Raw genomic sequence first — 130000 nt, forward strand, 5'->3', positions numbered from 1 at the left:
ACTCCACAAGTCCCGAACTATGCAAGCCACTGGCGACAGTGGCGAGGAAAAAACTTCACCAATGGGCGAAAATGAAGGATTAAAAAACTTTGAGAGAAAATAACCAGCCCAGTTTAATTTAAAACCAAAATATTTTAGATTGTTTAATCTTATTCAAATTTGTACTATTTCTATAGTATAAAACTTAGACTTTACAAAAATATGGATGATGCGACAGCGCCTTTTCCCATTAAATACTTTGAATGCAAAACGCCACACGATGGGCACAAACTGTCACAAAAATGATGAATTTGGATTCTTGGCATGCGGAGACCGACTACCAGAGCCAGAGGTGGAGCCGCGGAATCAAATTTCCAACCTAACAATTGTACGTCAAATCATCCACGCCTCCGAACTTCTCATTTGACCACTAAACTGGCCGGTATCTTCACTGTGACAAAGGCTTGATAAATAAATAGAAGCACTTACGTTAAAAAATTCGTAATAATATATGATTAGTTAAAAAAAAAAAATATGTGACCAATAAAACGAATTAATAGATAACGATCACCTGTTTTTCCCTGTCATGACTAACGTAAGGCATGTATCAGCAAACAACTGCGATAAAGCCCTATAAAGCCCACACTTTACTGAATAAACAATGATCCATCAGATCCATGTCAGAAAGTGTAGTTTACTGCTAAACTACTTATTTTATCATGGTAAAATAACACAGAGTTTAAACATTGAAACTTCAATCTCCTCACAAAGCTCTGACGGTCCAATGATGTTTATAGGATTAAATAACTGGCTAAAAACTTACTCTTTACAAAAATGAACATCTGAACCTATATCAGCGTGGTAACCAGTGCCTCAGTTGAACAAAACCATTTTTTGGGAAACTTTATTGCAAGTGTAATATTTTTTTTTTTATTTGGGCTCAAGTCTCATTCTTAAAGAGCCCATATTATGAATTATAAAAGGCCATATTTTGATTTTGGGTCTTTGATCTTTGGGGATCTTCCCAATTCCACAAAATGTTGAGAATTGAACTCATTGCAAAATAAACTAAACACAGGTAGAGCTCCTCCCATTAGCATACCATGATGAGGTCATGTTGACTTTATTTTCACAATGAGCGCATTGTTTTTGGTTTCTTTTGTTCAGGAGCTGATGTGCATTGAGGGTCTCCTGCGTGTCACTCTTCACACTGAAGCAGAACCAAACCGCTGAAGTCGACACACACACACACACACACACACACACACACACACACACACACACACACACACACACACACACACACACACACACACACACACACACACACACACACACACACACACAGTGATTGAGGAGAGAAGACAAGCCTGAATCAGTATTTACAATAACTGTGTGCAAGCGTCATGGTTACAGAGCAGGAGAAAGGCCTTATTGTGTTGGCTCAGAGCAGGTGTGTTTCACAGCTCAGCACTGAATGGTTTGTGTCACACACATTGCATTGTGTTGCTGGTGGATTGAGGAGTTACAGTGTTATTGGCCAAATCTGTACAGTTCTGATGGACAAGCCAAATAGCTTCATGAACATTGCTTTTGGAAACATTTTTTGGGGTCGGTCAAAGAAGTCTGTCCATCGGTCCATTCTATCTGTCTATCACCTAATCTATCGTTCCATGCTGTCTGTGCTGATCCATCTATGATTCTATCACTCTATCATTCTGTGTGGCTCTGTCTGTATAGTTTCGAAGAGCTGTATCTCTTGGTTTAGTTTCATCACTCTATCAATAGTTTTATGTCTATACTAATCAATTAGTTATTGTCACTCATCATTGTTCTGTCTTGATTACACAACTCTTTGGAATACTTGAGTCTGATTGGCCATTCATGACATTCAAAGGTATGTTATTCCCAGATAACAACTCACAAGACACCAAACAAGAGTTTTAAGCAGAAAGTATGAAAAAACAAACAGGTGAACTGAATAAACTAACAATGGGATAACAAGGAGGGTGGGACTAGACAATAGACAGGAGAGCACATGACACAAATAGACAACACAAGCCATGTGCTCATGTAAAACGGGACTAGAACACACAGCCAATGAGAGAACTCGTTTACCACATATTCACATGAAACACAACTCTAAAGCACGCGTCCACAGTGAAAACACGGAGCCAAGTCCAGATTGCAAGACACGAGTACACAATGATTAATAGGATTTATGTCTGGGCTCTGGCTGGGCCATTCAAGTACATTCAGTTGTTGTAAAGCCGCTCCATTGAAGAGCTGAACTGTCGCCCCAGTCCAAGGTCAAGAGCACTCTGAAGCAGGTTTACATTCAGCATGTCTCTGTACATTGCTGCATTCATATTTCCCTCTATCCTGACTAGTCTTCCAGTTCCTGCTGCTGAAAAACATCCCCACAGCATGATGCTGCCACCACCATGCTTCACTGTAGGAATGGTATTAGCCTGGTGATGAGCGGTGCCTGCTTTTCTCCAAAAGTAACGCCTTGCAGTCAAGTTCAAGTTTAGTCTAATCAGACCAGAAAATTTAGTTTATTAGGGTCTGAGAGTCCTTCAGATGCCTTTCGTCAAATTCCAGGCAGGGAGTAGCCTTCGTCTGGCCACTCTACCCCACAGGTCTGACTGGTGGATTGCTGCACAGATGGTTGTCCTTCTGTAAGGTTCTCTTCTTTCAACAGAAGAACGCTGGAGCTCAGACAGAGAGACCATCAGGTTGTTGATCACTTCCCTAATCAAGCCCCTTCTCCCCCATCACTCAGCTTAGATGGCCGGCTAGCTCTAGTAAGAGTCATGGTGGTTGCAAACATCTTCCACTTATGGATGGTGGAGGCCCCTGTGCTTATCGAACATTTCAGAGCAGCAGAAATTTTTCTGTAACCTTCCCCAGCCTTGTGCCACGAGACAATCCGGTCTCGGAGGTCTACAGACAATTCCTTTGTCTTCATGCTTGGTTTGTGCTTTGGCATGCACTGTCAACCCTGGGACCTTAGTCAGGTGTATGCCTTTTCAAATCATGTCCAATCAAATAAATTTACCGCAGGTGAACTGCAATTAAGCTGCTGAAACATCTCAAGAATGATCAGTGGAAACAGAATGTACCGGAGCTCAATATAGAGCTTCACAGCAATGGCTGTGAATACTTATGTACATGTGACATTTTTCAGGTTTTTAACTTTTAATAAATTTGCAACAATTTCAAAAAATTTTTTTCACATTGTCACTATGGGGTATTGTGTGTAGAATTTTGAGGAAATAAATACATTTAATCCATTATGAAAAAAGACTGTAACAAAATTTTGGATAAAGCGCTATGAATACTTTTCGGATACACTGTACATATTTGCTTACCTGTCACTTCACTACTTTTGACTTGTGACAATAATAATAATAATAATAATAATAATAATAATAATAATAATTAAATTAAACTAATAATAATTCTCTGTCTATCTTTTTCTGTTGCTCTAATATAATATTGGCCTGTATTAATCTCTCTTTTATTTTGCTATATTATTCTATGATGTTTTGTTTATGCCTTTGTTTATAGTTTTGTCGCTGTCCATCATTCTTCGTCACTCTGTCCATAGTTTTATCTTTTAAAGGATTGTTCAGTCATTAACATTCTATTAATAGTTTAATCAATTCATCTCTTTTTTGTTTATTATTACATTATGGCTTTGTACAGTGAAATGTACGATTCTTTCCATTAGGCCTATACAAAACCTATGAGCACAACAGGTCTACTTACCGAATCAGACACACAGTTTATCAAATGCTGGTTTATGATTGATTACAAAAGCTGTCTTTCTGGAAATAACTGCAGCTCTAAATAAAGTGTAGCAAGTAGAAACAGTTTCTTGAGTGCTTGGAATGAGTGATTGCAGTTCATCTTAAACACATAGTGGCTTAGTAGACCCTCTCAACGCTAACCGACAGAAGACAAATGACCATATTACATAAAGCAGCATATTTTTGTATTCATATTTGAATGTGTTTTGTACACTGTGTTTTTGTCGAGTTTTGAATCAGTAACTCTTACATGCAATTTATATTTTATGTGTACTGTGCCACCTCCGAAATGCACATGTACTGCATATTTGTAAACCAAGTCAGAATGACCAAAACCAGAAAGTGATTTAAGAAGAAATGTCCTGTAAATCAGTTCAAATACACGCCAGAGGTTGCAGTGAGTATAAACAGAGAGCATGTAGAAGCAGGTGATTATAGTTAACGGCAGGGTTTAGATGTTTTGTGAAAGGCTCTGTGGTGAGTTTGAAGCAGGTCTGAATGTGACGGGTTTGACTCTTTGAGAGGCTCCTGGCGCTGACCTCATGTTTCTCCTGGGTCTTCCTCTGGATTTAGAAGTTGTGCTAGATTGTTGAATGCCTCTGGAACAAATAGGATTACCATCAACATCTGTGACACGAGCAGGCTGAAGCAAAGGAGATGTGGAAAAGTGACGCTGTTGAAAACCTGCTCATTGTCAATGGAACTTCTGGCTGCATTTGAGTTTTAGTGTTGCAGTGGTGTATATGTTTTAATGCTCAGTGCAGTACCGCTCATACTGATTCTGTGGAGAATACGGCAAAATCAAATTTGCTTGGAGGATGATATTTAAAAAGAAAGTTCAACCAAAAACTTGAAAAGTAAAATTCGTAGACAAACTTTATGGTGCCTTGAGAAAGCCTCAACTGAAAGTTTGAAGTAGTTTCAAAGCTTACACAATTGAAGTAGTGTTTAAGAAGTTTAAAACAGTTGGCAGGTATAGATAAGTACACATGTGTTAGCATGTTTCTTGTATGGATCAGCATGTTTCTTGCTAGGTGGTTGATAGGGTGTTTTGAGTGGCTGCTAAGATGATGCTAGGTTGTTGCTAGGGTGTTCTGTATGGTTGCTAAGGCAGTGTAGGGTGTTCTCAGTGGTTGATGAAGTGTAGCCCTGTGGTTGCTAGGGTGTTTTGAGTGGTTACTAGGCAGTTGTTAAAGCCTTGTTAGGGTGTTTTATGTGGATACTAAGCTGTTGTTAGGTTTTTGATAGGGTGTTCTGAGTAGTTTCTAGGCATTGCTAGGCAGTTGCTAAGGTATTCTAGGTGGTTGCTAAGATGATGCTAGGCAGTTGCTAGGTTGTTCTGAGTGGTTGCTAAGGCGTTGTTAGAGTTTTCTAGGTTGTTGCTAATGTGTTGCTAGGCGGTTTCTAGGGTGTTTGAGTGGTGGCTCTGGTGCTGCCAGGCAGTTGCTAAGATGTTCTGAGTGGTTCCTAAGCAGTTGATAAGGTGTTCTGAGTGGTTACTAAGGCGTTGATAGGTGGCTGCTAGGGTGTTCTAGTTGGTTGCTAAGGTGTTCTGGGTGTTTGCTAGGGTGTTCTAGTTGGTTGCTAAGGCATTGCTAGGCGGTTACTAGGGTGTTCTAGGTGGTTGCTAAGGCGTTGCTACATGTTTGCTTAGGTGTTCGAGTGGTTGCTAGGTGGTTGTTGCTAAAGTGTTGTTAGGTGGTTGCTAAGGTGTTCTGAGTAGTTGCTAAGCAGTTGTAACTGTAAATTAGCATGGTTCTTGTATGAATTAACATGTTGTTAGCATGTGTGTAGTATAAACTAGCATGTTATTAGCATGAATTTAGTATGAATTAACATGTTGCTAGCATGTGTGTAGTATAAACTATAATGTTATTAGCATGAATTTAGTATGAATTAGCATGTTGCTAGCATGTTTGTAGTATAAACTAGAATGTTATTAGCATGAATTTAGTATGAATTAGCATGTTGCTAGCATGGTTCTTGTATGGATTAGTATATTGCTGGTGTGAATTGTTATTAGTGTGTCCAATGTAAAGCCAATGGCAGTTTTTTTTTACAATGGAAGTCTACAGGACAGTTGCTATGGTGCCATAAGTGGTTGCTAGGGTATGGCTTGTAAGTTGAAAGGTCATCAGTGATTGGCAGATTGGTAGTGTGAGTTAAATGAGGCCAACCTTAAGTCTGTATGACAGTCTGGCGCAAAGTTTTGAGATCACAAAGTTTGGTCCAATGTTCAGTCAATAAGAATTTTCCGGGTCAGTTTTCGGAAAACTGTAAGTCAGATCAGTTGGAAAAATATAGCAACTTAATTCAGTATAGTTCGGAGGCTTGGAGTTAGTTTAATGTTTGTAGTGTGAACGGTCTAGGAGGAGATGCGTTCTTAAAATAGTCTAAGAAGAAGAAGACGAAAGAAGAAGAATAAGTTTATGTAGTATAACAGTATGTTGGCTTTCTCAAGCCACCATAATTAAAATTTACTCAGGATTAATTCTCCCTCAAGTGATTCCAAACATTTATGACTTTCTTTCATTTGTCGAACACAAAAGAAGATATTTTGAAGAATGTTGGAAACTGGTAACCATTGACTTCCATAGTAGGAAAAACAAATGTAAGTCAATGGTTAAAGATTATAATAATAATTTTCTAAATATCCTGCTTTTAAACAAGATGAAACTAGTCCAAACCATTTATGTTTTGCGTGTTTCGCTTGCTTTGATGTTAATTGCATTATAAGCCACTTTGGAGTATAAGGCCGTACTCACACTAGGTACAGTTGCCTTGAACCGGGACCAAAGCCCGCTTGTCCCACCTCCCATCTCCCCCGACGGCCCGCGCTCACACCACAAACGGGCTTCGGCACGCTTACGTCATCGCTGCTGTGCTGTTCAGTGAGAAGCGCTCTCACTCACTCAGCAGCACAGTGGAGATTTTTCTAGTTATATCGTTTCAGTCATTTGATATGCAGTGACATGCAGTCAAATATTTCGCCAAACAGTCCTTAGGGATGCGGGGACACGCAGTCAGATATTTCGCTGAACAGATCCACCACTTTTGGCGCTCATAAACAATCATAAAGCTCTCGTGCTGCAGGAATGAGGAGGTCTGCTGAAGGCGCGCAGCTGTCGTGTAGTGAGGGGTTTGCGTCTTTAATAAACTATGGCAGTTTGCGTTCACTGAACAGTAAGAATAATTAATAAATCCATACGAAACAATCCCTTAAAAGTCACGTCTCGCTTTCAGTTTCGGGCTTTGGCGCGTTTTGCACTCACACACAAGCGTACCGTGCCAAAGCCCAAGTGAACCGGGCTCAGGCACACCTCTTCCAACCGGGCCAGGGCTGGCCAAGTGAACCGTGCTTGAGCCCGATTCAGCGCGCACACACTTCTCAAACGATCCGGGAAACGGGTCTGGGCACGGTACGCATGGCATAGTGTGAGTAGGCCTTAAGTCGTTTCAGATGATAAAACAATTCTGTTTATGGTTCAGGATGGTCACATGTTGTGTTGTTGATAGTGTTTTAGAGGACATTGAGACAACTGCAGTGTTTCTTTAAAATAATGCTTGATCCATTTCTTTGGCAAAGTCTTCAGTCTCACTTGAATCAAACCAATGGATCCACACGCTGTGATCTATTTACAGTTAAGCTAAACAAATCCAGCATGCATAAGTGGAACAAACCCTGCAAGAATAAGAATAAACAAAACAGACCGTGTTCAGGAAATGACACACTCATTTATGTTAGAGAAAGACTTCTCAATATGGGCAGTCATAAAAAACAATGTTTAATAGAGTGCGAATTATTCTAAGTATAAATGTACATAACTATTATTTTAAGTGCTCCTATTATGCTTTTTTTGCATATTCTATCATATAGTATGTAATATACCTGTTATGCCTGAAATATATTTTAGGGATTGTTAACCTTTATTGGATAGGATAGTGGAGAGGAAGTCAAGAAAGCATTGGGAGCAGAAAGAAGTAAAGGCCCAGGAAAGGACACTGAGGTGGGAATCAAACCCTGGTCACCGTGAGCACCTCAGTTCTTTATTGGCACACTTATTCACTAGGCTATCAGTGCCAACTTGTTTGTGATTGTTAAAGGTCTATAGAGCGTTTGTCTCCAATAAAAAAACTAATTCTGAAATAACTAAACTAAGTTGTTAATACTTCTGATACAAACAGGTTAGTGCAATGTCAGCTTGTAGTCAGTCATCATTGACTGCCCAAAAACATTATCTACTTTGACCTTCAAATGCTGTAAATGTAGCTGAGGTCTAGAAGAGTTTGCTTTGTGGTGACATGTTTAGAATATGCTATTTATTCACTGTACAAGCAAATCTTGAATCTTGAATAAAAAATTTAATTTCAACTTGAAATTGGGTTATATCACTGTGTTGTCAAGTGTTAAAGGAACAAAAAAGATAATATTAACAGGCTCATTTTGCAAATCTCCATGTTAAACAGTTGGATTTTACCATTTCTGAAACCATTCAGCCAATCTCCAGGTCTGGTGAATGCACTTTTAACTTAGCTTAAATCATGGAATGGGATTAGATCAGTGGTTCTCAAAGTTTTTTCTCTAAGTACCACCTTAGGCAAATTAGAATGTGCTTTTAAAAGTTAATAAAAAGTAACGCAGTTCTAAAAAAGTAAAAAGAAACCTGCTGAACTTGTAAAGTATTAACATACAGTAGCCTATTCATCAAAACCTGGAAATAACTATAATATTATATATAATATTATTATAATATAATGCCTAAAATAATTATATTCTACATCTAAGCTTCAAGCATGGCAAAGTCCCTTGAGTTCTGTGTCTTGGATAATTTGAATCACATCCAAATTAATCGGCTTAAATCTGAGGTAACAAACTAAACCGAAAACCGCGTACGCAGCTTTACAAAACAAATAACTTTATATATTAAAAACACACAACATTTTTCCATGACTATGAACTCACATTTAAGACATTTGTATTATTTATTTTACCAATGATGCAGCATGGGGAAATTCCCAAGTTTGCAGTAACTGAAACGGCAACACAACAGTACCGGTTTGCAGAAGGGCTTTTCTAGCGTGTGTGTATCTGCTTCGCCTCGCGCATCTTCCTCTGGCTCTGTGGCAAGCGGACTGATTTTGACATCTGATCACGCGATGCACTAAAGTAAACAAACATTCTAAACACACTAGCATAATTGTATACTCCAGGGAACAGCCAATGCTGTCTGATGACATGAGTCTCAGTGTTATCGTACCAAAGGTTAAAAGTGTGTTCATTTTATTCTTTAGCGATTCTTCCGCGCACCGATGGAAGGAAGCTCGCTTACCACTAGTGGTACACATACCACAGTTTGAAAACTACTGGATTAGATCATTAGCATCTCAGTCAGAAAATTCAAAACAAAGTTTGGATAATTTTCCTATTTAAAGCTTGTCTCTCCTTTAGTTACATTGTGTAGTTATATTGTGTTGTCCAGTTTTTAAGGTTGATATGCTAAGAACTATATTCTCATTCCAGAATAATAATCAAGGGACTTGGCTGCAGCACAGGTGCAAAATATTATGTAGCGCTATTTATTATACTCCATAGGAACTATTTTCAGGCACTGCGTAATATCATTGTGCCTACTGCAATTATAGTACAGTAGCAAAGTCCCTTTATTATTACATCAACTTAAAAGGAATATAGGAGCATGGCTTTGTTTTTGTGCATTATTCTCTTATAGCAAACTATCTGTAAGAGGTGTGTGGTTAAGAATATTGTGGCTAAAGCCATCAATTGTTCACCCTAAGAATAGCAATATGTGCTAGCAAAATAAACATTGTACACTTTGACTGTAATGTCTAATTGAGTTATTTTTATGTGCTAAATCTAAAATATTATACACTCTTATTTGTATAAAAGTGCACTTGCAATAGTAGTTTGCTCCTGGAGACTTTACCATTTTTTGACAGTGCTTACAGTGTTTATGTTAAACTGTTTACATCCAAAAAGAAGTATGTCACAATTATACCATAATGGAGGACTCTCTGTGTCCTCTGAGCACATGCCTGAAAATGAGAAGTGTGATGTACAGTACAGTATATCTTACAGACTCTTCAAGCGTTTAACCCTTTATTCTTGTTTATGCATTAAAGTAGCTGAAGTCTGTTGTTTCGTATTCTGGTAATGGAAGCTGAAGTGTTGCAGGTTGCAGTAATATTGCAACAGTACAATGTACAGTGAGCCATTTACCTCAATCTCCCTCAAAAAGTGTTTATACTGGGGCTGTGTAACTGTTTTTCCAGTACTTACAGCGAAGCACATACATTTAGCTTTGACTATGAGATTGTTTGTCTTATCACAGCTATGCGGGATGTGAAAACAGTATTAAAGGGTCAGAAGGACACATGCATGCTTGCACAGCAAAACCTTAAAATGAAAATTGTCATGTTGTTTTAAAAAGAAGAAACTTTGAGGAATGTTTTTTTTCTGCTCATTTCTATTTAGTTACAAACAATGTGTATATGTATATTTACATTTATTTTCAAGATGAAACTGACATTCTGGAGTATGTTCAAGAGAGTCTGGAAAAAACAATGTTTAAAAAAAAAAAGCATTCAGTTTCTCGCACAAATCAATCATTTTTACGTCATAAGATCTTAAGGTATCTTCAGGAACCACATATATTAATTTAGTTTAGCCAGTATATGTAAAGAACAAACAAACAAACTAACAAACAAACAAACAAAAATGTATTTAATGCTGAAAAACAAAGGTCACCTTAGCGTGAGGATGAGTAAATTAACATTATTATTCAGAATATGCAGCCCTATATACATTTCTGGAGAGCCCAAAAAGTTTCAGGAGCCACATTTTTGTGCAGTTTTTGATCTCAAATTTCTCTCGTAAGTACCATTTGTGCCTGCTCTTCTCACGTAAATCCAACAAAGGGTGCTGTCCACTGACTGACTGACTGACTGATCGACTGACCCACTCCCTTAAAAAAAATACATATTTCTTTTTAGAAATTTATATAGGGCTTTGTTTTCAAAATGATTCTATGTTGGTATTTTTAAATTTCTGGGTGACCTATTTTTTAAAGTATTTTTGTTCAAACAGAATGTTAGTATATTACACTGAAAAAAAAATCTAAACAATCTTAAATAAAGAAGCATTTACAATAAAAGAAATATAGATTTTCAGAAATAATAAGTCGAGATAAGTAAGTTTTTTCCTTAAAACAAGAGAAATAATCTGTCAATGGGGTTAGGTAAAATAATCTTGCTTTCTGATTGAAATGAGATTATTTTATCCAAATGTCACATAATTTAGCTTGTTTTAGAATAAAAACCCACTTAATTCTGGCATTTTACATAATTTATAATATGTTTTTAAACTTCCACTTCTTGATTTAAGACTTTTAGACATTTTGGCTATGGCTAGAATCAAGACAAAATAATAAATGTAAAAGAAAAGCTATTGGGTCCTACCATATAAACAAATATGTATAATATGTACTTGTACAATGAAATTAATAATTAGTTACAATGTAATTATTGTGTAAATACATGATTTTGTTCTTCTTGGCTTTGTGTCTGTATAACAAGACAATGACAAGGTTTGTTTGAGCTCAGGATCAACCATGGCTTGTTATTAAATACATATAATATTACGGTGTAATGTCTTGGCTATATATTTAAAACTCCTGCTTCTGCGAGTGATGTTTCTCTGTAAACCAGTAGCGTTCAGCTGTGCGTCTAGCTCCGCCTAATGGTACCCTTTAGGCCTGCTTAGTACTCTTTGCAAAGGGTTGCCAAAAAGTCATGTGGTACGGTTCGCTTTTAGGTACCTTTTGACAGTCAAAACGGTCATAAAAAGCATACCGAACCGAAACGTACCGTACCACTCAGTGGAAACAGGCCATAAGAGAAAAGGATAAGAACATTTTGTGTTTTCATATATTTGATATTTGGACTAGAAACAAGACAAAAGCAACAACAACAACAACAACAAAAAGAAAAACAAGGAGATTATTTCATCCCTTCAAAAGCTTCATAAAGCACCCAAAAGCACCATAAAAGTATCATATACGTGCTTCATATGACTCATGCACTATTTTTCAAGTCTTTTGAAAGCCATACAACATTATAGTGTAATGAAACAATGTCTTTATATTCTTGAGTCTTAGAGTAACCTGCAATACTTTCCCTCTTATGAAATGCAGATTGCTTTTCGCAAATATGACAATAGAAATGTTCATCCCATGTTTATCTCTTAAAACAGACACTGTTTGTTAGATGTTCCCTCAAATACTTGGCCCCTGTGAGCACTTGAGACTGATGAGTTGAGACAGCTGAGATATGTGTGGTGTTAGATGCTGATTTCCCCTGGCTGTAATCCATATAGGAGAACATGGGATTTCAGACACTGCACATGCTGGAAAACAAGAATCCATCATTTAGACATCAAAAATCCTCTTGGCTTCAAAAGAGACGAGAAGCTCAGCCAGGCGGTGATGAAAACACATCCATACAGCTGAAAGTAAAGGCTAGCTGTGGCCTTTATGTGGGGTGTTAAAGGGGCTCAAAACTGGATACGGACCGCCGGGGTGACTAATTATCCTATTATTGCTATAAGCACAACCATCCAGGTCTCAAGAGTGCTCTTACTTCTGTATTATTAACGTATGTGGGAAATAAAAGAACTGATGGAACGACTGCTCTGGAGTAAGCATGCTTGGATCTGATGCTTTTTATAGTTGTTTAGCATTGCATAATCCTTTAACCATCATTATGAATGCATGAAGCCCCATTGTAATGACTAAATACAAAGTGTTGAAGTTATATTAGCTGATCCGTCTCGGAGAAAACACACAGCTGGAAAGCCAACGACGGGGAGATACTGAAAATATCCGCCTTGGTGAACAAGAAGACGGTGTGTTTATATTAAATATGCACTTCTCTTTATATCCTCTACTATTCTCAAGTCAAGAGTTTACTGACTCAATTATTTTTTTTTTAAACTGAAGCAATAAACAAGCTTTAAAGACCCCCTATTACGGGATTTTAAAAATGACCTTCCGTGCAGTGTGTAAAACAGCACTAAGTGAATAAAACATCCAGTAGAAGTTTAAATGTGAAGGAGCGCCGTCTTTAAAAATATTAATTCTTTATTGAAATAGTCGAATAAATAAACCAAGTTTGGTTTGAATCTTTTGCTTAAACATGTCGACATCGATACGGTACATCACTAAATATGTAGTGCCGGGTCTGGTAAAATGTGAATGCGCTTTCCCGATGACAGTCACTGACAGATGGAGATTCAGCTGTGGGGAATAAAGGGTTAAAGTTCATTTTCACAAAAATACCACGGTATAGCCAAACTAGTGATGTGTTTGTTACTTTCATTTTTCAGATTTTTGATACAATAACCTTTGCTGCAGCATGGGATTCGTTGGCTGTTTGCTATTAAAGGAAGGAGCAGCAGAGACTTTTATGTATGAGACTTCGTCAGACTTTGACAGGGACTTTCTCAGTAACTGTTGCAGTTCACATGGACTAGTTTCTTCTTCCTCCGGATCATAACATGCAAGTGTAATTAAAATTGTTGCCTCGTTTTCTGTAGTTTGCAAAATGTGTGTTAGTTTTAATCGCTCTGCGTGGCTTGTAATCACACACTGAAAAAAATAAATCCGTAAAATTTACGGTGAAAAACCGGCAGCTGTGGTTGCCAGTACTTTACCGTTAAAAACACGGTACAAACCGTAAAAGTAATTTTTAATTTTTACGGTAAATTACCGTATTTTATTCATTTATAGAGGTAATATGTCTGTATTTTGAATGATCAACATCTACACATCTTTTGTTACACAGTTAGACACGTTAGCACACCCACATGCAGGTGGTGATGAGGAAGTTACATAATGAGCCAATGCTCATCACAATCAACTTCTCCCACAAGCAGAAAAGAGTATCAGCATATAGAAGGTGTTCAGTGTCATCCACACAGCTACTAAATACCAGTATGGTAAAAAAAAAAAAAATTAAGTCATGAAATAAACATTGTTTATAAACATTAGATGTAACATAAATCTCTAATGTACATAACTGATGGGGAAACAACTAAAAAGACTTCATAGCCGTGGTGGGCATTTCTCTGTCTCACGCTGAATGCAGTCGACTAATCACAACAGACTGTCAGCGGTCCAATCAGCACAGATTAGCTTCGCGCTAAGGAGGGGTTTGGGAACAAATGAATCACTAAATGTATCATATGGGAGTCGTTAAGATAATTAATTAAAAATAAATGCATATTAGAGCGTCACGGTTGCGCAGTGGGTAGCACGATTGCCTCACAGCAAGAAGGTAGCTGGTTTGTACCCCAACTGGTTCAGCTGGCATTTCTGTGTGTTCACTTGGGTTTTCTCCTTGTGCTCCGGTTTCTCCCACAGTCCAAAGACATGCGCTACAGCTAAACTGAATAAGCTAAATTGACCAAAGTGTATGTGTGTAAATGAAAGTGTAAGGGTGTTTCCCAGCGAGGGTCGTGGCTGGAAAGGCATCCATTGTGTAAAACAGATGCTGGATAAGTTGGCAGTTCATTCCGCTGTGGCGACCCTTGATTAATAAAGGGACTAAGCCGAAATGAAAATAAATGAATGAATAAATGCATATTATAAGATAATGACAGTGTTTTTTGACCTTGCATGCATATCAGCCTGTTGTTGGAAACCCTTAAAACCTAAATATGACCTTTTGGGATGCAAAATAGGGGTTCTTTAAAAAAAAAATTTCCCATATTGATTTTACAAGCATGTAAGCTTTTTATACCAGTGTTATCTGTAAATACAGCTTATCAAAACATTCTTTCAAAGTGCATATTTAATATAAACACACCATCTTCTGCTATTCACTTGCATCATGTCATCAGATGAGGTTATTAAAATTGCATTGGTATGATAATTTGATAATAAAATATATATTTTTAGCATGTTACAGTGCACGCACTGGCTCTTTCAACATCTTTTTATTTGGTGACAAAAAAAAAAAAACCTACAAACAGTATTAAAGGAGACCTATACCTCTTTTTACAAGATGTAAAATAAATCTTAATAAACAATAAAAAATATAGCCATATAAAATATAAATACATATATCATATAAAAATCCTTTTTTAGCTCAAAATACCCCACAAATAATATTTTATATCTTCCTAAAAGTGCCCCTTTTAGGATTTGATCCGAATTGTGCCGTTTTGGTGACTTTAAATTTAAATGAGACTGTACTCCCAGCCTTCATTTCAAAAGAGGGAGGAGCTACAAATGCCTTGCGCCGCATTGCGCCAGGTGTATGATAGGGCCCATAGTCTATATTGAATTTAGAAAACACACTGGAGTCTGGAAGAGCAGTTATTTTAGTTACTGTCATTTTGCTAGATACAGAAAAGCTGGATAAAATACACCCAATTAAAATAAAGGTGTATGGAAAAGTGATTTGTTTACTTTCATTTAAAAAAAGTACAATTTGCATAATTATAAAAATTCTGTCAACTTGACAGTTCCAAGTTGCAATGGGTTTACTTGCATTATTATTGTAAAGTCAACTTATTGCTTTTAAGGCAATTGGTTTACTCGCTTTAAGTAACTAATAATTTTTCTACACAAATCCTATAGGATACACCGTAAAAAAATGGATTAAAAAAAGTATAATTCCTGACATTCATGATGCCTCTGGTTGCTGACATAATCTTCAGCCGGGTTTGGTGCAAAAACACTGAGGGCGGATTGCTGCTTCTCACTCAGGGCTGTCTATGCTAATGAGAAGGAGATCTCCATTAATATGCAGAACTTTTTCCCCACCGATGACAAAGGGAGAATTTCAGTCAAAGTGTTTCTGCATACTATTATCTGCATACTATACAAATATAATTAATTTATATTTATATTTGTAAAATTATATTTAGTCTATGTTCACACACTGTTTCCAGACAAAAAAGAGATTTTTGCATAACAGGTCCACTTTAAAGCAGGAAGTAGCATTCACGATTCTCATCGGCATCTTTTAATGTGCTTATCAGCAGTTTCTGAAGGTAAAAATTGTACAGGTATGTCTTGTCAAAGCCTTCTGTGTTTGTTTTTTGCCTGTGTTGCTCTGTCGGTGCATGAAGTAATGCATGTCCTGAGGCCTGGAGACAGTTTCCTGCTCAAATCACAGCTCTTGCACAACAGCTTAACTTCATCAGCTCCACAAAGTTGCATTTGTCTGCGCTTTAGCAGGTTTCTCTGATGGAGGTGACCTGAATTATTCACTTCCCCTTGGGAGTAGTAAAACTCAAGAGCCTGTCCGCACCAAAGAGACCAATATGGCATGAGTTTGAGAAGGTGTGTGTGGTTTCAGGGAGGACTTCATCAAGGCAATGTTTTGAGCAATGTATCAATGTTACTGCAGAATCTATTAGTAGTTATATGTCTGACGAATGCCATATCTCACTTGCCGAGCATTCATACAGATTATCAATCAAAAAGCTATTACGCATCAAGCTAATGTACAGGATTTAGCTATAACTTCAGTGCTTTGGTAGAAATGAACATTTGTTTCACATTGCTTTCATGCGTTTCTAATGTACTCCCACCACATTCCCAGCACATTTATGGTACAGTTCACAAACGCCCAAGAGCTATTACAATCCCTGTGATCCTGGCACGAGTTCAGTTTATGCACCTATAACATTCTCAGAACATCTTCCAGCAATCTTCAGAGCCATGATGAGCTTCAAAACTGATAATAGATTATTCATTAATTATTTAAAATGTAAATTAAAGCTTTTTATTTGACATTGTTATGAAATACTAAAGTGTGTAAAAAACCCAAAAGTGAAAGTTCCTCATTGTTTACTCACACGCAAGTGGTTCTAGGCTTTTATGATTTTTTTAATTCTTCAGTTTAACACAAAGCAAGATTTTTCTGGGTAATGTTGGAAAAAAGCAGCTATTGACATCCATAGTAGAACAAAAATACTATAGAAGTCAATTTTTTTTTTAACCATTCTTCAGATTATCTTTCTTTGTTACTTTATTTGAATGGTCCATTTGAGTATTAGTAGTGTCACATCTGTCTGTGACCACCTGAGGGCGCTGTAGTGCTCTAGGACTTTGTAGGCGCTACAGTGCCCCAGGAAAGAACTACATTTTCACACATCCCACGCGCATACACCGGAACACTTACACTGACCCGTCATCTCATCTGTTCTGTGTTACTGTTGATTATCTGGACTATATATTCTACCATTTCACCTCAGTTTGTCATCGCGTCGTTGTCTTCCTTGTCTTCCTGCTCCTAGTAAGTTTGTTCCTCATCTTGCCTTGTAGTTTGCCATAGTCTAGTTCGTGTTATCCGTCTTGTTTTGTTGTTGATTTGTTACTTTGTATTTTTGAGATTTTGTATTTTTTGGTCACTGTTTTCTGCACTTAAAATCTATTAAATCTGCACTTGGATCCGCACCTTTTGTTTATTGTTTTTGATCACGCTAACGTGACAAGTAGACTGTCTGCTTAATATCTATTGATACTGAGATATAACAGTTCTTCAGACGTTTAACTGACTATAAGAAACGTTGCAAGTACATGTAAATTACTTATAGTCTAATAAGAATTAGTTGGCATGTAGATTCAATGTAACTTAGATTCAACAAATGGACCATCAAGCTAAAGTGTGACCAAAAACTCAAACGGGTTTGAAACAAGTGAAGGATTGAATTAATTCAGGAACTGAATTTATTACCAAAATATCATACCGATGGAATTTTAATAACCTTGTCTGTTGAAATGAGGCAAGTGAACGTTCGAGGTTACTAAAGTAACCCTTCGTTCCCCGAGGAGGGGAACGGAAGCACTATAAGTGGATTTGATTGTTAAAATCCACGTATTGGGAGGTTCGGTTCAGAAGCTACTCGTCTGAAAGAGTATTGAACGGGCCAATTAAAAATGAATTGGCAGCGCAAGCCTACGCAGGTGAGCGGCATAAGCAATCAACTGAGTATATAAGCTCACCTGGCGCCAGCAGACGCTGTCCTTTTTAAGCTGAAGAGACTTTTAACAGCTAAGGGACAGTCATTATGGCGACGGAGTATAGTGCTTCCGTTCCCCTCCTCGGGGAACGAAGGGTTACTTTAGTAACCTCGAACGTTCCCCTTCGGGGGGAACTCTAGCACTATAAGTGGATTTGATTGTTAAAATCCACATATTGGGAGCCCATTGAAAGCGCCATAATGACTGCACCTTACCAACACCCACCATGAGAGAGCGGTCAGGCAAGCGTGACGCACCCAGATCATGAGAGGCGTGGTCCTCCAATGTGCCCTTGGCCCTAACTTATCCCACTTCAAAAAGAAGTTTTACGGAATAGGTATCTTTTTTGGGAGTCGCTAGCGTCTAGATAATTCTAGGAATATACGACAGTACGTTGGGAAGCGTGCCATCCCAGTAGGGAGGATGCTGCGGAAACCATCCGCACCCAATAGGGGGAAACAAATAGAATTACATATGGACTAACCCTGAAAAGGGGGAGTGCACATAAAAGGTGGTTAGCAGATAGGGAAAGCACGGGTCCGCCCAGGGGGGGAACTTAACTGTGGCGGAAAAAGCATATGGGGATCACCAGCGGGTATCGGCCATAGCAGGCACCTATACCCAAAACGCGGGCTGACCAGCGGGCAGACCTTCTACGTAATGGGCCAGCAAGTGACTCCTCCGCTGAGTCAGTGCTGGGGGCCTCGGAGGAATCTGCAGGGCTCACCAAATGGGGAACTTTACTGACAGAGAGGAGGGTGCACATCTCTCCGTGTTAGGGAAAAAAGGCACCGCAAGCGTGTACAACACCTACCGAGTTGTTTCCTCAATCACCAAAGGTACCTAACACCCTTGAGGAAACCGGCTCCACTCGCAGATTATAAAATCTTGCAAATGTGTTGGGTGTCGCCCAGCCCGCAGCTCTACAAATATCTGTTAAAGAAGCGCCACGCGCACACGCCCAAGAGGATGCAACGCTCCGAGTGGAGTGCGCATGCACTCCCGGGGGGCGCGGCTGGCCTCTGCTCAAATAAGCACATGAAATGGCCTCCACAATCCAGTGGGATAAACGTTGTTTAGACACGGCACTTCCCTGCTGCCGTCCGCCATAACAGACAAAGAGCTGCTCAGAAGATCTAAAGTTCTGAGTACGGTCCACATAAATGCGCAGAGCGCGAACTGGACAAAGTAAGGACAGGGCTGGGTCTGCCTCCTCCGGGGGCAGCGCTTGCAGGGTTACTACCTGATCTCTAAAAGGAGTGGTAGGAACTTTGGGCACATAACCCGGGCGGGGTCTCAGAACAACGTGAGAAAATCCCGGCCCGAATTCCAGGCACCAGTCACTGACCGAAAATGCCTCCAGGTCCCCGACCCTCTTAATGGAGGCCAACGCGACCAGCAGAGCTGTCTTCAGGGACAGAAATCTTAAAGATACTGTATCGAGTGGCTTGAAGGGATCAAATCGCAAGCTCGTGAGAACGAGGGCGAGATCCCAAGAGGGCGTGAGAGGGGGGCGAGTTGGATTAATTCGCCTAGCGCCTCTGAGGAACCGGATGATGAGGTTATGCTTTCCCACGGTGCCGCCAGCCACCGCGTCATGGTGAGCGGAGATGGCAGCAACGTAAACCTTGAGAGTGGAGTGCGATAGCCTGCTGTCCAGCTTCTCTTGAAGGAAAGAGAGCACAACACTGATCTGGCAAGATCGGGGGTCTTCTCTGCGAGAGACACACCACTCAGTGAATAGACTCCACTTCAGGGCGTAGGCGCGCCTCGTGGAGGGGGCTCTAGCCTGAGTGATGGTATCAACCACCGCGGGCGGCAGGTTACCTAAGTCTTCCTCGCGTCTATGGACCACACGTGGAGGTTCCAGAGATCGGGACGAGGGTGCCAGACGGTGCCTTGTCCCTGAGAAAGTAGGTCCTCTCTCAAAGGGATCTGCCAAGGGAGGGCCGTCGCGAGGAGGGAGAGCTCTGATATCCAGGTTCGGTTGGGCCAGAGGGGCGCAACTAACAAAACCTGCTCCTCGTCCTCCCTGACCTTGCACATTAACTGTGCGATCAGGCTCACTGGGGGAAACACATACTTGCGTACGCCCCGAGGCCAGCTGTGGGCCAGTGCATCCGTGCCGAGAGAGCCCTCGGTCAGGGAATAAAACAACTGGCAATGAGCGTTCTCGGGGGAAGCAAACAGATCGATCTGGGCCTCCCCGAATCGCGCCCATATCAGCTGGACAGACTCGGAGTGGAGTCTCCATTCTCCAGAGTGAATCTGCTGCCGTGAGAGCACATCGGCTGCACGGTTGAGCATACCTGGGATGTGAATGGCGCGCAGCGATTTCAGCCGCGGGTGACTCCAGAGGAGCAGACGGCGGGCGAGCTGAGACATGCGGCGAGAGAGCATACCCCCCATGCGGTTGATATACGCCGCCGCCACCGTACTGTCCGTCCTGACCAGCACGTGTTGCTGCCCCAGCGCCGGAGAAAAACGGCAGAGAGCAAGGAACACTGCTAACAGCTCTAGGCGATTGATGTGCCAATGCAGCTGGGCACCTACTCACAGGCCCGCAGCTGCATGCCCGCGACACACGGCTCCCCAGCCTGTGCTGGAAGCATCTGTCGAAACAACAACATGACTGGACGCCTGTCCCAGAGGCACACCGGCCTGCAGGAAGGGGGGTCGTTCCAGGGGCTGAGGGTGCGGCGACACAGCGCAGTAACAGAGACTCGGTGTGTGCCCGCATGCCATGCGCGTCTCGGAACTCGATCTTGAAGCCAGTGCTGAAGTGGTCTCATATGGAGCAATCCGAGCGGCGTGACAGCCGCAGCGGAAGCCATATGCCCCAGGAGCCTCTGAAAATATTTCAGTGGGACCACTAACTTGCTGTCGAGCTCCCTCAGACAGTTCAGCAGCAGCTCGATTGCACCCTTCGCCAGGAGGGCAGCAATCTCCTCTCGCAAGACAGGGGCGGACAGGGGATTGACCCTGGTGAAATACACGCCCGTAAACCTGGGAGGCCGTTTGGAGAACTGTAGTTCGTAGCCGAGTCTGATCGTGCGTATGAGCCACCGCGAGGGGCTGGCCCGCGAGGGTCCCACAGAAGAGCTGGAGGAGAGCGTTTCGCTCTGGCTCCGTACCCTGACTCCTGAGAGGGGGCTTGGGGGCTGGGAGAAGGGAGACCGTCCCCCCAGCGCCCGAGAGCCGCTGGCGGAGCATGCAAGCCCTGCGAGCTGAGAGGCAGCGCGTCCCAGACTGGCGGGGCTTGAGCTTTTACATCCGGGGAAGGGAGAAAATGCTCTTTGATCGAAACTTTGGTGGCACTGAAAAGTACCGTTGGATTTTGGGCCCGCCCTCCAGCGGGGAAAGAGCAAGTCTCCTCTTCTCCGCATGGCCTGTCTCAGGGACGCTTCGTGGTCCGTTTACCGGACTTAGCGGCGCCCTGGGCAGGAGGGGCTACCGGCTTTCGGCGTGCTTGATGTGCTCGCTTCGCCGGAGGCGGAGGCGGGGGCGGGGCATTGGCCGTTGGCGGGCGCCCTCGGTGAGGAGCAGCAGAGGGGGATGGCTCGGCCGGGGATGGAACGGGCTTACGGCCCCGCCGATAGATGACTTTGCCCATCGCATCCGACTGCTCGCTCACCGCTTTGAACTCCTGGGTGAATTCACCGACGGTGTCGCCGAACAGGCCAGCCTGGGATATGGGCGCGTCAAGAAAGCGAACTTTGTCGACATCGCGCATATCTGCCAGGTTTAGCCAGAGGTGGCATTCCTGGACCTCATGTCCGCTTCAGGATCCGTTTTGACGGCGCTCGCTTGCCCAGAGGGGGCGAGCGGGTCCGGATCATCGTCGAACAATGAAAGCCCACCCTCCGATGCCGCGGAGAACATCTGATCTCCGGTGTCAGCGAGCGTGAGAGCTACCATCTGATTAGACGGATCACTCTCAGTACCCGAAGCTTGGATGGAGCGCTTGGAGGAGCGAGAGGTCCGCGAGCCCGTGGGCGGCGGATTGTCTCTCGCTGAAGCCCTCAGATCTGCCCGAGCGCCCGCTGCAGAGCAGGAGGCAACTGGGGTGGCTCGCTCTCTTACGAAAGCTAACCGCGATCTCAACTGCGCAACGGTCATGGCATCGCAGTGACGACATGAACCGCCCCCGAGCACCACATTAACATGCTGGACCCCCAAACATGTAATGCAGTGATCGTGTCCATCATCCGGAGCCAGGAAACCCCCGCAACCAGAAACGCACAGTCGGAGCGCCATCCTGAAAAGGACGTGCTGCACGACTGTGTTGCTCTTTTAGGATTTGCAACAATACGCACCGATCTTGGAGGACCGGACCCAAAGGGACGCCAGGCAAGGGAGATACCCAGCTTGACCGTCTGCCGCTGCGTGGACTCGCTCTGGACTGGGATGCAATCGTTCTCTCGAAATGGCTGTAGATCAGCAGGAGGAACCCTCATAAGCTCGATCAGAAAAGGCTCTGAAGCGAAAAGGATAGCGTCTGCTGGCGCCAGGTGAGCTTATATACTCAGTTGATGGCTTATGCCGCTCACCTGCGCAGGCTTGCGCTGCCAATTCATTCTTAATTGGCCCGTTCAATACTCTTTCAGACGAGTAGCTTCTGAACCGAACCTCTCAATACGTGGATTTTAACAATCAAATCCACTTATAGTGCTGGAGTTCCCCCCGAAGGGGAACTGCAGAATTGTTGTGAACAAATTCATATTACAGTGATCCGTATCCAGTCTGATCTCACAAGAATACGTAACTATTGTCAGTTTGGTGGCTAATTTGTACGAATTCGAAAAAGTATGAAAATGTACAATTTCAAATTGGGGATAAGCAAACTTTAAAGAGCCCCTATTATACATCAAATAAGGTCATATTTTGGTTATAAGTGTCTCCAACAACAGTCTAATATGCATGCAAAGTCAAAAAACACTTTCATGGTCATATAATCTGCATTTATTTTTAACTAATTATCCCAGCGATACCCATATGAATCGTTCAGCTATTAATTTGTTTCCAAACCCATCTTTAGCGCGAAGCAAATCTGCACTGATTGGATCGATGACAGTCTGTTGAGTTTGGTCGACACTGACAGCATTCAACAGGAGACAAAGTGAAATGCCCAGCAGCTAATCAACAATATTGAAGTAGTCAGAGTCCATAGTGTATGTGTGAGCATACTTGCCAACAATCCAGTTTTTTTCCGGGAGTCTCCCGTATTTCAAACCACCCATCTTCAGCCACCCACCCACTTTGTTATTTGTCCTGGAAAACTCCCGTAATTTCATTCTTCTCATAATTTCCCGTAACTTTTATTCTTAACAATGACACACATTCAGTATTAATGCACACAGTGGCAAAAGCTGATCTATTTTCAACCTTGACCGCTGCACGTGTGTAAGAACAGCTGACGATGGCCATAGCAAAAACAAACATCAGTGGAACGCGAGCTCACAAACACATTTAAAATTTTTAAACAAAGTAGCATCCCTACTGAAAAAAACTGCTTAAACCAGCCTAGGCTGGTTGGCTGGTTTTAGCTGGTCGCCCAGTCTGGTTTTAGAGGGGTTTCCAGCCATTTCCAGCCTGGTCTTAGCTGGTCAGACTGGGGATGACCAGCTGAAACCAGCTTGACCAGCCTTGCCAGGCTGGGAGCCCAGCTAGAACCAGCTATGTCCAGCTTAAACCAGGCTGGTCGAGCTGGTTTTATCTGGATTTATCTGGTCATTTTCCAGCCTGACCAGCTAAGACCAGACTGGAAATGGCTGGAAACCAGCCTGGAAAGGGCCAAAACCCCTCTAAAACCAGCCTGGTCGACCAGCTAAAACCAGCCAACCAGCCTAGGCTGGTTTAAGCTGGATTTTTCAGCAGGGATATTAATCGCATTTACACTTGTGAAATGGAGGAAGAAACTGATCCATGATCAACTGATCCATGACATAGTTCCTTACATCAATAGTCTTTTCTGATCCTTCCTTTAACAAATGGCCGTTGAATGCCCCGTTGTAAGTGTATAGATTCCAGAAGCACTCGAACAGCACAAGGCTGGGCTATAATGCTGGGGTATTTTTGCAAAAATAAACCTCAACCACTGACTCCTCACAGTTTCATCTTTGGGTAGAGAAAATAGCACTAACTTTCTCTCACACTTCCAAAAATATCCAGCTGAGCACAGCGTGACTTCATTCAACCAGCGTCTAATACTACAGTGTGTGTCTAGCCTCTTTTTCTTTGCTAGTGAGCACGGTTTTCTGCGCACACCAACTGGGCAGGGTTTAAGTTTCGTATCCACGCCACGCCTACACGGCTAAAGACTTCTTATCAAGACGAATAATTTGAAGTACTAGGAGTCGACTCTTTTATAAATGAATCAATAGTTTCAAACACTTTCCACTTTCAGATTTGAGCCTTAGCTGGATATTTCACTTCACCTAAAGCTGTGTTACACACTACATGGAAGGTCGTTCTCAAAAACCTATAATAGGAGCTCTTTAATGCAAATTTTAAATTGTATGATTAGGATTTATATGAATTCATATGAATAGCCACTAAATCAAAAAAGTAAGAATTGCCATGAAAGTTTTATTGTAAGGCTCATAGGCTCATTCTAAAAACGCAGCCCTGTATACTACATTTCTGGAGATAACGAATTATGTAGCCAGAATAATGTATGGCTGCATTACATCATTAACACTATGGGGCGGTATGATGGCGTTCCTTTTCACGCTAACCTGCTGACCGATTATCTCCATATGGGCAACTTTCCCGCTGTTACCAGCTTGCCATATACAGTAAAAGTCAGAATCATAAGCCCCACTTTGAATTTTTTTTTCTTTTTTAAGTATTTCCCAAATGATGTTTAACAGAGCAAAGAAATTTTCACAGTATGTCTGATAATACCTTTTTTTCTGGAGAAATTGTTTTTTGTTTTATTTCAGCTAGAATGAAAGCTGTTTTTTATTTTTTAAAACCATTTTAAGATCAAATATATTAGCCCCTTTAAGCTATATTTTTTTCTAGTCTACAGAACAAACCATCATTATACAATAACTTGGCTAATTAACCTAACCTGCCTAATAAACCTAATAAACTTAGTTAAGCCTTTAAATTTCACTTTAAGCTGTATAAAAGTGTCTTGAAAAAATATCTAATAAAATATTATTTACTGTCATCATGGCAAAGATAAAATTAATCAGTTATTAGAAATTAGTTTTTAAAACTATTATGCTGAAAAATATGTTGAAAAAAAATCTTCTCTCCGTTAAACAGAAATAGGGGGAAAAAAATAAACAGGGGGGCGAATAATTCTGACTTCAACTGTATGTAGGTGGACTTGAAACACAGAGTTGACCACAACAACAGGGTTTGAGTCTGGCGAAGAACAGTTCCAGAAAGCAGGTAAGACAACAAAAACAGAAGCCAAAAAAAAAAAAAAAAAAAAACCCTAAAAAAATTATATGACAAGGTGAAAATGTCATATCTGAAGTAAATTGAAAATTCAAAATTAAGCAAGGGCTTTTCTTTTCTGGATTGGTTTTTTAAAACTGTCGGTTAGGTTTAGGAAAGTGGGTGGGCGGGTCAATCGGTGCTTTTGAAAACACTATTGGTTAGGTTTAGAGAAGTAGGAGGTTGGGTCAGTTGATCAGTCAGTCGACAGCGGGCTCTGGTAAATTTACTCGAGAATAGCAAGTGCGAATGGCACTCACGAAAGAAATTCGAGATGTGAAAAAGTGTAGACATCAGCTTCTGGTGGATTCCTGAAAACAAAAACTGCTAAAAAAAGTAGCTCCTGGGATGTATTTGGCAATCTCCAGAAATGTATATAATGGTACGTCTTTCAGAATGGTTTGCTTGACTTTCTTGCTGTTAAAAATCACATGGGAAATTTTTCACAATAGGGCTACTAATCTTGTTTTTAACTCATCTTGATCAACTGTATGTTTTTAAGGAATCAGCATGTTCAACATGTTTTCACATGCAATATGAAGCTTTTTAAATCTGGATTACTGAAATTCTCCTTGTGTTAAGAGTGTAAAGTTTACCACGTACTGTCTGTATTTTAACACATCATTAATTAAGTATCTTTTTAATGAAGTAGGCTATATTTTGCCCATACTCTGCAGAGTCATCTGGCTTCATTCACAGCACAACGGCACTCTGGGAGGGCCGTTATCAAACAGCAGGAGAGATCAGTTCACTGGATTCCTCTTTAATAAAGCGTCTCTCAACCATATTGTTAAAATCAGCTGAAGGGTGAAAGCCACATGATTTCATTACTTCAATCCAGTCATGGCAGAGCAAGTGTCTGCTAAATTACCTCCTCTGCCAACACAGATCTTGGTTCACTACTTCACTTTACTCACCACTCTTATCAGACCCTGCTTGAGGGTAATTGGTCACTTGTCAACTTGCCATGCGAACACAGCAAATTAAGATGTAAGCCTTGCTGAGCTTATTGTAACAAACCAGCAGGTTGTGCTTGTGCCTTATTTAATGCAATTGTTCCCCTGATTACCTATTAGAGAACGCAGAGCCCATTCATTATGTAATTTGACTTGTAGTAATTTGGTGCACATGTGACTCACTATCTTATTTTGATGAAGAACTACTGCTGTCAGCTTGATAAAGGCCAAGCATCAGTGGAGAGAGTCCAAGGGATCAAAGCATTGGCATTGATTGTGGATTCCTGGCATCCGCTGGTTCCCTCTTCTTAAGATAACAAAAGGCAGTTTTGTTGTGCGAGGGCAAGAACGAGCGGCTGGCCACGAAGCAGCCATGGTTCACATCTTCTGCTCTTTGCTGAAGGAGAAATCCCTTGTGACATTTAAAATTGTATTTGAAACTTCCCTTTGCTCAGGCTAATCAAAATATAGTATTTCATGCACACTAAACATTGTAAATTGAAGTTGTTGGTGTTGAAGTTACATTGAAAAAACATGATGTCCGCAAAACTGTTGCAAACAATTTATTTGTGTTGATTTTAAACAAACAAATTAAATTTAATAAAATTCAACTTAATGTGTTTGTTTAAATTCAGCCCAAATAATTTTTTACAGCCACTTGTAAAAAATATAAAAAAATTTAGTAAACCCAAGTAATTATTTCTGAATACTTTTTTTCAGTGTAATAAATTGATGAAGTGATTATGTAAGTGTTGATTGAGCATTAATAATGTACATTTGCTGCTAACCAATTATCTAATTAAGTTCACAGTACTCAAATAGATTGGTTTTTGAACTTAAATGGTTTGTAGCAATCGGTTTCCTCAAACAATTTGAATTGTCTTAACTTATTGGGTTTTACAGTACTCAGTTGGTTTGAGTTCTCTTCATTTAATGGGTTTTACTGTGTTAAAATTGTTTTGTGTACTCAAATAGAATTTGTTCATTACTCATTACGATTTGTTTTTGAACTTAAAGGGTTTGTTGTAATAGGTTTACTCATATCGTTTGAGTTACTTTAACTTTTAGCGTTTTAAAGTGTGCAAAAACCTAATTCTGATTAAATTTAATCTTTCACCTTAAAAATGCTTGGTTTCAACCCCAAAAAATAAATAAAATAAATAATAACCAAGACTTTGTTAGAGATTTGAATCACAAATTCAGTGGCTAGTTTACTCAAAAAGAAACATTTGCTGTTGATTTACTCACTCTCAGGCCTTCAAAGATATACTGTAGCTGACTTTTTACGACTGGTACTTTTTGTCTTTATTTGCCCTATTTTTAAAAAACATCAACTACATTTAAATGGCATTTTTGTTAATATCAGTAAATTTCATGCAAGTACATTTTTTTTAAGTGAAGTCTTACGGTACGTTCATACCGAAAGCAGCGAGAGCGTCAAAATTCACTACATTTATCTCATATTTAAAGGAGCTGTTGCAGCATATCAGTTTCATTCCTGCATAAAACATGCTTTCTAGCATGAAGATGTTGCACACTTTTTATCAAATTCATTTAACAATGGAAGATCAAGTTGCATGTGTTGTGGCTTTGCTCAACTTAATTATTCAATGTGTTCATATGTCTATATTCTGAAGCAGCAATACTGTTTTGTATTGTTGCATGAGATTTGCCCTTTTTTAATGAAAAATATACATAACATTAATGCACATCAGTAACTCACTAGTAGCTTTTTAATGTATGTTCCTGTAACAAAACATTGGACAGGCAAATAATTGGAAATCCGGCGACCGCAATAATTAAACCCTTTTAAACAACTGTGGTCGGAACCAAACTTTACAGTGACTGTGTTCTCTGGACTCCTCTCAAGTGGTGGACGTTAACATTCTGATTGGTTGCCACCGAACCGCATCATAGCTCATTACAATAAAGTTGACTTGATTTCAACTCTCCTCGACACCGGAGATGAATGACTTCGGACTACTTTGATGCTCTTGAGGCTTTCGGTGTGAACGTACGGTTATACAATGAAGTCTTATAAGCATTTGATTTGATTGATTCCAGCCGGTCTCTCATCTCCATTCATTGATAAACCAATCAGATTAATCCAGGCCTACAATAAATAGCCCATTTTACCTAACGTCCCTTATCTTCTATTTAAAAAATCCCCCCCATCCATCCCATTTCCCCTTTTTCCTTTGTTACAAGGAAGACCTGCATGTTCTCGGACCTCCTTTCATGCTAAATGACTAGTTAGGAGCCCTTGGCTCAATTATTATATCTGAGCTTAGGGTTCTCTCCCAGGATAGCATGTCAAACCAGCTATTGGTATCAAGCAATATCTAAGTGTGAACTCTTAATACAACTATATTTAACTAAACATGCAAGTGCTTCCTTCTCTGTTCAAGTTACATCCGTATTTTAAATCAGAAACCTTATGTAGTCACCAGCTGCTGACTCACTTTTTCCACATAAACATTCAGTATATCAGCTATAGTGTTTCCTTATATTTGCTTCTCCATCGCAACAGAACATTTTGTTGTCAACATCAGGTGTGATTTGTTTTTGGGCTGCACAATGTTATGATCATGATGTGTGATCTCACCAGCCCCAGTTTTCTGTACTTTGCACCGATGGCTCTAAGGTTTCATGCACTTCAAGCACAACCCTTGTTTTGATGCGATTTATACCCTTTTCACCATAGCAACTTAAATCTACAGTAACCTAGGAAAACACCCAATTATGCCCATAATTCAGAGGGTGAGGTCCATGTGCAGTTTTTGCCATTTGTTCCCTATTCCAAATCTGTAATTCATGTGATGGAATATTGAAGAATACTTGCTAACACATTCCATTTGTTTTGTAAATAGGCTCATTTTACAAGTCACCAAGAGTTAAAGTTGAATTTTACCATTTTGAATCCATCTCTGGGAGCACTATTAGCTTAGCTCAGCATAAAACATCAAATCAGATTAGACCATTAGCATCTCACTCAAAATTTTCAAAAGCTTGACACTTTTGTAGTTACTTTGTGTACTGAAACCGACAAAAAAAAGTAAAGACAAAATGCTATTTTCTAGGCCCATATGACTAGAAATTACTATGTACTTTCATTATGGTGTAACAATCAAGGAACTTTGCTGCGGTATCATGGCTGCAACAGGCACAATGATTTTAAACAGCATCTGAAAATAGTCTTCAGCAAGGTAGTACAGTACTGCATAATATCATAGCACCTGCAATGTTAAAAAAGTTCCTATTTTTCAGGTGTCTTTTTCTTGTGATGATATTAAAACTGTTTAGAGAGTAAACTAAAGTGCAGTAGCTTTGCACTCTTTTTGCACGCATATGTGACAGGATACAAGTTAATCTCCATTGCTGTATGAATATCTGTTATGTTAATGTACAAAACAAACCTGAATTAATGTCCACAAACCGGGATTGAAGCATCTTCTTTTATAATTGTTCTGACATGCGGCTGTGCTGATGAAGTGAATCTGAAGTGAATTCATTACACACATGCACTATTTTAAAACATTTTAAACTTGTAAAACTCACTTATGATCACATCTGATGATGATTGATGATCCTAGCAAACTGAACAGAACTTTTATTCCTGGTTGGTTTGCGCATGTCCTGTCTTGTTGATATGATTATATGTGTTACTAAGGAGACATGGTAATACGCAGCTGTCAATCAATGTTTATGGCTAGGAGGACCGCACACCTACGTCAAGTTGCGAAAACCGCACAAGTCTGAAAACTGCTCCAATTGGTCCACCGTTTTTATGTTGTTATATTTGAAAAAAAAAAAAAGGACTGGGTGTGTTTATATCACCCCAATGACGGTCTTTACGCTATACCTACACATATGTCTGTCCAAACAGCTTTAAAAGTACATTTTTCTCCATAGGTGCCCTTCATAGTCAGTAAACCCGTTGACATAACTTTCACAATTATGCACATAGTTTACTTACTTTAATAATTACTGAATAAGACAATGTGTTTGCTCTCTTTTTTTTAAAGTAAAGAAATCTAATTGCTTTTTACAGTGTAAGAATGACGATTTTTCCTGACCAATCGGTGATCAGCACTGAGTACTGTATGTCAAGTTTCGGTAATGGAATACTTCACTTGGAGCTTGACCCAAGGTGATACTACAATAGTACTAGAAGGTGGAAAAGTCCTCAAAAGTGAGCTGTGCTAAACCAAACTGCATCAAACTATGCAGTGGAAAAGCGGCTTTAGTGGTCTTCTAGTGGCTATTTGAACACATTCGACCACATGAGCATTTACCCCACAAAGCAGTCCAGATTAATGTGTTTACCTCCATATATAATATATGAAGAGACTTCAAATAAATGACCTTATATGAAATAAATAGCAGTTCTTTCCCCACTCACTACAGCAGTGGCCTCTTTTTCACCTTCATGTAATCTCTCGAATCAGCAATTGAGCATTGGATCATTTTAAACATTCAGTTTGATGTTCTGGTGATTTCTTTGAGATTCTTTACAGTCCAACAGCTCATTATGGGAGACCTCCGTAACAGAAGGTCCCGTTCATTTTGCCTGAACTCTCAGATGACCCTATAAAAGCAGAGCCTGCAATGACGTGGATTTAAAACAGCTCTCTGACATAGCCTAGAGAAGCCAAAGAAAGAAAGGTGGCCTCATGGTTCACGGAGCTTTATTTCCTCCTGCTTAACTATAGTTGGCCGTCTTCACGCTCGGCTTTTGATTTCTGTGGTGGTCCAGACAAAGCATTAATGGCTACCAATAGGGTAAAAGCTCCCAATGAGATTGCATCATCCACTAAAAATCACCTAATGTTTGAATGCAGACGTAGTGAGTCCTTTTTAAAACTGCTTGTAAATTTTTTCATTCAAGCATTTATGAGGCTGAAAACTTTGAGTACTCTGTGACTAGTTTGACTAAACCCGTTCAGTAATTTGCCCCATGCTGTAGTCATTTATTTGACTTTAAAATGGGGACACAAACTTCCCGGTGCCATCCTGAAGCATTAACTTCAGCAACGCCGATCAAATAGATTTTCATGGGTGTTTTCAAGGTTCAAGATCAGGCGAGGTCAGTCCTCTTTAACAATAGATCCAAAGCAGCTGAGAGTTTTAATATCGCAGAGCTGGACAAACTGTTTGCTCTGTTTGGATAGCAGAGTGGCCATTTTTATTGGAAGTCAGTCAAACAAAGATAAACCTCTGAAGTTTATTACAGTGCAATGATGTTTTCTTGGGTGAAGGGTTTTCTAGATTAATTAGGTACTAAACAAATGCTTTACAACCTTTGGCAGCATGCACTTGCTTTTTAAATGTACACTGAAAAAACGTTTCTAAGATGATTCCTTGGATTTGCAAAAAGGTTTACAGTTTTTTCCAATTGTTTACACACATTTTCTGTAAGCAGGTCTCATATTGTGAGAACTCTACACACAAATCACAAAACACACACACATTGGGCAAAACTCTTCAATTCTTCTGCAAAATTAAACTCTACATTCAAAACAATGTGATTTCCTCTCAAAATGGTCTTTTGTTTTCAAATGACACACACAAGCCATCACATCAATAGACAATTATAAGAACAGTTGAACACTGATGTGCTTAATGTTAAACACTATGACCATTCATCATAATGACTTACTGTCAGCCTTTTTTGTTCAGTGTTACACTTACTACAGACAGACAGTACATAGGCCTACAGAAGTGCACTGTAAAATATTTCAGAATATTGTTTTATACAAAACACACAAATACCAAATACATTTTACTGTATTTCCCCCACAAAAACGATGTACACAGTGTTCATCCCAACCAACACAAAGTTGCAGATAACGTGGTCTACATGTACCATCAACAGACGTATTTAAAAAAAAAAAACAACAACACTATACTGCATCCTCTTTTCTGTTTTGGTCTGGCCAAGCAGCGGGGGAAAAGTCACCTTGCATGGCGAATCCAGCCATGAAAAGCATCAACTGCTATAGCTTGGAGAAGGGGTATAGGTGTGTGTGGATTGCAGTCATACACTTTCCATCTTCAGGCAGAAAAACAATTCTTCAATAGGTTTGAGGAATGGAGAATATGGAGGGAGATAAATCACTAAAAATTGTGGGTGGGCAGTAAACCAATTATGATCCAGATGAGCTCTGATTTCTAAATTGAAATTCTGTGAGACAAGTGTTTACTCATGTGATGAGTTAGTATGCTAAGTAGGGCAACTGACTTTACAATTCTGAATGACAGTGTGTTCCTTGTGAAAACAAAAGATTTTCTGCATGAAAATTGTTTAAAATGCAGAGAATTGTGTGCAGTGTTTTGAAAAAAGTGTGTTATAAACCTGCAATTTGAGTGTGAAGCAGGATTTGTGCTTGTTGTTTAGCAGAATTGGTTCAGGGGGTTGGCGCATCAGTTACATGTTGTAGAAATTGTGTCTGTAGTACAAGAAATTGTGTGTAAACAACTAAGAAAAACTGTAAGATAAGTCTATTTGAGTTTAATTTAAACAAACAAATTAAGCTGAACGTTACGACATTTAATGTGCTTGTTTCAATCCAACTTATATAAATAGTTTGCAACACTTTGTTTTTTACTGTGTACTCTGTGTACAGTGGGCTGTTTTCTTACTTTCTTTTCTTACTGTTGTAATGTTTTCTTATTTCTTTGGTGAATGCCATCTACATTTTAAGTTAGACCTGAAATGCAAAGCCATTAGTTTCATAACTAAGGATTTTTTTATTGCAGCTGTGCAGTGTGTGTGTGTGTGTGTGTGTGTGTGTGTGTGTGTGTGTGTGTGTGTGTGTGTGTGTGTGTGTGTGTGTGTGTGTGTGTGTGTATGTGTGTATGTGATGTGATGTGGTGTGATGTAAGAATAATGTTTATTACTAGTTTTAATGACATGGAAACCCATTTGTTCACCTGCATCCAATATCTTCAGCTGTAAAAATGTTTTTGCTGCCAGTGGAAATATACTTAGCTTTCATTAATGACATTCTCATCATTTTCTGAATTATTCAGTGTGAAATAATCACTGTTAAGTTATAAAACTAATCTAAAATAACATATTTGTTGAACTCAGCTTGCTTTTGGTAATTTTAATTGTTTTTGTATATTTTAATGTATATTTATTTACAGAATTTGCAGTATATTCAACCACGACTATAAAAGCATTTTTACATTTAGATTTCCATAATTTTTATTCTCCTAAACTGTACATCTCTACAAAAACATTTGGGTGAAATGAACAAAAGTTTGGTTAAAAATAGTACCTTATATTATTTTTGACACATTTCGGTTACAATTGCGATTGACAAATAATGAAGACTTCCTTGAACCTCCAAGTACTTTTACCAAAGTGCATGATTTATAGACATATTTGCGTCATATATTAATCTCTATGAGCTTTCTTAATCTAGTAAGCTTGGCAAACGCTGGCACAAACCTGTGAAATGAAATAAATAAATAATAATAATAATAAAATAAATAAATAAAATAAATGTCATTTTCTTTTGAGTTTTTCATTCAATGGACATTTAGGTTTGAAACGCGACACATTTTACAAGAAGCAATGTACTACATACAGTTGAAGCAAAATTGATTAGTCCTCTTCTGAAATTTTAAGTATTTTAAAAATAACTGCAGCTAATTTCTTTTGTTGTAACTATTGTAACTAAGTTTGAAGAAAACGTCACTTCTCTTTGCATTGAGCTTTCTTATTCTAGAAAGCTTGGCAAATACTGGCACAAACCTGCAAAATAAAATAAAATAAAATAAAATAAAATAAAATAAAATAATATAAAATAAAATAAAATAAATATATAATAAATATAAAATAAATAATATATATACAATTGAAGTTAAAATAAATAGTCTTCTTCAACTAAAAATAGTTGTAACTAATTTCTTTTGTTGTAACTGTTGTAACCAAGTTTGACTTGAAATGTTCGAATTGTCCATTGGTACCCTACAACTGTAAGAAGTCATCACTTTTTGCATTCATACACACTTTGCATTATAGGCCACATAGACTACTTCACATAACAGCATGAAAACAGAAAGTTCATTCAAGTTCTCCATGAATTATAGAAAGAACAAACTCTCTATAATGACCAAAAAGTTAATGCAGTTAATAACTCTCTACACGGAGGTTTGTTTTTTTTAACGTCTTTTTTTACGTCTTGCCTGTGATTGGCTGCTTTGCTCAGCACTTCAAAAACACATCGCATACTGAAACATTGTATTATATCCCCTTCCCCACCCTCACCCCAATATCCTGTGATACGAGGATCCCTGTAGAATCAGGCCTGATTGTATGGTTTACACCAGCAGAAAGAAACCTGTGGCTGGATCAGCCTAATATGCACTGGAGTTGGTTGAGCTCTGTCACACAATTGGTGAGGATTATCAATCCTGATGCAGTCAGTGAGCCCCTCCACCCCTGGAAACCACCCCTCTCAGCAGAATTCCAGTGTCATTGAAAGCTGAGGGATTGTGTGTGACACTTCATCCAGCCTTTGGTGAAGAGATGAGCTAAGCTGCGTTACGGCTGACAGTGTTCACGGCTCCCTATTCCCTGAGCAGGGGATATCCGCTGAAGTTCACTTGACTTGACAAATGCAGTCATTCGGAACACGCTGCTATGTCATCACAGAGAGGAGAGGAAACTCCAGTAGTGCTGGTTAGAGAATTATACATACAGTTGAAGTCACAATTATTAGCCTTGCTGTGAATTTTTTTCTCTTTATTTTTATTTTTATTTTTTTTATTTCTCAATTGATGTCTAATAGAGCAAGGAATTTTTCACAGTATTTCCTATAATATTTTTTTCCTCTGGAAAAAGTATAATTTGTTTTATTTGAGCTATTTTATCATTTAAAGGTGAATATTATTAGCCCCCTTAAGCAATATATTTTCAGATTGTCTACAGCAGTGGTCCCCAACCTTTTTCTAACTGCGGACGGGTCAATGCTTGACAATTTTACTGCGGACCGGAGGGTTGAAATAATAATAATAATAATAATAATAATAAACATGAATTCACTGTGTACTCATATGGCACTTTATTAGCACATTGCTCCAACATTACAATGCTATTATAATATAAGGAAGTAATGACTTTATTAACACATTGCTCCAACAATATAACATATTATAACATCAAAAACTGTCCGTAATGCTAAATCAATGGGAGCCCTGAGCTTGTTTCTTTGCAACGAGATGGTCCCATCTAGGGGTAATGGCAGACAAAAGCCCTTTTCACACATACAGACCTTTCTGGTAAATTACCGGCAATTGTAATGTATGTGTATGTATGTGTAATGTATGTGTTAACAGGGCCTTTTTAAAAATACCGGTAAATTCGTTCTGGCTATTTTCCGGAAAGAGAAGTTGTAACATTACCGGTAATTTGCCGTAATGCTGCGCTGTGTAAACGCAGAAGGAAGATTGCCGGAAAGAGCGCGTGCACGTCTAGAACGTGCTGACGTGGACGACTGCCTTAGCCAATCAGAACAGTCAGACGCATTCACGTCCGCGCGGTTTATGAGAATAAAAGCATTTTAATATTTTTCCAGACGCATTTAGCTGCTAGAAATTTGTTAGATACTGTTTATATGTTCATCCTAATGCTAACAGAGTAAATAATTATCAATAAGATGCTTATGATAAGCCGTTGTTTGTTAAATGTACCTTAAAGCTTTGCGTGTGCCCGTGAAACAGCCCGTGAGCGCCAGCACACACACATATCATGTACATCTCGACATGCGGAAGTGTTTCTCTATACGCTTTCATCGAAGGTCATTTCTGGTTAATGATGTCAGAATTACCGGTATTTTGAAATGGATGTGTAAATGCTCTTTTCCGGAAAAATTTCGTAACGTCCTCGCCTGTGTGAACAGCTCTTTTTTTAATTTACTGCTAAAGTCATTCCGGAAATTTTCCATATATTTATCGGTATCACTGTGTGAAAGAGGCTACCCGAAGTGTGTTTGCTTGTGTCCAGTCTACTCCTTTGCCTTGTTTTGGTGGCTGTCACTGCAGAAAACCCCGCTTCACACAGATAGGTTGTTGGAAATGGCAACGGTTTTCAGTGCTGTGTTAGCGATCTCTGGGTATTCTGCCATGACTTTAATCCAGAACACCGGCAGAGTTGTTGTCTCGAACATTGTTCTAAGGCCGCCGTCTTTTGCGATCTCCAGCAGTCTTCTTCTTGCACGGACATGCTGGATTCAGCTGGTTTGTTGACAAATGGGTCACGTATCCATTCCTTTGCCGTTTGTGGGTCCTTTGAGGTTGGAAAGTAGCGCTCAAACTCCTTTAACAGCGTCGACTGGTGATTGTGCATCAGCTTGGTGAGTGAGGGCGCAGGCCTTTTTCTCACACAAAAATCCCTGCTAATGTTTGAAACATGTCCAATATGCCTGTTCACGCACCGTCCGCACAAATCCAGTTTGGCTTTAAATGCAGCTACTTTATCTGCCAACTTAAAGATAATTAATTCTTGTGCGGCCCGGTACTGATTAATCCACGGACCGGTACCGGTCCGCAGCCGGGGGGTTGGGGACCACTGGTCTACAGAACAAACCACTGTTTTAATGTGACTTGCCTAATTACCTTAACTTGTCTAGTTAACCTAGTTAAGGCTTTAATATGCAAATAAAATATGTAAATAAGTGATTTACTTGAAGCCCAACAGCACATTCAGCATGCAACCTTTGATTTAGCTGCCAAATGTCATTTGATTTCAGGACTCTGTCCCATGTTTAGGTCCAAATTTCAATTTTTAAGTGCAAAATATTGTAGCGGTTCTTTTTTCCTTGTGTTTTTCTCTCTTTTCATGTGTCACACTAATGATCAATCTACAGGTTTTCCAGTGCAATAACTCAGTCTTAAGTATGGAGTGTGAGTTTTTCAGTTTAAAAGTAAAATATTTAAATGGCAAGAGTTCCTGTAGGGACGAAAGTAACACAGTTGCTAATGTCCCAGTGCTTATAGCCATACACTGTAAAAAAAAAATCTAATTTTACAGAAAATATCCTTAATTTTTTTACAGTAATTTTTTGTCATTTCACATTATAACCAAAACTTAGTAAAATGACAACCAATCTCTCTAAATTAACCATTTGACTTTAATTTTAGGTACTTTATTATTAAAGACAAATTACTGACATTTGTGTTTTTTATACAGGGAAATAACAGTATAATTTATACAGTATTTTTTCTGTTATTTTAAATTATATTCAAAAGTTCATAAAAATTACAAACATTATCTGTAAATTAACGGCTTGACTGTTATTTTATGTACTATATAATTAATGACAAATTACAGCAATGTGTCTGTTTTTTACAAAAAAATGACATATTATTCACAGTGTTTTTTCCTGTTTTTTAAGTACATTTAAAATTACGTAAAATTAAAGTAATAAATTGTAATGACTTGCTCTGTAAAAAAATAATAAAAATCGTAAAAAAAGGTCAAATGACTGGCAGCTATGGCTGCCAAACAAAAACCATAAAATTAAGGTAAAATTTCTTTGTTGAAAAAAAGTGCAAAAAATAATAAATCTACAGATATTTTCATTAAAATGTTTACAGAGAAACACTGTTATTTTACAGACTTTTCCTAGATTCCTAGAAAACATTTGCTGGAACTGAAATTAAAATGAAAAATGCTGTTAAAATTTTTCAGCAAAAATAAAGGACAAAATATGTTTGCAATGAATGTTAAAAAGGTCATAGTCAGGTTTATTTAAAATAAACTAGCTTAAGTCAGTAAATCCAGCAAGTATTGTTGTGTTGCTTTTGTTTAAAGTGAAGTTATATGCCAAAAACATTATCTTTTAAAATTAGATTTTTATGAAAAATGTTACTTGCGTCCCCGCTCTCCCCTTCTGTCATCATGGCAAAGATAGAAAAAAAATCAGTTATTAAAACTATTATGTTTATAAATGCCTTGAAAAAAATTTTTTTCCGATAAATGGAAATTGGGGAATAATTCAGAAGGGCCAATAATTCAGGAGGGCTAATAATTCTGACTTCAACTGTGTTGTACTTCAGTAAATACTTAAACGTAAATTCATGTATTGTTTACATGGTTATCTATCACATGGATAAGAATTGTGTTAAAATAAAAATACTTTTATTATTAATACAATCAATATAAATTCTTAATGTTATATCTAGATAACTCTTACATTTCTAAACTGTAAAATGAGTAAAAAATGTCTGCTGCGCTGTTTAATAAATAAATATGGGATTACATCAAAGTTACACCAAGAAATATTTGACAAACCAGATTGACCAGACTGACAGCCAATAAGCAGTAAAGGGGCGTGTCTTGTAACTATAGACACCAAAAAGGGCTGTTGATTTATTGGAGTATGGGCATGTTTGTTTTGATCATTTCAATATTGATAAATCAATATTGTTTATCATACATTCATTAATTTTCCTTCGGCTTAGTCTCCATTTCAGAGGTCATCACAGTGGAATGAACCGCCAAGTGTTCCAGCATATGTTTAACTCAGCAGATGCGCTTCCAGCCACAACCCAGTACTGGGATCAACCCATACACACTGATTCACTATGGCCAATTTAGTTTTTATTCAATTCACCTATAGAACATGTCTTTGGACTGTGGAGGAAACTGGAGCAAACCCACAAGGAGAACATATTAACTCCAACTGGCCCAGCCGGGACTCAAACCAAAGACCTTCTTGCTGTGAGGTGACTGCCAACCACTGAGCCATCGTCCTGTTCCTAAATGATTGATCAATACTGATAAAAAACAGTATTGTTAGGAAAAAATTTGTGCATCTTTAAATGTGTTTTATGCAACCCAAGCTCATTCTGAAAACGTAGTCCCGTGGACGTTTCTGGAGACAGCGGAATACGTCCCGGGAGGTACGTACGGCTGCATTTATTTTTTTCAAGCGAGCGCTGCGGGGCGGTGTGACGCTGTTCCCTTTCGCGCTTGCCGGCTGACCGCTTACCTCCTTGTGGAGGGCTTTCCCGCTGCAACTCGTTTGTCCACTCAGCTCACCGTGTAACGTCGGCAGGCTCGAGATGCAGAGAGGAGGAGTTGACCACGGCGATCGGTTTCGAGTCCGGGGAAGAGCAGTTCCAGCAATCAGGTAAGACAAAAACAGAATCCCAAAAATTAAGTGAACGAGTTATCAGGGTGAGAACGCGGTGAAATCCGAAAACGTGGTAGAAAAAAAAAATCAGGGCTTTTTCTTTTTTGGACGGCTTTTGTAAACTGTTGCTCGGGTTTAGGGGAAGCGAGCGGGCGGGGGGTCAATCTGTAAAATTGATTGGGTTCAGGGAAAGAGGAGGGCGGTCAGCCGATTGGCCGGTCGTGCAGTCAATCATCCGGTCAGTCGGACAGGGGCCTCTGGTGGGTTGACGCGAGAACAGCGCGGGCGCGAACCGCTCTCGGGAGAGATGTTCAAGATGAGAAAAATCACACAACAGCGGCCTCTCGCGGATTCGCAAAAACAAAAACTGCAGCCGTACGTACCCGCCGGGACGTATTCCGCGGTCTCCAGAAACGTCCGCGGGACTACGTTTCCACAATGAGCCCAGGTTGGTTTTATTTTATTTTTACTGTGTCTTTTATCTAATTTTATATTAATACCCCATTCGGCTTGATCTCACAAGATTATTTGAGCTATTTTACATATTGGCTAAAAAATTACAAATTTGTACAAATTTATGCAATCGAATTCATATGAGTGATAAAGGCACTTTCCCTCCTTGCAGGTAAAACAGGAAGAGAACAACAAGGAAACAGGATGGAGAACGGAAGAAGTATTGGAGTCCAGGAAAGTAGAATCACAGGTAAGGGTGATTATGTTTTTTGTTTTAGAAATTTCATATACAATGATAAGTTATCGTTGAAAACATATGTTGAGGTTATTGTTATTAGAAAATAAATTATTAGATTTTCTCGATTGGCGACAGAACAAAACACTGTTGTCCAATAACTTGCCTAATTAACCCAAATTGCCTTTTGTTAACATAATAACCTAGTTAAGAGCCTAAATCGCACTAAGCTAAAAACTAGTATCTTGCAAAATAACTAGCAACTGTTATTGAGTTAGGGCGAGGTTGTGGCGCAGTAGGTAGTGCTGTCGCCTCACAGCAAGAAGGTCACTGGGTCGCTGGTTCGAACCTCGGCTCAGTTGGCGTTTCTGTGTGGAGTTCTCCTTGCCTTCGTGTGGGTTTCCTCCGGGTGCTCCGGTTTCCCCCACAGTCCAAAGACATGCAGTACAGGTGAATTGGGTAGGCTAAATTGTCTGTAGTGTATGAGTGTGTGTGTGTGAGTGTGTGGATGTTTCCCAGAGATGGGTTGCGGATGGAAGGGCATCCGCTGCGTAAAAACTTGCTGGATAAGTTGGCGGTTCATTCCGCTGTGGCGACCCCAGATTAATAAAGGGACTAAGCCGAGAAGAAAATGATTGAATGAATGTTATTGAGTTATTAGAAATGAGTTATTAAACGATTATGTTTAAAAATGGGTTTTACGTATAATTTTGACTTAAGCAATATATTGTATATAATATTTTCAAAGAATTTTAAATGTCAAGGAATTTCTCGATTCCTTATGAATCAAAAGGTAAGATGTTGATCCAATTCAATTTTATTTTTCTTAAAAATTGTAATAGTTATGGGGCTCCAAATGAACTTGGAATATGAAAACATATGAGTAAGAAGATCCTTCAAAACATTTGATGTCACTTCTGTATTTATTTGTGCACAGTTGGTGGATGTATACATAGTATACAATGGATTCCAATAAAGAAAAAAACATAAGTGCCTTTTGCTGTCAAAAGATGAGAAGAAAACAAAACAAGGAAGCACCTTTCAAATGAATGAAATGTTCTCGGCTACACCATCTGGATTAAAGGGGTTGATCGCACAAGTTACAATGTGCCTTCATAAATCCAGCAGAGAGTACATGAAATACACTTACAATAAAACTCTGTAGACTTTTCTTTCAAGAAACATGGGGATTTTACAGGCCATAGCAGCTACATGTGTCCAGTGAATACAGGCCCAAAAAAGACACTTGCTTATTCTGTTTAATATATTTGTTATATAAATATCTAATTCTGATGGGTTTTAGCTAATTGAGGGAGATTGTATAAGATGTTTAAGTTATGGGATTATATTATAAAATGGCTATAACAAATAATCAGAAAGTGTCATACTTCACGTTTTTTTATGGGACCTGGATTTAGTTTTAGGGCAGTCTTGTGTGGAATATTTGCAGTGCCACGGCTGTATCAGTGTCTTTTAGCACAGATTATTTTACAAAATAATTTTATGGTTTACTCGTATAAAGAGCTGAGTAGCTAAAATATATTGGTTTAAAGTACACTAACTGACTTGTATATACTATTTTACTTGTTTTATCTCTTTGTGTACAGTACTTTTTGTTAAACATTAACGTTTATTTTTATAGTAATGTAAATATGAGTTCAGAATATGTCTTCTTCAGCCCATCTAAAAGGGCAAATGACTGATTACTTTAATTAAATGCTTTCTTCTGGCACAATTATTTTTGTCTATTTATAAATTCTCCTCTCAAACCTTTGACGGTTAGAACAGTTTAATCTATCGATTACCTCATCTTAATTTCCAAATACAAATGATGAATAGTGCATGGACCAAGTCGCCCTGTTTTTGCATACAATATGCTTCACATTTAGGTCAAATATTCACATATATTTAACGAATACAAATGCAAACATTAAGTCTGACATCTTCACTTTATCCACAGACCACATACAGAGTGAAAGTCTGCTTTTGTAAGTTTAATGCTGTAACAATTACATTGTTCTGTGTTTGGTTGCGTTAAAACACCCTGTCCTTTTCGAGGTAGGTGATGTCTATTTTACAATGGTTAAATGTTTATGCTCATGGTAAAAGACCTGTCTTTATTTCATGATGATTTTCCCATTATAAAAGCGAGGCACCACAGCATGCACATGTAAAAAGATCCCTATTTTTGATTTGGCTCCATGATATGCAACCCAGGCTCAATGGAAGTACATGACTTAACCAACAGTTTTGGAAAAAAACGACTTGTGCCTACATTTGACTACAGGTTCCAGGTGACCACTAGAAGCTGTTAAACACTATCAACATTTGTTTCAGAGTGTTTTGTGTTCACTTTATAATTTTGTGATGGTTAATTTGCTGAATTTGTGTAAATTTCATTCAACTTGCTCATGCCCCAGTGATTTTTTTTTCCTAAATTGTATATTCTCCAGGACAATTTTATAATATTTTATTGCGTTTCTCCAGAAACGTATTTAGGGCTACATTTTTAGAATGAGCCTATGCTGGCTAAGTTTAATCTCAAATAACTCCATAAATAATGTTGTATAACTCTTTAAAACTGCCCCTTTTAGGCTTTGATCCTCTTTTCAAAAGAGAGTAGAGCTACAAATGTTAGCAAGCATAAGGGCAAATTTAAAAACAAGACTAACGTCCCATGCTAATAAGCGAGAGACTGTCACTAATGGGCTTTCCTTCTCAGATGACACATAGAAAGGGAGAATCAAAGTGTTTCTGCAGACTGTTTGATCATAAAAAATGTAATTCATAAATGTTTACCATTAAAAGCTGGCTATATTCACAGACTGTTGTCACGCAACTGTTTAAACCCCTAATAAAAGTGAATTTTGCATAATAGCAACTTAAGAAATTTAACTAGATTTGAGAAAATAAAATAACATTTTTGATTTTCACTGAACTGTGCTGTTTAATAAACTTCAAAATAGGGTATCATTTATTCAGCTTATAGCGCCTGTTGTGGGCATGTCATCTGTAAAGTGTAGCAAATGTACCTTTAGCAAATTATTTCAGGATTTGCAGAAATGTAGTCGTGTAGTTCCACAGAGTCTGGGCTAAGAAAATGGGTCCTAAAACACACCTGAACAGTCACTAGCAGGACCGAACAGTGCAAAAGTCAAGTTCCTGTGGCTTTTTCTTGCCTGAGCAATGGTCTCTAGGTAAAAACTGTCCTGTCTGAGTCATGCACCGCAGTGGGCGTCTCTTAAAGCCTTTCCCGCAGGTTTTAGAGCATGAGGACCATTCGCCGATGCTCCATGTTGGGCATGGATCACCACACACCTTCATGGAACTGGGCTTCTGGGATCCATCACAATTTGTGGCCATTTTCCCATCTGACCCCAAACACTGTATGAGTCTACTTTGGACTCCATTCCCACAGCTAACCGAGCACTTACTCCAGTCCGCCGTGACCCACTTATAAGATGGTGTCTGATAGACTGGCTTCTTCAGTTCTACTTTATTGCTGTCTTCCAGCACGCTGTTCTGCGCAGGGATCCTCTCCTCTTTCTTGAAGATCTTGCTCTCCTTATTCCCCACAGTCTGGTAGTAGGAGTATCGCACACGAGGAGGTGTCATTTTACCCACAGACAGCAGCTCCACCGTCAGGGACTCTTTAAGAGGTCTTGAGGTCTGCAGTGTCTCCACTGACGTGCCGGTTCCACTGTAGCGCAGCAGACTCCCCTTCACAATGATGTCTTTTTCTACTGCCGAAACCACAAAGTTTCCGTTCAGGAGATATTTGCCGTGATGGTTCTTTACTGCTAGATAGTTGTCATCGTTCACCAAACCACGGTAACCACGCTGCCTTACATCCACATTTGCAGCTCCAATAGGTAGATCGATGACAAAGTTATATCCATGTCTAAAAGAAGAAGATAACAGGGTTGGATAGTATTCAGAATTACTCAAGTTTTTGGCTACACTTTACTTGCATGTTTTAGAGGCACCAACTGCAAATCCATCCATCCAACCATCCATCCATCCATCCAACCATCTATCCATCCATCCATCAATCAATCAATAAATCAGCCAATCAATCAATCAATCAATCAATCAATCAATCAATCAATCAATCAATCAATCAATCAATCAATCAATCAATCAATCAATCAATCAATCAATCAATCAATCAATCAATCAATCAAATCAATCAAATCAACCTGTCATTTTCACCAGTTTTCTCTAAAATCAGTACAGCGACTATAGACTCATTGAAGTGTTGCCATGTCCACTTACTGTACACTTATTTAGTGTTTTGGGCTTCAGTGATCCAGCTTATGGAGTTAATAATGTAGACAGGTGTGATATTTGGTCAGATAAAGCATTTAGGTTAAAAATGATTATGGATGTGTACTTATTTGCTGTAGTTAAAATTTGAAGTGGATTAAAAGTTTAACTTTAATCAAAGTTGTACCTTTTGATCCCCTTTAAATGACTACTGTATATCTTAGGGATCTTTATCCTTCCACTTGGACTTGAAAAACCAAGGTCCGACCCGAGACCTGACTTTGTTTGGTTTCTAAATTTTAACATGTGCCTCAGATTCAGAGTCAGGTTCAGTATAAACTGCCTTGGACCTAGGGTAATTTAAAAAAGTGCTCTTTAGATATCCAAGATATCTACTCACATCATTATAGTGCACATTCATGCAGGAAAGTGCTTTTCGTTTAGTGAACAAAGTAAACCCATGAGTTAGACTTTACATTTTTTTTTTGTATTAATTAAAAACATAATAATTTATGCAAGTCAGATTTGCTTATAAAGTGATTTGAGTCAATTTGGGTTAAACTTTAGGGTTGTTTATGGTTAGCCACTTGTAATTATGAATTATATGTTCTTAAAAAAAAACAAAAAAAAACAACAACACATACTCAGAGATGAAGCACCTACATGGGTTTTGTGAACATTCCAGAGACTTTCTTGCAGTTTTTGTTTTCACCTCCACACACACCACACTTGTCAAACTTCATGTTGGAGTTCAGTTTTCCATCACAGCCAGCCTTGATGCACTTTCCCTGAACACAGACAGCTGAGGTATCAGGAGAACAAGGAGTCCCATCCACCACCTGTCACACAGATAACACTCAATGCACTTCACCAGCAGACACTTTTCAAGTACACAAAATTAAATGTGCTGAGTTTTACAAGAGAAATTCCAAGTATGGCCTTAGTGTTGGTAAAGCCATGCACTACAAATTAATAAACTATGGGAATAACTATGGGAAAATAGCTTTTTCTTGTCAATGTCCCAAACTAATATGGGTGCTTTCACAGCTAGATTTTTGTTCCGGCGCGTTTCCCTAGTTATTCGTTCGGCAAATGTGAAAGTAGCAATTACGCTCAGAACTGTGCCGAATCAATCGGTCTGATATCACCTGAATGAGATGGTCTAGGCTTGATTGAAACAAACTTTGCAGCGGATCGATTGTAGTGAGAAAGCAAAACGATCCAACTAACTAACAAACCAGGATACTGTATATCCCAGTGCATTGTGGATATGTAATAGGCATATGGCTATATGAAGAGAGAATTATGTCTAGGGTTGGATGTCTACCCGTAAATGTGCATGTCATGTAAAATAAGAAAGTGAGAAGTAGGTGTGGAACTTAGGGTATTTATAGTGGCTTAGGATCGTCTGATTGGTGAATCATAAATTGAATAATGCGGGGCCGGCTGCAAGCAATCATAAGCATGTAATCATCTTGAAATTAGTTTATAAATAAACTTCACTAAGGACGCATGACAGCTGAGCGGGACTCTGCAAAATAAACCGTAAAACTCTGACCAATGTGACGAGAGTTTACTCGCACATTATTTATTTTAGCTATTTTGGTCTGTTTTGAACTTTTGCTGTGTGAAAGCGAACCACACCAAGAATAAAGAGCAACATTGTAACAATTTTAATCGCACTTTCAGAACAAAATAATCGATCTACATGTTTGAATCAGTAGGCCAATTCAGCCAAGCACAATGAAAACTTTACAAAAATAACACAATTGTTATAATCTCTGTTGATTAATTATTTTGTTAGATTAAATGATTAATATAGATTTAATACAGCCAATATGAACAATGAAAAGTTTACAAAAAAACAGAATTTATAGCTGTAACAAAAATAGGCTATAGATTGTTTCTAATAGTAAATGTCTGCTTTGTCCAGTTTTGCATATATTCATTTTATTGACTCCTTATCTATCTATTTTGTCAAAGCTCGATGTCTAAATAAATCTTCAGCAGACATTACACCAGACTCACCTCCTGTCTAATAATCTCAAAAATCTTTGTTTTGTTACTTTTGATGATAATATTTACAATTCTCTCCACTTTGTCAACAATTAATGCTGTTTCAATGTGTTATGGCATGACAGATTAAACAGCAAGTCAACATGATCATTACTTTCTCTTTGCTAGTCAAAGAACAAAATAATATATGTACAATATGTCTTATAAACATTTAAATCAACCAACATTTCAAACACATTAGTAAAACAGCCTTGTTTGTTTAATTTTTTTAAGTAATCTCTCTGGTTACTGTTGAATCACTGGTAGCTGTAGAAATAAATGAGCCCATAATCAAATCTGAGGTTAATCAAAGCAAGACGAGAAGAAACCAAGACAACCTGAAACAGTTTCAAAACAAATGTCAACATACAGTAAGGTAACATAGTTATCAATAGTTGTGTAATTGACTAAATCTGATACAGCTGTATAGCTTATTGATGATTCTACAAGTCTTTCCAACATAGACTTAAGCCGTGGTCACACTAGAGTTTGAGCATGCGAAATTCTGTCATGCAGCACTGCGTAAAGGTGTCGGATTAAACAAGTTGATTATGCATAAAAAAAAAGCGAACGATTGCTCTATATTTTAAATTTCTGTAGAAGAGGGCATGTTTTGGTTTTCTATTGGTCTCACACAATCACATGGTGAGATTTTGCAGGTCAGAGTTCACCAAGCTTGAGTTTTCTAGTGCAACAACATGCGAAATGCATTGCACATACTTGCGTTCCCGGTCTGCCACGTTTGCATGTGTATAAATAGAAGCCTATGGGACAAGAAGTACAGTGGGACTGCTGCTTTAAAGAAAATGCGTGCTTTAGGCAAAACATTTTTAAAATCACAAAAATGCACTTAAACATAAATTTGTCTGCAGTTTCTAGATAAAAGGTTTTAGGTCAGAGGTTCGCTAGGTGATCTGTATGAAAACCACATGGACATGTACAAGTGCGTCTATCTGAAACATGTAAAAGTAACGTATTTCAAACTCGCAAACATTTACACTGCACCCTCTAATGGAATGGATTGAAATGTACCTGGAGCAATGTATTTTACAATTCGTAAAAATGTAAGTCGTAGCCCATATTTCCAGTGAGCCTGGGCTTTAACTGTGATTTAAGTTCTCGCCATAACTTTTTAAAAGTATTTGCTTTGGAAATACCATGTTATTTCTTTCATGACATAAGAGCTAAGGAACTTCTCCTGCATATGTCAAACAACTTTTCCATATTCAAGAAGATAAATCAGTTTATTTACCTTTGGCGCAAGGACGTAGAAGTATCCGGTGCCGTTGGCTCTGCAGATGAGCTTACATCTGTCTTTAACAGAGACTCCCGAGTACTTTGGGACCCAAACCACAGATGGACTCAGTCTGTTAGTGTTCAGTGTAAAGCCATTAAACGTCTCACACTGCTCCTCCCGAAACGTTTTTCCTGTTACAATCAGTCGATCATCATCAGACATGAATTATAATGTTTAAAATACTATTTTTTGGAACAATTTATTTTGATGGCCCATTTGAGTATTAGTAGACTGTCTGCTGTTGACACTGCTCTTCAACAGACATTTAACAGACTATAAGAAACTTTGCAAGTACATGTCATCTCACACTAACCTAACCCTTACCCCAACCTAAAAGTCTACTTATAATCTGATGAGAATTAGTTGGCATATAGATAAAATGTAACTTAAATTCAACAAACGGACCATCAAAATAAAGTGTGACCTTTTTTTAATAGAATGACAGATTTGTTGTTTACCTGAGTCTTTACAAGGCTCTAAGTTGCAGGAGCGATGCTTCACTCTCAGGCCTTGGCAATACTTGCCCCCATTTTCAGGCACAGGATTGTTACAGTCACGTTTGGCAAGCTGCACTCCTCCTCCACATGAACGGGAACATGGGCCATACAGACCCCATCGACCCCAACGACCATCTACCTGTGGAGAAAGTCAACACGCTTCAGAATAATGACACCTTGACACCTTGATGAAAATGATAAAAAACAAAACAACTATGCTGTTTAGAACACATTTTTAACTATGCATTTGTCGTCTTTTAAAAACATATAAAAAAATGAAACTGACCTAAAATTTTTTTACTTATTACACATCTAGACATGACTACCATTTGTCTAGAAGTACGAATCGAGAGCATTTGTCAACCGAGGCTCATTCGGATTATATTCCCCTATATACATTTCTGGAGCCAAATATGTGTCAGAAGCTACGCTGAATCTGCCAGAGGCCGCATGTTTTTCAGATCTCCAGTTTCTCTTGCGAGTGCCATTCGCGCCTGCTGTTCTCATGTAAATCCAGGCCTGTTTGACTGACTGGCCAACTGTTCAATCCCCCACCCTCCCCTTCCCTAAACCCACCCAATAGTACTTTTAAAAACGTGTTTTAAAACCACAGATTGACCCAATTACCCTCTTTCCTAAACCCAACCGCAGTGTTTTCAAAAGCAATCCAGAAAAAGAAAAGCCCTCAAGGCAGCCTGGTTTTTGCCACATTCTCACCCTGTTATTTACTTGTTTATTTTATTTTTGGGCTTTTTTTTTGGCTTACCTGCTTTCTGGAACCGTTCTTCAACGGACTCGAACCTCGTTGTCACAGTCAGCTCTACCCTGCATCTCAAATCTGCAGACAAACGTGTCGAGCTAACGGACAAACTGGAAACATCGAAAAAACCATCTATATAGAGGTAAGCGGTCAGCTGGTAAGCGAGAAAAGGAATGGTGTCATACTGCCCCGTATAGCGTTTGTTTTAAATATGAACTTAGATTCAGGCTACATAATTTGTGATCTCCAGAAATGTATATAGTACTACGTTTTCAGAATGAGCCTATGTTGTCATAGTCCATGATATATATATATTTTTTAATTCTCCATTTATACAAATGAATCAGTATTCCAGTTTCTAAGAAGCTGTATGAGTTTGAGGACCATCTTTCTATATTGTGACAGCTGAGGGACTCTTTAAGTTTACAAATCCTCTTTTGGAGACACATTAAACTGCATTTCATATTCATTAGGATCCATGAAATATCCGGAGATATGAGCTTTTGCACAGTATGGTAATGTAGGAAGGTTTCTGGGAATTATGTCAATATTTCATGTAGTTCATGAAGGGCAGTACTGCATACAAAACAATATCTTTAAACAAAAACCAAAGCTGTTACCAACAATCACTGTGTTCAAATGTTTACAATTTTGGAGCATCGGTGAATCCTTAAAGCTTTTGGTCTTGTAGGCAACTTCAAACACCTTAAGAATTAAGTATTAAGGGTATGTAAAATTATTTTGACTTGTGGTCATGACGTTTATAATTTATGCTTGTTTTAAAATTGCAGTACTAAATAAGGACAAAGTTGATTTTTACAATCGCATCTTCTTATTTAAATGACATTATTTGAATTGCCAGAGTGATTTCAGATGAAGATATTTCATGATCCTGATGATTTTTTTTCTTACAAAAGATCCGGGCCAGGTATGCAGTCATATCATGCTCACCTTGTTTTTGAAGGTATTTTGCTTTTCAGTGCAAGTCCCCCTGTAGCACAACTTGTTGGTTCCACAGGCAGTGCCATCAGCCCAGGGAAAGTGGCGCGTCTGGCAAACCAGTTGACCCTTAGCCTTCCCAGTACACCACAGTTTGGAGCAGGCCTGCATGTAGGGACAGGGCTTGGATCCGGAGCCAAATGCCAGCTCACACTGACGGCCAAGAGAGTAGCTGATGCCTGGTGGGTCTTCTGGAAGAGCCATGAGCTTCTGGGGCTGATCCAGAAGACAGTCGCCTAGACAGCAATACGTACATGTTTGATTCATGTAGCTGAAAATATCCTTGGTGTATTTGTTTGATATTCCAGTGATAAACGTGTCAGAGTGTATTGCAGGACTGCAGTCAAACTCACCGTGGCCAGAGTCCAGGAAGTCAGTGATGATAGCAGCGCTGCACACAGACCAGGGCGTGTGGTGGTCAATCTGGATCAGTGTTGGAGACATCATATGATTGTCCTTCAGCTTTCCAAACACATCCTCACAGGCCTTCACATTGTCATGTGGCATGCTGAAGACATGACCTGGAAGAGAGCCACAGATACGGTCAAACTATTTCAGTCTTTCTGTTCTCTCTTTTTCTTTATCTATCTATCTATCTATCTATCTATCTATCTATCTATCTATCTATCTATCTATCTATCTATCTATCTATCTATCTATCTATCTATCTATCTATCTATCTATCTATCTATCTATCATCTATCTATCTATCTATCCATCCATCCATCCATCCATCCATCCATCCATCCATCCATCCATCCATCCATCCATCCATCCATCCAACCAACCAACCAACCAACCAACCAACCAACCATCCACCCACCCACCGATCCATCCATCCATCCATCCATCCATCCATCCATCCATCCATCCATCCATCCATCCATCCATCCATCCATCCATCCATCCATCCATCCATCCACCCATCCATCCATTAACCGAACCAACCAACCAACCAACCAACCAACCAACCCATCCTTCCATCCATCCATCCATCCATCCATCCATCCATCCATCCATCCATCCATCCATCCATCCATCCATCCATCCAACCAACCATCCATCCATCCATCCACCCACTGATCAATCCATCCATCCATCCATCCATCCATCCATCCATCCATCCACCCATCCATCCATTAACCGAATCAACCAACCAACCAACCAACCAACCAACCCATCCATCCATCCATCCATCCATCCATCCAACCAACCATCCATCCATCCATCCATCCATCCATCCATCCATCCATCCATCCATCCATCCATCCATCCATCCACCCACCGATCCATCCATCCATCCATCCACCCACCCATCCATCCATAAACCGAATCAACCAACCAACCAACCAACCAACCCATCCATCCATCCATCCATCCATCCATCCATCCATCCATCCATCCATCCTGCCATCAGTTCATCCATCCATCCATCCATCCATCCATCCATCCATCCAATTAGTTATGGGATTTTACATACAATTTGGTCATTGTCATTCAGATTGTCAAACATGCTACAAATCTGAAAGCATTTATGCTAACATTTTCATGTCATATCAGTTGTGTAAATATGTTAAATAACATAAATTATTTGTATTTTTCCCTAAAAACTATCATTTTGTTTAAGAACACATTTATTCATGAACTCATATGGGTTATAAGGTAATTTTGGCACAGTCACTTTGGCACATTTGTCAGATCAGAATTGAAATTTTGCAAAACAGTAAGTAAATTTCTAAAAACAACGCATACAAATAGCAAAAAAACAAACAAAAAAAAACATAGATTACCTGCAAAAGCCAGTCTCTTGCTTAAAATCCTTAGTTCATCTCTTAAAACTACATTTCTGTGTCAATGAATGTGTCAGTGCTATCAGAATTAAAAGTCCCTGTGTCATTGTTTATGGATAAGACAGTAAAATTACTTGGTCATGTTGTCAATACAACAGTATACTCTGGAGGGCGGTTCTGATGTAAACTATGTCTTTTTTTGTTTGCTGTTTGTACCGTAATTTGTTGGCAGATCATGTCATTGTGATACAGAAAGTAGAAAATGTGAGCAAAGGAATTTACTTTTAGATGCACCTTCTTTAGAAAAAGTCAAGAATCACTTGACAGAAATGTATCAATGTATACCAGTTTAGAACAAAAAGTCTAATGAAAATGTATAGAATAATGCATTATGAAACGATATTAAGACAACTTTTTTAGCCATTTTGCATGATAAGACTTATGCCTTGAACAAACGATTAAATGTTGTGGTGCGGACTACTAAACACCATCATGGTTACACACACGACACTAAAGTAATGGGCTAAACATTTATTAACATCAGAGGTAAGATCAAATTCACATTATTCATAAGTGTCATACAAGGAAATATGAGAAAGGGAATTGATGGTTATGTACCATATACAGTTAGGTCCATAAATATTGGGACACAATTCTAACAATTCTTTTGGCTTCATACTCCAACACAATGGATATGAAATTAAACGAACAAGATGTGCTTTTACTGCAGTCTGTCAGCTTTAATTTGAGGGTTTTTACATCCAAATCAGGTAAATGGTGTAAGAATCACAACAGTGTGCATATGTGCTTCTCACTTGTTAAGGGTCCAAAAGTAATTGGACAATTGGTTTCTAAACTGTTTTATGGCCAGGTGTGTGTTTTTCCCTCATTATCCCAATTACAATGATCAGACAAAAGTTCCTGAGTTTATTTCAAGTGTGCTATTTGGATTTGTAATCTGGTACTGTCAACTCCCAAGATGAGATCCAAAAAGCTGTCTCTATCAGTGAAACAAGCTATCATTAGTCTGAAAAAGCAAAACAAACCCATCAGAGAGATAGCAAAAACATTAGGCGTGGCCAAAACATTTCTTTGGAACATTAATAAAAAGAAAAAAACCCACCAGTGAGCTCAGAAACACCAAAAGACTTGGAAGACCATGGAAAACAACTGTGGTGGATGACCAAAAAGTTCTTTCCCTTGTGAAGAAAACACCTTTCACAACAGTTGGCCAGATCAAGAACACTCCTAAGGAGGTAGGTGTATGTGTGTCGGAGTCAACAATCAAGAGAAGTCTACACCAGAGTGAATACAGAGGGTTCACCATAAGATGTAAACCATTGGTGAGCCTCAAAAACATGAAGGCTAGATTAGAGTTCTAAAAAAGCCTTCATAATGCTGGAACGACATCTTTTGGACAGATGAGATCAAGATCAACCTGTACTAGAGAAGAGAAGAGTATGGAGAAGGAAAGGAACTGCTCATGATCCTATTGAGGCATGATGGTAGTAATGACATGGCAAAGATTTGTATGGCTGTCAATGGAACTGGTTCTCTTGTATTTATTGATGATGTGACTGCTGACAAAAGCAGCAGGAGGAATTCTGAAGTGTTTCAGGCAATATTTCTGCTTATATTAAGCCAAATGCTTCAGAACTCATTGGACAGTGCTTCACCGTGCAGATGGAGAATGACTCAAAGAAACTGCAAAAGCGACCAAAGAGTTTTTAAAGGGAAAGACGTGGAATGTTATGCAATGGCCAAATCAATCACCTGATCTGAATCCGATTGAGCTTGCATTTTACTTGCTGAAGAAAAAAACTGAAAGAAAAATGCCCCAAGAACAAGCAGGAACTGAAGAGAGTTTCTGTAGAGGCCTGGCAGCGCACCACCAGGAATGAAGCTAAGCTTCTAGTGATGTCTATGCGTTAAAGACTTCAAGTTGTAATTGACTGCATTTGCAACCAAGTATTAAGAAGTGAAAGTTTTATTTTTGATCATTATTCTGTCCAATTACTTTTGGTTCCTTAACAAGTGGGAGGCACATATGCAAACTGTTGTAATTCCTAAAGCGTTCACTTGATTTGGATGTACAGTAAATACTCTCAAATTAAAGCTGACCGTCTGGAGTTGAAGCACATCTTGTTGTTTAATTTCAAATCAACTGTGTTTGTGTATAAAGCCAAAAATGTTAGAATTGTGTCGATGTCCAAATATTTATGGACCTAACTGTGCAGTAGGGAAACTTACTCTTACACACAGATTTTACAGTACAATTTATACATTTATTTACAGTTAAAAACACAATTGTTTATTTACCGTAAGCAGAAAGTGATTTAAAAAGAAAAAAAAATCATTGAGATCATCTGAAAGTAAGAATAAAAATGTGATGTCATGTAAATGTGATGTCAGGAGAGTTTAAAATGTTCTGCTGTGCTGCATTTTTGTTTTTGTATGCAGCATATTATCTGTTTGTTTCTAAGAAGTATGATGACTAACACATTCAAATATGCACAAAGAGTTTAACAGGTCTGTGCGCACCATATAAGGATGGCACTGATAGACCAGCCCTGGTCAGTGTGGTTCTCTCAGCATCTGCTAATGTTTTCCCATCTGTCTTTTATTAAACCTTTGTTTTCACAGGGATCAAGAGATGTGAAAAACGCTTGAACGCAATTGTCATTGTTCTACTAAATTAATAATTAAGCATGACAGGACTCTTTTTCAGGAACAGCTGGCACAACATTAATGTTTAAAGATCAAGGAATCAGAGATAGAATTTCAGAAGTCATCAAAATCTCATCGCCCTAAAGGTATCGACTTAATTTTGGGATGGGTACTATAAAAGAAACCCAGACGTGACCTTAAATTCAATGTTTTTCCTCAAAATGCTGACTTTAAAGCCAAACAAAGCTCTCACCTAGTTCATGTGCGGTGGTGAAGGCTGAAGGGAGGCCATCATCTTCAATAACCGAGCAGCTTCTCTTAGGATCACACATGGTGCCCACGTCAGCCATACCAAGAGTGTCACACGTAGTGGCCCCACACAGGTCCTGTGAAGAGGATGATTGTAGTGTGAATTCACTAATGGTAAACAAGCATCAAATGTTTTATTAGCAGTTCGAAGACGACAGTAGTAATCTTGCTTTTAAACTCTGTAATTGCTTCAAATCCCCATGCTTCCTGATTGAGCTTTCCCAGTGATTAGATCTGATCCACAGCATATGTGTGTGAATCGTCTATTTCCGATTTGTCCGATCTGAATAAATGGTTAATGTCTATTGACATAATGGGAAGCACAGGGCGTTGTGGACCAATGAGGGTGGCCAAGAATGCTTGTAAACATCTGTAGTTACAACATAGTAAAGAGGACAGATGGACCCGTGTGAGAACATCATAATGCAGCCACCTGGAGCCTTAAGAGAGAACGTTTAGAAAGTCTATATACATTCCAATATTTTCTTAACATAAATAGTAGATGTTTTTCATGCACATCAGCTCTGTGTGTATTTTAAAGGGATACTCCTCTCTTTTTTTGGGGCGGGGTGGGGGGGGGGGATTCTGTCTGGTGGGCAATAGTATCTGGATACAGCCTTGATGATGCAAGCTAAGACTGCATATCTCAGTAATGCAATGTCAGACACATTGCACTCAATGGAGCTAGTAATGTAGGGTTAGGTGAGCGCATTAAAGAACATTGGATGCAGCTCAGATTGCACTGCACCAAGTCTGCATTAAGAGCCCTCTTCTGGTGGGAGCACTTTTAGCATAGCTTAGCATAAATCATTGAGTTGGCATGTCGTTTAAATATTACTAAAAAAAAGCTCAATACTTTTCCTATATTTTGGCATAATAATCAAGGAACTTTGCTGCTGTACCATTATGCAATGATGTAACGCAGTGACTGAAATTAGGTAACAGTGCTGTGTAATATCGTTGTGCCTGCTACAGCCATGGTACAGCAGCAAAATTCCTGGATTATTACACTGGAATGGGAGTGTTCAAAGCCATATTGTTGACCTATTAAATGGCTTCTTATATTTTCTGTTGGATTTATTACACAATGTAACTACAGAAGAGTCAAGATTTAAATAAGAAAATTATCAAACCATTTTTTATATGCTAATGGTCTAATCTGATTCAATGATTTATGCTAAGCTAAGCTAAGAGTGCTCCTGCTAGACATACTGTAGAGATCATATTGGTTGGCTTTGACAATGGTAAGATTCAACTGTTTATATCTAGAGGACTTTTAAATTTAGCCTGTTTAGCCTAATAGGTGGAGTGTTCCTTTAATACCTTAAAAATACAGTATATATTTGTTGCTTTATTCCTGTGTAAAATGAACACATGGAGTAAATTGTTTTGTTAAATAACAGGTGCAAAGCAGGTAACTTGGCAAAGCGGTTAGTGTTGTAATGACAGCTGACTTGGATCAGTCCACTGCTTGAGTCAGTGTGTTTTTGTAACAAGTCATGATGTGTGCTTTCAGCTTTCTGATGATGTAATGGTGCTTTTAGGTTTATATTGGAATCAAATGGTAGAAAATTACATTTTCTTGCATGGGTCACTCCCGAGCCTTATTTGCTGAAATGTTTTACTTTTTTTCTATCCAGATGGCATGTCATGATGCTAGTATTGAATTGTTTTTGCTGTTCCAAAACTCTTGAACTATGTAATGCAAAATAAAGTCATCCATAGAAACAACTGAGGAAAAGTTATGTAAGAGGTGAATCATGATGTTAGAGATTACAAAAAAAAATCATAATAAGGAAAAAAAATATATTAAGTATTTAGCAATGCATTTTTTGTTTAATTGCTGCCCTCATGTTTTTAGTTTGACTTCTACGTCTTTACCTACATCTTGGATGACTTAATGGTGAGTAAATAAACATTTCTGAATCGAGGTTATATTTTACAGAAATGCACTTCCTGTAAAACTACACCACATAGGCTTTCCTTTGAGGATTATTTAAATATTATTTTTTACAAAAACTGCTTAAAGTGATAGTTTACTTAAAAATGGCAATCGTTACAGCTTTCCAACATTCTTCAAAATATCTTATTTTATGTTCACCAGAAGAAAGAATGTCAAACATGTTTGGAACAAGTGAATGGTGATTTTCAGTTTCGGGTAACTATATACCCCCTTAATAAATGTATTAAATTAAACAGAAGATTATACCAAATTATATGAACATTAACTTCTTTCAGGAGAACTTTTTTTTTTTTTTTTGGCAAAATGCATTCTTGCAGCAACAACAAGAGATTGTTTTGTTTATTCCAAGACTATTATCAAAACATCAAATCAGAAATCCATTTATTTCTGTCTTAACTGACACATCCAGACGAAAAAGTCATTGACCTAGATATGTGAACATCCTTTCTTACCTGCTTTGTAAACAGAATAGCCGTGTCCCAGTACTCAGGGTGTTTGTCGTTGACTTTGTTGAGCTTCTTCTGCCAGGTGCAGAAATTGCGCAGGGTTAGTGCTGCGTTACTGGATACTTTGGGTCCCTTTTCTGCCTCATTAATCACTATAAGCTTTACAACCACTATACTGATGGCATTCAAGATACTGGGGTGTTTGTACAGCTTTGCAGTGACGGACAAAAGAGTCAGAAGGTAATGCTTCAGGTCGTCACCATGAAATTTTGCCATTGACTCATCAGCAACAACCAGCACCTCCACGTATCTCGGGATTGAGGCGAATCTTTTCGACCTGCTCATACTTCTCAGCAAAGTTTCAGTCAAGTTCTTCGTGTGTCCTTTCAAATGTTTGTACTTATCTAAAGACTCCATAACCTCCTGGTTTGATGTCACTCCGCACTTGGATGAGTTTGGAGCGTTAAGATTTTTCCTGCGGATGACGTGCGTTTTTCCAGCATCATCTGAGATCAGTTCTGGTGCTGTCCTGCGCTCAATGATGTACTCCATCCCGTTATAAGAAAACGCTCCTCGGACACCTCCACACAGACTGAGAGCTGCATATGAATTCATGTCTGCGTTGATATCACCAGAGTAGAAGCATCTTCTCAATTCATCTCCCGAAAGCGCGCTTGGAGATGAGGTGTCTTGAAATGTGCCGTCAGGAGCAAGGAAACTGGAGTCAGGTAAAAGATTAAGATAGAATTCCTGATTAAACGCGTTTATTCGGTAAACAACAAGTTCTTTGCTCGGTTTGTCAAAACTTGGGACATTTTCACGGTCAAGTCGAACAGGTTCACAAAAATCAGTTTCCACACAGAGGTATCTTTTCGTTAAAATCAGCACATGCAAAAGACAAAACAAAACGGGGAAAACCGACATCATTGTTGGAGGTGAAATATCCCCTTAAAGCTTAATTCACACCGTGATGCTCTTGATCACGGTTCTGTACATCCGTCATGAGAATTAAGCTAATCGCCATCCTCTGTGAAACCAGCACACTCTTTTTTTTACTTCGTTTAAATCACATGTAATCATTGCAGATTGTGATAAGAGCTTTTGGGAGGTTCTGATGAGAGCTCATGGTTCATGTTGAACACCGCAGAGGCATCTGACTCTCTTATTATGAGCATCAAGCCAGGCGCGCTTCAGAAGTTCCCTCCCACTCCTTACAAATCACTGTCATTTGTAGAGGTGTGGAATACTTGGCAAGGGGCTTTGATGGGAAAAGCCTGTGCTAACGGGTGTATTTGTTGTTATTTTTAATTAATATATATATTTTAAATAATTAATAAAAAAAACTTTCTGCACTCCTAGAAATAAAGGTACAGGAGCTGTCACTGGGGCAGTCCCTTTTCAAAAGATACATATTTGTACCCAAAGAGTTCACAGTGTTACCTCAAAGGTGCATATTAATGCCCACATGTACCTATAAAGTTCCTTTGAAGTTCCATTATAGACCCTTCAGGTTCAAATATCTACCTTTTGAAAAGGCATTGCCCCAGTAACAGCTCATGTATCTTTATTTCTGAGAGTGTACAGTGTCTTATTAATTAAATAAAATACAATACATGTGTTGGTTATCGAATACTTTTGGTTGTAATGCAGACACAACACTTTATATTATTTATATGAGGAAAGGTAATAAATCCAATCAAAACAATCATGAAGTTTTGGTGATTTTACCTTAACAATACTTTATACTACTAAAGAACTAAGAGAATAAATAAGAGCTTTCTTCATTGAAGAAAAGGGTCAGTGAACAAAGATACAAATGATAGATGAATAGAACTGTATAGCTAACAATATCCATGGATAAACCCACCATTAATTTCAATTACTTTGCATTATATTCACAAATGAGACAAGGATGTGATGCAGAAAATAATTTTTGCAATAAACATTTCTAAACTTTTTTTATTATGTTTTTAAAATATTAGCAATCTGGAACAAGTAGTGAACAAATGCCCAATTCCTTCTTCAGTGATGAAACCTTTTATCAATGTTTACATCTTAAACAAGTTGCTAGAGGAGTGGGATGTATTGGAAAATAATAAACTGTATGAAATACAACTAGAAAACTAAAGTTTTAAGACATTTTCATCAGGTGATTGGAGACCCCACTTAATGTTTGTACTGCACAACTCCCCTTACTGTAAAACACATTTTACTGGACTGTCCTGCTTTTAATGATTTCAGAAGGCTTTTTAAATGAAATAAACTTTCTTAAGGACATTTTTTAAATAATGTACTAACACTAAAAATCTTATTTAATTTTGTTGTTTTTAATAGTGTATTGATAATTGAAATGTTCTTGTTATGAAAATAGCTTTGGTTACTGACATGGCATTTAATAAAAAATACATTACCTTACATTAAAATGCAAGCTCTGTCTTGGGAACAGCAGACTGTAAAAGCAATTCCTGTTTATACTAATCTGCAAAAATGACTTATTGCACCCAAAACTGACATCTGTTATCATTTACTCTATACTTTCACTTGTCACAAACCCATTATTATTATTTTTTTCTGTTGAGCACAAATAATGCTATGTTGAAAATGTTAGAAGCCAGTAACCATTGACTTTTACAGTGTTAGTTTTTCCTAATACAGAGGACAATGGTTACCCATTTCGAACATTTAAAAAAAACAAAACTATTTTGTTCAGCAGAAAAAAAGAAACTCATTCTTGCTCATTGACTGAACACATACAATTCATAGACTAACATAGCTCTTTTCTCAAAACTACATTTTCTGTAGTTTAAAAGGAGACAATAATGGTCAAGTCTATCAACTTACACTTTGAAATTGTGTGTCAAAAGCCACCAAAACCCAATTGATATGCAAATGCCTGGCCCACGTGCTGATTTTTATTTATTTATTTATTCATTTATTTGTTTATTTATTTATTTATTTATTTATTTATTTATTTATTTATTTATTGTTTTAAATGCTGCAGTGTTAATATTTTAGGCTTTGTCATCTATATTGGTTAGAGGGGTTTTATTACTTTGTTGATTTATTTCATTATTTGCTTATTTAGCAACAGGTGATTCCTCAAAATTGCTAAGGAATATTTATTTAAGATGGTAAAATTGATATACCCTGCAGATAACTTGAAATTATACACAACAAAAACTAATTTTATAGTATACTTACAGTATAGGTGGACATGCCTTTCTATTTAAGGACCTGACAAAGAACTAACAATGAGCCTTTGTTGCCCAATCTAACTCAACGTTTCAGAATTTCAACTAATATTTAAGCCCTGCCATAGAGAATTGATAGGTAAATTAAAGCTTAACAAAATATAATTGCTACAAGTTCAAATAAATTTGCCTGCATTTGGTATAAGTCACAAGTGTTTTACTGCTGTTTCACATAAGAAAGTATCAAGAGATTAATAAATCTTCTTTGAGAACTTATTTGAGATTCATAATTCTGTGCTTGTAACTCTTGGCTCTGCGGGTTTGTGCACTGCTTGTGGATGCTTAAGTCCTTCAAATTTTTCCCAACCCCCCACTTATCAGCTGACTTCAACACACGTGCTCATGACAGGGCCATGAAAGCCAGTTCTGGGCCAGTTCTGCATGAACTGCCAGATGATCTGCATATAGAACATCGCAGCTTCTTTGCCCTTGCCCACGGTGGAACAAGTCATGTTTGATAAAGTGGTTCTATGGACAAGCCTGACTAGATATTGGAAAATCTCCATCATTGTTCTGCTCAAGGAATGCATTTCTATGAGCAGACCTTTCTTGATGTTTGTGAGCCATTCTGTATAATCTTGCTATGGGTTTTGAGAACTGAGATCTCATTTGTGGTGTAAACCAAAGGATATATTTTTTGTTGTTGTATTTTAACATAGATTTTCCCTGCTAATTAATATGCATAAAGACTAGTGGGTTGAGAGACCCCAAGAGGCCCTCCCCCAACCTAATAAAATAGCAATACACCGTTAAAAAAGCACTATATAGATTAATTTATTCATTCAGACATTCATTAAAAGTGTATAACTTAATAACAAAAATGACATTTATTCATTCAACTGTTGTCATAAACATAATGAAACCTAATATAGACTTTTTTATTGTAACCTTCATAAACATAATATATTCATTGTAACATAGTCCTAACAAAAATGCATATAACTTGAAAGATGATACACAAAATGTTTTGAAAAATATTAATCATATAGACCAGGGATGGGCAAACTCGGTCCAGGAGGGCCGGTGTCCTGCACAGTTTAGTTCCAACACTAATCAAACACACCTGAACAAGCTGATCAGTGTCTTCAACATCCCTAGAAATCTACAAGCAGGTGTGCTTGATTAGAGTTGGAGCTAAACTGTGCAGAACACGGACCCTCCTGGACCGAGTTTGCCCACCCCTGATATAGACTAAAAGGGCTACATTAATTTACAGCTCGTTCTGGGCATCAGCAGTGTTGCATCTTTCTATCTCGATAATCTTCGCCCTCTGGTGTCCGTGTCAGAGAATATCAACAAACCGCCTAAAATAGAACGAAAATATGAATGAAGCCAGAGTGCGTGTGTGCACATCCATATACAATGTCTTACCGCCACCTGGTGGAAATTGTATATTAAGTCTCATCTCTACATAATCTGAGTTGTCAACTACAATAAATAACATTAATTTATTTTTAGAGTATTGTAAAATAATATTAATGTTTCAATAATGATGATCTTATACACTGAAAAAAAGATGTTTGCAAAATTGTCGCAAACAATATGTGTAGAATTTTAACCAAACTAATTAAATTTAGTAATGTTCAACTTAATTTGTTTGTTTGAATAAATTGTTTACAACCATTTAACTCAAAAAAGTAAATCCAAGGAATCATCTCTGAATCGTTTGTGTGTGTGTGTGTGTGTGTGTGTGTGTGTGTGTGTGTGTGTTTACGAATTACTGCGTTTTATAGCCCTTCTTGTGCAAAGCACTCTCCAGATATCTAAACAGTAGCGTTAATTCATGAATCATCACTTTTTTGTTGTTTAAATAATAAGGCCAAGTTAGCCAAAAATGAAAAAAAAAAAAATGCAACAGTTTGTGCAGCGTTCATAAGCATAAATTCTTTTTATAATTACTAATTATTACTATTAGTATCTATTTATAAAAGTTCTTTTTTTAAATAGGCTATTTAAATAAGTTTTTGGAGGCTTTTTCTTTTTTTAAAAATGTTTCTAAATGAAGGTTTTGGGTCAATTCTAATCTAAACGCATGCTGTTTAGTCATTACAGCACTTTCAATCTAGAAATACTATATTATAATTACACAAAATTTAGAAATTCATATTATAATAATTACTAACTATTAGGCTACAAGTATCTATTTATAAAAGTTCCCTTTTAATATTTATAAAAGTTTTTACTGGACTTATTGCGGGAACATATTGGCTACCTCAGCACGTTTAGTCTTGAAACACATTAATATTAACAACTCAGTTGACAAACTGTTGCTATTTAGAAAGGAGTGTGCATCTCAGTTTTCATTGGGCAAACCCGATCCAGAGGTTTTTCATGAGCGCTGGTGGGAGGAGAGACTACAGCAGCGCTGGATATCAAAAATAAACCTCTCATTTCTCAGAAAGTATAAATACCAGCGCCTCAATCCAGAGACAGTCCTGTGGACTAAAGAGCTCAGGAACTTGGCTCCGATTTACCTATAATTCAATTTGCACTCATAGTAAGGATGCATTGAATTTATTCACTTTCAAAATAGTTTTAAGCTAGTGGCATGTGCTGGATAGTAGTCATAAATGTTAATAATATTAATATTAGAGAAAGTGCTTGAGTAAGGCTTATGAAAGTTTGTCAGTCACATTAGATTAGTTGACCAATAAGTTACAATTATTATTATTTTTTTTTAATTTAGGAATAGCGGTGTTTTAATAAAATGTGGTCGTATTTAGTTATATTTGTTTGCCTCTTCGCTGAAACATCTACTCACTCGTTTGAGACTGAAGAGATTGTACCTGTTCGACTGACTGGAAGAAGCGGTGGACGAGTGGCAAAGAGGAGTGAAACGCAGCCCAGCTTCAGGCTCTCGGCTTTCGGCAGGAATTTCACACTCAATTTGACACCGGACAGCACCTTCATATCGCCAGCGCTGAAAGTTTACCGCGTCAAAGTCAAACCACAAGAAAAGTCAACCAGCAACCTGACAGATCTTTATCAATCCTTGAATCAAACCGAGGAGACTGGGACAGAGTTTTTAAAAGGCTGCTTTTACACCGGCTTTGTTGACTCCAGAGAAGACTCAGTCGTTTCTGTCAGCTTATGTCGTGGGATTTTAGGATCGTTTATTTCAGATGGTAAAGAATATCTAATCGAACCGAAATCTTTCGGTTTGGGGACTAATGGAAAGTTAACCGAACAGCTGCATGTCATTAAAAGGAGACGTTTTGCAAAGTCCTCGCAGGTTTCTAAACAGCTGTCAGATATGAGAGATGATCTTCAAAACTCAAGGATCCAGATGCCATCCAGGCGCAGGCGCTTTGTCTCATCTCCCAGGTTTATTGAGACGCTGGTTGTCGGTGACGCCTCCCTCACACACTTCTATGGGGACGAGATCAAGGTGAGAGCTCACACGTGTGAAGATAAAAATGTGTTTACTCTTAGCAGTTTTGACAGCTGAAAATCTGCTTTTTAGTTTGTTCAACCCTTTATGGTGCACTCTATGGAAAAACAAATAGCCTGGCCTGAAACCACTCTATTTATTTTTTATTTTTTTATTTTATGGAAAAAAATGTCAACCTGGTGGTTACCATGCCTGGCAAAGCTGGTTCAAGATGTCCCAAGCTGGTCATTAATTGACTGACCATCCATCATCTAACATAATCCAGTTTACCATTTGAAGATGTGATGACCTGTTTTTTTTTTGTTTTTTTTTGCTGGTCTTACATAGTACACTAGCATACAGGCAATACAGATTTCACCAATAAAAACTAAATAAAAAACACAAATAGAAGCCTTTTTTGACTTAAAGGAATGCTAAAAAATTTGAATTTGCTCACTCTCAAGTTGTTCCAAACCTTTATGAGTTTGTTTATTATGTTAAATAGAAAATAAAATATTTGAAGAAAGCTGAAAACCTGTAACCATTTACTTCTATAGTACTGAAACAAATACTATGGAAATCAATTGTTACTTGTTTTCAAGATTAATTAATATATCATCTTTTGGATTCATCAGAAAACATGTCTTACAGTTCTGGTACAAGTAAACAGATTGATTGAGTAAATTGCTGTCTTAGCTGGTTTAAAATGGTCTATGGCAGGGAAGGAATTGCTGTCTTAGCTGGTTTAAAATGGTCTATGGCAGGGGTGGCCAACCCTGTTCCTGGAGTGCCACCTTCCTGGAGATTTCAGTTGCTACCCATATCAAACACACCTGAACCAATTAATTAAGACCTGAACACCTCGTGATAATTACAGGCAGGTGTGTTTGACATGGGTTGCAACTGAAATCTGCAGGAAGGTGGCTCTCCAGGAACAGGGTTGGCCACCCCCTGGTCTATAGAATGAGCAAATTGGCTTCCAATTTACTTTGTGGTCTTCCGGTGTAGGCCTTGCATAAACCAAACAACGGACAAAATTGGTGATGCTGACCACCTAAAATCCTCACAAAACTTGCAAACTAAACAAATATATCTATGCTGGAGACCAGTTAAGACCTGCAAACCATCCCAGGGATATAAATTCCACTTATTATAAGCTACACCCGCCTTTTGAGTCAAATGCCAGTTCAGAAAATCAAAACAACAATAAAACTTTACCTTACCGCTAAGAGCAATTTAGTGAACATTGAGGGACGTGTCAAACTGTTCAAACTATGGAGTACAGTTAGAAGAATGAGTCACGGTTCACAAGAACTGTACTGATCTTCACACCCACTTATATTCCACCTCCCACTCAAATTCTCCATCATCGAGTCATCAAAAACAAATGATTGGAAGAGACTGGAGTGCGAAAAAATGCACTGTCCCAGTCGGGATCATGAGGCAGATAGCAATCCAGATGTTGATATTGGGATCCAACTCTCCAAATTTTGCAGATGGAAACACAAGGCCTCATAAAATCAATGGACCACCAGCTGCTCTTACTGTTAATGTCAGGGATTTTCAACAAACAAACCACATAATTATGTGAATAGCAGTAGAAAAGAAATCTTTAGAATAATCTCTGGTCTATGACTTTCAACTAGATTTCTCCCCATTGAAAGCCTATACCGAATAGAGTATTTATATGGACTGTTTTGTAAATTCTGCCTATGGATTGCTTGGCCCTATTGCTGCTTGCAGCTATATGAGCAACATCACATGAGTACCAGTGCGATATGGCTGTATGTCCACACTGATGGGAGGCATGCGTAAGTGCCTTAGTGCCCCCCACCAGTGCTGATCTACAGCCATATTGCACTGCTACCAGTGCGATATTGTGTTTATTCCACAGTTCAACGGTATAATCATGTATATTAAAAAGACAATCAAAAACAGAGAGTCTCAAAAACCCTTATGTACGTGGAACTACTTTCTTTCATCACATCTGCAGTTAATGTCAGAACAGCAGAAACCGTTGCTACTATACAAATGTCACTTTAGAGCTAGTATTTAAATGATTCTCTAGCTTAATGTCTAAAGTGATGACAAAACAGGTCATTTTTGCTCACATTTTAAGATTATAAGGCTGAACTGCATGAAATGCCATCATCTACAATGATTTCCCAGTATTTCTCTATTGCAATCAGATCACAATACTTAACCCTAAAAAAGGCAAAGCAAACAATACCAGTTTATGTGTCAAAAATACAGCACTACAAAATACAAGAGAGAGATGGACTTAGAATGTCACTTACCTGATTTATAATGATTTGTTCAGCTGTAATTTAAAACTTGCGCTAAGAAAATGCTGTTTTGCTTATAAGGACTTATTATACGGTCTCTGTCGCCATCTTGTGGCGGATTGTCAACCATCACTTTCTTTGGTCTGCTCAGACAGGCTAATAGTGGTCTATGTACTAAATCCAATGCTCCGAATTTAAAAATATTTTAAAATAGGCACTGTTCTTATAAATAAACTGCATAGCTGCAATTAAAATATTTGCATTCTTGACTAAAAAGCCTCAAAAGTACATTTATGTTGCCTAACAGCAGGAAAATTGGTCAAACTCTGTCCTCTGCTTGTCACTGTATGTGGGAGGAGTAATACACAAGGGTGAAGGGTGAAGACGTGGTATGAGTGCTGTTATTTGCAGAATATTGCATGGCTATCAGCTAATCAGATTCAAGAAACAGACAGAACTGTTGTATAAACTTATATAAGGTACTGTATATAAATGCTTATCTGCAAAAAGTAAACAGTGATCCTGCCTTATTTAAACAGAAATATGACAACAAAACCAGTGATAACTATAAATTTTTGAATTATTATCTAACTTATGAAATTTGAATTAATAAGCTTTGTATTGATGTTTCTGCACATGACAATATTTGGCTGAGATACTGTTTGAAATATGGAATCTGAGGGTTAAAAAAAAAATCATTTACTCAGTATGTCCAAACCATGTTCTTAGCAATGCTAATTACTAATCAAAAATTGAGTTTTGAGATATTTACAAATGGAAATTTACTAAATATAATGGAACTTGATCTTTACCTAATATTGTTATGTTTCTTTGTCATAAAAGAAATAAATAAATCAATTTGGCTCAATTGATACAATTGTTTTCTGGATATTGCCATTAATATACCGATGCAGCATAAGGTTTTGTGGTCCTTGGTCACATATTTCAAGTCCACAATAACTTGGAAAATATGTCATACAAAATACTTTCCGTTCCAGCAGTTGTGAGCTGTAGTGCCAAGATTTCATCATGCTTTCACACTTATCATACTTTAGGAATTTTCAACAAATAAACCACATATTTATGTAGAGTCAGTAGAAAAGAAATGGATGGCTCAGCCAGCTAAATATTATTCTCCAGAGAGGAGTATTAATAGACTGTATATTAAGGAATACTTCAATACCAAAAAGTAAAATCAATAATCTTGTCTTTTTTATCACAATACATGATTCTGAAAAAGCTAGACATATACAGTCCACAAAAACTTGGAAATTATATAATGCAAAAACCTTTCTGTTCAAGCAGTTGTGAACTGAACTGCCAAGATTTTACTGTGCTTTCGCACTTATACTGCTGACTTCAGGAATTTTTAACAAATAAACCATATATTAATGTGGAAATAGTCAGTAGAAAAAAATCTCTAGAATAATTTGTGGCTCTATCAGCTAAAAGTTTTTAAAACATTAATTTAAGGTGTCTTTGTTACATGTTGCATGTACTTACAATGCATCCGGAAAGTATTCGTAGCGCTTCACTTAATCCACATTTTTATGTTAAAGCCTTAATCCAAAATAGATTAAATTCGTTTATTTCCTCAACAGACATTTTCAGATCTCTCCAGAGATGTTCAATATAATTTAGGTCTGGGCTCTGGCTGGGCCACTCAAGGACATTCATGGAGTTGTTGTAAAGCCACTCCATTGATATTTTGCCAGTGTACTTTGGATCATTGTCCTGCTGGACGATGAACCGTCAACCAAGCCTGAGATCAAGAGCACTCTGAAGCAGGTTTTCATTTAGGATGTCTCTGTACTTTGCTGCACTCAGACAGAGTGACAATCGGATTTTTGATGACCTCCCTGACTAAGGCCCTTCTCCCCCGATCACTCAGCTTAGATAGCCGTCCAGCTCTAGGAAGAGTTCTGGGGCCTCATGTATCAACGCTGGTTTTGCGATAAGAATTGCTGACGTTTGGATTTACTAACGATGAAATGAACGTGAGAATGTGTGTTGTTCCATGCCAACTTCATGCCTGGCGTACTTACATTTCTTGTGTGTGTTTGTTTTATTTCCATTGGCGACTCCTAGAGGAAATTGTGTTAAATTGCACACTACAAAGTATTTTTGAGCCGTGCAATGGCAGCTGACAACTGTATGGGATGAGATCATCCGCATGTCTAGCAGGTATATGAGGTTTCCATACTATGCAGTTGACCAGCCAAACATTAAAGTGCAACTTGCAGCGATCGCCGGTTTTCCCATTGTAATCGGAGCGATCAACTGCACGCACATCGCTATAAAGGCGCCATCTGAAGACGAATTTGCATACGTGAATCAGAAACATTTCCATTCAATAAATGTACAAAAAAAATGTTATGCTCAAATGCGCTTAACATAATACACACACTTATTAATGATTCCTACTTGTGTTCCTCATGATGGAAGAGTAGACAAAATCTAATATGTAGTGGGGGAAAAAGAATGAGTTCATCAGACGCTGGATTCAAACCGTGTTCTTGAATGACAGTGTCAAAATATGATGCCATGTGTGTTACGCGCTACGCCACTCACACTGATGCTGTCCTCCCTCTTTAACTTTGTTGTCTCTTCTGATCAAACGGGCGGAAATCACTCAACTACTTCATTCCAATGACAAACTTGCAAATAACATCGTTTTTCTCCGGTCTACCTCCGATAGGAGCACCTGCAATTCACATTCTATTTAAAGTTTCTCTTTTTGCCTACTTTTGCCATTGCTTTTTCATTTGGTTTTGCCAAAGTAGAGTCATTAGCATATTCATACGGGGGAGAAGGCAGGGAGGGGTTTTGCGCTCGTGCATGTGCGCTCAGTTTCACGTTAATTCAAATGTACAAAGAGAATATGCGTGGGATTATGCGTACGCAGTGTTTTATACATCTGAATTTTTACTGCGTACGCACATTTACAGCTTTGAGCCTACGCAATGTTTTAGTATGATTTCAACATAATTCATCAATATTATTCAATACTTAAATGAATAGTGTACTGTAATAAGCACACCTTTTGAAATTTTAAAAATATCTCAATTTTATTGAAATGTTGCATCTATTTTTGATGCAAGTCAATAATTTAAAAAAATAAAAATAAAAAATAAAAACAAGTAATTGGCCACTCTAACTTTTAAAAATATGTCATGCAAAAGCTTTCAGTTCCAGCTGTTGTGTGCTGCACTGCCAAGATTTCATCACGTTTTCACACTTAACATTCTGCTGCACAGTTGGCGAATAGCAAGCCGTTGCCTTTCTCTTTTTAGCACTACATGCTGACCTTGATGTCAGTGGCCGCCCAGGTTTACAAGCACCCCAGCATTAAGAACTCCATCAACATTGTGCTTGTGAAGATGCTGATTGTGGAGGATGAAGAGGTCGGGCCGTCCATCTCCAGCAATGGAGGCGTAGCTCTGCGTAGCTTCTGTGCCTGGCAGCAGCTCTTCAACCCGTCCAGCCACAGGCATCCGGAGCATTACGATACAGCCATACTGTTCACTAGAGAGGTGAGCATTGATTTATGATGTATTTGAGAGTCAGCCGATATCCATTTATGTGACCATGATGAAGTGAGATTTTTGACGTGAACTGGATTTAGAATAGCCAGTCCTTGAGAAGAAAACAAGAAGTTCTTATTATGAAAATAATAGTTTAATATGGACTGAATGAAATGTTTAAAGGGATAGTTCACCCCAAAATGAAAATGTAATCATCATTTGCTTGCTGTCAAATGGTCTCAAACCTTTTTATATTTCTTTAATCTGTTAAACAGTAGAAATACTATTGAAATACTATTGAAACCAATGGTTACAGGTTTTCAGCTTTCTTCAAAATATCGTATTTTTTGTTCAACAAAGAAAGTCAAACAGGTTTGGAAACAAGTGAAGGATGTGTAAATGATGGCAGTATTTTAAGGTTTGGATGAACTATCCCTTTAAATGCATGCCATTTACAATTAATCAGATAATAATTAAAGTTTAAAGGGCACCTATTGTACCCCTTTTACAAGATGTAAGATAATCCTTTGGTGTCTTCAGAATGTGTCTGTTAAGTTTCAGCTGAAAATACCCATCAGTATTTTCTATACCCATCTATTTATTATAGCCTCCACAATCTGGCCAATTTTGTGTCTGAGTATAGTGTAGCTGTTCTTTTTCTACCCTTTGGCTTTAAATGCATTTGAGCTGCTTCTCCTCGCTCACCACTCCCACATGCGTGTCTGCTTCTCATCATGCAATATGTCAGATAAACAGCAGTCAGTGATAGAAACAGACTCAGATGAAGCTGAAATACAGCTCATTAGACAAAAATACAGAGTAAGTATATTTCATGTATCTGCGGTGGTTTATTCGAGCCTTTCTGAAATGATAAGTCTCATACAAATGCCTTTTGCAGTACACACAAAAAGACGTGCGTTCACTGACACCATGCGGTCGTGGGGATTATAGCAGTTAAGAATTAGATATGGATTTTACTGTCTTTATTACAAACATGCTCTGTTTCAAAAATGTTTTAAGCTTATAAAACATGAGAGTTGTAACAAATATTTTAATTCCAATTTATTTGCAAATATGTATACATGTTATCATAGAAACATGGTGCCTGTCAATCAATTCGGTGGGTGGGGAATACCACTTTGCTGTCACTTATTAGAAGTAGGACCTAAGTACATCATTTATCCATTTCATAATTAAGTCTGTCATCTACAATACCATGGAGCTAATAATATGCCAAAACAATCTGAATTTGAATTGTGCTATTTTGAATTATTGACAATTGTAATTTAATAAATCCGAAATTCAAAATTCGTAATTTGAATTTAAATTTCACAACTTAAATATTGAACATCTGAAATGTAATACAACTGAATTCTTCAAAGGAAGATTTTTTTTTATAGGCATATTTTCAAAATTCAAAGACTGCTGCTATCCAGTTTGTAAAAATACAGTTTAAAATTTTCAAGATGAAGAAATTCAGGACATCGAATTCAATATCCTAAAATTCAAAACCAAAAATTCAGATCATGAAATTCAGATTCAGCAGAAAGTTGGTCAGGGGTCATCAGCAGGGAATATCTACATGTAGCCTAATGTAAAATTAGAATCATGTGTATTTTAATAGCGAGGAAACAAATGCATGGACTTTGGTATTTCGAAAAAAGTCTACCTTGAAAAATTCAGTTGAATTACATTTCAGATGTTCAATATTAAAGGTTATTGAAATTCAAATTCAAATCAAGAAATCCAAATTCAACATTTTTTCACAGCATATAAAAATTCAGATTTATTAAATTACAATTGTCAATATTTCAAGTGAACACAATTCAAATTGTATTAGCATATGATTAGCCCAATATTCTCACAGATCTTTACGGTAAAATGAAATATACCTTAAGCCTCTTAATGCATTTGGTTCTCTTTTGACAGGAGCAGATAGATATTATGTTGTGATTTTTATAAAAATTCAAATAGACAGGGAAATAGATTTTTTTTAATATCTCATTTAGATCACAAAATAATAACAAATATTGATGCAACCTGCTGCAGGTAAAATAAAGCTTTGCATGTGTTGTGCATTGTAAACATGCCAAAATAAGTGTACTTTTTTAAATCATTAAATCATTAAAAATCATTAAAAAGATTATTGGCGACGCAGTTCGCCTCACAGCAAGAAGGTCGCTGGGTCGCTGGTTTGATCCTCGGCTCAGTTGGCGTTTCTGTGTGAAGTTTGCATGTTCTCCCTGCGTTCGTGTGGGTTTCCTCCGGGTGCTCCGGTTTCCCCCACAGTCCAAAGGTGAATTGGGTCGGCTAAATTGTCCGTAGTGTATGTGTGTGTGTGTGTGTGTGTGTGTGTGTGTGTGTATGTTTCCCAGATATGGGTTGCGGCTGGAAGGGCATCCGCTGTGTAAAAACTTGCTGGATAAGTTGGTGGCTCATTCTGCTGTGGCGACCCCGGATTAATAAAGGGACTAAGCCGACAAGAAAATGAATGAATGAATAAAAAGATTATTTTCAAAATATAATTAAAAATGTAAGGAAAATTACATTCCTTACTTTATTTTGACTAATAATTTAAATAAGTACAAAGTACATAAAAAGACTGTTAATTTGATTAAAGTCACATTAAATTTTGTTTAGTAAAAGTGTACAATAAAAGCATCCTTTTTTAAAAAAAAATTATGCTACTTAAAATGTGTGTATGTGTTTGGGTTCAGCAGCTCCACATAAGCTTGACCTGTGGAAAAGTGTGTGTGGTGCATTGCTCATTACTGGAGCAGCAGACTTTATGGCATATTGAAACTGAAAACGAAGCTGAAATTAGCAGCAGACTTGCTGCAGACAGCAGCTCCTCGGAAAGGTGAACACATGTGAGTCCGACTCTCAGACTGAGCCAAGGCCAGATGTGCCTTGAATCATGTGTGTTTTGTGGCCTTCTGCTTTGGAAACATTCGTCTCCGTCTCGGATCTCTGGGCAAAAGATGGAAAAGACTCCAGGCATGTTTTTGAGATACATTTTCTCACTTCATAGGTCTGCCTCTGCCAAAACTATTTATTTGCTTGGTTTTATGATGGAAACACTGGCAAATATGTGTTTTGCTTTTGCTATTAACCAGAGACCTGGAACGGCAACAAGAATGACATTTTTTTTTTATTCTAAATCGCCTTTCAGGACATCTGTGGACATCAGAGTTGCGAGACGTTGGGTGTAGCTGATGTTGGAACCATGTGTGACACTAAAAGGAGCTGTTCTGTGATTGAAGACAATGGCCTTCAGGCTGCTTACACAACTGCACATGAGCTAGGTGAGGATAAAATTAGTAAGAAAACATGCTTCAGCGTGCATCTATATGAAACCACAAAATGTACTTCAACATACATTTGACTGCAGTTTCTAGTTAAAATTAACACCACAGGCAGAATGACACCAACAACAGTTGTTCCTTTTCATATGAATGACAGTTTCAGAGACATACTATTGACAAATAAAGAATTATTATGTGCATTACTTTGCACAACACCAAATGTCATAAAACAGCTTAACGATGTCTGTGATTTGTACTTTATTGAATATATTTACACAAACTTTTCAGGCGTGGTCAGTTTGCTCAGTAGCACACCTTATACAGAGTTGTACTTGTGATGGAAAGTCATTGGGTTCGAGTCCAGTGAAGCACAGTTCCACAAAACAGATAAAAGCTATTTAAAAATAAGATAAAGCAATGTCTCCTTTTGGAATTGGTTTACTACTACTTTTACTATTCATTGGGTTTAGGCTGGCCCGGATTAAGAGTTCAGAGGCCCCTGGGCACAATGTCTTGTAGGCCCCTACCAGGTCGCACCCCTACTGTTAAATAAAAAAATAAGAATAACAAAATATTTTTAAATAAAAATGATCTAAAATGTATTGCCTGCATTTTTAAAGTAAATGATATAGAGTACATATATTTCTAATCTACAGAGATTTAACAAATTTTTAAAGCATTTAAAGCATAATTAGAAAAAAAAATACTAATACAACTAGTGAAACTTAATGGATTTTAATATTCTTGTTCAAGTTCACTGAAGCAGTACACAAAAATTATATTAAGAGTATTTTTAATGTATATATTCTACACACTTATAATGCATATGATTTGGATATAAGTCCTCTCCAATCCAGTTTTATGAATCTGAGTCTTCTATAATACACACACTTATTAATGACTCCTACTTGTCTTCCTCGTGATGAAGAGTAAGCAAAATCTGATATGTACTGTAGGGGGCAGGAAAGAAAAACGAGTTTATTGGACGCTGGATTCGAACCAGGTTTATGATCGTGTCAAAACAAGCTGCCATGCACTTTACGAACTAAGCCACTCATACTGCTGTGTGTCTTGATCTTTAGTTATGTTGTCTCTGTCAATGAAACGGAGATGGGCGGGAATCACTCAATTAGCTTATTCCAACGAAGTGCACTATTTGCATTTAGCCTAAATAGACTCTCCAAAATCAGGGGCCCCAAGTGCGCACAGGCCCCTGGGCCTGAGCCCATAATGCTTATTGGTTAATCCAGCCCTGGGATTAGGGAAGGGTCCCAGAGCTCTCCCATCTTGTGTGCAAGAAAGACATGTATCTGAAACAAAATGCATCCTAAGTATCATATTTCAGATTCACAAAAATGTAGACAGCATTCTCTAGTAAATTTGACATCTGAAACATGCAGTGAAACCAGAGAAATAATATAATATGAATATAATATGTAAACATATCCATCCTGGTCTTTTTTTTTAAACAAAAATAATTTTGTCTTAAATGAGCATAAACAGTTGTTGAAAGGTTTGATTTTATGTTTCACAAAAATGTAGGCTGAGTCATATATTTTCAAATAAACTGTCATTATTGGGCATCAGTAGTTTCATGAAGAACCTTCAACATCTAAGAAACTATTTAAAAAAGGGTTTATGTGCTCTGCATAATTAAAATGTTCTTCAAATGATGTAATACATGAGTCTTTTTTAAAAACTGTTTACCTTAAGGTTATACAAAGAACTAAAAATAGTTCTTCTATGTGAGAAATCTTGCTGATTTGACGATCTCTTGTGATCTCTAATTCTTCCATGATGTGGCTTTGTGTCTCTTTCAGGTCATGTTTTGAGCATGCCTCATGATGACACTAAGAGCTGTGAGCAGCTTTTTGGACATCTAGGCGAGGATCATATCATGGCTCCTGTATTCACTCAGCTCAGTAAAACCTCCCCCTGGTCACCCTGCAGTGCTTTGTACGTCACTGAGTTTTTCGACAATGGACATGGTACGCACATCCTTTAATTTATGAGCATCATGGTGTAGTTTGCATGGTACTGTTTTTTCACTAACAAAGTTAGTCAAGTTAGTCTAAGTTAGTCTAAGTTACTCAACTTTAACTTAAGCATTGTTTGCCTCCCTCAATTTATTTTCCGAGGCTTTTTTAATGTTTGTAGGGGAATTTTCTATAACTATAAGGGCCATATTTTAATGACCTTAGTACATGGTGGAAGTGCTCCTAGGGCATGCCCGAATCGTTTTTTGCACGTTTAATGATGTGAAAACAGTCAATGCATTTGGTGCAAGGTCTAAAAAGGTTGTACCTTATCTTGTTGTTAAAATTGGGCACAACGTGCGGTAAACCAGAGTGTCACCTCAATAATGCACCTGAACACATCTAATTTACAGACCAGCAGCCAATGGGTAAATAAATATGCGCAAATACACTTGCTATTTAAACAACATAGAGGCTGAAACCAGCAAAAAGCAATTGGGTTGCTCTAAGCTCTGCATTGTGCCAGTTGTATGATAGGACCCTAAGACTTTTATGTCCAAATCTACATTTATATTTTTACAATAATTTAACGCAATGTTGAATATTATAACAGAGAGAAATGCCCATTACGGCTATGAAGTAGCACAATTTGAGAACCCAATGCATGAATGCAATAAAGCAATGCAGGTAAACACTGGCATATTACTCTACTCTTAACCCTAACCCCAAAAATAACAACACACATTTAGTACTAATACACACAGTGGCAAAAGTTGGACAATTTAAAAAGAAATTGTCCGCACTGTGTGTGTAGAAACAGCTGATGGTGGACATAGCAACAAACAGCAGAGGATCGTTAGTTCAGAAACGCATTTACATTGGTAAAGGAAGAAGCACACATCACGTTTTCAATATGGTTTTATTCACAATATGTGAATAACCCCATAAACATTTAACCTGAGAGAGGTTAAACAAGGCAACAATTTTTATTACACTTACATGTTATGATCCGGAGGAAGAAGAAACTGGTTCATATGAACTGCAACAGTTACTGACAAAGTTCCTGTCAAAGTCAGACATATCCCATACACAATAGTCTCTGCTGCTCCTTCAATAGCAAATGGCTGACGAATCCCGCGTTGCAGTGTAGGTTATTGTATCAACAATCAAATAGAGGACAGGTTGGCTATACTGTGGTATTGTTGTGACTTTAACCCTTTATTCCCCGCAGCCGAATCTCCATTTGTCAGTGATCATTATCTTTGCGTCATGATCAGTCCCGTGATCCCCCGCGCTCCGCTAGTGTCTAAAGGAAATGGCGCATTCACGTTTTTACCTGAACTGGTACTACATATTTGGTGATGTACTGTGTCAATGCGTTCAAGCAAAAGATCTGGACCCAACACGATTCATTTATTTGACTCTGACTCGACAATTTCTTTAAAGAATCAATAGTTTTAAACTTTGAGTACTTTCAGATTTAAACCTCAGCTGGATGTTTCCATTCATTTAGTGCTGTGTTACACTCTGCATGGAAGGTCACTTTCAAAAACCCATAATAGGGGCTCTTAAAAAAATTTCATGCTGTCGTAATGAAGACAAAAAGTTTAATTTAGTTTTGAAAAGTCTTAAAAATAAATACAAAGTGTGATCTTTTACTATTTAAAAATTATAAAACTTAACAAAGATGTAAGAGTAATGCAGTTGCTCAGTTAAAATGGAGATTGATAACAAACCTTTTCAATGAAATTCATGAAAATAGTCCTTAGCTTGTTCAATGTAGTTTATAGTGCGTTCTTCCTGTTGCATAATGATGTATAATAAAGCACAATTTTTGGGGTGAACTACCCCTTTAAATCGAACCATGTCTTGAAAATAAAAATAACATTTTGAGCAAAATGTAGAATAAAAATTTAATGTAATATGCAAAAGGTCAGTAAGAAATAAAATGTTAATTAACGCTTTTTTCAAAATCAGCATAAGCAAAAGTATATTTGCAAGAACTGAATTTTTATGGTATAACTTTTTTGTCAGTGACCCAGCTTCAACAATTATAAGAGCTTGCAACATGTGTGTCAATACAAAATACTTTCCTTTTGTTTATAGTAAAACTTTTGCATTGCCTTTTAATTATACTTACGCAGATACATATTCATTTTCAAATCCTTTCCATGGAGTCAGTAATCAGTCCTTTCTGTCACTTTACATTCCAGCTCATAAAAGGAGAATGTAACAAATGTTTTCTTTCCACGTCTCGTGTCTCTGAAGCTTTAGGCTCGCACATTTCCTTTTCGAACGGCTGTATCATTTGAGGTGGGCAGTGGCCCATGTTCCCCACGTGTGTTTCTGCTCACTCGTGTTCCTCCTCGCCGCTTCACTCCCCCAGATGTGCATTCCTGCAAGTCTCCCGAAATGTCAGCTCCAGGAGCCCAATGTTCCTACTGTTACACAATCCTTTGATTTAGCGATTTACTGCTCTCTCTAACTCTTCCTCTGGATAATAACAGGAGACTGTTTACTGGACGCCCCTGAGACCACAGTGGCTTTACCCACTGAGCTGCCAGGCCTAACTTACAGTCTGGACCGCCAGTGTCAGCAGATATTTGGAGAGGAGTTTTCACATTGTCCCAACACCTCATCCAGCGAGGTGTGTGAGCGGCTTTGGTGTCAACAGGAGGGCCAGTCTATGTGCACGACTCGAAACGGGAGTTTGCCCTGGGCGGATGGCACGAGCTGCGGCACCAACAGGACCTGCCTGAACAGTGTGTGCATGTCTTCTGAGGATGTCCTGAGGCCGCAGGTAGATCAAAACATCTCTGTGTTACACGTTTTAGACTTGAATTCACTCATTTTATGAGTACAAGATGCTTCAAATAGAAAGGGTCAATGTCTAGAGCATAATTTTGTTTTATTAAATCAATTTTAAAAATGGTTATTTGGGTCTCAAAACAATGCATTTACTTAAAAAATAGATTTTAAATAATGTATGCAGATTTTTTAAAAGGGTGGTCCAGGGTGTATTTTTAAGGTTTGGTTGTTAATAAGATGCAAAGCAATGTGTGCTCATGCTTCACTTGTAGAAAATCACCAATTTTTTTCATTTCTCTTACTTTTATTATATACTGCTACTCAGCTAACATGAAAACGACTGTCGTATTTCCTAGTTCCTCTGAAAACCCGCCCTCAAGAGGCTCTGATTGTTCAGCTAACATAATTGATCGGCTTCACATCACCAGGAAAAGTGTCACGCCCCTACAAGCACACACTTTCGCGCTGTATAAACACTCTTAGTAAGAGTGGCTGTTAGCCGTTTCAGTTTTTGCCTGAATCAGACAGAAAATGACACAGAGGACACAGCTGAACCTCACGCCTAAAAAAACATCTGACAAGTGTCTTTCACATATATTCGGAATAAGCCTGTGTGAGAAATATGAAATGGTCACATATCTTTTGCGAGTTCGTTATTTGAGATATAGAATGCAGGGAAAGTGCCCGCATGGAGAGACAATCCAGCGCTGCTAAAGATTGTGGCTGTTAACAGTGATTTGATGGATAAATATGAAATTGTTAATTGCTAAATTGTTATCGGTGCCAAACAGCATTTCCCATCGTTTACATCCTTGTTTACGTCCTCATTCTCATAACGCTAGAAACTCTGTATGCAATAGATCAATTTTAACAAATAAAATTGCTTAAAGGTTGTGGCTCACAATCCACAGCTTCGTCGTGGTTGGAGGAGTTTTTAGTTGAATCCAGCACTGAACTGGGAGAGATTTTGGAGACTGACCTTTGTCAAATACTAGCTAAATAATTTTTTATAAGTCTCTGGAACATAATTAAAATTAAATTGTAAGCACTTCTCTCGTTGTATCGTGTGCTTTGGATGCTAGGGATGGGAAGATTAACCGATATGTATCGATACGCGGTCATGCGCGTGCACGATGCGAGTGCATCGGTTGAGCAGCAGAGGATGAATGAAATTTTGGAAGCAAATCGAGATGCATCGGTTTTTGCGAGATGCATCGATTTTTCCGAGATACAGCTTATATTTTTAATATAGAATGTATTTTTAATTTATTAACAAGTGTTGTCAACCTGTTTTTGGCGCATAATTTAATCGACCTACATAAAGTAAGCCTTAGCAACGGATTGGCGGATGTGCACACACTACAACTCAGTGTATCAGGTGTGCGGATAAAGCTAGTGGAGCGCCCTCAGAAAGCGCGAGAAGCAAAACAAACATTTTATTCCCCACTGAGTTCTAAATCTAAAGTATGGCAAGCAACATTATGGATTTAAGGATGGACGACATGACAGGACAGATGCAATTTGCAAAATGTGCCGCGCATCTGTAAAATATGCGGGCAGTACGACTAATCTGAAATCTCACTTGAAGCGGCGCCGCGGTGTTGTTGTGAAAGCATCTTCCAGTGTTTCTGCATCCCCGGCTTTCGCACTGCTTCAACCAGCTCCAAAAGTGGTGATAAAAGCATTGCAAGTTTTTTTTCCATGCGCAACAGTTCTGCTCGCTCTACGCCAATAACGAATGCTATTGCATTGTTCATCTGCAAAGATATTCAGCCTAGTGTCACGGAGAACGAAGGTTTTAAACACCTCCTCCTGTTAATTTTTATTTAACTATAATAATAATAATATTAATAATAATAATGATAAAAATTATTCGGTGTCACGGTGGCACAGTGGGTAGTTTGACCACCTCACAGCAAGAAGATTGCTGGTTTGTTATATTTTTATTAGCCTGTTGTTTACAGTGACAGTGATGTTTCAAAGCAGCATAACACTGCTAGTTCACCACCTTAAGTTTTGAATAATCAGTGGCAAAATATATCTTTGTAAAACTTGTTTTCATAGTTGAAAAGTTAAATCACAATTCTTGTTGTGCAATGCTCAATTTATTTATGTTGAAAGAGTGCAAATATATATATATATATATATATATATATATATATATATATATATATATATATATATATATATATATATATATATATATATATATATATATATATATATAAATATATATTGCACTTATACATTCTGTTTATCTTGAAAATACTTAAATAATATGTGCTATATGTTCTAAAATGGCCCTCTACTGTAAACTGACACTCTGGCTCTGAGAGAAAAGCCAGTTTGTAAAAAAAAGTCTTGGTTTTGCTTGGTTTATAAATAATCAAACTCATTCAATGGCACAGCTTCTTCTTTCACATCATCTCATAAACTTGATCTAATTAGTTAGTGCTGAAATATTGCATCGTATCGTGATATGGGTGTGAATCGTATCGTGTTGCATCGCAATATGTCACAAATGTATCGCTAATATATCGGATCGTATTCTTTGTATCGAGATGCGTATCGGATCGGCATTATAGCTTAGATGCCCAACCCTATTGGATGCCTTTTAATAACAGTAGCTTCCTCTGCTACATTACAGTAATACAGTGCCTCTGGCCATGCCCCTTCGCTGAGCAAGGTGTGTGTGCATGGTGAAAGCATTTAACCTGAAGCTCTTGTAATCTCACTAACCCGGGTGTATTTTTTTTTTATCTCAAAAACCTCCTTTACTGTAGGCTTTGCTAAGCTTACTCTGGAAAAGCCACTGTCTCCCTTTGCATTGAACTTTGAGCATAGTACATTTAGAGATGTTGTTTATGTTTACACAGCTACAATAAACATCAACTAAAGTTTAAAATATGATATGGTTGTGGACCACCCCTTTAAATCTCTGATCATTTTTACCAGCAAATGTACAGTTTATTTCTCAATTGCTGGAATGGAAAGAGGATTTTTTAAAAATATTTAATTAAATTACATTTTTGAATTAGCTCTAATAACTAACTTCAGTAACAGTAGACCATTAGAATAATGGTCTGTTTGTTAATGTAATATATTTACAAACATTTACTATGTATGAATAATCTTGTAAAAAATTTAATAATTGTTGTTCAACATTTGCTAATGCATTATTAAAATCCACAGTTGTGGTTGTTAACAATGCACAGTGATTTAATTATGCTACTATGAACTAACATTTTTCATATTAAATAATGTCAACAAAGGTGAATAATTATCGTAATAAATGTATTACCAATTGGTTATTCACGTTGGTAGATACAATAAATGGCATTAGTTAACGGACAATTATTTTAAAGTGTTATCCTAATTTCTTTTGGCTTTGCCAGTGACAGTGCCTAATATTTTACTAGTTATTTTGCAAGGTATTGGTATTCAGCTTAAAGGGGGAAAAAAATAGGAAATACTGTAAAGATTTCCTTTCTCTGTTAATCATAACATGAGTAATGTTTAAAAAATAATATTAGCTAATAATTTGTAATGAATTTTGTTAGCTTGTTTAGTAAACTATTGATGTTTTAATAGGCAATGAAAATCCTTTAAAAATTTTTAAATGAATGTCAGTTTGAACATTTTTCCGCACAAAATACAAAGATGGCATGTTTTCAGACGTCTATATGAATTTTTAGACAGCACAAAACCAATGCATAAATGTAATTAACTTTAGAAGAAAAATCAGTATTTGGTGGAATTACCCTGATTGCCAATCCCAAGAATTAAAACTTTTTTAGGGCTGAACAATATATCATTTGAGTATTGATATCGCAATGTGTGTAGCCACAATAGTCAAATCGCAGGATTGGATTATTCATTAAAGATTAAAAGATAAAGATCTTATTTTTTTAAAAATTATTTATACAAGGATGGGGGCGAGGCAGTGGCGCAGTAGGTAGTGCTGTCGCCTCACAGCAAGAAGGTCGCTGGGTCGCTGGTTCGAACCTCGGCTCAGTTGGCGTTTCTGTGTGGAGTTTGCATGTTCTCCCTGCCTTCGCGTGGGTTTGCTCCGGTGCTCCGGTTTCCCCCACAGTCCAAAGACATGCAGTACAGGTGAACTGGGTAGGCTAAATTGTCCGTTGTGTATGAGTGTGTGTGTGAATGTGTGTGGATGTTTCCCAGAGATGGGTTGCGGCTGGAAGGGCATCTGCTGCGTAAAAACTTGCTGGATAAGTTGGCGGTTCATTCCGCTGTGGCGACCCCGGATTAATAAAGGGACTAAGCCGACAAGAAAATGAATGAATGATATACAAGGATGATCATGTTGTTTTACATTTGATTGTTTAATTTCTTTACTTGAATACTGATAGAAAAGCATAAAGCACTGTTTATTTGTTTAAATTTATTTATAATTTATGCAGATGCTCTGCAAATAGAGCTATTCAAATCATCTGGTGAAATTATATTTATATTGCAATGTATATCATGGCAAAAGAAAATATTGCAATGTCAGATTTTTCCAAAATTGTGCAGCACTTGTTTTTTTTTTTTTTTTTGACCGATTGTCATTTTCAACAAATTGAATGAGAAAGCAATATGTTCACATATTCACTTACACTTATACATTGGTGGTCATTTATTTTTTGTTATTCAGTAACGCCACTGAAATCACACACATTGAAAGTGCAGTGAATGAATGTGTTTGTGGTGTGTGTTCAGCCGGCTGTGGATGGAGGCTGGGGTGAGTGGGGATCATGGCAGCCGTGCTCCAGGTCATGCGGAGGTGGAGTGATGTTCTCCTACCGAGAGTGCAACCGACCGTCTCCGCAAAACGGAGGAAAATACTGCGTGGGCCAGAGAGTCAATTACCAGTCCTGCAACAAACAGGCCTGTGAGAATAACCGAGGTGAGTTGATCTCTCTAATCTCTCAGTCCTTCTGCAACTTCATATTGTGCTGTTGGTGACAATTCTTCACAATTGCAGGAAAAAGTTTTCGAGAGGAGCAATGTGAAAAGTACAACAATCCCAATCACTTTGATATTCATGGCAATGTGAAGCAGTGGATTCCGAAATACGCTGGAGTGTCGTTACGGGATAGATGTAAACTCTTTTGCAGAGCACGGGGCAGCAGTGAATTCAGAGTGTTTGCACCGAAGGTACATTGTTCATTGTTTTACACCTGCAAAGATTTACATGCACACATTTGGGAGACACATTTACATTTACTCATTTAGCAGACACCTTTATCTGAAGTAATTTACAAGTGAGGATAAACGAAGCACTTCAAATGCTATGAGAAGTCTACGTTTTTATCTCCAAGCATACAGAGGAGGGAGTGTGTCTTACGGGAGGTTTGTCAAGACCACTCAGATTACTGTAACACTCTATATGCTGGAATTAGTCAGTCTATATATATCATATTAACAACTGGTACAGAATAATGTGGATTAATTAGCTTTACTTCAAATTTTATTTAAAGTTTATTTTAAGGTTTAACTGTTTGTATATAAACACAATATATCGTTTGAGCATCAATATCGCAGTGTGTACATTCGCAATAGTCACATCACAGGATTAGATTACAATGTAGAGGTGTGGAATACTTGGCAAGGGGCTTTGATGGGAAAAGCCTGTGCTAACGGGTGTATTTGTTGTTATTTTTAATTAATATATATTTTTAAATAATTAATAAAAAAAAAACTTTCTGCACTCTTAGAAAAAAGGTACAGGAGCTGTCACTGGGGCAGTACCTTTTCAAAAGGCATGTATTTGTACCTGATGGGTCCATAAGGGTACCTCAGAGGTACTTTTTAGTTACATTTGGACACTAATATGCACCTTTGAGGTACTACTGTGGACTCTTTGAATATCTTCTAAAAAAGGTACTGCCCCAGTGCGGCCCCTGTACTTTTTTTCTGAGAATATATTTATTACAGATTAAAAGACAAAACGTTGTTAAATATTACTATATTTAAATAGCAATGACCATGTTATTTTATGTTTGATTGTTTAATTGCTGTACCTGAATACTGATATAATACTGTATAGCACTGTTTCTATATATATATATATATATATATATATATATATATATATATATATATATATATATATATATATATATGTAATTTATTTTAATTTATACAAACACACTGCATAGAAAAAAGATTTTATCATTTTAATCTATATAAATGAATGAAATGTTTCAAATAAAGCTATTCAATTCATCTGATTCTATTCAATATCATGCAGCCCTAAAATAAAAGCTCTTCATAGTCTTGCTCCAACTTACATTGCAAATCTTCTTAAATCTATTCTATTATTCTGGGAGAACACACTGATCCTCATCCCAGAAGTTATTGATTGTCTCAACATCCTGTTTAAAATCTAAAGTGTGCAGTTTTTGTTCCTACTCTATAGAACTCATTGCCTTGTGTCCATTAGAACATTTTCAACCTCATTGTCCTATAAACTGTAACTTAAAAAACAACAACTTGTCTCTCTGGTTTTTGACTATCTTCAAAATACTTTTTATGTTGCTTTGTTTTGCTCTGCATTTGATGCTTTGCATTATTGTTTTATTGTGTCTTTTAATGTTCACTACTTTCTATAGAGTTTTAATGCTTTATACTTTTGTTGTTTGCAGCACCTTGTTCAGCACTTGTTGCTTTTTAGGTGCTATGTAAATTACCTTAACCGTGACCTTGACTCACCTGTGTGGTGCACACTCAGAATCAAACTCAAAATACACTGCTACATAACTACGCTGTAAGAAATCCTATGATTTGTAACTCATGATACATCTTGTTGCTTTTCTTTTTTTTCACTTTAACACTGTAAGAGTGGGATATCAACTACAACAAGTTTTGGCGAATGACTAAAAAATCTGTATGATGGTGAATACTGTACATTTCTAGTAAAGCCATCCTTCTGCATACCAAAAATGGAAATAGTGGCTGTAATAATAGCCACAAATGTGGGAGAGCATTGCTATTACGTTATTGTGTTGTATTGCAATATGGAGCAATTAATTGTTGATGTTAAATTAAAAGTAATTCACAAATACTTGAAAATGAAAGGATTTAATGACAATAATTCTCTATTACAACTGAATTAGTTACAAAATAACTATAAAAGGATAATACATGGAATACTTGTACCCAGCTTAAATGCAAAATAAAGTTACCTGAGAGAGAGGGAGAGACGGGGAGAGAGAGAGACTAAGAGCAGTGAGTAGGCCCCAAAGAGAGCAGTAGAGACAAAGAAGATAGCCTTCCAGAGAAAGAGAGGAGCATAGCAGAGCAGGAAAAGACCAGAGCAAAGTTTACCATCTATTTTGTATCTTTCTTGATCATGTGACCAAAGCCCAAATACTGAGACATACAAACTGATCAATCAACATGTGACCACATCGTAAAACCCCCAAAGTCCACAGACCAGTCCCTGATCTTGTCAGCATTTACCTTTGGAAAAAAAGACATGCTTTACCATATAAACAAATCGATATGATAATTTGCCTTCCTACAACATCATATAGCTTGAATTTGAAATGATCTGTATCGCCAAGTTGATCATACTTTAAAAAGTTAAGAAGCAACTAAACCTAATAATTAAATAAAATACACAAAATAATTTCACCTGTTTTAATTTTAGGTCATTGATGGAACCCCATGTGGTCCTGATACCACATCCTTCTGTGTGCAAGGCCAGTGTATCAAAGCTGGTTGTGACCTGGAGATCGATTCTAGTAAGAAGCTGGACAAATGTGCTGTGTGTGGAGGAAACGGCCAGAGCTGCAGGATGATATCTGGCTCCTTCAATAAAGTCGTGTAAGAATATCTCACTGCTATTTATTATAACTTGTATTCTTTCTTATAAACTTGTGTATTAGTATTTGCTCACATTATCAGTTGCATTGCTTTCTGCAGTACTTCTTCCATTTATTTTCTAGTGTAGTTTCAAGTAATAAGCCATGAAAAAACAACAGCATGCTACAAGGAGAATCACAACATTGACATAATTGATTCTGAGCAAAAAAAAAAAAAAAAAGAAAAGAAAAAAAAAGAAATACAATCCCTTGACTCGTTGCAAATAACATATTTTCAAATGAAATGGGTCAAATTATGCACATTAAAATAAGTAAAGTTTAAGTCTCAGGTGTCCCCACAACTTTCAGCTCAAAATACTGTGATTGTTTATAAGAGTATATCAGGCTGCAAATACCCATCTTTTGATCAGAAGAAAAACACAGTGTACACTTTCTGAATAAAGACTGTGCCTTTGTTCCTCAGTTACTCCGCCAAATATAAACAAAAAATCAGCATATGTTTTAACATAAGTTTAAAATCCTGATATAAGATTTACTGCGAACCCAGACACAAAGCACAAAGCCAATGTCGGAAAGATGTCAGGCAGATAATGCTACAAATTTAAACTAGCTAAAGATAACCATCTACTGATGTTAGACTTTGATAGTGTATGGACGTCACATTATGACGTTTAGATGACGCTGGATATTGGTTGGTTAATTCCAAAACCTAAAACCAACCAAAGATCGTCTACTGATGTTAGATTTGACATTGTATGGATGTCACATTATGATGTTAAGATGATGCTGGATATTGGTTGGTTAATTCTACAACCTAAAACCAACCAAAGATCAATGTCTACTGATGTTAGACTTTGACATTGTATGGACGTCACATTTTGACGTAAAGAGAACACTGGATATTGGTTGGTTAATTCCACAACCTAAAATCAACCAAAAATCAACGTCTACTAATGGACGTCACATTATGACATCATTTGACGTTAAACTGACATTGGATTTTGCTCTCCTGACGTTGCAATCAAAACATAACCAAATACCTATATCATATGAAGTTGTGTGCCTGCTGGGAGTACATTCAGTCTACCCAGGCATGCCTTGGGTGGGTATTATTAAAATTTGGCAAACTTTGCAGACAAATTAAAAAATAATTGGCCATATGTCACTCAAAACTGTCTGGTCATTATGACAGTGTGAACAACGCAAACAGCATGAAGTCTGATCTTCAATACTGATTTGTACCAATTTCATTTGTGGTATTAAATCAGTATCAGATCTCAAGTTTTGTAATGTAACTTCAATGTGAACGGTTATGTCAAAATTCGTGTAAGTTTTACATCATTTCTAATGGCACGTCATCATTCTTCACTGGCACATACTACAAACATTCTCTTATGCTGCTCATTAACCCTTTATGAGTGCACTAGTAGTCATTCTTTGTTGTTCTCTAGCACACAATCACAGGCATACCATGATCAGCTGCTAAATTCAAATCCATTTGCCTTCCTTTGTGGGCAAAGACGCATGTCATGCTTGTCATATATTACAATTTATAGATTGCAACTTATTTTATGTTTCAGACAACTATTAACTAAACAACCATTTATAGTTCTTGAAATAGATGTTGTTGGTTGCAAAAATGGCTGTAATAAATATATTAACCTAATTTGAAGACATGCTTTATTCACCTAATACAGTTTGCACATTGTGTACATATTTAGAAAGTTATTGCTCTATAGATGTTCTTTTGTGCATGTGGGACAATTTGCAGTCATGATAAGTTCACCCTGGGAAATCTGGTTTTATATACAGTTGACGTCAGAAGTATTAGCACCCCTGAATTATTAGTCCCCTGTTTATTTTTTTCCCCCCAATTTCTTTTTAACAGAGAGCAGATTATGTTCAACACATTTCTAATCATGATAGTTTTAATAACTCATTTCTAATAACTGATTTATTTCATCTTTGCCATGAGGACAGTACATAATATTTGACTAGATGTCTTTCAAGACCCTTTTATACAGCTTAAAGTGACATTTATAGGCTTAACTATGTTAATTAGGTTAACTAGGCAGGTTAGGGGAATTATTAAGTTTTTGTATTATGATGGTTTGTTCTGTGTAGAGTATAGGGAAAATATAGCTTAAAGGGGCTAATAATTTTGACCTTAAAATGTTTTTTTTTTTCTTTTTTTATGAAAAACTGCTTTTTTTATTTTAGCCAAAATAAAAGAAATGACTTTCTCTAGAAGAAACAATATTATCAGACATACTGTGAAAATGCCCTTGCTCTGTTAAACAAGAAAATAAATAAATAAATTAAAGCGGAGCTAATAATTCTGACTTTAACTATATAATAATTTGTATATATTTGAACATGTACATAATTTCATAGTATATAAAATCCATGAGAAAATATGCATATGTAAATGGACTTTTTTCAAGATTTTGTAATATATGTTGCATATATGAAATACAATTATGAATTTATTTTCCATATGTGTAATTTGCATATATTTTCATATGTCAGCACTTTCGGACATACAGTGCATCCGAAAGCTCTTCATAGCGCTTCACTTTTTCCACATTTTTTTTTTTTTATGTTACAGCCTTATTCCAAAATGGATTGAATTCATTTTATTTCCTCAACATTTTAAACTCAATACCCCATAATGACAATGTATAAAAAGATTTTTTGAAATTGTTGCAAATTTATAAATAATTAAAAACTTGAAAAATCACATGCACTCAAGTATTCACAGCCTTTGCTCAATACTTTGTTGATGCACCTTTGGCAGCAATTACAGCCTCAAGTCTTTTTGAATATGATGCCACAAGCTTGGCACACCTGTCTTTGGGAATTTTTGCCCATTCCACTTTGCAGCACCTCTGAAGCTCTATCAGGTTGGATGGGAAGTGACGGTGTACAGCCATATGCAGATCTCTCCAGAGATGTTCAATAGAATTCAGGTCTGGGCTCTGACTGGGACACTCAAAGACATTTACCAAGTTGTTGTGAAGCCACTCCATTGATATTTTGGCTGTGTGCTTTGGGTCATTGTCCTGCTGGAAGATAAACAGTTGCCCCAGTCTGAGGTCAAGAGCACTCTGAAGCAGGTTTTCATTTAAGATGTCTCTGTACATTGCTGCTTTCATCTTTCCCTCTATCCTGAGTAGAAATACATCCCCACAGCATGATGCTGCCACCACCATGCTTCACTGTAGGGAATGTATTAGCCTGATGATGAGCGGTGCCTGGTTTTCTTCAAACGTAACGCCTGCCATTCACTCCAGAGTTCAATTTTAGTCTCATCAGAGCAGAGAATTTTGTTTCTCATGGTCTGAGAATCCATCAGATGCCTTTTGTCAAATTCCAGGTCAGCTGCTATGTGCCCTTTTACTAAGAAGTGGCTTCTGTCTGTCCACTCTACTACCATAAAGGCCTGATTGGTGGATTGCCGCACAGATAGTTGTCCTTCTTTAAGGTTCTCCTCTCTCCACAGAAGAATGACCTCCCCGATCATTGATCTTAGATGGCCGGCTAGCTCTAGGAAGAGTTCTGGTGGTTCCAAACATCTTCCACTTACAGATGATGAAGACCACTGTGTTTATAGGAACTTTCAGAGCATCAGACATTTTTCTGTAACCTTCTCCAGCCTTGTGCTTCGACAATCCTATCTTAGAGGTCTGCAGGCAATTCCCTTGGGCTTATGCTTGGTTATTGCTTTGACATGCACTGTCAACCCTAGGACTTTATATAGATAGATGTATGCCTTTTCAAGTCATGTCCAATCAACTGAATGTACCACAGGTGAACTCCAATTAAGCTGCTGAAACATTTTAAGAATGAACAGAATGTACCTGAGCTCAATTTAGAGCTTCACGGCAAAGGCTGTGAATACTTCTGTACATGTGATTTTTCAAGTTTTTTTATTTTTAATAAATTTGCAACAATTTCAAAAAAAATTTTTTTTTCACATTGCCATTTTGGGGTATTGTGTGTAGAATTTTGAGGAAATAAATTAATTTTATCCATTTTGGAATAAGCCTGTAACATTAAAAATGTGGAAAAGGTGAAGCGCTATGAAAACTTTCCGGATGCACTATGAAGACTTTCTTCATATTCAGACATTTTTTGCTCATGAAATCCGGACAGACACTATTTATGTACTGTGCTCTATTTCCTATTTGTTTAGCCATGGATATAGGGACATTGTGACGATTCCTAGTGGAGCCACTAACATTAACATCAAACAGCAGAGTCATGGAAGTATACCACACGATGGCCATTACCTGGCTGTACGAAGAGAAAATGGCAATTACATCTTGAATGGCAACTTCTCTGTATCCACTGTGGAGCAGCATATTCCAGTGCTGGGCGCTGTGCTGAAGTACAGTGGCTCTTCAACAACACTTGAGAGACTTCAGAGCTTCCGGCAGCTTCAGGAACCCATCACAATACAAGTGCTCTCCACCGCTGCCGAATCCATTCCACCGAAGGTCAAATACACCTTCTACATACCTAAAAGCATGGCGTTCAGTAAACCGAAAGACAAAAAGATTGCAGGCAAGTTGATTCATCCCTTTGGGGTGCCACAGTGGATCTCCAGTGAGTGGTCTGAATGCTCCAAAACATGTGGTTCTGGGTGGTCCAGGAGAAATGTGGAATGTAAAGACAATGCTGGCTTCTATTCAAACCACTGCAATAAAGATCTCAGACCGTCTGATATCAGGCCTTGCGCAGATCTGCCGTGTCCCATTTGGCAGATAGGACCTTGGTCTTCATGCTCTCAAACTTGTGGCCACGGGGAACGACAGCGCAAGATTCTCTGCATCGATTACACTGGAAAGACCGCGGAGCCAGAGAACTGTGACCCTGCCAAGATGCCTGAATCCGTATCTGAAAAGTGTTTCTACCAAGAGTGCTGAGGACTTCATCTGCAGTAAATGATTCGGTTGTTAAGACGTTCCTGTGAAACGATGGATTATCATTTGACCGTGCTTCAGGTTGGAGCAGGGAATTTTCAGCTTTACACAGTAAACGATTGAGCTGTGTGGAGTGAATGTTGCACGGATTGATCAAGTTGGGCTTTGGTTTTATCAGATTTATATATTTATAACCACTATGGATGCAATAGATATCTACCTCATCAATGCTTTTTTTGCAGTTTCCCTAACTTCTAACTCCTGGATCATGTTCACACTTGGTTTTAAGATGATCACCCAAACACAAGTGGATGATGCTAAATGCAGGTGCAAATGGGGACTGAAGCGTTTTGTGCTTGTTTGTGCAAGTTAAAAACACATCATATCAGATTGCTTTCACAGTTTATATGTTCATGAGGTGAAATGCATTTCAACATAAAACTACCTATTCCCTATCTACTGATGTGATTCTAAAAAATTATGGGATGTGTTTTCAAGATGACCTAATCAGACTAAAGTTTACTGTTGCACGAAAATTTATTTTAAGAAACCAGTCTTGATTCTAACACAAAACCCAAAGTGTTGCACAAAGATTTATTATTATCAGAGTAGAAACCAACACTTTCCAATTTCCTGTACAAATCCCACCATGCAATTTTATGTTTCAAATACATCTAATATCCGAAGATAGATGTTTTGGCTAAAAACAAGACTAAAATGTAATGGACGTCTAAAAATAGTCCAAAAACAGACAAATACACAGATTTGACATGTGTAGTCATTCATTCATGTCTATTTAATGACTTTTTGAAAACTTAGACATCTATCAGATTTTTACTGTTTTGCCAAGAACTCTATGTTTGGATGTTTACTGTAGGTGAAGTTTTACAGACTAGAGGAGCATGTGATATGATTGATCGCGGCTGGTCTCTCATCTGCAATCATTAATAAACCAATTAGATTATTCAAACTTACAGTAAATAGCCCATCTTACCTCACTCCTTTATCTTTGTTTTTGAAGAATCCCCCATCCACCCAATCTTCCCCCAATTTCCTCTTTTACCAGGAAAAGTGTTTGAGTACTACCTGTTCTCGTATTTAACCAGGCGGGAACCCTGGGCCCCATTTCAGAAAGAAGGTTAAGTGAAAAGTGAATCAAGTCTGTTTCTGAAAGAGAGGTAATGTTTAATCACTTTTACCGTGGTAACTTACTTTGTGAACCTAACCTGGTCGGGAGCAGGTTTTATTCTCTTATCTCTGAGTTTCTGTTGGTCTCCACCCTTTTTTTAAAAAAGTTGAAGCGTTATTTCTCGCTTTAGCTTTACGTTTCCATCCACCTATTTTAAAGGGTGTTTTGGATATGTCATTAGTCATTCATTGCTTACATAAGCTACACAAAGGACAAAATTACATGAATGGCTTGTCCTTTTTTGAGAAAAATTACAATTAGATTCAATACCATAGTTTTAATTTTACCTTTGAAATTGCTGCAAAAAATAAATAGTTATCTTAAATTCACTGTCCTTCAACAGGGACATGTACAGTGACTAGATTAATGGGATTATTACTCATTTTAAAAACAATTTTTTTAGTACTGCTTACTTTCTAAATGTCAGATCAATCTCTACCACTTGATCAATAATAAAGGCAGACACACAAGTGCACTTTTAAATCTATTAAAAACTCAAGTTTAGAAATGTTTTCTAAAACTAATTAACGTATGTAAAAGTGGAAACCTTAAATTAACATTTCCACTGAACATTAAGCTAAGGTTATATGCATTCTTATTTTGTCAAATTTGTTGTAGAAACTATGCAGTAGCCTATTTTATGTAATTTAATGCAATTACATCTAAAATAGCTTCAAAATTATGGCCAATTCCCCACTTTTTCAAGTAAAAAGTCTATAAATGTCACATATATTACATATTTTTTTTATCATACTTAAATATTTAATATGTTAACTAATTTAAATGTAAACTTGCACATTAACTTGAGCAGCTAAGTTTTCCCATGCTAACTGTCTCTGTTTCGCCAAAGCAGTGGTGTTGCTTTTTTAAAAATATATTGTCATATTTGCCATAACTTTGCATGAGCACACGAAGTTCAGCTGGACAAAAAAACACTGATCTCTTTTTTTCAGATGTTGCCATGGTGACTCGTAATATCTGCGCTCCATTGATAATGCCTTTTTATAGTCGCGGTGTGCGCGCTTAACTCTAAATTAAGCTGCGGTCACACCTGAGTTCTGTCCCTATAGACTTCCATTTAACTGCACAAAAATGCGTCAGACCGGAAACGCAGGGTCATGCGTTAAGTTTCGCAGTTCGCTGCGGTGCAAAGTTCAAGCTTGGTGAACTCTGACCTGCGAAATTGCATCACTTGACTGCGTGAGACCAATCAAGGATCAACCCACAACCTCTCTGGGCAGAAACTTAAAACATGGAGCAATCGCTCGTTTTTTTTTAAATGTCCACAGCTTTAGTCTATTCGATTAACCTAACTTAGATCAGCTGTTCTGAAACCGAAAACTTAAAGTTTTTAATCTCTTGGTAAGACAACTCAGAGTTCAAGTTTTAACTCAAGTTTGAACATTCTTACTGAAACAGCCCCATGGGCTCTATTATCTCCAAGCTCAGGGTTCTCTCCCTCTCCCTAGGTGTAAACTCTTGAAACATCTTTTAAACAAACATTTAAAAGCTTATTTTTGTAACATCAAATTAGTAGGTCAGGACAACTTCATCTAATTGACTCGTCCATAGACCCTTACCTCAAAGAGATCAGAAAAGTGGTTGAAAGTGAACAGAAGAGATGGATTTAACAAAAGTGTAAACATTTATGTGTCTTTTGATGTATTGTCATTGACTTTTGATCCAGTCAACCACAACAGATGTTCGCTGTAAACAGGGCCCCGGTCATATTTTGGAGCATTCCACAGTAATTATAGTATGATTTTAAATAAATATGTTGTTATTTTAAACGATATAATCCAAAACAGACCAGAAAGGATTTTCACATTTCTTTTCATCTTATGCTGGCATTTTTGAAAGTGAAAAGAAAGGAAATAAAATCATTTTGTATTTGTACATTCAGTTGTACACATTGGAATTACAAAATGGAGAAAATGTACATAGAACTGACCCTTTGCTAAAACCACTATTAAGGTGCTATTATTTTTGATTGGGTCATTTATTTTATTTATAAACCTTGACTTGCGTTTATTCAAGGCTTTCAGAGTTCAAGCCATCAAGAACAATTGATTATTAAAGCATCATCATATAAATCTATTAAACTTACTCTTGAACGTTCTCAGAGGTAAAAAGTTGTTGAGCCTTATTTATATTTTGAAACATCATTTATCAATCATTTGAAAACTCCTTAACAAGCATCATTTTTGTGTGTTGTTGAGTGGGTTTTATAGCTTACCGCTTCCAATAGTTGTTCTTTGTAATAAACACTGTTATTTTAAAAGAGCACATAGCAAATTGTTGTGAAATTCTGCATGAATGAAAACAGGGAGGTTTGGAAGCATCAACCGTTGACATCCTTCAAGAGTGGTAGTGTCTACTGAGGTTTAGAAATAGACGTAAACATGACGTAAAACAGTACAGCATGAAACTAAGCTGAAAATATGTAATTCTTCTTTACAGTGATTGTATATGAATGCTAATATTGTATTGATCATTCCTGTTGTGTACATTTTATATATTAGTCGTATTAAATTGCAGCAAAACATTTGATCCCTTCAGTGAAGGATTGTACTTTGTTACGTCTTCATTGTAAAACTATTTATTTTTGTAAATGTCCATTGTATAATATGTAATGTTCTTTTTCTAGATGCTGCGTTCCTTGTTTTGTAACTTATCAATGAAATGTCTGAAATAAATGAGAAAAAACATAACAAACTTGCCTTTTTGGGTGAATGCATTTAATTAAAGGAAAACATGAAATGTTTGAAGGTCTGCAACCTGGACCAGAACCTGCATAATCAGACAGGAAGGCTTAGATTTCCTTCATTTTAGTACAAAGCACGGATCTGCATGCAAATATGTGGTTACTAAAGTTCATCTGGATGTAAAATATGATAGCAGGAATTCTGGCCGGCTGTAGTGTTGTTGACCTCGGTAAGGTTTAGCTGGAGGTGGTGTTTCTTCATCCAGTCCAAAATGTCAGAAAGATTTGCTGAGATATATGCAGAGATCGTGCGGCTGTTGAACTGGAAGGACTGTTTGTCATCGTCAGTGACAGGAGAAGTCGCGAGAGTGTGTTTGCACTTGATTTGGTTAAAAATCTTTGGGGCGATTGCTCTGTTAGTGGGGTTTACTTGAAGAGCAAAAAACAAGCAGACAAAAATGCTTAAAAAATAAGTCTCTGTCCTCTTAAAAACAAAATCTGGTGGGGTTCAGCTGAAATATGAACACAATACAGAACAAAGACGTAAAAATAAACCAAAAACAGCACATGGAACCACAAGATGTGACCAAAATAAGAACAGAATGCTCAGTCATGCTTTTTTATCATTGTTAGGATGTTGCCCATTACAGTTCAGTACATACTAGGGCTGCATGGGCAAAATTGCTAAAAAAAAAAAAAAATCACAATATCATTTTTCATATCATTCGATATCGATGATTATTGATTTTTTTTTACAATTATAGTAGGAACCATTCATTTATTCATTCATTTTCTTTTCAGCGTAGTTCCTTTATTAATCTGGGGTCGCCACACTCATTTTCGAGTGTGTTGTTATTCTGACCTGAAGTGACAAGCGCTTTGGTTTCCTTGACCCTTTAAATGTGTTTTGCGCTTGTGCTTTCCTGCTGTCTTTCTGTAACTAGGTGACCATCAACTGTTTCCTTAGAGCAGGGGTGTCCAAACTCAGTCCTGGAGGGCCGGTGTCCTGCATATTTTAGTTTCAACCCCATTTAAAAACACCTGCACCAGCTAATCCAGGGCTGTTTCTCATTATCAGGTAATGAAAGTTTGGACTTGCGCCCTTGGAATCTCAGACTTGCCAAGTTCAGACTTGGAAGAGCAAACTCCCGAGGACTTCTTCAAATGGAACGGCAGTGTACTTTATGACGTCACTAACCTCACCATGGATTCATCAGTTTCACTGTACATTAAAAATAATATTATTTAATTATATAAAGCATGGCCTTATAATTAATATTATGTTAATATTAGAAATAGGCGACACAGTGGCGCAGTAGGTAGTGCTGTCGCCTCACAGCCAGAAGATCGCTGGGTTGCTGGTTCGAGCCTTGGCGTTTCTGTGTGGAGTTTGCATGTTCTCCCTGCGTTCGCATGGGTTTCCTCCGGGTGCTCCGGTTTCCCCCACAGTCCAAAGACATGCGGTACAGGTAAATTGGGTTGGCTAAATTGTCCATTGTGTGTGTGGATGTTTCCCAGAGATGGGTTGCGGCAGGAAGGGCATCCGCTGCATAAAAACTTGCTTGATAAGTTGAGGGTTCATTAAGCTGTGGCGACCCCGGATTAATTGAGGGACTAAGCAGAAAAAAAATGAATGAATGAATATTATAAATATACATTTTTGATTTAAGAAAATGTACACATAAATTCATATAAATGTGAAGTAAAATGAGTTATTATACACAGATACGCGTCTTTGATTATCAGATTTAATAAACTACAATGGAAATTATACAAGTACATACACAATAAAAAATAAAGACATACACAATAAGAAATAAAGATTAAGTCAAACAATTCGGTGAACAAAGACAAACTTCGTACAACATGTTAACATAATGAAAGACAATTATAAAAGGTAACAAAATAATACTGCCAAAATAATACACCTGAGATCCAGTGATGAGTGATGAGATCCAGCAGTACATCCGAGATGGACTGACCAAAGTAAAGCTGCTCTCGGCGGGTTAGGTTATGACGGAGCTCCCGCTAACAGGCTGGGAGTCGGAGTCCGCATAAGCTGAGGCACACTGAAGTCAAAGACGCGCTATCTTTGTGAATAAACTGCTGATTCGAGTTTAAAACAACTACATTCTCGCCTGAAAAATTGTTAAAACTTTATTTGTGACACAGTAAAGGAGTATTTTTAAAACCTTGCGTGTTTTCTCCTCCACCATCAGAGTTTGCTGGTTTAGCTGCAATGCATTCTGGGATACCTGAGCTTCGCAAGTTCGTACAAGTCATCTCATGATGCATCCTTGGCCAAAGGGGCAGAGCAAGTACACATCTGGAAGTTTTATCTGTACTTGGCAAGATGTGAACTTTGAATTGGAACAGTACTTTGACGACGATTGATGACGTTTCACAAGGACACAAGAACGCAAGTACAGACTAGATGGCATATTGAGAAACAGCCAAGCTCTTTCTTGGTATACTAGGAACTTCCAGGAAGGTGTGTTGAAGGAAGTTGGAGCTAAAATGTGCAGGACACCAGCACTCCAGAACCGAGTTTGGACACCCCTGCCTTAGAGGGTGACAAATGGGCAAACCATTGCTGCAGCTCAGATACAAGTGTATGGAGAAAAGTAAAAAAACATTACAGTGTTTGGATGTGCTGTGTTTGTCTGAGGTAATTGGTCTGCAGTTATTACTGAAATGTGCATATTCCTATAAAACAATTTTAGGAATTATACTCAATTTGTATTTATTTGTTAACATAAACAAGTAGTGACAGATACATCATAAGAAATTCACCAAGACTTACAAATAAACACTGTTTTATTGTTGTCATAAAATGGATCAAATTATAGAAATATTACATAGTAAAAACGACAAATACTGTTAATTATAAACTGCTAATAAAACATGTTGTCTGGTTTCTAAATGTTTTAATTTAGAAGGTTTCATGCTCTCTTATGAGAGCACCTCACTACATATGAAACTAAGACTTTAAGTCTTTTTTGTCGTCAATATATATATCCATTCTTTACATATTTGGGTTTGTAATAATTAAATGAAATTTCAAATGTCAAACAGTAGGGTTGTTGTGCACGCATTTCAAAATAAAAGTCTGGTAAAAGCAAAATAAGTAAAAAAAATTACTTTTGTTGTTTTTTCTGACCACACACTCTGCGACCCACTGAAAATGTTCCCGCAATTTTTGAGTCGTGACCCACCAGTTGAGAAACACTATTCTATACAAAGTGTGAAGCAGATTGGTTAGTTTTACTTGCATGAATCAAGGTGTGCTCGTGGCATTTGGAAGTGGAGATGTATACAACTAGGTGTGCCTGGTAAATGCGAGCAACATGCACATCGTGCAAGTAACATGCCTCCATTGGAAAGGAGCTGCGGCCCTTTTGGAACTGAGTTTGACACCTGTGCTCTAAGCTTATTGGCATTTCTTCCTAGATGCGCGCTGAGCAGCTACATTTTAATAAAACTATAGCGCTTGATACAGCAACTGCATCCCGCATCTTTTTTTGAATCGATATTGACAATGGTGTTTAATAAATACCAATACCGATTTTAACACCTAGCCCTGGTACAAATATCAGAGATTTGGCTGCTTGTGGCAGCTTTGAGTATGTCTGCAATCTCTTCATTAGTAATTGGATGTTTGATATGTCATTCATTTATTCATTTTCTTTTCGGCTTAGTCCCTTTATTAATCTGGGGTCGCCACAGCAGAACCGCCAACTTATCCATCATGTGTTTTACGCAGCGGATGCCCTTCCAGCTGCAACCCATCTCTGGGAAACATCCATATACACACATTCACACTCATACACTACGGACAATTTAGCCAACCTAGTTCACCTGTACAGCATGTCTTTGGACTGTGGGGGAAACCGGAGCACCCGGAGGAAACTTACACGAACACAGGGAGAACATGCAAAGTTTCATAGCAAACTATACCTTTACCGTAGGTTTGCTCTTAAAATGAGAGTCTGAACCAAATCAGGATTATTGTATCTTTCTTGTCTTGGAGAACCAATAGAACTAGAAGAGTGAGCTTAACTAAAAAGACTTAAAGATGTTACGGTGTGAAAAAATGAGAGGGCCAAGCACCAAACCCTGAGGTATTTCAGACACTTCTGTCCAGCTTGGTCTCTGATGGTCTACTAACAGCAACACTGTGACCCTAATGTGTGGCTTTGCCGTTGAAAGAAACTCATTTTGACAACACATTGAAATAGCAACAACAACTCCAAGCTTCACTCTCTCCCTTAATCAGATCTAATTTTATTGGGCCAACATAGCCTCAGAGTTTTTTCCCTAATTTTGAAGAGGCGCTCTTTCCTAAAAGAGGCCCCCTTTGAGAGAATGCTTGTTTGATGGAAAGTCCTATTCCTCTGAGAAAGTACGTCTGAGAGGCAGCTGCTCTCTATCTCATAGAAAAGGTTTTGCAGTTTGGCTCTGAAAAAGATGCATCTGTTAAAATAGTACATAACTTTGCACTATATCTTCTGTCTAACTCTAAAACCACACATTTAAAGTTATAAGCTGAGTTCTAAAATGTATTCAAAGTGGTTTGTCAATTGAACTGTTAATTACTTACCTTCTCTAGACATAATGTTCTCAATAACCACTGCATAAGAACAAGGTGAACACTTGTATGTTGTGTAAATCTACCTTAATGATGCGAGACAGAACTCTCAACCACAACTCCACCCAAAAACACAATGCAAAACAAAAACGTTTCTGCTAAATTGCAACAACACACATTTAGCCCAAGCTTTTTATCCAAATTGAATTATATTGAACAGATTATGTGCCTGACTTAGCGTAGCACGAATACTTGACAAAATGAACCAGTGGAAATTTGAAGAAACCAGGCCAGGATAAATCTATTGTACCTCTGCTGAGCCAGTATATGACCATCAGTAAAAAGAGTCTTTCATTTATTTTCACCTGCTGTTACATAATCATGCGCTCATCATCGTCAATGGTGCAAATCTTCAAAGAATGTTTTTTTTAATGAAGGTAGTAGCACACAGTTCTAACATGCTCATGTGGTTTCTAGTTACTTGTTTTTTGCCGAGCATTTATTATCAAAAGTGAATTATAACACTCTAATGGTGACAGATTTATGCTTTGACCTGAAAAAAAACAAACTTATTGCCTCATGATGAATCCATAAGGGAATTGCTTTGTTTATATAAGATAAAGACTTCAAAAACACTTCATGATTTCTAAAGCCAAGGTTTGAGTGAATACTTAAAGAAATCCAAACTTTTTTTATTTAGCTAGTTTAAAGTACAGATTTACTAATCAGAACAAACAATAGCTAGAGTGCTACCCCTTAAAAAGTGCAGATTGGAGTGAAAGGTTTTGTGATCAGTGTACTGAGTGAGCAAATTTAATAAAACAGGCGCAACAGCTCATGTAAATAATGTCTAATGCTGTGCATTAACAGGTCGTAAGCTAGCAAAGCTCATGATGATAAATTGCACATGATCTATTTACAATACAGGTGGAATGTAGGTTCTAAGTTATTTTTGTGGCATTAAAAATGGCACAAATTCATTCATCCATTTATTTTCCATCAGCTTAGTCCCTTATTTATCAGGGGTCACCACAGAGGAATGAAACGCTAAAATTGTTTGCCTAATTTATATAGCGCATGTCTTTGGACTGTGGGGGAACTGGAGGAAACCCACAGGAACACGGGGAGAACATGCACACTCCACACAAAAATGCCAATTGGCCCAGCCGGGACTCGAACCAGTGACCTTCTTGCTGTGAGGTGAGAGTGCTAACCACTAACCTACCATGAATGGCTCAACTACATTTTAAAAATCCATTGGTCACACTTTACAATAAGGTTTATTAGTTATTATTAATTAATGCATTTACTAACATGAACAAACAATGAACATTACATTTACTACTGTATTTGTTCATGTTAGTAAACGTTAGCTGCGGACCCGGTACCGGGTCCATGACGTCATCGACTTTCGCTTTCAGATTTAAAGGGCTAGCGTTGCACCAGCCCCCCGTAAATGGTGTCGTTTGAAAGTGTAGAATCTATATTTTATGCACATATGCATCACTTTGGTTTTTATTCTACTGTATAAAAGTTATTTACACTTAAATACACAGTATTTTGGATACCCGAGCTACTGTAGGTATTTTACATTGGTTCATTTTCATATTTTTTCATATGACACATGTACAAGTTATAGCTCAAATGCAAGCTCTTACCGGTGCTCATACAGTTCTAGCATTCTTTTTACTGAATTATATTCATATGCTAAACAGTTGTTGACTGAATTGTGGTGTTTCCATGGCGGAGAAATGTAAACAATACATTTATGATCAATAAGCAGCCCCAGATAGCACAGACAGCTGTCATCTCTTACCTTATGCTGTGCGCTTCAGGGCCATTCTCCTCTGTTTTTGAGGTGATGTGCATAAGTAATCCTTTTATATGTCTGATGTGGTCCAAACACAGTAAATTATGTTTGATCAAACAAAAGAATAGTGAAATATGTAAACAAGGATCGCTCCCTGTGGCTTGTACAGCACCTCTCATCAGTTGGAAAACAATAACTTTTGCATAGATTATGGTAGAGATATTTTTCTTTTTTCCTATGATTACAGACAGGTGCAGGAACCACCAAAATTAATTACAGCATACTAGACCACACAGAATCTAAAAGGTACACTTTCAAATTTGAGTTTATAAAAAAAATACTAAAAGCGCCTATTTTTAGGTGTTTATTATAACACAGACAACATATACAGTTATTTTAAACACTTTCAATAGTGTTTTATGAAAATTCAAAGGGTTTTCTTTAAAATGATACAAAATTTTTGCATTTACACCTCTGCATGTGGATTTGGGAAGCTTTTAAATTTGGGTAGGCAAAATCCAGGCGGAAATGCCAAAATAGCAGCAGAGTTCAAGTGGTTAATGAAATTACAGTAGTTCATTGTTAGTTCATGTTAACTTACGGTGCATTAACTAATGTTAACAAGCACAGACTTGGATGTTAATAATGCATTAGTAAATGTTTAGGTTGGATTAATAAATGCTGTACAAGTGCTGTTCATGATTGGTTCATGTTAGTAAATGCATTAACTAATGAACCTTATTGTAAAGTGTTACCAATCCATTTAAATTCATTTAAATAATCTCCTCCCATAAATTTAGCATCTGCAGGGAAATTTCTATCTAATACAAATTATGTAACCGTAAAAAATAAAAAAATAAAAAGACTCCCTTTTAGTCTGCAACGTTTCATTGCATATATTTAGCATTTATCCTGACACTTTAAGGGCTCTATTTTGACGATCCATGCGCAAAGTCCAAAGTGCAGGGCGCAAACGAATTAAGGGCATGTTAGAATCCAATTTTGCTATTTTAAGGACGGAAAAATTGGCCTTGCGCCGTGGTGCATGGTCTAACAAAGTTGAGCTTATTCTCTTAATGAGTAATAGGTGTGTTTTGAGAAAAAAACAATCAGAGTCTCATCTCCCATTCCCTTTAAGAATAAGTTGTGTCGCGCCATAACGCATTTGCTGTTTCAATGGCAGACTTTGTTGAAAAACTGAACCCTTCACTAGAGAGAAAACAGTTACACAGAGCATCTACAGGCGAGAATGAGAGATGAGCCTCCTCATTGTTTTTTTTCACTTTCACTCTCGTGGATAGGGAAACGTGTTGTGCGCACAGACATCCATTAGCTTATAAATAATTAATTTTGTTTGTTAAGTGCAAAGATTTGTTTCAAAACTATTTCTAAATTCAGTTCTAATTTCAAGAAAACAAATAAATGAACAATAATAACGAAGTGTGGTCAAAAAACTGAGTTATATCCTAATACACATGCTGTGCCCCATATGGTCCAAAACCTGACAGGTGAGCAAATCTAAGCTTGTTTTTAATAAAACAAATATAAATATGCATATAATGAATACTACTACTAATAATAATAACATTATACAAAAGCAAGTTGTCATGGATAAACTAAAAAAAGCCCCCCGAGATGAAGAAGGAATGGAGGCGGTGGTTTTTATTTTTATGTAGAAAATACTAATTTGTGTTATATTTTAATCCTTTAATTCTTTTTCATATGTAAAGATATTTGCGTATTGCTCTACATCTTGTGTGTATTAAGCAATGTGTAAGCGAGGCACACAACTAACTTCTGCGCTCGACTATAGACCGGCTTTGATCTGGTCTATTGAACAGTCTATTTTAGTTCCTCAAAATAGCAACACACCAGCAATGCGCCTCAACACGCCTCCTTTTTTAGACCAGAACGCCTACAGGTGCACACAAGAGCGCAAATGCATTTTCTATTTAAGCAGCGTGGTGCAACATGTCAAGCAGCAACTAGCAAACAACAATTACGTCGATCCTTGCGCCGCATTGCGCCGCATTGCACCGGGTGTATGATAGGGCCCTAAAGGAGAAAAGGAGAAGCCCAAGCACCAGAGGTGGGAGTAAGTTGCACATGTGCAAGTTAAAAGCAAGTCTGAAGTCTTAACCTTCAAGTCCTAAGTAAGTCAAGTCATTTTTTGCCTGAACTAAGTTAAGGCAAGTCTCTTTCAAGTCAATCAAATTTTTGTCGATTTTCAAACTACAGTCTTTGATTAGTGAAGACATACGCAGAAAACAGCAGAACTAACTTCGTGACTAACATTTTTTGGTGTGATTTGAAGCGTCGAATGAAATTAGAAGTAGTGGTAATTGAATTGCTGATTTTTGAGTTGCAGGCTTTGCATGTTGCTAATCTTTTCTTTTTAGCACCATCTTGCTTGGAAACTTTAAACTTAATTATCCTTGGCGGAGCGTCTTCCATTTTCCGTCACCGCATACTCTTCATATGGCAAAAAGCAAATGAATCGTTCAAATGGATCTAATGAATCGTTAAAAGTGGTTCTCCTTAATGAACCAATTGATCCAGTTGAGCAAATCCAGCTGATTCTTTTAAAATTTCCTGTAAATGCTAATCCACAAAATTTTAAGGTTGCTTAGCTTTAAACTTGCCTGGCACTCCCTCTGACATAAAAAAAAAAAGAAACAGTTATCCACGTACTTAAAAAAAAATCATCAACTTGAGTCAGGAATCGGTTCCACTGCTTTATTCAGAACAGTACAGAGAACCTATCTTTCGAACCGATCTAAGAACTGATGAGCTGATAATACTGTGCATGCCTTTTTTTAACAAACGGTATTTGTATTTAACAAAAACAAGTTATTTCGAGTCATTTAATTCAAGTCCAAGTCAAGTCTTAAGTCATGACAGTCAAGTCAAGTCGAATCTTTTTTGGACATTTGTCAAGTAAGTCTCAAGTCCTAAATTTTGCGACTTAAGTGTGACTCGAGTCAAGTCATGTGACTCAAGTCCCACACCTCTGCCAAGTACCGAACCCTGAGGTACACCAGTGGTTAATTGTGGTTACAGAGACAACAGTCTCATCAAATTGGGCAGATTCTCAAGAAAACTATCTGTGGAAATATGGAGCATGAAGCAAAAATAATTCAAATATGCTAGAAAAAAATCCAAAGGAGGCCATACAGTTAGTTCATGCAAAAATGAACAAATATATATTCTGGTAATTTCTCTTAGTAAAAGGCAAACAGAATGAGAAAAATGTCTTTGTGCTATCCAGTAACGGTTTGCACTCCCATTCATCTTCAGTGGCACTTTGCGAAGTAGTGGTTTATTTAAAATGTGCCATATTTCTTCATGGCGGATCATAAGAGCTCAGTTCTTTTGCCAGAAACCAATCACCTAGAAATGAATGCCGTGTGACTAATGGCTGCTGTGCTGCAAGAAAATTACATCATGACTGATGCTGTTTGGTTGATGGCAACCCTTTATGAGCATAATGTAATTTGGTGTTTTTATAATAAAAAAATATGCAATAATAATATAAACAAATATTGTACACTATTTTCATTATACAATTTTTTCACTGATTTAAAATATAAAAAATAAATGTGGTATTGGGATGGCATAGTGGCGCAGTAGGTAGCAGAGTAACCTCACAGCAGGAAGGTCGCTGATTCGAGCCTCAGCTAGGTCAGTTGGCATTTCTCTGTGGAGTTTGCATGTTCTCCTCGTGTTCTTGTGGGTTTCCTCAGAGTGCTCTGGTTTCCCCCACAAGTCCAAAGACATGTGGTATAGGTGAATTGGGTAGGCTAAATTGGCCATAGTGTGTGTGAAAGAGTGTGAATGGGTGTTTCCCAGCGTTGTTTTTTTGCTGGAAGGGCATTCGTTGTGTAAAAAACCCATACTGGATAAGTTAGCAATTCATTCTGCTGTGACGACCCTTGATTAATAAAGGGAATAAGCTGAAAAGAAAATGAATGAATGAACGAACGAACGAACGAACGAACGAACGTACGAACGAACGAACGAACGAACGAACGAACGAACGAATGATTGAATGTGGTAATGTACTTGTAATGTGAACGGGATGCTGACAACAGAGGTGGGGATTCAAATGCAGGTTTTATTTAACAGAGAATGATCAGGAAAGCAACGGTCAACACAGAGGCAAACGGAGTTCTGGTCAAAAAACAGGCATATGGTCAAAAGGCAGGCAGCAAGCAATGTAAACAAGCAAAACAAAGCAAGGGTCAGAAACAAGGCAAGGCAAGGAAAACGCATCGTAGCAAGACTTAGCACAGATGTGTGTGTGTGTGTGTGTGTGTGTGTGTGTGTGTGTGTGTGTGTGCGTGTGTGTGTGTGTATTTAAGTCCAAGTAATCAGTCTTCGACAGTCCTCCGTCTGTGTGTTTGCAATCAGTTAGGATCAGGAACGAGAGGGGTCTGGATGCAGACCTGGTGCGGTTTAATCTGAGCTGCATCCAATGCTTTTTAATGCACTCACCTAACCCCACTCCTAACCCTACCCGTCACAGTGACGTCACTCCATTGAGTGCATTGTTTCTGACATTGCATAGCTGAGTGATACAATTCCAGCTTGCATCATAAAGGCTGCATCCAGATATTATTGTCAGGAACTGGAGGGATTTTGTGGGGTGCATGACTGGAACTTATAGACAATATACCAGCGGATTTGTAGTCCTTAGAATGATCTCCATGTTTACCAGCGATCTACCAGGATTAGATCACTGGTGATTGTGACAGTACTGTACTTGAGCTCATTGTGATACTTTTTTTTTTTTTACTTTGTTTTCATTTTTTATTTATTATAAACATTATATATTTATGCAAATAAAACAACCTACTTGCTTTCTCAATTGCCACTGGACACCCACCTTGCACCTTCTGCTGCACCCTTTGAAACATTGTAGAAAACTTTATTTATATGTTTATGTACATTTTTTTGCATCAGTGTCTTATGTTTTTCTTTTATTCCTTGCCTCCAGGGCTGGCGCATCCATAGAGGCGACCTATCAGTTTAGCAGCTCCTATCGTGATCGTCGTTTGCCAAGAGTGCCAGTTCAGCTTGCTCCGGCCCTGCCCCTACCCCATCCTTGATTCTGTTCAGCACTTTGGCCAGCTTTGCTGTGATAATATGCTATCTAAACTTTACTTAAACTTCATTTCATTACATTTTCTTGTCGGCTTAGTCCCTTTATTAATCCGGGGTCGCCACAGCGGAATGAACCACCAACTTATGTAGCAAGTTTTTACGCAGCAGTTGCCCTTCCAGCCACAACCCATCTCTGGGAAACATGCACACACACATTCACACACACTACAGACAATTTAGCCTACCCAATTCACCTGTGCAGCATGTCTTTGGACTGCGAAGCACCCGGAAGAAACCCACGCGATTGCAGGGAGAACATGTAAACTCCACACAGAAATGCCATCTGAGCTGAGGCTCGAACCAGCGACTCAGCGATCTTCTTGCTGTAAGGCGACAGCACTACCTACTGCGCCACTGCTTCACCCTTACCTAAACTTACTAAATTGATGCATTTCTATGGTCAGAGAGCTCAGAACAAATGAGGAAAAATGTATTTAAATGTAAAATACTGCTGCGTATTTTACAGTAAAGCAAAATAAATTCCAAGTAATTGAAATAAAAATGAGCATTGGAGAAAATATATATATGGCTCAGGTCTACTGTGGTTATATATTATCCAGACATCATTATCAATGGTGTATGGATACAAAGCAATTAAAAGTACCTTCCGAAAATTCAAATATGATGTTAATAATGGAAAATATTGCATCATAGATTTAGCTGATGAGGACAACGGCTTACCATCGACTGAGCACAGCTAATGCTGGCAGGCAGAGCGATGCTGATGAAAGGTAAGCTGGGCCTCTGAGTTTCTCGGTTTAACTCTGCTTAATCCCAGGAACAGGGAGTATGGAAAAATCAATTGAATCAGAGCTCCTTTCCTCATGCCCCAGCACGTTTGTGTCACAAGTTCATAGTCTTTATTAAGGAAGCATTTTAATAAGCAACACTTGAATTTCACTATCATTGCAACATATATTGCATTTTCCAAAATAATCAATATTATATCTTATTCTGAATCTGTGACCAAAATATGCTTTCAAATCACCTATTTGCTAAAAAACCCTGTTTTTATGATATAGTCAGATGCATTCTTGTAAAATACATTAAACACATTATGAGCCATTCTTAAAATTTACAAGATATCCTGTTTATACGTCTGTAGAAAATGTAAATACTGGCCTCAGTAAAGTTAACCACTGTCTCTGTGGTCAGATTAGTCTTTCGTGGAAAAATAGTTGGGAATTACTTCTACAAACCTTGTGGCAGTAACTTTAACAGCTCAATCAATTTAATTAATTTTCAAGCTGTTGTTATCTGAAAGTGTGGCTTTCTCATTAAGCTACAGCCTTCTTGATTTACAACACTGTCCATGTGTCTTAAAGAGACAGGGTCAAATTTGCATCAAAAACTGCATTGTAGAATTTGGGTGATCATGACTTGACACACAGAAATGTATATTTGAACCCTTTTTTACAACCTTTCTCTAAACCTGTGTGTAAAACATTCAAATAGGATTGTATGCTATTTTAAACATACCAGAAGGTAAGATTTAGTTGCAAATTCTAAGAGTAATACTCAGTTCTGCAAAAACTCTATTTAAGAATAATAGAGACTTTTTTTTCTTTTATAATTGCGCAGTAAAATGATTTATAAGATTAAAACCCAGAGGGAACCCACACCAACGCGGGGAGAACATGCAAACTCCACAGAGAAATGCCAACTGACCCACCCAAGGCTCGAACCAGCGACCGTCTTGCTGCAAGGTGACAGCACTACCTACTGTACCACTTATTCTCCTTATTAATCCGGGGTCGCCACAGCGGAATGAACCGCCAACTTATACAGCATATGTTTTTACACAGCGGATGCCCTTCCAGCTGCAACCCATCTCTGGGAAACATCCATACACACTCTGTCACACTCATACACTACGGACAATTTAGCCTACCCAATTCACCTGTAAAGCGTGTCTTTAACTGTGGGGGAAACTGGAGCAACTGGAAGAAACCCACGCGAACACAGGGAGAACATGCAAACACAGAAACGCCAACTGACCCAGCCGAGGCTCGAACCAGGGTCTTTCTTGCTGTGAGGTGACCCCACAACCTTCTGCGCCGCCAATATAGAAAAAAATATATATATTAATATGTCATGGTTATTTTGTAGTGGCTGGTGTGATAGAACACTACAGTAATATAAAAAATAACTCAGTACTTTAGTTTTCTACAATAGGTAGTATTATGCTACAGTACAGCACAATTTATTATAGTACACTGTAAAACCCAAAAAGTTAAGACAACTCAAACTATTTGAGGAAACCAACTGCAACAAACTATTTATGTATAAAAAAAAACTAATCCTAATTCGAGTACACAAAGTTTGAGCACAGTAAAACATAATAATTTAGGATAACTCAAATCAGTTGAGTACTGTAAAACCTATTAAGTTAAGGCAACTCAAACTGTTTGAAGAAACCGATTGCTACACACTATTTGAGTTAAAAAAACAAATCTATAAGAGTACTGTGAACTGACTCCATTTAAGTTGAGATATTGAGTTATTTAATTAACTCATTACCTTCAACACTGAGTTCAAAACTATTTTCATACATTCATTTTCTTGTCGGCTGAGTCCCTTTATTAATCTGGGGTCACCACAGCGGAATGAATCGCCAACTTATCCAGCAAGTTTTTACGCAGCGGATGCCCTTCCAGCCACAACCCATCTCTGGGAAACATCCACACATACACACACAATTATACACTACAGACAATTTAGCCTACCCAATTCATCTATACCGCATGTCTTTGGACTGTGGGGGAAACAGGAGTACCCGGAGGAAACCCACGCGAACGCAGGGAGAACATGCAAACTCCACACAGAAACGCCAACTGAGCCAGGAATCGACCCAGCGACCTTCTTGCTGTGAGGCGAACGTGCTACCCACTGTGCCACTTTTTCGCCCAAAACTATTTTCAAATGAGTAAAATTAACTTTCAGTCAATTTTGAGTTAACTACACTTATTTTACTTGATAAAGTTGACTGTTGGGTTTTACAGTATAAAAACTAAAGTATAATGCAGTATTTAATACAGTTGATCAATTAATTTTACTTCATACAACAGTTTGCTGTATAGCATTCATTACAAAGTGTTATAAATCAGAAACACTATAGCATTTACAGTATTTTTTCAAGTAGGAATTCTTGTGTGTGTTTTCTAAAATAAATATATGTGTATTTTAGCAACCTGAGATGTCTTAATATTTGATTGTAGATTTATTGTATTTGTACATACACCATAAAACCCAAAAAGTTAAGGTAACTCAAACCATTTGAGGAAACAAATTGCAACAAAACATTTAAGTTCAAAAAAGAATCCTAACGAGTACTGTGAACCTAATTCATTTGAGTAAATGAAGCAATTTGAGCACAGTAAAACCCAATAAATGGAAAAGTCAAACCAACTGAGTACTGTAAAACACAAATAAGTTAAGGCAACTCAAAACCATTTGAGGAAACCGATTGCTACAAACATTTGAGTTCAAAAACTAATCTATATGAGTACTGTGAACCTACTCAATTTAAGTTGAAGTAGTAAGATAATTAGTTAACAGCACATGTACATTAATAATGCTCAATCAACACCTACTCAACCACTTCATTAATTTCAATCAGTTTCTTTTCAAATGAGTAGACTTAACTTCCAGTAAATTTTGAGTTAACTACATTAGTCTTATTTGATAAATTTGACTATTGGGTTTTGCAGTTCAGTAAATTGCAAAGTATTCCCACTAGCTAACACACTGTCTTCTATTCAGTCCTATTTTGACCAGGTAACCTGATACTGAAAGGTCAGGCTTTGACCAGTTTTCAATTCTTGACTCTTGTCCTGGCATTTCAAGAGTTCACACTTAGCCAATGATCTATCAAAGCTTGTTTGGCATGCTGTTCCGGGAGAGAGCCCCGAGCTCAAGGGATCCTCGAGCCCGGGGCTCCCCCCCGTTCGCAGAGCTAGAGGGGAGCCTGAGCTCGGTAGATCTCAGAACTCCCCGACCGCGATAGCTAAGGGAACATCTGAGAAGAGGGCTAAAGCGTGCTTGGTTCTTAAGCATGATGTATGACTTTAGATGGTGGGAGGAAACCGGAGAGCCCGGGGAAAACCCACGCGAACACGGGGAGAACATACGAACTCCTCACAGAAACTCCCACCGGCTAGGCGAAACTAGGCCAGTGGTGTTCTTGCTGTGAGGCTCTCAGTGCTAACCACTGGGCCACCGTGCCGCCCAATCAATGTCAAGGAGGAGAATAGGGGAGGAAGGGGGATTTCTTCCAAACGAAGATAATGTGGACTGAAAACGTTCGAGGTTACAGAAGTAACCCTTCGTTCCCCGAGGAGGGGAACGGAAGTGCCATAGAGTGGATTGATTGAAATCCACGAATGGGAGGATTCGGTTCAGAAGCCGCTTGTCTGAAAGAGTATTGAACGGGCCAATGAATGCAATGAATTGGCAGCGTAAGCTTGCACAGGTGTACTTCATTGCCAATTATGCCAGCATATAAGCACACCTGGAGCGAGCAGACGGCATCCTTTTAAGCTGAAGAGACTTTCAAACAGCTAAGGGACAGTCATTATGGCGACGGAGTATGGCACTTCCGTTCCCCTCCTCGGGGAACGAAGGGTTACTTCTGTAACCTCGAATGTTCCCCTTCGGTTGGGGAACTTCAGTGCCATAGAGTGGATTGATTGAAATCCACGAATGGGAGAAGTATGGAAAGCGCCATAATGACTGCACCTTACCAACGCCCCCGATGAGGAGATTGTCAAGCAAGCGCGACGCACCCACATCATGGGAGGCGCGGTCCTCCAACGTGTCCCTGGCCCTAATTTATCCTACTTCAACAGAAGTTTTACGGATTTAGATATATTTTTGGGAAGTCGTGAGCATCTAGATAATTCTAGGAAAATACGACAGTACGTTGGGAAGCGTGCAATCCCGATAGGGAGGACGCTGCGGAGGCCATCCGTTACCCAAGGGGGGATAGATGGCAGAATTTACATATGGACTAGCCCTAAAAAGGGGGAGTACGCATAGCAAAAGAGTGATTAGCGGAGAGGGAAGACACGGGTCCGCCCAGGGGGGGGGACTTAACCGTGGCGGAATAAGCATATGGGATCGCCTAGTGGGGATCACGCATAGCAGGCACCTTTACCCAAAACGCGGGCTGACCAGCGGGCAGACCTACAACGTAGTGGGCCAGCAAGTGACTCCTCCGCTGAGTCAGTGCTGGGGGCCACGGAGGAATCTGCAGGGCTCACCTGACGGGGAACTTTACTGACAGATAAAAAGGTGCACGTACCTCCGTGTTAGGGAGAATGGCGCAGCAAGCGTGTTTCAACACCCTACCGAATTGTTTCCTCAATCACCAAGGGTTACCTAATACCCTTGAGGAAACCGGCTCCACTCGCAGATTGTAAAACCTTGCAAATGTGTTGGGTGTCACCCAGCCCGCAGCTCTACAGATGTCTGTTAGAGGGGCGCCGCGTGGAGTGCGCACGCGCTCTCGGGGGACGCGGCTCACCTCGGCTCACCTCGGCTCTGATAGTGAAAGAAAGGCATCCACAATCTAGTGGGAACTTATTTCGGTACGGCACTTCCCTGCTGCCGACCGCTATAACAGACGAAGAGCTGCTCAGACGATCTAAACTCTGAGTGCGGTCCGGATAATACGCAAAACGCAAACTGGACAATAAAGAAGGGCTGGGTCTGCCTCCTCCGAGGGCAGCGGTTGCAGGCTCTCTACCTCGTATTAAAACGGAGTGGTAGGAACCTTGGGCACATATCGCGGACGGGGTCTCAGGACGTGAGAGAAAGCCAGCCCAATTACAGGCATGAGTCACTGACCGAAAAATGCCTCCGGGTCCCCGACCCTCTAATCGATATCAACGCGACCAGCAGAACTGTCTTCAGGGATAGAAAGATACTGAGTCGAGGATCGAAGGGATCTGCTTAGCGAGGGCGAGATCCTAAGAGGGCATGAGAGGGGGCGGGGTGGATTAATTCGCTTAGCGCCCCTGAGGAACCGGATGATGAGGTTATGCGTTCCCACGGTGCTGCCAGCCACCGCGTTATGAGAGCGGAGATGGCAGCCACGTAACCTTGAGTGTGGAGGGCGACAGCCTGCTCTCCAGCTTCTCTCGGCGTAAAGAAAGCACAACGCTGATCTGGCAAATTACGGGGGTCTTCTCTGCGAGAGACACACCATTCAGTGAATAGACTCCACTTCAGGGCATAGGCGCGCTCGGGGAGGGGGCTCTAGCCCGAGTGACGGTATTAGCTACCGCAATCGGAGGTTACCTAAGTCTTCCTCGCGTATAATGACCTCCAAAGATCGGCAAGGGTGCCAGATGGTGCCCTGTCCCTGAGAGAGTAGGTGCTCTCTCGAAGGGACTGCAAGGGGAGGGCTATCGCGAGGGAGAGCTCTGACATCCAGGTCCGGTTGAGCCAGAGGGGCGCAACCAGCAACCTGTTCCTCGTCCTCCCTGACCTTGCACAGTAACTGCGCGAGCAGGCTCACTGGGGGAAACGCGTATTTGCGCATGCCCCGAGGCCAGCTGTAAGCCAGTGCATCCGTGCCGAGAGCACTCGGTCGGGGAAAGAACAACTGGCAATGAGCGATCTCCGGGGAAGCAACAGATCGATCTGGGCTTCCCCGAATCGCGCCCATATCAGCTGAATAGACTCGGGGTGGAGTCTCCATTCTCCAGGACGTAAGGCTGCCGTGAGAGCGCATCGGCTGCACGGTTGAGCTTGCCTGAATATGAATGGCGTGCAGCGATTTCAGCCGCGGATGACTCCAGAGGAGCAGACGGCGGGCGAGCTGAGACATGCGGCGAGAGCGCATACCCCCCATACGGCAGATATACGCCACCGCCGCCGTACTGTCCGTCCTGACCAGCACGTGTTGCCGCTCCAGCACCGGAAAAAAACGGTGGAGAGCGAGGAACACTGCCAACAGCTCCAGGCGATATGCCAATGCAACTGGGTACCTTTCCACAGGTCCGCAGCCGCATGCCCGCAACACACAGCCCCCCAGCCCGTGTTGGAAGCGTCTGCTGAAACGACAACAAGACTGGACGGCTGTTCTAGAAACACCCAGGCCTGTAGGAACGAGGGGTCGCTCCAAGGGCTGAGGGCGCGGCGACACAGCGCAGAAACAGAGACTCGGTGTGCGCGCGCGTGCCATGTGCGTCTGGGGACTCGATCGTGAAGCCAGTGCTGAAGTGGTCTCATATAGAATAATCCGAGCGGCATGAAGCGGCTGCGGATGCCATATGCCCCAGGAGCCTCTGAAATAGTTTCAGTGGGACCACTATTTTACTGTCGAGCTCTCTCAGACAGTACAGCATCAGCTGAGCGCGCTCTCCGGAGAGGCGCGCTGCCATGGTGACCGAGTCCAGCTCCAGCCCGAGAGAAGAGATCCTCTGCACGGTTGCGAGTTTGCTCTTTTCTCGGTTGACCTGAAACCCCAACAGGTGGAAGTGCCGGAGCACTTTGTCTCTGTGCATAATCAACTGCTCCGAGAGAGGGCAAAAAATCAGCCAGTCGTCAAGAAATTGAGTATGCAGATGCCCGCGAGCCGAAGGGGCGCTAAGGCACCCTCCGCGGGCTTGGTGAGGACCCGCGGAGACAGAGAGAGCCCGAAGGGGAGGGCTTTGTATTGCCAAGCTCGACCTTCAACGCAAACCGCAGAAACTGACGGTGGCGAGGAAGAGTGGAGACATGGAAATACGCGTCCATCAGGTCTAATGCTGCAGACCAACCCAGAGGACGAACGCACCGGAGGATGCGCTTCTGCGTGAGCATTCTGAACGGCAGCTTGTGCAGACAGCGGTTCAAAACGCGCAGATCTAGGATTGGCCGTGACCCACCGCTCTTTTTGGGCACGATGAAGTGTGGGCTGTAAAACCCGCTCTCCATCTCGGCTCGAGGGAGCGGCTCGATTGCATCCTTCGCCAGGAGGACAGCAATCTCCTCTCGCAAGACAGGGGCGGACAGGGGGCTGACCCTGGTAAATACACACCCGTGACTTGGGGGGCCGTTTCGCGAACTGAATCGCATAGCCAAGTCTGATTGTGCGTATGAGCCACCGCGAAGAGCTGGCCCGCGCTAACCAGGCAGGCAGAGCTCTCGCTAATGGACTCATCGCTACAATCGCTGACGTACCAACAGTGGGGCAGCGCGGAGTGGGTGTGCTGATCCGGGAAGCGCGCGGGTCCCACGGAAAAGCTGGAGGTGAGATATTTACTCTCACTCCACACCCGAGCTTCGGAGGGGAGGCTCGAGGGGTGGGAGAAAGGAGATCGTCCTCCCAGCGCTCGTGAGCCACTGGCGAAACGCACCAAATCTGCAAGCTAGAAAGCATAGCGTCCCAGACTGGCAGATGTCGGGCTGTCACATCCGGGGAAGTTGAAAAGTGCCCTTTCATAATGTTTTCATGGCAGTAAAAAGTGCCGTTGGAAATGGGGCCCCGCCCTCCAGCGGGGAAAGAGCAAGTTCCCTCTTCTCCAGATGGCCTGTCCCAGGGACGCTTCGCGGTCCATTGCCAGACTTAGCGGCGTTCTGGGCAGGGGGGCTGCCTGCTTTCGAGGTGCCCGACGCGCTCGCTTCGCCAGAGGCGTGTGCGGGGGCGGAGCAGCTCTCGTAGGCGGGCGCCTTCGGCGAGGAGCAGGTATGAATGGCACGGCGGGCGGAGCGGGCTACGGACCGCCGATAAGACATCACCCATCAACTGCTCTCTCACCGCCTTGAATTCCTGGGTGAATTCACAGACGGTGTCGCCGAACATGGCTTGGGATATGGGGAAAGTCAAGAAAGCGGACTTTGTCGACTTCGCGCATATCAGCCAGGGGTGGCGCTCCTGGATCACTAATGTGGACATCGTCCTCCCCAACGCACACGCAGCGGACTCAGTAGTCCGAAGAGCTAAGTCGGCGGCGGTGCGAAGCTCGTAAGCCTGGGTTGGACCCACCCTCGTGCAGCTCGGCCAGCGCCTGCGCTAGGTAGCGCTGGTAGGTGGCTATCGCATGCAAGGCGGAAGCAGCCTGGCCCGCAGCTATGTAAGCTCTAGCTCCGAGGGAGGTTGATAACTTACAGGCTTTGGATGGGAGACGAGGCGGACCCCGCCAAGAAGAGGCGCCGCGCGGATTTACCGCCATCACGCACTTAACCTGAGGAATCGCCACATACCTCCTGGCTGTTCCACCGTCAAGAGTGGTTAGGGTGGAGGGACACGCAGCACGAGCAGAAAAAAGTGCTTTTCAAGACCGCGTGAGCCTACTGTGCACCTCCGGGAAGAAGGGAACGCCCCTCTAGTCGGTCCGGCCGCGGAGCTGGGGGATAAACAGCAGCCCGGGAAAGCACGGCTAACATGTCCGTTTCAGGATCCGTAGTGACAGTGCTCACCAGCCCGAAGGGGGCGAGCGTGTCTGGATCATCATCGGACAATGAAAGCCCACCCTCCGATGCCGCGGTGGACGTCTGGTCTCCGGTGTCATCGGGCGTAAGGGCTACCATCTGTTAGACGGATCGCTTCCCCCGCCCGAAGCTTGGATGGAGCGCTTAGAGGAGCGGGAGGTCCGCGGGCCCGTGGGCGACGGATTATCTCTCGCTGAAACCCTCAGATCTGCCCGAGTGCCTGCTGCAGAGCAGGGGACAACTGGGGTGGTTCGCCCTTTTGCAAAGGCTAGCCGCGATCTTTACTGCGCAACAGTCATGGCATCGCAATGACGACATGAACTGCCCGCGAGCAGCGCATTAACATGCTGGACCCCCCAGACATGCAACGCAGTGCTCGTGCCCATCATCCGAGGACAGGAAACCATCGCATCCAGAAACGCACAGTCGGAGTGCCGTCCTGAAAAGGACGTGCTGCACGACTGTGTTGCTCTTTCTGTAAAGTTTGCAACTTTATACGCACCGCTCTGGAGGACCGGACCCAAAGAACGCCAGGCAAGGGAGAAACCCAGCTCGACCGTCTGCCGCTGCGTGTACACACTCTGGACCGGGAGAATGCTCTCGTTCGCTCAGAATTGCTGGTCACAGCAGGAGGAACCCTCATCGACTCGATCAGAAAGTCTCTGAAGCGAAAAGGATGGCGTCTGCTCGCTCCAGGTGTGCTTATATGCTGGGATAATTGGCAATGAAGTACACCTGTGCAAGCTTACATGCTTACACTTCATTGGTCCGTTCAATACTCTTTCAGACAAGCGGCTTCTGAACCAAATCCTCCCATTCGTGGATTTCAATCAATCCACTCTATGGCACTGAAGTTCCCCAACCGAAGGGGAACTGTGGTTCTTTATAGTAGCTTAAGGCTCATATGATTGGAAGATAATGATTAGCTAATACAAGACCGGCCGTGATAAATCATAAGCACGTAATCCTCTCGAAATTAGTTTATAAACAAACTTCACTTATTTTGTCATGAGTAGTTACAGATTTTGAGTGTTGATGCACGCTGTTGTTTTTTCTTCTTCACCCCATTGTATTTTGACAACTGTGCCCTATTTAAACAAGTAGTACCACAAGGTAACCTCAGGCTTAGTTCCACTCTTTGACTAAGCACAAAACAGATATATTGGTCAGTGTTTATCTTAATGAAACATGGGAAGAGATTTAAAACAAAGACAATACGATTGCATTTGAAACATTTTGACCTATTTTAGGGTGAATTGCTAAAACGTGTTCTACAAGTATTTGCTTTGGCAAATAAAAGATGTGTTTGCTTGATGCCGTGTGAATAACACACTAATGAAATAAAGACATAAAACTGTGGGATACCTTTGGTTTAGCAGCTCTAATTGGAAATGTGTGTTTAAGGGGATAGTTCACCCACCAAAAACTGATAATTCTGTAGTCGTTAATTCAAAGGAACATGAGTTACTTTCATCTGCGGAAGACAAAAGAAGTTATTTTGAAGAATGTTCCAGGTCAGTGGTGACTATTACTTATTTGGGTCCCAACATTTTAAAAAATGTTACTCTGCAGTTTTAAAAGTAACTTTTGTTGACATCTTAGTAGTCTGAAACTATCTGAAATGTATTATACTTCGCATCATCGGAAATGCATGCCACATCATTTGAGGGACCTCCTGGTGTATTACAGCTCCTCACGTCCACTATACTCAATTAATTCTGGATTATTCCCAGAATATCAAAATGAACTGTAGGCGGAAGATCATTTTCATATCTGGCACCTAAACTCCATATATTAAAATTACAAGAGGGCGCAGCCATTGGAACACTTTTTGGCTCACTTCCATTGATTTTTATATCAACCACACTTAATTAACTTAGGCATTTAGACATGATCAAGACGATCAGCTGCAGTTCAAACTGAGCATCAAAATGGGAAAGATGAATTTAAAAAGGTGATTTAAGTGACTTTGAAAGTGGCATGGTTGTTGGTGCCAGACGGGCTGGTCTGTGTATTTCAGAAGCTGCTGATCTACCGGGATTTTCACGCACAAGCATTTCTAGAGTTTACAGAGAAGAGTCTAAATGCCTTGTTGATGCCAGAGGTCAGAGGAGAATGGCCAGACTGGTTCCAGCTAATAGAAAAGCGACAGTAACTCAAATAACCACTCGATACAACCAAGGTATGCAGAAGAGCATCTCTGAACACACAACACATCGAACCTTGAGGCGGATAATATACAGCAGCAGAAGACGACACCGGGTGCCACTTCTGCCAGCTAAGAACAGGAAACTAAGGCTACAATTCGCTCAGGTTCAACAAAATTGGACAGTAGGGTAGTAGGGTCAGAATCTGGTGTCAACATTATGAAAGCATGGATCCATCCTGCCTTGTATCAATTGTTCATGGTGTGGGGGATATTTTTTTGGCACACTTTGGGCCCATACCTACCAATTGTGCATCATGTCCACGCCACAGCCTACCTGAGTATTGTTGTTGACCATATCCATGTCACAAATCCACATTTTTTTCATCTGAGAAATATCACTAAAGTACGTAAGTAAGTATGCTATCCATCTTAGATTAATATTTTTACTTACATTTTTACTTAATATTCTAATGTTTTTCCTTATGAATGAAAATCTAAAATTATGACTAATACATTGTATTGTTGTTTTTTTCCTAGAAATACACTCGAGCAACTTCAGACTAGATTTGATCTCCATAGCCATATTTGCATATTTAATCACCAGCAGCAAAAACATCACTCCATCATGGTAATTTGGTAAATGTACTGTAATGAATTCTCCTAACAAAAATGCAATGACGAAATGAACGTAAATGTGGCACCAATGTGTTTTCCACACTTTCTAGCAGATTTATTCCACTGCACCAATAATGAGCAATGGAAAAACCAACCTGACCTGATACCAGTAAAAACCCCTGTGACACCTGTGACATTTTCCAGTAGCCATTATTTAATCCAACTTGTGCAGAGCATACGCACATCATCTCTGAAGACTGCAAACAATTGCGTACTGACAAAAAAAGCAAAGAACACCAGGCAGCTCACATCCATCATGTATAAGGTACAGAGTATCCTTAAAAACAGACTTCTGTTGGTTCAATCAAAACAAAAAGAGAAGGGAAAATGAATAATAGACATGCTTGATGTGTGATGGGTTTTGATCAAAGGAGAGATTAATATTTTAGATAGACAGCTAGGGGCTCGAGGCTAACACAGATTGACAATTCAGAAAATTCAACTTTAAGCATAGTTTGGATGTTTTTTCTGCATCCATAAACTGTTGCATACACTGTTAAAATGCTGGGTTCCACACAATCGATTTTGTTCGGTGACAACATGAAGGAATTAGGTTAACTTATTAGTATTTTAAATTTCAATTCATGTTTTTTAAATAGCGCTTTTCACAATGTAGATTGTGCGAAAGCAGCTTAACATAGTTCTAGTTGTCCAGATTTCAGTGTTGAAGTTCAGTTAAGTTTAGTTCAGTGTGGTTTAAATTTCACTGCTGAAAGTTCAGACACTGAAGAGCAAATCTACCAAAGCACAGCTCCACAAGTCCCGATCCGACCAAGCAAGTGGCGAGAAAAAAACTTGAACCTTGAAACTTGAACCTTGTACTTGAAAAACCTTGAGCAAAACACGGCTCTGTTGGGCTTTCTGTGTGGAGCTGCAGTCTAGGCGCCAGAGGCTGAAGAAGCTGGACGTCTATCGTGAAGAAGCTGCAGGTGTGAGTAGGGCACCGGCGGGAGGTCAGGCTGGCCCACAGGATCAATGCATAGACTCGTTTGTACTGTGGTCTTTCAGTAATCAGTCTCATGCACTCCATTCCTTCATGACCACCACAGCATCAGCTCGGAATATGGCCTGGTCCAGGATTATGGATACCTTGGGGTCATCCCTTTACAGGTCTTGGACCGCATCAATGGCGCTGCATAGTCTCTAGGGGCCTCGGGATGAGGATCCCCATAGAAATTTTTTAAAAATAACTGTAGCTGCTGTTCATAGTGTATTTAAATGAGATGCAAAAATAAGGTGTTATAAATGAAAATAGCATTCACAAACACAGAAACAAACATGTAAAGCATATGAGAGTTTCTAACACAATGTCTGGTGCATTAAGAAAGGAGGAGTGTGTCCTACAGGTAGTTGTCAAGCTAGCTCACCTATGTGATGCATTGTGAGTATGCTTTACTAAACATTTGGGTCTTTAATCTAGTTTTGAGAGAGTGTGTCTGAGCTTTGGACGTTATCAGGAAGGTTATTTCAGAGTTTAGGAGCCATAAAAAAGAAGACTCGACCTCCATTACTCTGCTTTGCTATTTTGGGCACTACCAGAATCCATGAGTTTTGAGACTAGAAAGAGTGGGTTGGATTGTAGCAAGACAGGAGGTTTGTTATAAGCAGGAGCTAGATTATTTAAAGCTTTATAGATAAGAATAAATATTTTATAATCAATCCGGAACTTTACAGGCAGCCAGTTTAAGGAGGATAAAATTGGAGTGATATGATCATATTTTCTAGACCTGGTAAGAATTCTGGCAGCTGCATTTTGTACTAGCTGAAGTTTATTAATAGAGGATGCTGGACAACCAGCGAACAGAGCATTACAGTAAACCAGCCTAGAAGTCATAGAAGCATGCACTAGGTTTTCTGCATCTGAGATGGATAGCATACTTTTTAACTTAGCGATATTTCTCAGATGAAAAAAGGCAGTTTTTTTGACATGGGAGATATGATTTTCAAAAGTTAAATTGCTGTTTAATATAACACCCAGATCTTTTATAGTAGAGTTATTGCTAACTTTGTATCCCTCTAATTGCGTGCAGGTCGAATTGTGAGATCTGCTGTGTACAGAATTTAGGCCAAACAAGTCATACTTTTGTTTTGTCTGAATTTAAGAGAATAAAATTTTTGGTCTAAAACTGATTCCTGAGGCAGCCTACTTTACGGCTGACTTGAAATTTAAGTTGATTGAATGTAAAACAATTATGTTGTCCCCCCCAAAAATTAAGAATTTAGTTTCTTTTCAACTCATTTTGAATTAATTATTTTAACTAACAGCAAATGTCATTTTTTGGAGTGTATGTCTGTACATTGAGCTGTTAATGGAAAAGTCTTTTAACTCTAAATGTATTTCTTCAACTGTTTCAGAGTGTAAAATGCCTTTTGTGAGCTGAACTGCGCTGACAGTACTTTGCTGAACTTTGCTCAAATCAGTGCACTGTTGTAACAATTATTATTTTATATATGTAGTTTCATTTAAGTGCTTGTTTTAATCAAGGACTGGAAAAAAGTATTTACAAGCAAAAGTTACTGTTTTTTAATGCCCGCTATAAAACTTTATGGTCCCTTAAAGCAGGATGGACTGTGCCACAGGAAATTATATAGTTTCCTTTCTTTGGAAAACAAAATATTTCCCCTAGAATGAATATTACAAATTAAGTCTGATGTAGGGTCATGGACAAGGGTCATGGTTTAAGACTGAACAGGTCAAGCACTGTGCAGGACTTAAGCACTGGTCTTAATCCAAAGGGAAGACATAATCCTGCTGTGACTTACTTTAGGCTATACGGTAAATCAGCCCTGGAAATAGTTACATAAGGTAAACTAGTTGAAACAGATGTTGTCAACGTGGAAATTTTGTTGTATCGTGTTAGACAGACAAGTTACAATACATTTACAGTATACAGAGCTTAAAACTAGATTAACTGCAAAAAAAAATTAAATGGTGTTCTTACTTAGATTTTTTTCTTGTACAAATATCTACAAAATATTAAACCAAGAAGTATTTTCCAAAATGTTGTCTTTTTAAAAATAATATGCCACAATTAGGTGATTTTTTCCTAAAATTAAGATATATATTCTGCTGATGGGGTAAGCAAAATAATATTGTTTTTCCTTTTGATATACGAATATTTTGCTTACCCCACTGGAAGGTTATTTTTAGCAGTGTTGATCAATAATTGCTGATCAATTACTTATGAATATGTAAAAAAAGGAAAGATGCTATCAGGAATTTAACCAGAAAAAATGTCCTTATTGGTATTGTATGTCCCAACATGCCATCATACAACATTAAAGGTACAATGCAGCGTGCAAAATTTTTCAACACAATATCTGAAATCCACTTGAACAGTGTTATATATTTTGCTTATTTGTGCACCGACATTACCCCAAGTGTTTTAATAATGTCATTTTTTTCGCAATAACCTCCTTAGCTCATTCATAAATGGAAATCCCAAGCCATTGTTGATTGAACCTACTCGATAGAGCAAATCAGACCTAATATAACTCTGTCTATATATTTGACTCAAATGTCACCCTGAAGGCTGTGTTACTGCAGGACTCTTTCTGCTGGAGTGCTGGAAAATTCCTCCGAGTGAGCCAAGAGAATGTTCCTGTGATAAGACAAGCCACTGCTCAGGGTGACAGAGCAAATACATGATTCAAGATCACTTCCCTGCAATCTACAGAGATCAAACAGACTTTGCAGTAGGATGCATAACCACAACATGATCCATAATAAGACGAGACTGTTAAGAGAAGAGAATGTATTTCTTTTTATAGATAAATGCATATGAAAGTTTGTATATTTCTGTAAGATGCCCTTAAATGGGCCTTATGTTTCTAAAAGAGGTCTGTAACATTTACATTAAGATTAGTTGATGTTAGTTATTGTTTTTTGCATGAACAAACAACAAATACATTTATTACAATAATTGTTCATCTTTGCTTAAGTTAGCTAATGAAAAAAACTATCGTTTACTGTTATACTGTTAGTTCTCACAAATAAATCCTGTGCAAGTAGTTTATTCTTAGTTCACGTTAGTTAATACTATTAACATTAACTAAATTTGCTTTATTCTCACCAAGCCTGCATGCTTTTGATTTATAAAAAAGAAAACAGCATTAAGATATTTACAATATCTATTTTGAATCTTAATATGTGTAAGATATGTTTAAAATGTAAATTATTTATGAGATGTTTAAGTTAAATGTTTTATGAGCTGTTTTAATTAAACTTTATATATTAACAAGCACACACCACTTTTCCAAAGATTGGCTAAAACAGTGTATTCATATTTCAAATAAATGCTGTTCATTTAAATATTTATCTATGAATCCTGAAAATTCATCTGAAAACTAATTCCTTATGTTTAATAATAATAATTAATATAACTAAAATACAACTATATACAACTGCAGCGCCCGTCAATGTAAAAATGAGTCAGATGACCAATCAAATTAAAGTAGGCGGGGCTTATGGTTCAACGAAGCAAACAACCACAAGGACGCGGCACGAACTGTCAGTTGTAAAGAGAGAGGTAAGTTAAGAAAAAGAACAAACCATTTCATATAATAGCTCAATTACCATTGAATTATCAAACAACTGACATTAACATCCAGTAATGTAATCTCTTTTTAAATTTGAAAATCCTTTGTACGCTAACGTTACGTAATTGACGTAGGCTATTCCATGCGGCTAGCGTTTTCGATATATAAAGAGTGTATGTGAGCGTATTTTTAACATTTTGTCTACAAATTGTTTAAAATTGTTCTTCTCCGCTAGATATAGACCTAGAATTTTAATCATAGTTCCATGTATTATTATTTTACAACACCAGAACAATAAAGTTAGGTCTCCAAATGTTCAAACTGCATGATCGAGGCAGGGAGATTTTTGATTGTGGGGCAGACTTGAGTGATGCTGAAAATTTAGCCATCAATAAATTTGTAAAATTTGTAATATATATATATTTCTGTTGTTACTATATTTTGGTCAAAATTCAAGTCAATACAAAAGTGTTTCTGTAGATTATAATGATATCAAGCTTTACGGGTGTAAACATTAATTTCATTGATACTAAAAGTTTAGCTATCAAAAAATTAGCTTTTAAATTTGTATAAATTCGTTTTTTTTAAATATATATTTCTGTTGTTACTATATGTTGGTCAAATATTCATTTGAAAAATTAAGTCACTACAAAATGTGTTTCTAGATTATAATGATTGTGTCAAGCTTTACAGGTCTAAACATTCAATGATAAAGTCAAATTTTGTTATTTTGAAACAAGTTCAATACATCAAACACATTTGGTTCAGCACAGGGCCAGCTGTAGACCCTTTTTTTATGGACTTTTTCAGCCTCCTTAAAATGATGAATCACAACTTATTTAATTAATTGTAGTCTTTTTTTTAATATTAAACAGATGTCAATAAGAAAAAAAAATGCTTTCCTATAGCTTTTTCTATTTTATATATTTCATCATGTGCAATGGCCGTTCTGCTGCTTCTGCCTCTGCCTCTGCTTCTGGTTCTTGCAGATCCTAACTTTTGACTGATAATAATTTGCTGTTTGCTAAGAGTCAGTCAGGTCTGATCTCATCAGTGTCCCGTCCCCTCTGAATTGGTAATTAGTTTTGTGAATTTGTATGTGTTGTCGACATAACAATGAAACATGGTTTTTAATGATATCTCCCAGGGATAGCTTTACATATAAACTGTAAGAAAGCAACTGTGAGAACAGAGCTCTGTTGTATTCTTTAATGTGATTAATACAATTCCTGTTCATTTACTGTTTCAAGCTGATAATGTTTGATAGGTTTGATTTTGGTAAGCATTAAACGTGTTTTATGTTTCAACAACATAAAAAAAAAATCATTTGTTAAAGTTTTTGATATTAATTAGCGGGGAGATTTCTGATCTTTTCACTTCCAGTCCCAGATGAATAAGGACTTAAAATTAATCTGATTGATGCCAAAAGATGCAAGATAACTTTATGGAGCTGAACTCTTACCGAAATAACTTTGTAGTCCATGTGATGTTTTGCCAAACAGAATGAGTATGATGTTCCCTGCAGACCAAGAAAAAAAGTAGAATCAAAAGTTTAACTATCATCTGGACCCAGAAAAAGATCCCAATTCTGATAATGTTAAACTTTTATTTTCTTTATAACTCTAAGCTTTTTTATGTACTCTTCTTTGTAACTCTAAACTCTTGTAAAAAATATAAAAATCTTTATTGGTCAATTGGTTCTAAATGTCTAAATTACTGAAGGGTTTCTGAGGCAATTGCAGCTACTTGCAAGTGTTTAAAGGAATAACATTCATTCGCTTATTCATTCAATCATTTATTTTCTTTTTGCCTAGTCCCTTTATTTATCAGGGGTCGCCACTGTGGAATGAACCGTCAACTTAACCAACATATGTTTGAAACAGCGGATTCCTCAGCAGATTTCCACATACATACACTACAGACAATTTAGCTTATTAAATTCACCTGTAGCACATGTCTTTGGACTGTGGGTGAAACGAGCGAACACAGGGAGAACATGCAAACTCCACACAGAATTGCCAACTGGTCCATTGAATTACCACTGAGCCACCATATCGCCCAGGAATAACATAAACTGCTAATTTAAAAGTTAAACTTTGCTCATCATCGATATTAGGCAAAAATCTGATAATACAAGATTAAAAGGAAGATGGTAAATATAAATATTCAGCTTTTGAGGACAGAAAACTAAACATGATGTCTGTTCTTATGTTTTTAGATGTTTTATTATTTAACTAGTTATTAAATGTTCAGTTTATTAAATTAAAGATTTATTTAAGAAATTTAAGAATTAAATTATTAAAGAAATTATATTTTAATGAACGATTTCTTAAAATAAATATTCCCTTAAAAATCGCAATAATCAATGTTTAGCTTTATATAATCATTTGGAAGTTATTCAGTTTAACAAATCAGTTTTTTTTTTAATTTACTTATTTAAATTTTGTAAACAATAATCAATCATCACTTGACGTTCATGAGTGTAAAACGAGGAACATTTTGAAATGTAGTTTCAAATATTGTCCACTAGAGGACCGTATTTAATCACATAAGTCGGTAATTGGGTCCGTGTCAGCATTTACATAGTAAATGTAGTGCACATTGACAGATTTGTTGTTTTTAAAGGAATGACAGCACCTGCTCACTTTTTTTTTTTTTTTATCTTTTGGAAACTTAAAATTAGCAGTTGTGTTCATTTTGCTCTTGTTTTGTGACGTGCTTAAACAGTGAATGGTTATAGTTTGTAATATTTCTAAAAAGAAGAAATTTCAACACACCTTGACTGCACTTTTTCATCCAAAATACAGCAAGACAGTGAAATTATTTTATACATTTTTATGATATATATTATGTTATATTATTATTATTAAATATTATTTTTTTCTGTGATTTGCTCCAGTCTTAGTCACGGTCAGTGACACGGAATAATTCAAAAGTCATTATACTGTAATATGCTGACTTGATGCTCATGAAACTGGTATTACTATAAATGCTGAAATTGCATAATAATGTTAAACGCACATTTCTGAACAGCAGGGTTGCTAAAGGCTGTTTGTTTTATTGAAGATAATTTGCTGTATTTTGTGTGGAGCTCAGACATAATGATTCATGTCAGCAAAAAAATGATCCTTTAGCAATATTGACCAAAATTCTCCCCCTGCTAATTTTAATCTCCTTACAATAAAGATCATATCTTTCCCATTTTGCAATAACAATTGACCTGCTGCCTTTCTCTGGAAATGTGTTCACAGTCTGACTCAGACTGATTTGCATGTTTCTATATTTAATATCAAGTCAAAAATATAGTCATGTATTGTTAGTCAAACACTACCTTTATTTTTTACTCTTTAAAAATCTGCATAACTTGACATAATTTCAAGGATGTTCACATATTCATGCTTGTTAATTATTATGAGTCCATCAAAGTAAAATGTCTTGTATTTTAAGTAAAACGAGAAGGTTTTTTACTTGTTTATTAATTCAGTCATAAAAAATCATGTGGCTTTATAATATTTGAGCACATATTTGTGGAAGTTTTTATTATTAGTATCTCCTGTCAAAAAAACGCATGCTGTAAATGTACACTTTCTTATTTTCTAAATTGAGACCCCCCCCCCCCCCAAATAAAATGAAATAATAAATAAAAGCATTAGAATGATTTATGTTGGCTTGACTAATGTAGCTGAAAATTCAGCTTTAAATTACTGTAATAAATTGCATTTTAAAGTATATTTAAATGTATCAGAGTTTTGCTCCTGAATTGTGTGGTGGATGAAATAAATTTCACCAACCTGATTTCACCAAGTAGGACATGTTCCTGGATTAACATCTATGCCGATCCTGAAACAACATTCCAATCAGCCAATTAGAATAAAAGTATATGTTTACTTTTTATGTTATGTTTAGGCATACGTTAGGTTTATGCACTTCTACATGTTACATGTCCAACTACATGTTATCCAACTATTATTCCCCTCTGATTTGGAGAATAATATACAGTTATGGTTGGATTTGCAAGGGGAATATGTATGGATAACATTTTCCAACAAAAATTATGTTCCAGGATCAACATAGATGTTAATCCAGATTGCGTCATACTTGGCAAAATCATGACGTGCGATGATAATTATAGGCTAATTTGACAAAAAAAGGACTGACAGATGTATTTAGCCTGGAAAAATATGTAAGCTGAGGCAGGAATTAATATCAATTTCTACTTAAACAGATGAGATTTTAAAGTTTATTGGTGTTTTTTCACTCCAGAAAAATACCAGAAAAGCTGGCTGACATAACACAATTCTTAAACATACATTGAGCACTTATTCGGCATATGTTACATGTGTTTGTTGCCTCATTACAACCAGACACTGCAAATTTCACAATATGATTAATTAGCAAAGACAAAGTTAAACAAGCATTATGCCTCTTTAGTGTGGTGCTGAATAAATATACAAATACATTCACAGATTTAAAAAAAAAAAACAACAAAAAAAAAAAAAACACATCAGTCACTAAGTGTCCAACGTATAGAAATCAACGTAAAGATGTGGCTCAGCATGTCAGGCTTTAGAATCCCTGCCTCCTACATTTACAAAATAAGAGTCCCAAATCTACTGTATGATATGTTTATGAGAAGCTTAGATAAACTTAAAAATAAGGGGAAAAATGTTAATTGTTATAATAATACTAGAAAACGCTGTAGCCAATCAAAGGCAGCATGGGGTATGCTCACGGTATGCCATTTCCATGTCATCAACTCTTATTATTCAGCTATGCCTAGATGTATCCAGATTTAAATCTTTTAAAAAGAAAGAAAAGGTGTTTAATTGTTTAGTTGTTTTCTGTTACAACATATTTAATATTGCCCTTTTTTAATTATTTTTTGAAAATAAATACTTATAAAAAACTTTTTATAATCATTTTAAATAATTGCCTAATATATTTTAAATATTATGAACTGTAGTCAATATTTTCTTAGTTATTTATTGCACAGAAAAAAGTAACCTTTTACAAGGTTTGGTCATTTGTTAGAGTAAAAATATTTTAGTTTTAGGGTCAATATTTTCTTATCTTTTTAAATATATATATATATATATATATATATATATATATATATATATATATATATATATATATATATATATATATATATATATATATATATATATATATATAGTAGTTCAAACAATGTAATAAATATTAACATCATATTACTATTCATGAAAGTATATTCACATTTGAAATTGTGCTGATGTATGTTTACTTAGCTTAGACAGAAAAATATTTTTTAAAACGTATCAGTTAACTTCTAATAAAGTGTGTAATATGAGTGATGCAAACAACCATTTTGTCATGATATTGCAATAATCTGACAAAAGAGAAACTGTCTCACTTTATATTTTTAGGTAACCAAATATTTGATGACACATTTTTGATGACATTTCCATTTTAGATGCGTGATAAGTGGCTCACTTAGTGCTAAAGATATCATGAGCATTGGAAAGACATCCAAATGGATGAAACTGTCCATGCAGGAAGTTGTGAGTGAGTGATGAGTCACTTGCAGTATATGAAGTAGGAAAACATTAATATTTGTTTTGGAAGTTCTGAGTCACTTACATAAAGGACAAAAACTCTAATCTTTTTTTTGGCAGTCACACAGTCTAAACAACACCTAAATGAAAAATCTGTTAAACATTTAACACAAAACAATACAAACTCCAGGCCATTTCAATACTTAAGACTGTGCCAAACTCACAGTGGTGAGTTATCGTTTTTGGTCCACATTTTTCCTCATTCTGAAACATTCCACATCTAAGACTCAAACTTTCCTAATAATGAACCTGAAGCTATCCTCTGTAGATTTATCTAATTTTACAATGCAATTAAGTGAAATCCTGGTGGGATCACACCATGTTTCCCAATAAAATAAAAACACCAAATGACCTGCAAAGGTTAGACTTGACATTGGCGATGACGATGGCGTGTCGTTCGTGCTTTCTCTTCGCTAATCTAGAAGGTTGATGCAAATGCTTGAAAAACGTCCTGGCAATTATTTGCATGCAAACAAATGTGTTAGGGTCATTTCAAAAGCTGACTTCTGATCAGCATCTATAGTATAGTTCACTAAAGCGGAGCTGGATTTCATGTCTTTGGTATAATGGTCAAATTCAGCTGGAGTTTGGGCATAGACACATTGGTTTCTCTTGGATAGATATAACTGTGTCCATTTCCATTTTGCATTTCTACTTGTATCTGAGGTATCTGCACCATGGAAACTGGTAAGGTGTAATTTTACCTGTTATTGGTCTTTGAAAACATTTTGCAGTGCTGTTTAATTTATGCACCTAGGTTAATCTTCTTGGAATGATTGATCTACATCATGTAATATTTAACTCCAATGTTAACCGGTCCATTTGCCTGATTACAAGAAATCACCTTGATAGACATGGGACAGTGTACTTTGTGCTTTATACAGCAGAAACTGGACAAATGTGCAATATCAGATAGTCTTTGAGGTGTATAAATAGCAGCAGCATTCGAAGCTACTCAACTTCATTCATGAAGCTGGGGTCTTTTACATAACACTACACTGATTTTTGCATGCAATTTCCTATCACGGACATTTTAAATTGCAAATACACTGTTCTGTTGACCAGGATCTGTGCTTCCCAGGAATTATCGGGAAATAACGTTAATTTCAGAGAAACAAAACTCGTGTTTTGCCCTGTGTGCATCTTCACCCATTAACTATGAGGTCATTTTTTGAATCACATTAGCTGATTTGGGATAAACGTAAAGTGATAATTGGCCCCTAGTGAAGTTTCAACTGGACAGAGTTAGTGTTTGTAAACTGACCAATTTGCATTGACCAAAACCAAAGATAATTTCCATGCCAGTTATAAATGGATGCCATAAAACTGACTAGAGATACTTTACCTGCTCATAAATTAAGCTGCAAATGAGAAATTGTGTGTTTGTAATGTAATAATACACAATTTTGTAGTGTAGTTGGTATTAAGAAAGCAGACTGCTAGCACTAATGACTGCTAGATGACATTTAATTACTCGTGATGTTTAAAGAGGACCATCCAGATAAATTCAAAAATATTAAGCAGTCAAATTACTAATACTTTAGTGAAAATTAGTCAACATGTAGTTCAACAGAATGTCTAAAGAGGGCACTAAATGGATATCAAGTAGACAAGTCTTCTAATTCTTCAACTGATCGTTGATCTATACTGGCAAATTAGTCAACATAATGACTACAGGAGAAATGTGTTCCCACATATTAGGCATGCAAGATGAATTGCCATTAAGGCTAAACACTATGTCATTTTAGAATCGATATT

The 130000-nt window shown here is 38.2% G+C and overlaps 3 protein-coding genes across 7 annotated transcripts in view; 2 read left to right on the forward strand and 1 right to left on the reverse strand.

Annotated features, from left to right (window-relative positions):
• Positions 1 to 40993: 40993 nt before the first annotated feature.
• Positions 40994 to 58293, reverse strand: adamts15b (ADAM metallopeptidase with thrombospondin type 1 motif, 15b). The gene is made up of 8 exons (XM_087283985.1): positions 57145 to 58293; positions 54674 to 54806; positions 50317 to 50484; positions 49916 to 50199; positions 48166 to 48343; positions 47663 to 47838; positions 45019 to 45194; positions 40994 to 43990 (listed from the first exon to the last, which is right to left on the reverse strand). The coding sequence occupies exons 1-8, from the start codon at positions 58063 to 58065 to the stop codon at positions 43219 to 43221; spliced, it is 2808 nt and encodes a 935-aa protein (XP_087140111.1). The 5' UTR covers positions 58066 to 58293; the 3' UTR covers positions 40994 to 43218.
• A 4097-nt stretch (positions 58294 to 62390) lies between these two features.
• Positions 62391 to 94315, forward strand: LOC100001991. Its single transcript, XM_087283986.1, has 9 exons — positions 62391 to 63777; positions 69338 to 69577; positions 72741 to 72873; positions 74694 to 74861; positions 77357 to 77649; positions 82377 to 82563; positions 82642 to 82814; positions 85312 to 85487; positions 89682 to 94315. Exons 1-9 carry the CDS (start codon positions 63097 to 63099, stop codon positions 90412 to 90414), a joined length of 2784 nt encoding a protein of 927 aa, XP_087140112.1. The 5' UTR covers positions 62391 to 63096; the 3' UTR covers positions 90415 to 94315.
• Positions 94316 to 122560: 28245 nt separating this feature from the next.
• pou2af2a (POU class 2 homeobox associating factor 2a) overlaps positions 122561 to 130000 on the forward strand; it is a 29239-nt gene continuing 21799 nt past the window's right edge. For 2 of the 5 annotated variants that reach the window (XR_015509303.1, XR_015509302.1), the window contains exon 1: positions 122561 to 122638. Coding sequence is in view for 1 of the 5 variants with exons in the window: in XM_087284013.1 (XP_087140139.1) it covers positions 128920 to 128929 (10 nt within the window). In the remaining 4 variants the exon portion in view is untranslated. Of the gene's footprint in view, positions 122639 to 128692; positions 128930 to 130000 lie in introns of those variants that run through there. The other 3 variants (XR_015509301.1, XR_015509300.1, XM_087284013.1) reach the window with 2 other exon arrangements.

This window comes from Danio rerio, chromosome 15 (assembly GCF_052040795.2).
Source record: "Danio rerio strain M-AB ecotype USA chromosome 15, GRCz13ab, whole genome shotgun sequence".
NCBI classification, from domain to species: domain Eukaryota; kingdom Metazoa; phylum Chordata; class Actinopteri; order Cypriniformes; family Danionidae; genus Danio; species Danio rerio.

Bases quoted from the DNA above. Each gene is read 5' to 3' on its own strand.
- adamts15b (XM_087283985.1), bottom strand. From the start codon at position 58,065: ATGATGTCGGTTTTCCCCGTTTTGTTTTGTCTTTTGCATGTGCTGATT. The intron at 50,485-54,673 runs GTGAGAGCTTTG...GCTCTCTTCCAG, and splicing joins CACCACCGCACATGAACTAG to GTCATGTCTTCAGCATGCCA. The intron at 47,839-48,165 runs GTAAACAACAAA...TGATTGTAACAG, and splicing joins AGAGCCTTGTAAAGACTCAG to GAAAAACGTTTCGGGAGGAG.
- LOC100001991 (XM_087283986.1), top strand. From the start codon at position 63,097: ATGTGGTCGTATTTAGTTATATTTGTTTGCCTCTTCGCTGAAACATCT. The intron at 82,564-82,641 runs GTGAGTTGATCT...TCACAATTGCAG, and splicing joins GGCCTGTGAGAATAACCGAG to GAAAAAGTTTTCGAGAGGAG. The intron at 85,488-89,681 runs GTAAGAATATCT...CTATTTGTTTAG, and splicing joins GGCTCCTTCAATAAAGTCGT to CCATGGATATAGGGACATTG.